The sequence below is a fragment of the Pseudopodoces humilis genome, chromosome 9 (assembly GCF_049639895.1).
Source record: "Pseudopodoces humilis isolate 2021_Gansu_Grassland_sample_001 chromosome 9, ASM4963989v1, whole genome shotgun sequence".
Lineage (NCBI taxonomy): Eukaryota > Metazoa > Chordata > Aves > Passeriformes > Paridae > Pseudopodoces > Pseudopodoces humilis.
In genome coordinates this window covers 17,186,652-17,330,830 of record NC_142208.1, presented here as the reverse complement: position 1 = coordinate 17,330,830, position 144,179 = coordinate 17,186,652, and the positions used below count along the sequence as shown (strand labels likewise).

The 144,179-nt window shown below is 45.4% G+C and overlaps 1 protein-coding gene and 1 long non-coding RNA gene across 8 annotated transcripts; one reads left to right on the top strand and one right to left on the bottom strand.

The window, feature by feature from the left end:
* Nucleotides 1–29,089: 29,089 nt before the first annotated feature.
* LOC148183778 (uncharacterized) lies at nt 29,090–33,069 on the bottom strand. Its single transcript, XR_015773248.1, has 3 exons — nt 32,886–33,069; nt 31,475–32,748; nt 29,090–29,676 (listed from the first exon to the last, which is right to left on the bottom strand). It is a non-coding gene; the product is annotated as an uncharacterized LOC148183778 (long non-coding RNA).
* A 14,875-nt stretch (nt 33,070–47,944) lies between these two features.
* PAX2 (paired box 2) lies at nt 47,945–135,426 on the top strand. 7 transcript variants are annotated; one of them, XM_088059557.1, is made up of 11 exons: nt 47,945–48,429; nt 52,350–52,515; nt 53,827–54,024; nt 82,358–82,443; nt 84,469–84,588; nt 105,955–106,130; nt 107,966–108,092; nt 120,453–120,662; nt 124,330–124,431; nt 130,215–130,301; nt 132,239–135,426. In XM_088059557.1, the coding sequence occupies exons 1-11, from the start codon at nt 48,387–48,389 to the stop codon at nt 132,358–132,360; spliced, it is 1,437 nt and encodes a 478-aa protein (XP_087915683.1). In that variant the 5' UTR covers nt 47,945–48,386; the 3' UTR covers nt 132,361–135,426. The 7 variants fall into 7 exon arrangements, with proteins under 7 accessions (XP_087915683.1, XP_087915686.1, XP_087915682.1 ...); XM_088059560.1 differs by having other exon boundaries at nt 132,220–135,426; XM_088059556.1 differs by having other exon boundaries at nt 52,347–52,515.
* The last annotated feature ends 8,753 nt before the right edge of the window (nt 135,427–144,179 follow it).

Below are 144,179 nucleotides of genomic sequence, written 5' to 3'. Positions count from 1 at the left end.
TTCAGACTGTGCCGGCATGGCAGTTTGAAGTGAAACAGTCAAGTAGCTGGATACCAAGGATAAATAAGATTTCTGCTAATCCTGCTTTCACAGCAGGATACTAGAAAATTTAGCTGACCTTTGTTAAATAAGCTCAATGGGTCCCTTGAGAGATGGTGAATTACTGTGAGTGAGCAAAGAATGTCTGCCCTAGGCTATAGCCTGCAGAGAGAGTTTTTTCTTACACAAGAGGCTGCAATCCACCCCCTTCACTGGACAACGTATTTCTTTTATGCTACAGGGAATAGGCCACCCCCAAGCTACTGCAAGGCAAGCCAGTTGTGCCACATCTGTAGAATACCTCTCAGCAGCGTAGGAGACACCCTCACCACACAGCTTTGGAAACTCTCGCACTGGAAAACTGGAAACTCTCAGCAGGAAAGCTGAGCTGCCAACAGAGCACTTCTTGCCCCAGGATCTCACTGCCATGGCTGCCTGTTTCCCTGCTCACAGGTTTGCCCTCTGGACTGCCAGCTTGTGCACCTGTGTGGGGCCTTCAGGGGAGAATGGAGGACAGGCAGCAGCTTGGAGACAAGCCCATTGTGGACTTCAGTGGCACGGGGTCCCTTTACTAACACACCGTGAATCCATTGGCAGAACATGGACCAAAACAGTACCACAGCCTGATGCAGCCAGGCTAAAATTTCATTGCTGCACACACATTTCCTTTGGGAAATAAAAAATATTTAACACCTGTTCCAGCTTGACTAGCTGGAATTTAGACCACCTCATCTGATGGGCTAAGGAAGCAGATGAGACAGAGCAAGGTAACATGAAGGTTTTCCATCTGTGTTCTGCTGAAGTGGATTTGATGAGACACAGAGGTCATAAAGGGTGACATAAGTTGAGACATGCTACAACAGGAGCTGCACACTATTTCCTTTCCAGGCATAATAACACAGGAAACAGTGTTACAAAGCTGCATCTAAGATCTTCCATTCAGCATCCAACAAGCTGGATAAGAAAACCAATCTGGGCCAACCTCTTTAGAGTGAACTGAGCTAGGAGAAATCCCACCTGGAAAAGATATGTCCAGAACTACATTTCTGGGTATCCACAGTTGCTCCAGGAGCCACTACTTTTTCCTTTCACAACCTCAAGTAATAGGAAGGAGTAGGGATAGGAGAATTGCAATCAAACAATTATTATTTTTCTGTTTTTCATTCTTTAAGCAACCTTTGGGTACCTGGATAGACAAATACCTGGACTGCCCAGTCATGGCAACTTAAAAATAAAAAGTATGCTTCAGATTGTTGACCTCCCTTTATTTCTCTCTCTCTCATCTCCTCCCAACTCTGACCTCTTTAAAGTTCTCAGCTGAAACAGATCACAGATTCCAGTGTCCATAAAAACAGGAACATTTTTATTTTAGATTTGAAGCCTATTTCAGTGACCCTGCCGAGGTGGGGGTGGGTAAGGAAACAGGATCATTCATCGTAGCTGGGCAGTACAATTCCATTTGCCAGGCTCTGAAATGAGAGACACTGCTGATGAAGTCAAAAAAGGAAAATGCTCCTCCGTGTCATTTTTCTCCTTTTCCCCACCCCAAGTCTTTTATATGTCTTCCTCTCTGTCTACCCCCTCAGTCTCCCAGCAGGCTCTCTGGAGATAAAGGGGGAGAAGCAGAAAGATTGGTATCTCAAGGGAAACCCACACTTCTCAATATTCAGAATATTGAATATGAAATGTCAGAGGAGTTATCAATCTTACTTTGAAGACACAAGGAGCTTAATTTGTTAGTGCTGGATGCAAAAGGGGCCTTCCAGAGCCATTCACTGACTCTTCAAAGCACATTTCACCATTGGAGGTTTGTGATTGCTCACTCTACACAGTGTCCAGGTAGGAAAGTGAGACATATTCAAACCTGCCAATCTGTCCTAGGCAGCAGGGGAAGGTGCAGACAAGTAGAAGAGTACACAATGGCAGCATGAGGTGGGGGCCAATTCTTAGCTGGTGGGAAGTCATATGCTACTTCAATTAGCCTCTAAGATACGATGATGCAGCGCAAAACATGTAAGGAAATTAGGCAAACCCTCTCTTGACACTGATGACAATGATGACATGATGACAATGGCCACAGCAGCTGTGAAACCAGTTAAGCCTAATCCTTTCCCTCATCTTTAGGCTCATCCCTTTAGTCATCATCAAGATATCAGCACTCTTCCTTACCTCTTCCCTAAATTTAGTGCCTGCAGACAGAAGCCTCAGTGAGGACCAGAGAGCATCCTGAGATATGGCAATTAGCCCCAACTCAATAATCACATACTACAAAGTAGTATGGAGAACTGGATCCTGGCTGACAGCAAAGCAGAGGGAGAGTGGGGATTAGGCTTCAGTGAGATCAGTGGAAAATAATACTGGTAGGCCATCTCAGAAGAAAGATATCTATATTTATACACACACACCTGGAAACACAAAGTTTCCAGGTGAAAGACAGGCCAGCTCTAGGACAAGCAAAGATGGGGGCAGGACTGCTCACTGGTGAAGAAAGATAACATGGGGCCATGGGCTGCAGGTTATGTGTTCTGGTCTGTCTGGTTACCCACATCCTTGTCAGCCCCACAGCTCAGGAGGCTGACGTTCCTCACCATCACATATTTTTTACATGGTGTGATCCACAGCCTTCAAGTGTGCACATCATCCCTCTTCAGGGCAACCAGTAGGGAGAGGTTTCAGTCTTCCCTTAATTCATCTCCTTGACTTCATTCCTAAACATCTGTGGTTGTATATGAACCAGATATTATGTGACCCAGTTCTCCTCTTGCTACCAAATTGCAGACAAATCAGATATGTGCTGGTTCCAGGAACCTACAAGAAATCATGTGCATTGTTCTCTGACCAACATTTTCAAGCCTTGAAAATACAGTTTTAATTCTTAGTTGTACATTCTCTACTACTAAGAATGTTCTGCTGCTCAAAAGTTAGTGTAAGTAGCACACCCATTCAGGGGACAGGATAGGAAACCTGGGCACCCCACAATATTCAGTGCATCCTGTTTAAAAACCATCTTGGGGAGACAAGTACAAGTCCCTTGATTCCTGGGGAGCTACACTGATTTAAGCTGACTAAATGCTTGGACCCTAAATTCTATACAGGAAAGTTTGAAAATGCTGGACTGCTGCTGCTTCCTGCAGAGCCAGCGTGTAGAAATGAGGTGCTGTTGTTTATGACAGACCACTGTGCAGAAAAAATCTCCTGGTCTCAAACATGACCTTTCCATCAGAGGTCACCAAAAAGTCATCAGTGATTTCATCAGATATCAACCAACTCAATTGCCCTTACGTGCACACACAGCAGTAGCAACGTACAGGTCACACTCATTTCCTTGTGTGAGTCAGTCACTCTGAGCCCAAGGCCACCAGTTAGAAGAAAGAAAGATCGTCTGAGATCCTGAATTAGATTTCTGCTCTTGGCTCAGCTCTCGTTCTCAGAAATATGCCTACTGAGTGATTACAGGAGTAATACAGCCAGTTCAGTGTTACAGGAGGGTGTCCTAGGGACAAGTGGGCTGCACAGTGGCATCTACCAACACCCCAGCTCAGCTGTAGATGTGCTCTGGTATATTTACCCTGTGGATTTGTATGGCTGTTGCCCAATGTTAGCTTGGGAAAGACAATAAAGAGATGAAAGAATAATACAGACATGAGGGTGACTATTTTCCAAAGAGGAAACACTTGCTCTGGCTGTCAATGATTTACAGGGTCATGTTGTTCATTGTTGACATATTTTATTGTCATTATTTATCACGCTCACTGCAGGAGCCCTGAGGAGCCCTGCACAGGAACTCGGGCCATGTAGCACAAGGTGATGTACAAATACAGAAAGCTGTCGAGGGGGTAAAGGCACCGGAGTCCTGCCAGCTGCTGCCACTGCAGAAGATACTGCAGATTCACAGCAGGACATAAAAGAGGCAGTAGGGGGAAGATGGCAGGTGTCCAGAGTGCCAGAGTATCTCTCAGCTCAGCACAGAACAAAAAAGATTCTCTTCACTCCATCAAGTTTATAGAGTTAAGTTCACAAATGCTAAATGCTTGCATCATTTTTAATGCTTTCTTATTGGCCACAAGGCTGTCAAAATGTAGAGTAACTGCCTGCACAGACAGAATCCTGAACAGGAGATTACCCAATAATAATAATTATTATTGGTATTATTACTACAGATTTATATCTCTATCATGATCTCTCTATCAAGAGAGACGTTGTACTCTCCTTGTGAAGTAACATTTGCTTTGCTCTTCACAGAAGAATTAGAGGCTTTACAGGCAAAAATATACTGGCAAGTTACTCCAAAAGCACTCCAAGAAGGCAGAGGTCTACATCAAATATGTACATTTGCACCTGCTTAGTCTATGATCACTTTTGTAGTGGTGTAAATCAGGAGCAATGCTCCAGACACTCCACTAATACACATCAGTGCAGTTCACTGATTTCATATAAAAACCCCACCGACGTTAGACAGGGGGAGAGCGCAATCAGACCCTGTCCGAGATCACCCCGTGTCCATAGGCTGTTATTCATTACAAACTATGATCTCAGTGCCTAGGAGCACTAGGAAGGCCAAAGTCCCCTCCACTACATTCTGCAGTGATCAGTAATGACATACAGCACCTGCTTCAACTATTTGCAATGAAAGGAGACAGAAACCATGTGTATTCTGGATACATTCTCAGATGATGAAAATACCGCCAAGTCTTGCAATTACATGGTGAGCCCATACAAGTCACAATTTTTCTTCAAGTCTCAGCTCCCAGTGAGTTGATGAGATCTTGGAGAAAAAGGCTATTCTTTTACCTAGAGAAGCCTCACAACTCAGACCTTCAGGCTGGCCTTTCTGCCCATTTCTGATTTCCAGCTGCATCTTCAGTGCATGGCTGAGTTGGCTCTCAATTCTATTTAAGCTGAATCTGTCTAGAAGGAATGAAAAGTCCAAAGAACAAAACAATGGGAAAGAAAGAATGGTTAACAAATGCCATTACAACTCTTGAGAGTCAAAACTGACACAAACTTTCCAAGCTGAATTTTCAATGTGCCTGAACTTGAGTCAAAATTTCCAATTCAACCTGCCTATTGATTTTACTTACTTATTATTCAGATCTAAAGAAATCATTTATCTCTGTCAAAAAAAAAAAAAAAAAAAAAAAAAAAGACACACTAGGAAAGAAAAGAAACACACCACTGCTCCAAGACAGTGGTGGGAGCTATGGAGAATTGGCAGCCACAACCCTCATGAGAAACAGTGTGGCCCCCTCCCTGCTCTGGTGAGTTCTGTTCTGTGTTATTTTAGTTAAAGGGAGTAACCCAAGTCTCCCAAAGAGCAGCCGCTGCTCTTACCCATACATAGAGTTACTAACAAAAGAAAACATGACAAAAAGCCCACATAGGATAAGAGAATGTGCTAACCCCCCAGAGAGCACAGCACCTGCAGTCCAGATGGGAGGAAAGCCATGGCTGTGAGCAGGCAACCCAAAGGTCTCTCTGAAGTACAGCATCCTTCCTGGACCATCCTACAGGTCCCAGAGACACTCACAACTCCCCAGCACTGCCAAGCTCCCCACATCAAAAGGCTTTGAGGAAGTTACTGGGAGACTGCTTCAGGAAGATGTCCCACAAAGCCTGTACCAGAAGAAGCCCCCCCTTCAGAAGCCTTGTGCTCTTAGCATGAAATCACTGACTGGATGAGGTCAGAAGGAGTTACGGAGATTTTTGTATTTGACCATCCTGTCCAAACCAAGATCAACAAGAGGAGGTTGCTCAGGGCTGTGTCCAGTCAGTTTTTAAATGTCTCCACAGATGGAAACTGCACAAGCTCTCTGTGAAACATATTCCAGTGTTTGACCACACTATAGCAATTATATGTGATACAACATGTAGAGATATTCAGCCATCTCCTAACCTGATTTGTTTCCCATGCATCAGAAATTAAATAAAATAACTCTACTGTCCCTAGTCAGCACATTACTAGTAGTGTAAGAAGACTACTGCAATAGCACTTGGAGCCCAGCTGGAGTTCAGGAGCCCATATGTTACATCTGTCGCACCATGAACAGACCAGACACAGAAAGAGAAGAAGCAGGATATAGAGAAGTGGCGTGGTTCAGCTCAGCTCATATAATAGGCAGGACTAAACCTAGGGTCTCTGAATCCTCTGTTCACTTCACAGCATCAGGAGAACCATGCTAACATATCCACATTAAAGCATTTATGTTCTGCTTCACCACCAATATTGGTGACATTTTTCATAGTAAGTACAAGCTGTTACAAGTTTAGCCTTTACCTTTTCCTGTTCATAGATCCAAAAAAGGCTTTCTAGAAGACACTTCCTTGTTTGAGTATTCCATACGTAAGCAATGTGTTCAAATCCCATTTGCAGCGATTCCCCTTCAGAAGAATTTTCATTTCACCTGAGGTCACTAAAGATATCTGCCCTTACTACTGCAACATGGATTAACATGGAAAGAGCAAATAGCCACAAAGCAGGACTTTTCTGATGGACCAGGAGCCACATACATATGTCTACAGGCCTCTTAGAAGGCCATAGGTCCTCTTCTCATTAAGACTGCCTGGTGCAAACACAACCCCTGTGCCATGGTCTGTGATCTCATCGTAGGGCTCTGCAACTTCTCTGTCCAGGGCAGGGACACAGCTGCTCTGAGAAGCACCACTTTTCACATTTGTTGCCTTCTGCCAGCACTTTTCTGGTTAAAGACAAAGCTGAGAGAAAGTTAAAGAGCAGAAACAGCTGCTCCGGTGTCTTCCCCAGATGTTCAGCAATGTTCAGCCGTTTAACAGTTTGAGAAATCATTCGTCAGCAATGGTTTTGCTGCCTTGCAGGCTTATCTCTGAAACAACATGGTACTTACAGAAAAACTCACTCTCACCCTGCCACACTTAGCACCTAAAAACCCTTTGTCATCTCTTAACCCACTGCAGTCTCTAGTCTCTCTTTGGGTTGTAGATATTATTTGGTGCCTTGATGGACAGGGATGTGAAGAAGCTCCCACCCAGTAAAGACTATCTGCATGCACTCACAAAGGTTAATCTGAATGTTTCACGAATCTAAAAAGTTGACCCAGTTTTTCTGAATCCTGTGCTTTAGCATGTCTCCCTGCTAGAGTGCTTTCTTCTGCTGATTATCATTCAATTACTGTTATGATTCTCTGTTACAGGGACTGATTGCAGAGGTCAGTGAAAGGAAGATTACAAGGAGTGTTAATGTTGAGATTAGGGTATGGTGGAGATCAGGGCGGAGCAGAGTGGCTCATGTCAAAAGTTACAGCCGGTCAAATTACAAACAGCAAAGGGCAGTTTAAGAAGGCCAGTGTTAGGACCCCTTAACACCAGGTATCAAGGACTTGGAAGTGAACCACAGTGACAAGAGCTAATTGCCGGCGGGATACAGTCAGGACAAATTACAAGCGTTAACTGCCAATTAAAATGACAGGGCCAATATCAGGGCCACTACAAAGATCAATTATGGGATTACAACAATGGTCTACAAGTACATAAGAACAAAGCCCACCTGCAGCCACACAGAGAAACTCAGATGAGGAACTTCCAAAAGTGGGAGAAGACTTTTTTTGCCTTGAGGCAGCTGAAAGACAGAGACTCAGTCTCTCACTGCTGAGGTTCAGGGAACTTCAGGAAATAGTGCTGGTTTATTCCAGCTGGGGTTTCAGCTGCGAGGCCTTTACTGGTGGTAGGAGTAAGATATGACTTTTCTTCTTCATGGTGTTAACAGCCTTATGGTTGTAAAAGACCTAAGAGGAACAGGAGACAGATGTCTTTACAAAGGGCTCACTGGAAAAAGAGCACAGAGCACAGCTCTATCAGCCTGAAGAACCAGCCAGGTGTGAAAACCAGACCTCCTGTACTGCTTCTTTGCTAATGTTGACACCAGTGAATCTGGGATCAGAGGTTTTAAACTCAGCCTTGCTCTTTCTGTGCTTAATTAACTGTCCGTCCATTAGCACATTCTGTAGTGTGTGAAAGGGCTCCTCAGACCTCAGCTGAACACTCCAGTCATTTCAGGGCAACACACAGAGCTTTATGAATAATCTTAGAGATTTTTTTCCTCTGTTTGCAGAATGCTCTCATTGCATATTCTGAGCTCATGCAGACTTTCTCACCTCCTTTGAAGCCATCTAGACATAGCTATTGCACAATCAGGACAGGGGTGTAAAAATGCCATCTCTCCTTTGTCCTCTGAAGCCATCTAGGTAAGGACTGAGGTCAGAGCATAAGATGGACAGGTAGAGAAGCCACAGTGTGCTGGAGGAACACATGTGCAGATTTCCCTAGAGCCTGAACTTCAATTTGTTCAAAGAAAGATGCCCTTTTTCAGGCATATTCCAATTGCAAAACTGTTCCAGGTTTGTTCTCCCCTTGTATCAACCCACTAGTATCTCAATGATCCCAGCTTGGAACAAAATTGCTTACTGCCCACAGAGACTGACCACATCCACCTTTGGGGCAGAACATGTCACTCCAGAATCTTTCACACATGGAGGAGACAGTGATTCTCTGCATGCCCATCCTAGTAAGATCCAATTACACAGTCCTAAATACCGCAGAAACTGCCTGGATTTCTTTGGAGCTGCAGGACCCACACTGAAGTTAACTGCAACCCTACAGCACACCTGCCTCTGCAGCATAACCAAGATGGCACCAAAACCCCATCCCAAAAAGCCTGGTGTTCTTACCCAAGCCTTGCACCTGCCCTTACACTGCCCAGCTCCCAAGCTACACTGGAGCACCATTTTCCCAGGCTACCAAATTATGTCCCTTTTACTGGCTGGACAAGATCCCCTCAGTCCTGTGCTGTGCAGAGGCAGCCAGTCAGAACTGCACTGCCTCCTCAGCTCACCTCCAAGATGCTGCTGTAAATCCAAAGAGAGATTATCTTACCTGCCACAGTGTTACCTCCTTGACTGCTAGCAACGGCAAAGGGACTGGTGAAAAATGCTGTAAATTAATTAACATCAGACCTCTTGTAGCTGTTTGTTACTGTAAACAAACATTTTAATATGCAGTAATTAATTAAATCTGCCATGCTGTCCCCCTCCTCCCATTGATCTTTCTTCAGCTTTTCTTCTGCTCTGCCTCATCTTTCTCGCTTGGTGAAACAGATCACTTGCAAACAGAGACACAGCTTTCCCAGTGGTCCAACAGCAGCGACCCAATTCAAAGAGATCAGTTTCCTCTTCTTAATCAAATGCTGGGCTCTTTTTTGCCCACACATCTGGGGTTTGTTTCTCCTCGTGTGCACATTCTTTTTTCTCTCTGACACTTTCCTTCCCACTAATCAAATACAAATACAAAATTAATTTCTTTTAATAAAAATATAAGCAACATCCCAACACTTACCAGTTGTTCCCCAGACAAAAGAAAATATATATATATATATATATATATATACACATATATATACATACACACACACATAAATCAGATTATGTATCTTGGCACAACCCATTTCCCTTCATCAGAATCTTTCCAGCCCCCTCCTATTACAGCTCAGCTTTTATATTCTATCAGATCTAAACTGAGCCCTAATTTTTCTCTTAAGCTGTAGGTAAGCTGTACCAGGCACTGCTCAGAAAAAACACATCTTCCAGTTAAGTTTTCCTATTCGCTAAAGCTGAGACTGTTACAACCAGTAAAAAACACAAGCCCAGCATTCCAGTCAGAAGTAGAAAAGCATCAAGGAGTAGGAAGAGTAGGACTGCTCCATGACAGAATATAAACCAAGGCCCAGAGGTGACTGAGCAGCAGCAACAGTCACCAGTCAGAGTGCAGTTTCACAATATTTAGACAGGACTGCCAGAACAGCATCCATGAGCATTCCCTCACCCCCCACAAAGTGTGTCTTCACATTTTACAAAGACCTGGGCTGTGAAACAATCTGCTTGCTGTGGGTTGACATGGGGCTATTTCAGGGCCACACAAAGCCCAAGTACCAACATGGCATGGGGATGTGGCAGCTAAGGTAGGGACCTGGAAACACAATAGCAATGTGATGGGAGGGACTCCAAGGACTCTTAGGCCAGAGCCCTTCTGCACTATCACAGCAAATACCATTTGAGCTGCGCCCGTCCCAGTCTCAGTTCCATACGGCATGGTTACATCACTGCCATGACCCAAAAATTATGGTAATATTTGAATAGTTCAGAGTGCATAGGTTTGCTGGATGAGGAGTGGGATTTAGGAGCATCTCTGTATGTGCATACAGATGGAGGTAAGCATATGACAATGAAATTGCAGAAAGGTGTGCTCATATAATAAACGTTATGGCAATGCATGTTCTTTGTGGAATGAACACTTTCATTGATAGGTTGTAGCAGCTTCATATTCAGACATTTCCAAAGACACCCAACAAAATTTTATTCCCATGGGAAAACAACCTGTTGGTGTGTGTGGAGCTAAGCCAGCAGTATTTGAAGCGGGAGGCAGATGGAGCAGAAAGGAACTACAGCTCCTCACCAGCACTGGTTTATACTGCTGCAGGGAGAAGTTGCCCTCCCTGGCAAGCACAACTACCTAAAGAATTGAGCTAGAGCCAGGAGCAGGGTCAGGAGCTGAGACCCCTTTGTGCTATCCTGATGATTTGATGTAATCCCCATTCCTTCCAAGAACAGAATTTCTGCAGACCAGGTATATCTGCCAGGCAGGAGGTTCTGTTCCATTGCAGGGGGAGAGTGCCCTAGCCTCCACAAGGCTGCTGGGTTGTGCAAGTCCTAAGGCTGCCTCATGCTTTTCAAACTGTGGGCTTCACCACAAAAGCTGGCTCTAGTGAAGCCAACCACAGTCATGAGTACCCAGCCCCTCTAAGGAGCAGGCCTTGTATTTGCAGTTTTATTACCCATTTTTCTTTTAATGTCCTGCACACTTGAGAAATCCTGTGTGAGAGTCAGAATGAGAGAGGGAGAAAGAGAGAGAGCTCATCATGCCCATAAAAGGGACAGATTCTGATTAGCTGAAGTTATAAAAATGATTTATACTTGCAAACATTATTTCTACTTGTATTGTTTGCCTGCAAGCGTTAACATCACGTCATGGACACTGTAGCCAGACTCAGTCATCCCTTGAGACGGGACAGATGGCTAACGTCCCCTTCCTATCAAAGAAACCCCAGAATGCAGAATTGGGGTGACCAGAAGAAAGACTTTGCTCTGGCTCTTGGCACTTCCGAGCCTCATGGGAACATTCATCCTCATGCAGCCAAAACAGAGTCCCAGGCATCAAGAAGAGCAATCCTGATGTCAGCTCCTTCTCTGTGCTTGGCATTTCTCGCACAGGAGAAGCATGCTGAGTCCTGCCTATATTGTGCGCTTTCTCCGCCTCCTGCCAGCCCAGATCTGGGTTTATTTCCTCATCCGTGATTATTGTAAAGAGGAGCAGAATGAAATGCAGATGCAAAACATGCTCGTAAGAATTTCCTCTCTCTCTCTCCCCCATCTGCCAGAGAATAGATTTTAATCTTTAATCCATGAGCAATCAGCGAACACTAGCGAATTGCAAATTACAGATGTTTTACTGTCTTTGGCATTTTTAGCTTCCTCGCTTCCCCACTGCCACTCAGTGTCTTTCTCACATCCTCCCCTCTTCTGCATTCATCGAATGCCACGCGCCATCACCAAAACCATATGACACTGTCATCATTTGGTAATTAAACCTTTACTCACTTTAAATACGCAAAGCTGGCTGGGGTAAGCAGCACTTAACCCTTTCCTGACAGGCTTTATGCATATCTGGAATGAAGGGAAGGGGGGGATGGTGGACAGAACAGTAAGAGAGAGGAAGCCCAAAGTTTGAAACCATGTCCTAGTGCTGATGGCTTTCTCTGAAAGCATCCCTGCTCTAAGAGAGGCCAAAAGAGATGGCAAAGGTCTCTGCTTGTTGCCATTTACCTTCTGTCTGGACTGTGTGGTGCCACCGACAGAGGGGAGCAAAACAAAGCCCCATGGGCTGCTTGAAGACATGAGGTTCCTGGTAAAGGACCTGCTCACCACAGCTGTAACCCTGCACCACACTTTCCTACTAAGCAATTACAGACTCAGCCCTGGCTACTTCAAGTTGTTTATTAGCATAAAGTCTCCCAGTTTGAGGTCCTTGGTTTGATTCTTTGCTGCCCCAGTGGAGGTCTCCAAAGAAAATCAAGTGTAAGGACAACAAGCAGATATTGAAGCACAGGCAATCCCTCAAGAGGGGTAAAGAGTAAGTGTGTAATCACCCTTCCTGGAAGTACGTTTCAGCAGTGAAGGACAAGGAAGAACTTTTATATTGCCTCAGTTGCAAGCTTATGGAGAAAAGACAAACTATGACATAAATGCTTTCAGCACAATCTGCTGTGCTGGCCTGAGTCTCCTGTCTTAGGTTGGCTTCCAGCAGGGCTGCAGCAGAGTCTGAAGCACAAGTGAGCATTCAAACCTTCTAGTCTGTGGAGAGATCTGAATTCTCACTGGAGGTTAAATCACAATTCATTATCAAAGGAGTCCAAGGTAAATCAGAGCTGGAGAGAGTAAGACATGGCAAGAAGGGAGGGAGGGAGGAAGGAAGGGAGGAAAATGTTGCTGCAATTATTTTGCCATAGATTGGCAGGGCCTGCTTTCCCTGTAAGAAGACTGCAACATTTGGGGAAACATAAATAACAGTTGACAAGAGACTGCACCGTAGAGACAGGCAGTAATTGTTTCACCTCCCTCTGTGCCCTGTCCACTGTAGGCTCCCAAGGAACTACCTTTGTATCTTAGCTCGAGGCAGCAGCTCAGGGCCCCTCTGGACTAGGAACAGCCAGAGCCTTAATCATTTTCTACAAGTTTGTCAATTTAACAAGTGTTTGCCCAAGGGGCATCTGTCTTCCTGCCTTCCTTTATTTCTCTCTCTGCTTGTTTGTTTGTGAGCTGGTGCATTCTGGCTGCTATCACCAGCTTCACACAAGTCTGGCTCTAAGCAGGATGTGGCCCTCACTGGAAGCAATATGGTTAACCCCAGTTTCAGAGGTTACTAAATGGTATCCTCTCCACTTTCTGCCTTCACTTATTTTTTTCCTCCATCTTTCCTTCCTGTAAGTGTGGGCTGCAGCAGTCACACAGTGATCCTTCTCTCCTGCCTCCCTGCACCAGAGACTGAGTTTACTCCATGGCAGCTGGAATTAAATTCATCAAAGAGCTGAGCACTGGCTGTTCTTGAAAACAATGTCTTTCAGCAAATCCCCACAGGACCTGGGGCAGCACCAGGGAGCTCTGGTTCATCAAGGCATTTTAGCATGGGATCCAGCTGACAGGTGTCTAAGCTGAAGGTATAGCTGTGTCGGGTGAGGAAGAGGAGGAAGGTAGGAGTGAAGACTGCTGATGGGAAGGGGATGCACTCCCCTCCCAGTGCCAGGTCCCCAGTCCCTCTCAAAGTGTGACAAATTGAAACACAGAACTTGGGAATTTTCACTGTACTTCAGACAACTGAAAAGCAGGTACAGAATCGTCTCTCTGCTTTCCCTTTGAATTAAACAATTAGGGGGAAAAAAACCAAAAAAAATCCTTAAGGAAGTTTTCAGTGCCAGAATTTAAATGTATTAATTTCTCATAAATGTTTCAGATTTCTCAGGGTTGGGTCACTTTCAGAGACACTGTTCCTGTTAGCCATAACCCTCAATATCATTGTAGCATGCCATTAGAACAGCTCAGCACTATATCAAGAAAATTTGTTCCCTCTCACTCTTCTTACTCTTAGGTTCTGTTCTCAGAGAGTGCTCAACTTTGGTGCCCACGATTACCAAAAGTTGGTCTTAACCCTAGCCCAAATCCCAAACTTCAGGGTCAAGTCACCCATCTCTACAGTAAAATAGAATGAAGGACACACATGTCCAAAAGCACCAGGTCTCTTCTTTGTTGTAAAGGCCCAGCAGACTCTGATAAAAAAAGTAAAGTGTTCAATCAAACAAGTGATAGCCAGAATTGTCAACTTGTAGTAAGAGAGAACGAAATCTTAATGAGAACCAAACATCTCCCTAAGGATAACAACACTAAAGAACACATTTATTTTGGCTTCCTCAACCTAAAATTTCACTTGAATTATAATGGACAGCCCATCCTTGCAGTCAAGAACAATTTAAGACTCAGCAGCTGTGAGAGCCCTGTAATGTCCATTCAAACTTGGTTCTAGTCATTTGGATTGAGATGATTCCCCAGGCTATACTTCTGGCTGAAATCAGACTTTTATTCTAGTTTTGCTGTGGTACTACAAAGATTGAATCTTCTGGTTCAGTGCCCCATAGGACTGCTATCTGCATCTATACAGTGCTGTGCCACGCTCTCTTCAAGAGAGGGCTGCATGTGTCTGGAAGCTTTACAATATTTTTTTCTGAGTCACTTTTATGGATTTGATTGTTCTAGTATTTCAACACCAAGAAATTTTGGAGATCCCTACACAGTATCTCCAGGACAGTGATTGCTGTCTTAAAGGCAGGGTAAAAACACAGAATAAATTTAGCCACTATCTCCTAAACACTCAGTTAAGCCACAAATACGAATATGCAGGAGATTTGGATCCTATCTTTTATTTAAGTCTAAATATGTGACCAATTTGTTTAAAGGAGTCATTAAAGATGGGAGTGAAAGAAAACTGCTGGCAATTACTCCCCTGTGAGATGGACCAGGGAAGAACAGATTGACTGCAAAACACATGTGTTCCAGACATGGCTTTTATAATGGAACTGGGTGATAAGAGCTCAGGCAACATGACATTACTGCAGGCAGGCAGTACAGCAGTCCCAGGAAACCTCCCTGCCACTCATCTGTCAGTATTTATTTTTTTACAGGGGGGCTGGCCTTGAGCTTTGTACTTAGGTCAGACTAACTGATTACAAGGGAAGACTTGACCATGATCCCTTTGAGAAAGGTGAGCAAAAGAACATCCACTTAAACACTTAGATTCATGGCACATTGCATCTCACATAAACCATATGAGAGGCAAAAAGTCTCAAGTCCAATGAGCAATCCACCAGGATGCTCACTTGTTGGCTTTTCCTTGAGACAGCAAAGAAATGCTTCACAAGAGCCAGAAGTACCACAACAGTTATTGTTGGGATTGTCACCTCCAAGAAGGTATCAACGTGGGTAACCATGAACCACAGATTCCAGTGTTTCACTTCAGCTACAAGAAACCTACAGCTGACAGCAGAATTTGTCTCTGTAAGCTGCTCTGTGTTCTCTGTATGCTTGGAACTGCATCACAGCTTCTCCAAGACTTGCTGGCCGCAGGCCCTTCACATGCCTGCAGTGGTTTATTATCTCAGTCTCCTTACCACTGGCAGGAAAGTCTTTAAGAAAAATGGGTGAAAAACCCAGGAAATGTGTGTCCTTATTAATCACTGTTAGGGCTGACAAGGAGGAAGCAAGTCCTGGACCATATCTGGATACAGGAAGGAGAACTGGAAAGACCACTTCCCAAACAGTAAACAAGGCCCTAGGGGTAGAGCCCAGAATTACTCAGATGCAATCAGAGAAGCATATGTTTACAGGTTCCCTTTAATCTGACATGAAGATGGACAGGACCAAAGCAGAGATGCCAGGGCACTTTCCACCTGTCACTTTGACCAAGGAACGTCTCTTCTGCCTTCCCCACCCACTTCTTGGTGATAAACATCTCCCTAGGTCACTTATAATGAAGATGATGGGTTTAAGAAGAGATGAGAAAACCACAATACATGGAGCATTTGCCAAGTCCTGATAATAGGCTAGAGAGGCAGAAACACTGCCACCCTTCCTATCAGTCTCAATTCCCTCTCCAATGGTTATGGCCACAGCCCATTAGATGCCAGAATGTTTTCCTCTGTGGCACATTTCTCTGCATGGCACTGTTTAATATTAGAGAGCCCAGGCAAGACAGTCCAGAGATGGGATATGCACTTCTCAGCACTGACCACTGTGGAATTAACAGGGAGATCAGTGAGGAGTATCTAGGAAAGAGATCTCATTACCCATGCTCTGTCCTCCTCACCTCCTTTCCATAGCTTTGTCTGACTCACTGACATGTCTTCCGTAAGTCTTCTCCAGCCCTTCCACTCATCTAGCCTAGGCACTTCACTGGCACACAGTTAGCCTGTAAGAACAAGAGCTGCTCCAGAAAATAACTTGAATCCTAGGTCAGATCTTTGGTTCCCTGACTACATCTCTGGCTCTGCTAGCAATAGAGAGAGCCTCAAATATCCAGCATTCCAGGTGAAAAGATCCAACAAGACATTTTGCTGGGGTGGGGCAAAGAGCTGTAGTTGGGCAGGCAGAATAAAAAAGGAGTGGGAGTGAGTGCTGTGGAACATAAAGGCACTGTACTTAGAGGGATAAACGACAATGCAGGAGAGGTGAAACTAAAATACCACCAGACTTCAGAGAGTCAGTAATTGACACATACCAGTCACAGTGCAGGGGCTTCATCTGTACTGCCATCAGTTTCCCCAAGCCAAACTGGAAAGTATGTCACATCCTGTTCGATACCAGGATGGAACTGGAGTCTTTCAGACTTGCAGGTCGCTGTGCATCTATACCCTCCCCTCTAGCACACTAAAAGATCATGTGAAATAATGCAGCCCCCTTTTAGCACACTGCCCAGTAATACTCACAGAGCAGTCTGCTCTATGAACTGCAGGGAGAGATGGAGGCTTTAGGAGATTGCATGGACATGCAGTCCAGATGACTGCCATGGAAACAACTTGGCTAGCGTGGCTCCATCGGGAGGAATACCTGCCCAAGGCCAGCAACCCAGCAGGAATACTGCTCTGCTGAAGAGAATAGGAGCCCATTTCCAGAAAATTTCTTCCATTCCTCCTGCCAACATCAGCTGTTCCCCTATTGTCAGGCTTTGGCCAGGTGCTTTCCATCAAAGTATTCTCACGATCTGCCTTTCATTTTCCCTAGGCCAAAGAAGCTGAAGTTACATAGGAAGATCCCAGAATAGACATTGTTAAAGAGCTTCAGAAAGCAATGGAAGTGTTTGATTCTGGAGTACTTGATTGAAAAGAAGCAAGGTAGGAAAATGTTCAGAAGTATTTAACCTGGCCTTCTAGCAAACTGATGAGGAGCTCTTAATCAGAGTGTGTTAGGGGAAGCAATACAAGCCACTTCCATTCTCAATGCCTGTTTTTATCTCTTCTCAACCTTTCCCCTTCAACCACACTCATCTCAGTGCTTTTAGACACGTGCTCTGTCTCTACAGCACTTTACACACAGCTGCTGGCCTTACAGTGGTAACAGTGACAAACTCCACTGGCACACAGTCTACTGGGGAAGTTGGGGAAGATCTGGGACACAAATGAACTTGTATCAGTAGAGGAAATGAGAGTGGCAGGTCCAGCAGTATTGTTGTAGCCTTGAGAAAAGGGCCTGGCAAAACCCCGGTAGGAAAGCAGCACCAGATGGGCTTGCACAGAGCACCATCACGTGGACTGAAACCTGGCTGTTGGCCCGTAAAACAAAGGTAGGGTAACATAATAATGATCAGTATGGGGAAGGGAATATCTGGGTTTTGTGCTAGGCCAATTCACAGGTTTATTAATGACACAAAGCAAAGGATATCAAACACTTTAGTAGATGATACCAAATTTTCTCCTTTTTCAGTTCAGCAATGAAGACAGGGCCAAGTGTAGACTCTAGTTTTATGCCTATGGTCTAAGTTCTTCTGCCACAGTTATGGTCACATCACTCTGTGATGATCACTTCCCTTGTAAGAATGAAATAAACCCCATCCTGCTCAGCATCCGAAAGGAAAAGAGATCAGTCTGCCTAGCAAAAGTAGAGGCAAGCTGATGTGCTGGGGGTTACCTGAATGCTTGATGGTTGAATGACACTATACTTCATCATGATAAGAACCCAGTATGAAAACAGACAAGACATGAACACCAGCTAGATAAAACAACCACCCATGGGTGCTTTCCAAGACCTAGGAAATAGACTCGTAGTAGCTTAGTCTTTTTTTTGGGTTTTTTTTTTGTGGTTTTTTTTGTTGGTTTTTTTTTTTGTGTGTGTGTGTGTGTGTGTGTGTGTGAAGCATTAAGAAATGAGGAATATTTGCCCTGGATGACTTTGCCCTCATATGGACTGCTGCAGCACAAGGATATGCACAGAACCTACCTGAAATAACCAATGGTCAAGGCATTCCCAAGGTCATTTCACCCTGTGGGAACCAGTTTGGCTGAATCTCAAGCAGCCACAGATGACAATTTCCTGTTACTCTCTGAGGACATTCGAACACCACAGCAGTTGCTCCCAGAAAGTAACTATTAGGCTGGTGGCCAGGATCTGTGCAATCACCACTTTAATTAGTTTGGCTATAGGTCTGTGGTAAGCACATGCCAGTCACAGAGCAGGCAGATACCCTCCCACACCACTCTGGTGGCATTAGAGAAACCAGCTAGAAAGAAAAAAAGGAGAAAGGTGGCTTTTCAGCAAGGTAGATGGGAAAGTCATGTTAGAAAATGCAGTGAGCTGGCCTCAGCTGCAGTATACAGAGCTCATGACCAAAAGAGGGGTTTTGTTCATGAATGAGGGAAGGAAGAAGCAGTATTTCTATAGAGCACCACACACAGTGGAAGTTCTCACTAAATGTAATGGAAATGAAGCAAGCAAAAGTCAGCTTGCAGGATGTGTAAAAGTTCCCCAAGAGATAGGATAAAAGTCTTGGGATTATTTAGGTCACTTGAAACATTCCTGGATAAGGCATCTAATCACACACAGTGAAGAAAAACTTCTGCTTGCCACTTGTGGAGGGACACCCAAACGATCAACCCATATTCCCTATGCAGGAGTGGTTTCCACCAGAACATGACTGGTGAAGGATTCAGCTATCCCAGAGCATTACCCAGAGGTTGGCAATGTAGCCAAATGCAGGCAGAGCAATACTGAGGGCTCCTTGCAGGCTCCCGAAACAGTATTGGGAAGTTTGGCTCATCATCAGCCCCTGATGCGAGTTCCTTCCCTTGCCCAAGCAGACTGCTGATTAACTAGGAATTAAGCTGGCATGAGACAAGAGCTTGTTGATGTCTCTATAAAGCTTCAGCTGATAGACAAAAATAACTTTCATGTTGTCTATTCTGCTTCATCTTCTGCAAATATTCCTGGTTCTGCCAGACTGTCAGCCAAGGTCCTCCCCATACTGCAGTTTTCTGCTTGTCCTCAAAAGGAGGAGATGTGCAGCCAGCTTGTGCTCCCTTACCCACACACCCATGTTCAGCCCTGTGCCGGCTCACACTCACATGTGCCCCACATGTTCCCACTCGTGACTCAGACACCTGCAGGTGTGTCCACATGTAAGAATCCCCAGGCTGCCTGAATGTGAGCATCCACCAAGCGTTCACAGGGGAACCTATATCATCACATAGGTACATACACATTCTCACTCACTCTCAGACATAATTGTACCCATATAAATGTGTGGGCATGTTTGACAATGTCTTCACCCACAGAGATACATTCCATCTCCTATTCATTCACCACCCAAGCATTCACATGCAGCACAGCACAGGTACCCTATGCAAAGCCCATACCCTTTAGACATGCTAAGACAAATAAATACTTACTCACATGCAAGACATGCATGCAACATGCATATGTGAACATGCTTGCAGAGACTGCAAATACACTGCAAACCTACAGAAAGAAATACTTTTAAGTCATGTTCATTTATGTGTGTGCAAAACAACCTCGCTGAGAAATGAACTGCTGACATTTCTATACGGAAAAGAGTTGCTCTTTACTAAAGATCAAGCTCTTTTTCTCTTTGCAGTTCATCACTGGGTTACAAACATGGAGCAGTCCCTAACTGCAGATATGTGTTACCATAATGAGCATTAAAGATTCCTCACAAACCAGTCAAAGAGAAAAAATTCTGCCCTATTCCCTGTGCCCAGCACTGCTGCTTGTACTACAGCAGTAGCAGATCCCAGGTGAGGGATTGGGAGCCCACAGTGAGCTGTACAGAGTGACCTTACAGCCAGTACCTGAATCCCTTCCCATGCAGCACGATAGATGACGACAGTGGTGGGGCCTGGATGAGCAATACCTGCTTGCACTCTCTCTTTCCCTCTGCACAGCTCTGTGCCTCCAGCTTCCTGGCAAACACACACAGCTTTCCTCTCTGGACTCACCAGCGGGCACCCATTTCTCGCCAGCCTCCGCAGAGTGACGGCACCGAGCTGTGCAAGCGCTAAAACAGGTGGCTGAGGCAGGGTGAAGACATAATGGTCTCTGACACACACGTTTACATAGCCAACACAATCACTGATGTGAACTTGAATTCTCACCCCCATAGAAGAATATTTTCTGCTCTCCAAAGGTGCTAGCTCATCAGTGATCTTTCCAAGGGGAATTTTTCATACTTTTTTGAAAGTATATTTTCTTTACTAGTCAGTGATCTGCTAGTAATGGAAAAGCAACATGCATGAACTTACTTGTTTCAGAATTATGTCCTTTCTTCCATTTTCCCTAAATCTGCCCCAAGAAGAATGAGGTGCGAGGTCCAAAACTGCTAGCACTTACACAGAAGACACTTTGGCAGATCTGTCTCCAAATCACTTCAGCAGTCACAAGCTAGCTTCAAACTGTGTATAATTTTTTTTCAGAAGAGAAGCAGTGAGTTTAAGGAAAAAGAAAATTATTATGAGGAAAAACTCCACTGTATTTTTGTTCTTAAAATGAAGACATTCAAGTTAACTTTGTTTCATGTGCCAAAGCAAACACATGGAGGCTACTGTCCCAGACTAAGAGAATACCAAATTTAAGTCAAGGCTTACAAATTTTCATATGGGTTTTTGGCCATAAAGGCTCGTACAACAGCAAACATGGTCATAGCAGAAAAGCATCTAGCAATACAGTCTTGGAGTATTCTCAAAAGCTTCAGGAAAAAATGGTACTGGCACTAAGATATCCTAACACAGGTGTTAAGTAGGAGAAGAGATAGTAAAAAGAAGTTTATAGACTCTATAAGGAATAATCAGAGACTACACAGGTTTTGATCCAAAAAAAGTATCCAAATAGTAAAGGGAAGGAGAAGGGGAAAGGGAATTTTCTAAATCTCTCCATCAAATTTTGTCTGACCAAGAATCTTTTACTGATCCTAAGAACAGGTTTTGAATATTGATTTCACAGGCAACAGAAGAGGGACACATCTTAACTGCCAACATTTCAAAAAGTATTAAACTCTTATCTTGCAAGTATTTATTGAGCTCTCATGGTGAAAAAAACACTGAAGAGTATGGGCTTTTAGATAATCTTTCTAATTCTTGGCTGCAGCCAGGATACAAACAAACAGTATCAAGAACCTCAAGTAATCCCTTGATGGAGCCTTCTGTTAGCAACATCAACTCTGAAAAAGAATGCAAACCTCAAGAAGGAGTGTGGAGGGCTGCAGTAGCTCTGTGAGATAAGCAAGGACATCTGTGAGGGAAGAACAAGGGCCAGCTGTGCACTCAGGGAGAACAAGCCAGGGGCTGAGGGCAGCCCCAGCACAGGCACACAGTGGTGGGGCAGGATTGCACAGTGCCTGAGCACAGCAGGCACAGCCAGGAGCTGCCAGCAGGCTCCATCAGCAGGGTCAGACAGGACTGGAAAAAACGCTGCAACGCGGGCCCAAAGACCATGCAAAAGTCACAGGTGACAGACACAACTGGAGTTAAACCGTAAGAGATGTGTGAGGGGGGCAGCCAGGGAACAAGCTGCCTACAATGCAAGGCCAAAGTCCATCCAAAGGGTCGGGAGAACAGGTCCACCTACTGCATAAACAAAGCAAGGCCCAGCTCTGAGCTTAAACAGATCTCCTGGGCCTCGGCCCATGGGCCAGAGGGTATGGGGCATGTGGAGGCTACAGGTGAGGCTGGTCAGAGCATTACTGGGACCTTTGACACCATTTCTCAGGAGAGGGTACTTTGTCCCAGTAGGATGCAGGCAGCCTAACATGCAAGCCCTGCTCAGAGCAGAGTGCTCTATAGCCTGTGCCACTTCACAGACATCGCAGGAAAGAGCATCCAAGAGCTGCCAGAGTGCTTCTGCCAAGAGGAGCTGCTTCTCTGTGGGGTTCAGGAAACCTGGTGGGACCTGCTGGTCTCTAGACAAGAGAAGATCAAACCTGCTCTTGATTTTGTCCAAGCTTGAGCAGGAAACTTAAACATTTTGTTTGACAGTCCTTTACCACATTAGCAATAACCTGGTCCCCAGATTTGCTGCTCTTTTTCTCTGTGCCTTCCATCTACCTTCGCCTTTGCTTCTCACCAATAACGCAGAAACACTGTACCTGTTTTTCCTATTTATCTGCCCCATGCTAACTTCAAAAAGCATTTCTGAAAAGCATTCCATAAGGCTCTCAGATAGGTGCTTTGAAGAAAAATTCTTTCCTAAATGAAGATTTTAGAGCAAGGACTAGTCTATATCTTTGTCTTCCAGGGTGACACCAGAGTATTAACTAGCTAAATAATGACATTTCTGTTGAAATAATCTGGCCTACCTGCACCATTTTATTTTTTAAGAGAAACTTGCATCTGTTGGACTTGTTCACCTTTAAAAAAAATAAAGGTAAAAAAGGAATAGTATAGCTGAAAAATAATTTTTAAAAAATTAAGGTTTTTTTTTTTTTGTGTGTTTTGGTTTCAGGTCATTCTTTAACACTGGACCATATGAATTTAAGTGATTACCCGGCTGTAGATTTTTAAGAGAAAAATTATACTCAGAAATTACTAGTAATCCTGTTGTGTGTTTTTAAAGAAGAAAAATGTTTTGATGGGTAAAGTACACAAGATTCCCACTGTCATCTCCAAACCCTGTATCAGTCATGAATCAGTTATAGCTTGAGATAAGAACAAATTTACAAACTTTATATCCTTCTCATTTTATTACTAAGGTTTCAGCTAGGCTTTTCCTCGAGCTGTATTAGTTGAAAATACATCAAAGCTGAGAGTTGCATTTTATCACTTGACTGCAGGAGATGGGACTGAGACAAATCGCTGTTAGGGTGATCTTGGGGACAGTATTCCATGAGCTGTCAGGGCAGCTTCTGAAGGTAGCTGGTAGGTAAGGCTGAGAGGCAGCCCTCACACATGCCCTGCAATGAACACAGAAACTCCTCCAGTATTTCACTGACACAAGACTCAGGCTGAGCCAGAGACAAAGTTCTTAAATGCTAGCAACCAAGGGAAATAACAGCATCCAATCCTTGCTCAAAATGCAGCCCCTCAGCTAACAGGCGCTCAGTTCATTGCTACTGCATGATTCCTTCTTCTGCTGGCTGATGATCATTTCTGCTTGCAAGTCTGATTCATTTTTAAGGTTGTCTAGAAGTTGGGGAGCTTGTGGGATGGGGGGAGGTGATTTCCAGCTTTATTTACACCCAAAGGGATTTATTTAATTGGAAGTCCATCTAAGTGCATTTTCTGAACATGTACCACTTCTAGATGCATCTCAGACTACTCAGCAAAACAAACAGCTAGGACTTGGGCACCTCCAGCCCAGCTGAGGTCAACAGAAACCAGAGAGCCAGTCGAGCTCGACTGACTGACACCAGCAGGACTTCCTCTAAAGCTGCTGCTCTGTGGAGCATCTCAATCAACCCACAGACAGAATTATGGAAGAAGAGGGAAAATAAGTACCTAACTTTGCCTTCTTGTGGGCAGCCCTGAGAAGGCCTCCTGCTCACACCTGCAGCACAGCCAGCTTCCAGGCTGTCAGCAGAATACAGCGGCAAAGGAGGGGTTGTGGGGCAGAGGGACCGGGGCTGGGCAGGCTACAGCCCCCATCCCCAACGAAGTGACCAGGGCTGGGCGATCACCACCCCTGGCCCACCTCCGGCTCTGCCAGAGGCACACCCAAGGAGCACAGCAGGAGGCAGGGGCTGGAGACTCCCAAGGCATCACCCCCTCCCCGAAAAGGGAAACTGAAATAAAAGGCAGAAGGAGCCTTGTGTGTGTTTTTATTATTATTATTTCTGATTAAAGAGGAATTCATTTCATCTTTGCCTCCTGCCAGGGGCTGAGGTGCCGCCATTGAGGTTAACGGTGCGGAAGAATACAAAAAAATTTCATTGAGGAGGATTATAAAAGTTACTAGCTGGAACATTAACAGAAGAGTAACTTGTAAAAAATGCAATATTACAATATTCACAAGGACGGTAGAGCGTGGTAAAGCTATAAAATTCAACATTAAAATCTTCTACAGCCTAGATAACCTAGTTAACAAACATTGTATTGGAACTACTTTTTTTTCCGCGGTGTCGAGGTGCTCGGGGCCGGGGGCGGCGGGGCCGGGCCGGGGCAGAGCCGCTCCGCGCTGCCGCTCCCCCGGCGTGAGCAGCGCATCTGCGGAGGGGACGCACGAAGGCGTGGAGCCGGCGCCGCTCCAGCCCCTGATTCAGCACTGATGAACTTTATGTCATTAGCAAAGCGTGGGAAGTGATTTGTCTCATCCAAACCCGCAAACAGGAAGCACGGATTCGTGTCGTTTGTCACCAGCACCTAGTGCCCACACAAATACCAGCCAATATCTTTCCCTGCGCTGATGGAATTCTCCAAGGGAGGTGGGGGGCAAAAAGAAACCAAAATAAAAAACACCAAAAAAAAAAAGAAAAAAAGCCCCAAAAAAACCCCCACCAACCACATACACACAAAACCCCACAAAAAACCCACAAAACCCAAAAGAACAAAAGCCCAGAAAAAAAACAACCCAAACCCCCACCAAACTGGTGAGGATCAGATATTATTATTACTATTACTGTTGCTATTGCTATTATTATTATTACTAATATTCTGCTCCTAATAATGGTCTCATGCAGAGACATCAACCTCAAAGATTAACCGATGCCATTCTCCCAAAATCGGCAGAGAGAGCGTCAATCTTTAGAGACTCCTGCATCAGGCAAAACTTCTTTCTCTTGAAAGAAGTCGGGACGCATTTCCCCTTGTTGTGTGTTATTTTAATGTTGTTTGTCGCCGCATCCTTCTCCCCCCACCCCCTTCGCTCTGCGTCCTCGCTCCCTCTGTTCTGGGGGCTGCGGAGTCGCGGGAAGCAGATAGTGTGAAAGGGCCGGGAGAGAGGGAGAGGGAGCGAGAATTGCTCTGAGCGACTGCGGAGTGGAATTCAGTTCCCTGGGGAGTTAGCAGACAGTTTGTGGAGATGTTACTCCAGAGTTTCAGACTATGATAAATATGATAATTTGTATAAAATTTGAATGGGTTCTTGTTTTCAGGGAGAATGCCTCCGATGATGAATGTTCATGATTTTCAGATAGATGGCTGATAAAAAGTGTATTGAATTGTTGAAAGCGATTTTAATTTTAATTCTCTACCTGCAGATGTCTGATAATAATAATGTCTCCTAATAAAATAGGAAGGTGTCAGTTTAAGCAGCAGTATTTCGCTTCACTTCATCCTTCCCATCCCCAGACTGTGGCAACATTAACCTCTTCTTATAAAAAGGCACATAAAATTATTATAATTACAGAGTTATTAATTTTAAAAAGAGGGTTAGCAGGATTTTTTATTATTATTAATAGAGCTCGCAGAGAACCCCTGCAAGTAAATCCCCGTGTGAAATGATGGATCCGATTGCTAATTCTATTATTAGGTATTGCCTAGGAATTGCCTTTCGGGTTTTTAATTAGAGTAATTGAAACTAGAAGAGGCGGGGCTGATTATTTTTATTTTTTCCCCTTTGTTATTATTTAAAAGTCATTGATAATGCTCCCTGCATTCAGATATCGTCTTCAGAAGGAGACTTACAACAAAGCAACAAAGGGAAAACAGACAGATCCGCGGGTCTGGAGCTTGAAACTCCCAAGCCAGCAGTGTGCGTGTATTAGGTTAATTGGGTTTTGTGGGTCTGGGGGGTCTCTGAGACTATCCCCAACCCAGCTCTTACTGCCTCTGAGCTGGGCTGATATTTCATGTGTTAAAAAAAAAAAAAAAAAAAACAAAACAAAAAAACCCCAAAAACAGAAAACCCACCCACAACAACAACAACAACTCTGGTAACATGAAATCAATGACCTGGCAGTTACACTCTAATTAGCGCCTCCTGCGAAGCAGCCCAAAGCCAGCCCAGGAAAACCGCACACAGGCACCGCACGCCGGGGAGCGGAGGCAGGCGCGTCCTCGGCGGGCTGCGGCTCTCCGTGCCGGGGGCAGCCTGGCTCCCGGCCGAGCCTTCCCCGGTGCTCCTGCCACCCGCCCTCGGCTCCCCCAGCGCGGCGCGGAGCGGAGGGGGCTCGGCCGAGGAGCGGGGACCGGCCCCGCTCGGATCCCTGTGGGGCGGCCGCCCAGAAGCCCCCGGCTTCCCTCTCGCTCGCCCGAGCTATTTTTCTCTCGCCCTGAAAAGAGCAGACAATATTGTCCATTCATCAGAAAGGCAGGAATTTGGTGCTTCTGGTTGACTCCGAGACGGGTAATTCAGGGAGAAATGAAAGCTGGATAAATGACTCGGTAGTGTGAATTAGTACGGAGGGTGCAAGCCGCCTGGCAGAGAAGTGCGATTTTATAAACAACGGCATCATCTGGCAAAAGGGTAAAGAACTGTGCAGAGCTCACAGCTTTTCTAAAGCATCACATTGATATTTTATAAATGGAGAAGAGGGGGGAGAGAGATACATGTGATATATGTTCATAAGCACAAGCTATGCAAGCGCAAGGGATCATTCCCGTTCAGATCCCCACACAGGTGCATCTTGCCACGTACTAAATGCTCCCTAGCTGTCTCCAAAAGAAATAGTTATATGCAATAAAATATATATAAATTAAAGTCTCTTCATTTTGATATAAATATTCGGGTTTATATTATACATTTCTTACATATTGCCACGTATTTCTCTCCACAGAGGAATCTATTTCAGATATATGCGCGTAGTTGTGAACATAACATATATACTTATAGTTACACAGGGAATCTGAGAGTCGGCAATACGTCTAGCAACGAGAGTGCTCGTTATGTATATGGTTGCATAAAGGATCGTGTACAGTTACATTAAGTCCCATTAAGCCAGTGAATGTCAGTCCACACCGTTTCGCACACGAAATTACAATTACAACTTCCTTACTAAAGAGAAGGAGGAAATTGTCAGAAGCTGGGGTGGTCCGGTCCCCCGGCCTGATGCCTCCGACCTCCTTCCCGATGGGGTGCCATTGGACGTAGGAAAGCAGAGATGGGGAAAGGTATTTATTCAGGGCAATTAGAAAGCAGGTACCGCTTCAAAAAATGGATTTATTAAGGGGAAAAGGAGTCGAAATTATTGTTAAAAAAATGTGCATAAACGAGTCTAACAAAGTAGGGAAGCAGAAGCATATTGGCGTGTAAGGTATCACACTGGAACTGCTTCCACTTCAGACCTCGGGATTAATCAAAGAAATCGGTGCGGCTGATGAGGAGTTATTCAGCAGCTGAGCTCTGGAAAACTGCATCCCTGCTTTCTTTATACATTTTATTATTTTCAATTGGTTTGAAAAATTAGAAGTGTTTAGAAAAAAGAAATACACATTTCTTCTTCCAGCGGGCTGGAAAGCTTTGATTTTATCCCCCTCCCCAACCCGTCTCTCTTATCTTTCCTTTCTATTTTTTCTCCCTCTCAAGTTTGTGATGGGGACGACAGGGAAGGATGCTTTTGAGTAAGAAATCGAAGCGCCTTTTTGGAGGGCACTTCTCTCCTTCGCCCCACTCTCAGCATTCCAAACTCCTGTTTCCTCCGACAGTGCCAGCCCTGGAAGCCAGCAGCCCGGGCGTTCTGTAACCTCCAACGCCAGGCAGGGAAGAGACAGATCAGGGCTCTTCCTCACAGTTTCCCTTCATTGTGCTTTTAAACCTCCCCCTGGCAGGGCTCGGCAAACGCTTCTTTGTCCGCTTAGGAGTGGCCGTGGCAGGGGGAGGCGAGCGCTTCCCCTTCACACGGACATCCGTCGATGCCAAAACTTTCTTAGGAAACTTGGAGGAAGACTCGACTTCTGACAATCGGGCAGAGATGACAACTGCCAGCGTTGGCCGCGGCCATTAGCTTTAACTTTCTCTGCTTTCAAAACGAATGGGAAAACTCCCCTTTTCACAACGGCCATCTCCTCAATCGAGTATTCTTAAGCGCAAATCTTTAATGCTGTTGAATCAGAACCTCTGTCTCTTGGCCAGCTGGCAGACAAAGTTGACAAGCTAAGGGGATGGTGGGGAGCGAAAGTTGCCGACACGAGTGGGACGAGGCAGGAGCGGCAGCAGCTCCCCGCACTCACTCGCTGGGGTGTCACTGTCCAGGCACACATGGACCGCTCGGGAAATAATCCCCCGAGAGCGATTCCCATTGATCGCCGGGTGAAGGGCAGCGGATTGCATCTCTCCCCTGACGGTCGGCGACGTGTGACGGTGGAGGGTATAGGGCGGGGAGGGGACTGGGGGAGGGGCAGAGGGAGAGAGGGGAAGAGGGAGTTCTTGGGCCAATTTATCAGTTATTAAAGGACCCTTCCTGGACCTACAGAGCTCAGGGGCATTTCTCATCTCAACTCCAAGTAGAAAAAAAAAAAAAAATGTAGTCAGCTATCTTTAATCATTGACTCGAGGGCACATTTCGCATCATCTCTCAAATCTGCATTTTTTATGAAGTGGCCAAAACGTGTGCTGTGTGCCTAATTTTCTCTCCCTCACAGGCGTTAATAAGAGTAATGAGAAATCGGCTGGAAATTAACTTGCTTCTGCCCCTGCAGCCTTCTCCCCTCATGAGAGACTGGAACTTTTATCCCCCTCACACACACTTTTATATCAACTGGTTCAGAGCCCGGGGTTGTGGGGCAAGGGGGGGAGGTGGAGGGAGCTGCCCGCAGCAGAGTTAGGAGACGGACCTGCAAAGTTCCCTTTTCTCTACAGCTCCCAGACCATAACAGAGATTCTTGTCACAAGGACAATGGTTGTGTTCCCGGGAAAAGGTGAAAGGCACACGAGTTACATCTCCCCCGGCTTTTACTCTTCCACTCAATATTCCCCTCTCAAACCTACTCCAGCCCCCAAAATACTGAAAACTCAGCTCGTTCAAGAGATCCGGGAACCAGGGAAGCAGCGGATGTAGGAGGATATTTATTTTCTATGCTTTAATATACGGAAACACATTATCATTGTTGTCATTATTGTTCCTCTTATAATTACTAGTGCTTGGAGTATTGGAGTTTTCCACCGAGGTATGGAGTTTTCCACCGACGTGGAAGGACAGGCTGTCTGGGAAGGGAGAGCCACTGTTTCCTCACTTCTTGCACCTTGAGGTCTGTTTTTTGTTGCTCCCGTAGCCGTTCCCCAACACTCGCCCCCGCGCACGGCAAGAGCTGCGGAGCAAGGCAGCCCAGCCGTGCCTCCGCTGACTCCCTCCCCATCCAGGAGAAAGCCGTGCCCGGGGGAAAAGCAGGTTCTTCCCTTCCCTCGACGTGCCGGGGAACTGTTGCTTCTGCACCGGCTGCGAGCCGCTCCTGCTGCTGCCCCCGAGACCCCCGGGCTGCCGAGGGTGGCCAGGGCTGCAGAGCCGGGAGTTGCCGTCCCCGCACGGGGCGGAGGGGCCAGCCCCCGCTGTCCGCTGCCCTTCGGCCCGACGGGAGGCGCTTGCTCGAGGGCAGCTGCTCACCCTGCTCCGGGGCACCCGCAATGGAAAGTGGAAGTGAACCTAAAAAAGAAAAGTGCGGAGGAAAATAATTCTTTACAGCTCAAAACAGCGTAAAGCTGAGATTTAGGAGCTCCATAAAATGCCAATGGGGAAATCACCTCTGCGCAGGCTGCCATAAATGTTTCAGCTTTTCTGTTCTAATTTTCATGTCTACCAAGTGTTTGACGGCTCTTAAATACCTCTTTATTCTTTACTTCTTTTTCTTTCTTTTATTTTCCCTTTCCTTTTATCCTTTCCTCTCTTATCCTTTCTCTTCCTCTGCCCCCTCATTCGGTCCCTTCTGTCCACAAATGCTAGAAAGGTGGGGGGTTTTCCTCTTCTCATATTTTCTATTTTTTCACTCATCCTGTCCATCCGTCCATCCATCCATCCATCCATCCATCCATCCATCCATCCATCCATCCCTCCATCCATCCATCCCCCTTTCATCATCAAATTAAACATCCCCTTCTTCATTCAGACATTTTTCTCTAATATTAGTAAAGATCAATGTCTGTCTCTCTGTCTACCCATTCATCCTGATTTCCATCCTCTCACTTAGTTCCATGCTTCTTTTATTTTCACCTTCTTTTACACATTGGCACAGGGCGTGTTCAGCTGCCACAATCTCTCACAGTTTTTACGCGATCTTCCATTTTTCCTTTCCTTTTCTCCAATTCTGGCAACGGCGAGTGGAAGCCCCCCGCCTACGTGTCCATCTCCCTCATTTCTATCCTAATCCAAGCTGGGACTTCCCAGATTCCCCAAGCCCTCCAGGTTTCCCGGGCCCTGCGGACCAAGGCTGTCCCTAAGCACAGGGCACCCGCAGGCCGTCTGGCTGCCGGGTCCCCTTCCTTGAGATAGAAACTTGTGTTGAACTACCTGGAGAAGGAATAGGAGATCCCACCGACGTCTCCCCAGCCCTCGGGAGAGCATTGCCGCCCTCAGCCCCCAGCCCCGCTCAGGGGGTACGGTAGCCCCGACCCCGGGAAACTTCGCCTGGTTTTGTCAGCCACCGCCTCCAACCGGGACCACCAGCCGGGGCCGTGGAAAGGTTCTGGGAAGCGCTTTTCAATCTAAACGTCACCACAGGGCAGCGAGGGATTAACGCTGCCCGGGTCTGGGGCAGCGCTCCCTGCCCGGGCCGGGGCCCCGCTCCCGGCACGGCCGATCTGCACTGCCCCCTCTGGCGGGACGCGCTGCCCGGCCGGGAGCGGGGCGAGGCCGCCCTGCTGCTGGGGCTCCGGGAGCCCCGAGACAGCCAAACTGCGCCCTCCTCCCGGCTGCCCCCGAGCCGGTGCGGGAGCTCCCGGCCTGATCCGCGCGGGGAACCTGGCCTCCCGCAGTCGGGTTGATTTCGTGCCCCGGGCCACCACCGGCACGCCCGCCCAGCCCTCTCATCCCTGCGCCACGTCCCGGTCGCTAACTTCACGCCTGCACCGACGCCGCCTGGCTCAGCTCCCCCTGACTCCGTCCCTCACGCCCACCTCCCAGCCCGGCCGGGGTAACAGCCGGGCACCCCTCCGGAGACACCCCAAGGCAGCGAGAGTTCCTGTGGCTGCGTCCCGCGTGGGGTTCCACCCCACGGCAAGCCTAACCCACCGCCCCTAGGCATTCACCCCACCCACCCCAAACTTCTCGCAACCCCCTTCCCACTCCGCTGCTCTGACATCAGCTCAGCCACGGGAAAGGCAGCCTTTCCCCGTGTTAGCAGCATCCCTGCAACTTTGGTAGCTCAAAGTACTCGTGATCATCTCACAGCCTCTACGGAGAGCCCCGGAACAGGGGAGAGGCTCACTCCTTACCCTGCTCCTCTCACCTCTCCCTTTGTCCTCCCCCGTTCCGCCATCACCATGAAAAAGCACCAGGTGGTCAGCCCAACCCTAAGGCGGGACAGAGCGGCGGCGGCACGGACATCCCGCAATTCTGAAGTCACCCCGAAACTCCCGGGAAAGGGCTGGATCTGCCCGTGCACTGCTGCCGGCCGGCCGAACCGCAGGGAGCAGCCTCCGAGTGCCGAAGTCCCCGGCCGGGGTCCAGCCTCGCCTCTGTCCTTGCATCTCCCTTGCCCGGTCCTCCGCAGGCCCTGTTTTTAATATCCTCTCCACCCTTCAAAGCACACCCTGCCTCAGAGAAAGGGAGAAATTATGTTGGACAAAGGAAAAGGCACCCCTTCCCTTACAATGCTCTCAACCCAAACAGCCGAGCAATGTGCATTTCCCCCAGCCTTTGGAAATCGTCCCCGCTCCCCGTGTCGCTAGTGTCTGCCCTATTACCTGTTGCACCACTTTCTGTCTCGGACTATGGGGAAAGAGCCTGTCTGCCTCCCTTTCGCACAGCACAGCCCCATCAGGAGTTTATTCCTGAAAGCACTCCGTCCTGCTTTCTTTCCTAAAAGGTGCAGGCAGCCAGAGCCCGAGCCCACGGCGGAGGAGAGGGGAGATTTCCCGAGGGCTAGGAGAGGCTGCGGCCAGGGGGAAGAGGCGGCCGGTGCTGGCTGGGAGCAAAGAGCCGCGCTCCCTCTGCCTCCGCATTTCCCTGGGAACTTTCTATTACGGAGTTAACTATTAACTGCAGGAAAGCAGGCAATTTTCTTCGGAATGCGAACTATTTCCTTTATCCAGCAGATAGATGTTTGAGGTGATTGATTAATATGGAAATTGATATTAAAATATGTGTTGTAGAACACTTTTCCCGTAGTCACAGTCGCACGGCTACTGCCGCACGGAGGAACAGGCGTCCAGGGCAGGCAACGCACCGAGCTGCTGCCGAGGGTTTTCCTGCTTGGCCAAGAAATGTTTTAATTGTGAAATGCACTCAGATATAGTTATAATAGCTCGCATTAATACATCTGAACAGTGCTGAGCGAAAGGGCACGCTGAGGGCACACAGCAGCACTCACGCAGGAGAAGAAACGCCGGGCGTCCCACCACAGAAGGGGAAGGTGTTTGGATAATGCTTGGCGTCCCCTCGGGAGCAAAGGCGAGGGTGGGCGTCCAACGTGTCGGCAGGGTAAAGAGCAGAGATTCACGTGTATAGAGATTGTGTAGAGCCAAACAGGTACGCTATAACCATTCGTGGGGCACCAGTTTGCTGCAAGGGGAGAAAAAAGAGATTTTAACAGGGAAGTCTGTAATTCTAGACTCGCGTTAGATTATACTTCAGCACAGCTTTAACATAGGAAGAGACGCGTGTCCGTTAAGGTACCCAAAATCGTTCACTCCTTTTACCTGTAGCACCACCTGCGCTCCTCGGTTAAGGGTCGCAGTCTGGCACCGAAGAGAACTGTTACACACCGGGAAACCGGGGAAAGTCCGGTTCCCGGTTATCCCGGCCCCACCATGTGTTGCTGTTCTCCCTCGGCTAGCCTCGGGCTAATTAACCTGTGCCCCTTTTAATTAAGAGAGGACTCTCTTGGCGGTGCCCCCCCCTCTGCCCGACGGCGCGCAGCCTGCAGGGGCTGAACCCCCGGCCCTGCCGCCCAGCCCGCCCCAAGCCCCCCATAGCCCGCAGGGGTGGCTGCCATGGGCACCTGCCCTTCCCGGCCCGCTCGGCTCAGCCTCCTGGCGATATTTTTCATGCTTAGTCCCCCCCCTTCCCTTCTCTGCCGATTCACACGAACATTTTATACAGGGAAGGGGAATTTTCCAGATTCTTTTGCTGCTTTCCCCCCTCTTTCCTGGATTTACTCCTCTCCCCCTTGCTCCCTTCCCTTCTGTTTCCTTGCCCCTCGCCCCCCCGCCGCCGTTTGTTTGTCCCAATGCCCGGCCGATCATCGCGGTGTATGAAGTTCTAACTGGTTTGTGTCAGGCAGCTCTCTCTAAGCAGTCTGGCGTGACGGATTAAACATCAACTAGTTAAATAAAAATTAATATCAACTGCCTCCTAACTTCTAATGTCATGTTGTTTATAACTAATGAACTGATTAGGGGATAAACACATCAGGAAGACATTTCTGCTTCCCTGCTCTTTCGAGAGAGATTTGCAGAATTCAAAGTAAATCTCCCAGAGTCCCTTCTGGGTTTCTCCCACACCAGTCTGGGGAGGGAGGACGGGGATTCCGTGGGGTTTGTGGGGTAAGGTCGGAGGAATCTGGTGCATGTGTCAGGGTTAGCTGGACTTATTTAAACATCTCACCGAGGAAGCATTTCAGCGCGGCTGCGAGCAGGGCTCGGGCTGCAGGGAGGTGAGGAACCACTCCAGACAGATCCGGCGGCTGCTGCACACCGGGCTGGAGACGGCGTCTGAGGCAAATACTCCTTGCTGCAATTATTGACTTTTGGTGCCCCATTTTACTATTTAAATGAAACTTTTTTTTTTCCCTTTGCTTGAAGAGGCAATCGATGATTTTTAAGCGATATGAAGGAAAGCATTCCCTCCGCCTTCCTTATTTTTACAATTCTCCACTTGTCTTGGGCGTGCTTTTCACCAGTCTGCGTTGTTAACATTTTCCTAAACACTTTAGAAAAAGAAACACATGCACACACATAACCCCCAACAGCCTCATCTTGGAGAGGTCCCAAGCTTTTAAATACTGTTTGCCCAGCACCGCCGGCTCTGACAAGACAATAATAACAGGGGAAGCTTTTTAAAACCAATTTAGCAAATGCAGAAATGTAATTTTAATGAAGAATCGATAGCAGAATGGTTCATTTTTCCTGGGACTCCTTGTTGGAGCTGAGAGAGACTTTCAATCAATGGGTAGATAGAAGGGGGGAGCAGAAAGAGAGAAAGAAAAATATTCGTTCAGTGATGTCTTTAGCACTGGGAATTTTTCTTCTTTTCTTTAGAGCTTTGTTCTATTTATTATTTATTTATTTTCAGTTGCAAAGCCTCTATCAAAACGTGGTCGTAAGAGCAAGAGAAGAGACGAGTGGACAGATAAATGGAGGGATGGATGGATGGAGGGATGGATGGATGGAGGGATGGATGGATGGATGGATGGATGGATAAATAATCTCTCAGAGGCAAAAATCTAGGCTCTCACAGAGGTAGACTTCATAGGATTGCCTTCTGTCGCCTCCAAACTAAACGGCGGAATCCCTGTACCCCACCACCCCACCTGGAGTCTGTCCGGACCCCGAGCTGAGAGCTACCAGCTCCCGGGTGGGCTGCGCCACCATCCAGACCAATCCCCCGCCCGTTCCCGACGAGCTCCCCCCTCAGCCCGAGCCCACCGCCTCCCTTTTCAACTTGGAGGAAGTTCCTCCTCTGTCCCGCGTCCCCCACTCCCTTGCCAGCCCCTCTCCGAGCACATTTTTATGGTAATAAGACAACAAATTAATCTGCTGTTACAACAAGACTTCCCTACAGGTAGCCAGCTTGAGGGAGGGGGGCAAGGGGAAGCAGATTCCAAGTCCGGGCGTTGTCCCCCCTCCCGCAGGATCCCCGCGGGACCCCCCAGCCCCTTTCCTCCCTGGCTGCACAGCCCTGGTAGACTGGAGCAGGTGAGCCCCTCTCCAATTTTATAAGCAGCAGCGCTGCATTTGCTTTGATTGTTATTTATTTTCCCCTCCTTTTAGCCTGTCCCGGCTCAGTAGAGCGGCGTTTCTTTCTCTGTGGCTGGCTATTTTTTTTTTTTTTTTTTTTTTTTTTTGGTAGTGGTGGTGCTCTGGTGTGTGTGTGTTGTTATCTAAACCGTTTAGTTTTGGGTGGTTGCGCCTAGATCTCGAAAGTCAGCGGGGGAAAGCAAGACACCCAAGCGGGGAGGAGAGAAACGAAGAAAAGGCCGCGGCGGATCTACTGGCTTGCAGCCGTCCCGGGGAGACGGGCCATTAGGCAGAGGAGCCATGGCTCAGAGCTCAGGGAGAGCAGGTAAGGCGGGGGGGCGCTGAATATTCAGCAGGGAGGGATGAGACCGTCACCCCCAACTCCCTCCTTTGGCAGGAGGCAGCCTGCTTCTTCTCTCCTCCACGCACACCCTCCTCGCCAGATCCCCCTCTAACACTTGCTATCTCACCTCATTAATACCCCCTTTCCTTACGGGTGTCCGCTCCGGCACCCCTCGAAAGGCTGGGTTCCCACCGTGTTTACCGCGGGAGCTTCCTAAGGACCCTCAGCGGAGCCCCCAGACGCAAGCGAGAGCCGGGCCGGGCCCCGGTCCCTTCCCTTCCCTCCCGGCCCGCTCGGACCGCCGGCGGCCCCGGGCGCTTTGCCTCGCCGCCCTCCAGGCGCCCCGGGCGGCCGAGACAGCCCCCTCCATCGGCCTTTGTCTATTTGCCCCAGTCCCGGAGCTCCCTCCCGTCCGCAGAAAGTTCAGGGCATTTCTTAAACTCTTCCTCCACCGACTCCCTCCCCACCTCGGGAAACTTTGCTGGCCGTGCTGGCTCTGGATCTGCGCTGTCCCGCAGCCCAGCGCCTGGCCCGGGCTCTGCGGGGGCGAAACGCGGGGCTGAGGCGGGCGGGGGCCGGCACTGCCTCTCCCCCGAGAGGGGGCTGCCCCTGAGCCCCCCAAACCTGCTCCGCCGACGGATGCGTCTCCGGATCGCCCCCGTCTCCCAGTCAGCAATTTTATGATTTGCAAACAAAGCTTCAAACAAACCCCGCCGGAGAGGTTTTCCCCGGCGCTGCCGCTCGCGGTAAAAGCACAATTACGCGGTTTGGTTTCCTCAAATTAAGTATATAAACAGAGCTTTTAATTTAGGGATTTTTTTTTTTTGGTGGTGGGGAAAGGATACAGAGGTTTAAAATACAAACCTCACCGACTGCCAGCACAGAGCCGTGCTGCTGCCCCGGCTGTCAGTCGTTTGCTGCAGGGGAGGCTTGGAAAAGAAAGGCTGCGGCGGGCGCTGGGAACCGAGCTAGGAACCGGAGCTAACAGCGCTGGTTTTCCTTTGTCATTTCTGATGGAGTCGCAGGGTGAAATATCCCCCACCTAGAGAGGGATTCAAGTGCACAAACAGAGAGACACGTACGGGAGGCAAATAAAAATATTCGCCCTTCAGAAAACCACATCTCTTCTGTCGATAGTTTCCTCATATATAAATGTGTGTGCACCAGCTCTGTAAATCTCAATATTAAACACGTTGTGTGTGAATATATATATATGCATATACACGTGCAAGCTTATGTTTTCATAATCGAACCAATTAAATCTATTATATATGTTGTATATTATATATAAATATGACAAAGATTCACCAAATCGTAAAAGAAAATTACAAAGGCAACGAAAAAGGCCTCCTAAAAGAAAAGGCCACGGAGGCAGTTTTTTGCTATTCTGCACCGAAAATCTTCTAAGTCAAAACTGAAAAAAAAAAAACCTTTAGAAAGTTTGCAAACCCCTCTGTTCCTTTTCCCTTCTGTGTTTTTAAAGGATCTGCTGAAGTCCCTTTGCATCTGAGGTTTAAATAGGGAGATCAATAGAAAACAGTTGTAATGATCTAATTAATTATGGCAAAATTAAAAGCGAGTAGAAAATCAATCTCTGATGGTGTTGAAGATGGAATTAAATTGATAGTCCATCTGTTCACCTCCTAGACCGTATAAATATGCAACCCAAGGACGGAGCTAATGGGATCGAGCTGCCTGGGAGACTCTCTCATTCTCTCGCTCTTCTTTTTACTTCATTCCTTCCCGAAGTTCAGCCCCGTAGCCCCCGAGTTCCCTCTCGCAGCCCTCTGTTCACCCCGCGTTCCCCCTCTCGCTGGATAAACGCAAAACGCTGCTTGTGTCGAGCAACTCAAACCGGCAGCAGCAGCCCGCAAATCTGAGGGTACAAAGCCGAGTGGTTGGGAGGAAAAAAAGAAAGCTGAGGAGACAGCGTTCAGTGAGAGCGTTCTCCCTATCGTGCTGTTTTTAAATCAAACGGACATGATGATGATGACGATGACAACGGAGTAGTTTGAGGATGTTCTCCTCCTTCTGAGCGCCTTTTTTACATTGGTCGTGGGTTCAGGAAAGTCAGCCCTTTCTGTAGCTGGATTTCTATAAAATACTGTGTGTATTCTGTCAGGGAGAGGCGACACGTTGAATTAGTTTTGTTTGTCCGGTTTTCCTGACTGTGAAGCTCTAAGAGCAGAGACCCAAGGGGAGGCCCTCGGTGCCGCCGTGTCCCGGCGCTGTCCCCCCTTCCCCACTCCTGCCCTGTCCCTGCCGGGCAAACTTTCCCCAAGTGGGCACTGGGCACTCCTGCGCCGGGCTGTCCTCGGGCTTCCACCCGCCTGCCCACCACGGTGACATTCTGCTGAAAGACGAGCGCCACTTGAAAATAAAGGAGAATCGGTGTAATTGCTAAATTAGAGGCATTACTGTATTTTCCCGTTAAAAAAAAAAAAAAAATACCCTCTTTCCCCCATTTCCGCGGTAATTTGTAGGTGCGGAGCATTCGCTAACAGCAGGGAGAGCTAGGGCGAGGTGTCAGTCTGGAGGAGATCACCGCCATCCCGGCCGCTTTTTAATTGTGAAAAATTAAAGCTTGGTGCTGCGGTTCCGTTGGAAAATAACCAATGAAACCGGTGATAATATTGCCCGGGTTAGAGCTGCATGGGGTGGGACGGTGAGGGAGGGTCGCTTAAAAAAGTGAAGCTTAAATAAATACAAATCAACTAAGACGGAGGGTCCCGGGCCCAGACCTAACCGCGTGTGCACACCCCCACTATCGGGGCGAAAAAAATTGACCGTATCTCACCAAGCTGTGTCAATTTAGTTCTGCCAAACCCCGAGAGCCGACGGAGGGAGTCCCGCCGGCTTCGCCTGCCGCCCCCAGCGCCGCGCCGAGGCTGGAGCCGGTCCCGGAGCCCCGCGCAGGGCCCGAGAGGGGGAGAAGGGGAGGGGGGGAGGGCGGGTCGGGTCGGGCTTTGCCTGCGGGGACTTCCCTGCCAAAGTTTGCCTTCCCCTCACACTTCCCCATCCGGCCAAAAAGAGTGCCCCGGGGAGGTGGGGGGGGGGGGAGCAGCCCGCAGCACCAATCGGATTTATTAATTGATGTATTGAAAAGAAAGATTGATTGACATCTTCTAATGGAAATTACAACCTCACTTTCCTGCTGCACGCTGCCCTCCCGGCTATCCCTTCGTAAAGAAACCCTTGAGGCGAAAGGTAGATTTTCATTTAAAGTGCCCCAGTCCTCAATTTCACAGATTAGATACATTTTAAACACAGACGCACATATTGCAAATTAGAAGCTAATTTAATTATAAATCAAAACTGGGCATAAATCTGCACTCACCACAAAGGATCCATTTAGCAGAATGCAACCACCTCCCCTAACCCTGGAAAACTGCCTTGCAGAAATAACACTACATATACATTGCCAAAGTTATGGATTGTGCACAGTTTAAAGACATCCACGGGAGATATTTTTCCCCACGCTGGGGGAGGGGTGAAGCCCCGTGTGTCAGAAATCAGATGTTCACATGGTGACAATTTCTCTTTCTCCTAGAGAAAGGAATTTTCCGACACATAAAAGTTTGCATAGATGTAGAAGGTTGTAATTCTGAACTTACAGGCTGGGAGGGAGTCAGAAGAGGCAGAGTTTTGAAGTCCAGCAGGTCATGATCAGCAACCACGCTCACACACGCACACACACGCACACACGCACCCACAGAGCCGGGGCTCGCATTGATTGGTGACGTTTGGTTTGCAAATCTCAGGGAGGAGAGGAAGGAGGAAAGTACCGGGGTCCGAGTGAGAAGGAAAGGCAAGCACCCGGGAATAACGCTCCGCGCTCGGAAAACCTCCCTCCCTCTGTCCGTCCCTCCATCCCGGATCCGCTCGTCCTCTCGCCTCTCTGCGTGCCACTCTCCGCGCCCGCACAGTTATTTCCTGACTCCGCATCCCGCCCGAGCTGCCCAGATGAGGCAGCCAGGGAAACTGAAGGGATTTGGTGTCAGCTCACAGTTCAGTCCTTCCCCGCCCCCTCCACCTTCCAGCTCCTTTTTATAAGTTAGAATTCTCTATTTCCCCCACCCTTCCTTTAATCTCTCTTTCTCTTCCTCCACTGCGCTGAGAGACCCCCTCTCCACTTTCAGCCCTTCTGTTTCCCCGCACTTCATCCCTCTGCCTCTCCCTCTGCATCTTCCTCCTCAGAGGCAGTAAACTCCGAGGCCATTAACAACTGATGTTAAAGAGGAATGAGTCTTCCTGCCACTTTTTTTAATTAGGCGCCTAACTTGAGCTTTGGCGGCTCCCAGCCAGGGGAAGGGAAGGAGCGAGCCCGTCTTTGCGAACGGCACGGGAGGAGAGAGAGCAAAATTCGCCCATTTACCCGGCTTTCCCACAAAGAGGGGAAGGGGAAAGAAAGTTTTCCCACCAACTTACGACTAGTTTCTTCTGAAGCCCTTGCAGACTCGCCTCTTCCCCCCCACCCCGATTCTAGCACTGCTCCGCAAACAGGACCCCCCGCTCTCGGCCGGGCAAGCCCCAGCCCTCACCTGCGGCTCTCGCACGGGGCCGAGGGGCCGCGCCAGGTCCTTTGTTGGTGCGTTTCCAGCCTTTGTTTAGAGGTGGAAACGAGCCTGCCTTCCCCAACCCAGCTCCTGGCGCATCCCATCCTACCGGAGAGCCATCCGTGGCGGAGGGAAGCGAGGGGCAGAGGCAGGGCTCGCAACAGGGCTTGGGAACCACTGCCAGAAACGCGACCGCGGCAACTTTCTCCGGGGAGGTGCATTTGTGTGTGTATAGAAATTGTTCGGCCTTAGCTTGGGAAGAAGGAAGGAAAGAAGGGAAGAAGGGAGGAAGGGAGGAAGGGAGGAAGGGAGGAAGGGAGGAAGGGAGGAAGGGAGGAAGGGAGGAAGGGAGGAAGGGAGGAAGGGAGGAAGGGAGGAAGGGAGGAAGGGAGGAAGGGAGGAAGGGAGGAAGGGAGGAAGGGAGGAAGGGAGGAAGGGAGGAAGGGAGGAAGGGAGGAAGGGAGGAAGGGAGGAAGGGAGGAAGGGAGGAAGGGAGGAAGGGAGGAAGGGAGGAAGGGAGGAAGGAAGGAAGGAAGGAAGGAAGGAAGGAAGGAAGGAAGGAAGGAAGGAAGGAAGGAAGGAAGGAAGGAAGGAAGGAAGGAAGGGAAGGAAGGAAGGAAGGAAGGAGGGAAGGAAGGAAGGAAGGAAGGAAGGAAGGAAGGAAGGAAGGAAGGAAGGAAGGAAGGAAGGAAGGAAGGAAGGAAGGAAGGAAGGAAGGAAGGAAGGAAGGAAGGAAGGAAGGAAGGAAGGAAGGAAGGAAGGAAGGAAGGAGGGAAGGAGGGAAGGAGGGAAGGAGGGAAGGAGGGAAGGAGGGAAGGAAGGAGGGAAGGAGGGAAGGAGGGAAGGAGGGAAGGAGGGAAGGAGGGAAGGAAGGAAGTCTGTCTTGCGGTATGTCTCACTTTCTAGTGCATGTGTGAAGAAGTCTGCTTCCAACTTCCTCTGCTGGCCCTGCAGAGGGAGTGGAGTGAAGCGGTTGCCCCTCTCCCCGGCGGGGCTTTTTGTGCGATCATTTTTGGAGATGTGAATCCCAGGCAGTCATTACCACACTTTGGCCCTTCTGACTGCTGGAATTACCCTTTCCGGGGACTTTAATGGGCAAGCCATAGGGTTTTTCGCTGATCCGCAGCAGTTTTCGCTGCCTCCCCGTTTTTATGGGTGTATTATAGTTAGGGGTTATATAAATGTTTTTGCGTGTGATAACTGTAAATCCTAACATTTGCAAATCGCCCTGAGGCGAACTAACCTTGGACGGGCAGATAGAGGGAGGTAGGATCTCCCACTACTGCTGATTAAAAGGAGACTTTAATAAGCGTCTAATTCACTCATCGGGAGTTTTATGGAGAAATTAGAGGACAAAAAGGAAAAAAAAAAAAAAAAAAGACGTCTCCAGAGTGGGGGGGGGAGAGAGGAGGCAATAGGGGGGGGTTCCCACGTCTCTACCCCAGCGGCAGCCCAGGGCAAAGGCAAGAGACAGCTGGGCCTTGCCAGTGGCACAGTCTCCTATCACGAAAGAGGCAGGGTTCACATCTGGGCTAGTTCGTTTTTGGGTCAGAGGAGCAGCACGAAACCCCCCTGCCCTCACCCCCTCTCCGCCGCTCCGGGGCAAAGAAATGAGCAGGCAGACGACCGAAGGGGCTCTGGGACTGTGGGACAGACAAAAGGAGACATCGGTGGCAGGAGTTTCGTGGCGAGCGGGCGAAGCCGGCCCGTGGAAGCCGCCTCGACAGGAAACAGGTCTGGGGACCCCCACAGCAGCGGGGGCTCCTCCAGCCCGCACGGGGTGCGATGTTCAGGAGCAGGGATGGACCGTGGCCGCAGGTCGGTACGGGGAGCCATGTGCTCCCTCCCTAGTTGTCTCTTTAGGGTGGGAAGGGGTAGGCTGGGGCGACCTGTGCTGAAGCCGCCCCTGCCCCATATGTCTGTGGCCCGGAAGGCTTGGAGACTCGCCCCAGCTCCGGCCGTCCCGGTGCGCTAAGAGGCGGCTTTGTTGCAGAAGTGTCTCTTCACATTGTTGGCTCTCCCCCCACCTCCACTCTTTTTTTTTTTTTTTTTTTTCCTTCCTTTTTATTCCTTTTTTTTTTTTTTTCTCCTCAATGAGGCTGCAAAAGGTCTTCTGCTTGTCTCGTTTTTGTGGCAAACGCTCTCTTGTAAAGAGGAGAGGTTAAAGTGTCGGTGACTGAATAAAGAGCAGCACACGTGGGCTATTACCATTCAGGGCAAACAAATGCAGAGAAGGGAAAAGCCAGCAGCAGGCAGGGCGAGGGGGGAGCGCAGCCCCCCCGGTACACACACGCACCCGCCCCGCTGGCAGGGCCCGGCCGCCGGCCTCCTCGCGGCCCCGGCGTCCCCCAGACATGCAACCCACCCATGGCTCACAAAAGAGCTAGAGAAAGAGAGAGGGGGAGACATGAGGGGGTCTTAGATGGGAAAAAAAGAAAGTAGCTTTAGGGGGAATGTGCTGTGGAGTGTGAAATTGCAGCCCGTGGTGCTCCATATTGTACCAGAAGCTCTCCAAAAACTCATCCTCCAACGTGACCAGAGGTGCTTAGAGGGGGAGAGAGAGGGAGAGGGGAAGAGGGGCTCAGAGACACAGGGGGAGGGGAAAGATGGGGGTCTTTTATCCTTTTCGCGTCCTCTTTCTTATTAATTGTTCATTTAAAACCTGACTTTATATTTATTTGTTAAACTCGGCCACCAAGAGCAATCTCGAGTTTTCTGGGCAGAGCGGCTGGGGGGACGGGGAGGAGCAGCTGGACTCTGGCTGCCTCCCCCCGCCCTGTTCAGCGCTGCCCGGCCCTACGCACCCCTCGGAAATCTCCCATAGCCTCGCTCCTGTTTCCATATCTCCACACTACTGCTTGGCACCTCTGCCCTGCCCCATCACCCGCTCCCCCCTGGTATGATCAGCCCACAACACCCCTACACTGAAGATGTGGATACTCCTTTCATCTGGGTGCTCGTGGGCCAGAGGCGGCGAGAAATCTCAGGCCAGAAATCATACTGACCTCAGACAACGCACCCCAAAAGTTGTCCAGGAACGTTTTATCAAAGCGTCCCCTAACTTGAAGATCCCTCTGACACTCACACACATGCCGACTCCTTCCCTTCAATGCTCACATCTTTGTGGAGGGGGAATTATCGTTTTTTACCTCTGTCTTTTCACAGACAGGGATTTCACCACCGACTTTCTCAGGGTGAAAGTTAAATTAGTTGACGCAGAAACTCTGTGTTAGAAAAATACACCTAGAAGGTCAGCATAGATTTATTCTGTGAATTCCTAAATATAGTGCTGACAATATTAAGGGTTGAGCTAAACCACCTCCAAAGTACCAACATTAAGGCGGTAAGCGTTTGCACACTTGACAAGGGGAAGAAGACAGGGTGTGGAGCTGAGAACTTCGCAGCATCTCCAAGGCGTACAAATCCAAAACTTTGACCTCTGCAGCACGCTGTCCTGCATCCCATGGCCATAGGTTGTGTTTAGCTGTTTTCCAGCATAATTGGCTGCAGACATCCCCTAGAAAACAGGGAACCAACGTGGGCGCAAGTCCTGGCCCAGGCCTGAGCCCTCCGAGGGGCTCCCCCCACCCCTATTGCCCCTGGGCACAGCGCCCTTCCCGGGCACGCAAAGGAGCAGGGGGAGCAGCTTCCGAGAGCAGGGCTTGTAGAACCTGGTTCCCAGGGACGAGGCGAGGCAGCAACTTAGGGAAACCAAGGCAGCACGGGAGAACTCAAAGGACTTCGAAGGCAAGCTGACAGGGCCTTCGAGGTTATGTGTATTGGAACCAAGGGTGGGAAACAGGATCAGTGGTGAAGATTTTGACTTGATCAGCTGGAGAAAGCCAGCTAATGAAGCAGATCGAAAGATGGCTATCATTGCAACTCCCCCCAAAAGTTTATTTTTCTTGAAATTTCCGCAAAGACGCGGCCGCCTCTTTTGAAGTGTAAATGTTTCTAGCTTGGGGGAAGGGGGGGGGGGTGGGGGGGGTGGTACACCGGGTTAGAGACTATGGGGGAGATCTTCAGATTCCCTTTGAGAAAAAGAAATAAAAGCAAGAGAGAAGAAAGGAAAAGGAAAAGAAAACAAAGAAAAGAAAAGAAAAGAAAAGATTAATCTAAAGTGGGAGAGGGAAATAAGCACACAGGGTTCACGAGGTGGAATAGATGCAAAGCTATGGGAGTAGTAAGAGGGCCGTGGTCTTGGCCTTGCCCGGTCCCTCAGGGCACACGGCAGTGCCCGGGGCCCCACGGACAGGCCGGTATTTTTAATTTGGGTTGGCAGAAATTGTTCAGTGGGTTTAAATGTTGACAAAGCAATACTTCCAGGAAGTCTAGTGTGGGAAGGGGCACCAGGAGATACTGTAGTATGTGTGGTGGGGGAAGGGAGCAGCAAGCAGAAAGCCTTCCCTTCCCTTCCCTTCCCTTCCCTTCCCTTCCCTTCCCTTCCCTTCCCTTCCCTTCCCTTCCCTTCCCTTCCCTTCCCTTCCCTTCCCTTCCCTTCCCTTCCCTTCCCTTCCCTTCCCTTCCTTCCCTTCCCTTCCCTTCCCTTCCCTTCCCTTCCCTTCCCTTCCCCTTCCCTTCCCTTCCCTTCCCTTCCCTTCCCTTCCCTTCCCTTCCCTTCCCTTCCCTTCCCTTCCCTTCCCTTCCCTTCCCTTCCCTTCCCTTCCCTTCCCTTCCCTTCCCTTCCCTTCCCTTCCCTTCCCTTCCCTTCCCTTCCCTTCCCTTCCCTTCCCTTCCCTTCCCTTCCCTTCCCTTCTTGTTCTAGTGGGCTCAGGGCTCCCCGGTTTACTCGGGTTCCCCCGTGCCATGGGATTCAGGCTTCGTGTCACAGTGTGTAATTTTCTGTATTTCTCGAGCCCGCTATTCCTGTTTTTCATTTCATTGCTATGGGAAAACAGTGAGGAAACTGAGGCAAAATACACTATCGGGAGGAGGTTTGGGGTTCGCCGGCTGCCCCAGCCCACCACCAAGCTGTTATTTCCTCACGGTAAAATCGCCAGTTACAAAGACTCAGAGCATCTCTGAGAGAAGGTCCCTGAACTCACCAAGTGTTAGTGTGGAGTTCGTTCCACCCGGCCCTGCCGGGGGCTCGGCTGTGTGTCTGAGCACGGCCCCGAGCGCACGGGGCACCCGGGGCTGCCTGCGGGGGAAGGGAGGAAGGGCGGGGGTGACTGCTGGAAGAGGACAAGCGATCTGCACCGGTGGGTGACGGAGAGTTGCAACAGAGGGTTGTAACAAGGCCGTTTCCAGCCACGGGCAACGCAGGAGGCGCCGAATGGCGGGAGGGGCTCCCGGCACCGGCGATCGGCGGGCTCCCGGTCCCGCCGCGAACAGGAGACTCTGCTGCCGGGGGGACTCCACAGCCACCGCTGTCCCACCGACAGATGAGTGCGGGCCGTGCCGTGCAGTGCAGTGCAGTGCAGTGCAGTGCCGTGCCGTGCCGGGCCGTGCCGGGCCGGGCCGTGCCGTGCCGTGCAGTGCCGTGCCGTGCCGTGCCGAGCCGTGCCGGGCCGTGCCGTGCCGTGCCGGGCCGTGCCGTGCCGGGCCGTGCCGTGCCGTGCCGTGCCGAGCCGTGCCGTGCCGAGCCGTGCCGTGCCGAGCCGTGCCGTGCCGTGCCGTGCCGTGCCGTGCCGGGCCGTGCCGGGCCGGGCCGTGCCGTGCCGTGCCGGGCCGTGCAGTGCCGTGCCGTGCCGGGCCGTGCCGGGCCGTGCAGTGCCGTGCCGTGCCGTGCCGTGCCGTGCCGTGCAGTGCAGTGCCGTGCCGTGCCGTGCCGGGCCGGGCCGGGCCGTGCAGTGCAGTGCAGTGCAGTGCCGTGCCGGGCCGTGCAGTGCCGGGCCGGGCCGGGCCGGACCGGGGATCCTGGCGGGACCGCCGCGGCCCGGGCCCGCCGCCGGCCCCTCTCCGCTCTGCCAAGCGCCCGGAGGGCTCCATCTAGAGGCCGCGTCGGGGAGCGCCGCCGCCCCGCACCTGAGCCCGGCCGCCCCTCGGCCCCTGCGCGGGGCGGTCCCGGCGCGGCCGTGCCGGGGCCCGGGGCGGCCCCGCTGATGAGGGAGCTGCGGGTGGGCGAGCTGCGGCCGGCGGGTCAGAGCCACGGGGAGCAGGGCACCCCGGCCCGGCAGCGGGGCAGCCCGAGGGAAGCAGCGGCCGCCCTGAGCTCGGCGTGCGGCGGGAGCTCCCGGGAGAGACGGAGCGGAGCCTTTGCCTTCGCCAGGCGGGCGGCAGCGCAGATCCTGAGCGGGCAGCACAGAGCCCCCCCAGTCCCGTGGAAAATTCACCCTGTGCAGGAGCTGCTGCCAGGGGCGGGCAGGGCCGCATCAGCCGTGCCCGCCGCGCCTGTCCGCAGCGCAGCCCCGCAGCCACCGAGGACTCACTACTCACTTCCATGTAATCCCGGCGGCGCAACAAAAAATTTTATTTTCCAAATCATCCTTTTTTTTTTTGCACACAAGGGAAAGAGAGAGAGGAGAGAGAAAGATAAAACATCAGCTGAAGTGCCAAAATGATTTATGAGACGGTGGAAAATATTTCATAAAGATCTCTCAGACATTCTTTACTTAAAGCGGTTAGAAAAAAAAAGGGGGGGGCTTATCTGTTTTGTGACAGCTAAGCAGAGGGATGGGGAAGGATGAAGGAAGAAAAGAAAATAAAAGGAAGTACATTTCAGGTGATGGTAAACTCTCAAGTTTGAATATCAAAATTGAGCTCACAGCAATTTCTATCTTACCATTTTGCCCCTGGTTATTACCCTAAGAAGGCGTTTCTTTCTTCCTCTATATTGCTCTGCTAGGTCAAAGCCATGTCTGTTTTAGCAGTAGACTTATTTGTAAAATAATTTTTAAATCCTACTCTAGCAAAAAAAAAAAAAAAAAAAAAAAAAGAAAAAAAGAGAGAGAGAGGAGAGAGGAGAGGGAGAGGAGAGAAGAAGAGAGAAGAGAAGCAGCAGAGATGTGGAAAGTGTGAGGCTGGATTTGCTGTTGTTTCCCCAAACGCATGTGAGGGAAAACTTTGCAATGACTGAAACGGGCCTAATCTCTTGGTTTAAAGAGGTGCAAGAAGCTTGCTTGCTCTTTCGTTTTTTCTCTGTCTCGTTCTTTCTTTCTCTCTCACTGTCTGGCTTCTATTTATTTTTCTTTATTTTCATTCTCTATACATTCCTCTCTTGATCTCTCTCTCCTCTGGCTGTCTCTCTTCTTTTTCTTTTCCTTCTTTCTCCCTCACCTCTTTTCTTTCTTTCTCCCACACTAAGCCGCACACCACGGAAGCCTTGATGTGTATCGAATCCCCCTCCCGTCCCGCTTTACCCCGAGTAAAGTCTCCGGTAAAAAAAAGCGGAGCGTGAGAAGGGAGGTGAAACTAGCAAGGCGTGTGTGCTTGTGTTAAATAAGGGAGTTAAGGATCCTGAGCCGCAAGTGACAACAAAGCGGGGCTCACGTCCGTTCCCGCGGGCCGGGCAGGGGCGCCGCCGCCCCGCACACGCACGGCCCGGGCCGCTCCGGAGCGCGGGGCCGGGGCTCCCCCGCCGCCGGGTCCCGCAGGCAACGGCCCCCCCCGCGCCGAGCGCCGCCGGCCCGGCCCTCCTCTCTCTCCTCTCCTCTCCTCTCCCCTCTCCTCTCCTGGCCGCGCTCGGCTCGGCGCGCTGGCGAATCAGAGAGTGTCGGAATCTATTGCCTTTGTCTGACAAGTCATCCATCTCCGGGGAGGCGGGCGGGGGGCTGAGGGCGCTGCGGCTTTTAGAGAGACACACACCGGGAGCGGAGGCTCCAGTCTCCGGCCCCGGCTTCTCGCAAGCACTTCCCACCTCGGGCGAAAGCCCGCCGGGCGCCGGACCCGCCGCCCGGCCGAGAGGAGGGGTCGCGCCCGCCCGCCGCTCGCCGCTTTCCCGGGGATTGCTACTCCGCTTTGAACTTAAATGAACTAGCCCCGGACCGCGGGAGGAGGAGGAGGGAGAGCCGCGTCCTCCTGCGCCTTCTGCCGCCTGGCCTCCGGCCGCACCTTGCTCCGGCACCCCCTCCCCGCCGCCGGGGATGCTCTGAGCCCTCCCAGCCATGACACCCACCTGCCCCCCGGCGCCGCCAGTCCCTCGCTCCCACGGACTCTGCTGACTTCCCCAAGGCCGGCGCAGCCCTCCCGCCCCTCGGAAAGTACTTCGCTGCCCGCTCCGCCGGGCCGGGGGCCCAGCGCATCCAGCCGCTCCCCTCCTCTCCTCTCCTCGTGTGCTTTTTTGTTTTGTTTTCCTTTTTTTTTTTTTTTTTTTTTAATTTTTTTCTCCCCTAAGTCTTGAAGTTGAGTTTTAGAGGCGACACGGCGGCTTCAGCCGATTTCTTCCCCTTCCTTTGCCTCCCCATGGATATGCACTGCAAAGCAGACCCCTTCTCAGCAATGCACCGTGAGTACTGGAGCCCGGCTCCTTCTGCTGCTGTCCCTTTCTCATCCCTTCATTCTTCATCCCCCATCCATCCTCCCTCACCTGATCCTCCTTCAGGTCCACCTTTTCACCCTGGCCGATCCCGGGCTTAGCGAGGCGTTCAGAAGGCAGGACGGACACTGCCGGCCCGAGCAGCAGAGCGAGGATGCCGGGCAGCCCCGGAGCTGAGGGGAGCAGAGCCGGCAGTGGGGCGGGGGCCAGGACCCCCAGTCCGAGGGCAGGGGACTGAGTGAGGCTGTGCCTGTGCTGCAAACCCTGAGTGAGCGAAAGAAATCCCCCTCCGAACCAGAGCTATGCTCCGCAAATACTCTTTCCCCATCGCCCCTCAGACAACAAGAGTTTATTCTGACTCGCGTCAGCCCCCGGGACCGGCCCTTTCCCTGTCCGTGCCCAGCCGGGCCGGGACTCCCCGCAATCCTCCGCGGCTTTAACCCCTCAGATTTCCCCGCGATCCGATGCTGTTTGCTTTGATTTCGGATTTCCGTGGCAGACAGGGAAGACGCCAGTTTCGAATTAATGGCGGGTTAGTCGGTGGCTGTTCTGTGAGCCGTTTTGGTTTGGCGAAAGGTTGGACTGCGGGAAAAATAGGACAATTGTATGGCTGGGAGATGAAGTGGCTTTGGAGGCTCCCAAGAAGTCACGATCCCTCCTGGTTTATTTACCAGACACCCGGTGTGAATTTTAAGTACATTCCTGGCACAGAGGAAAGGGCTTTCGTGCTACATTTTCAATTTTAAAAGGCTTTCTTAAGGAGGGGACGAAGGAACGCAAAAGCCCCCTTTAGCAGGGACTGTAACAAGGAATTTACAGTGATTTTAATTAAACCGCAGGAGAGAAAATAATTCCGAGATTTAAATTGAAGAAGAAAAAATACAAACAGAAAACCGAGATTGAGAGTGTGTTGAGTCAGGAAATGAATAATTAAGAGCAATTTGTAACTTTTGACACCGAAACTTTTGAGGACACGCCCTGTCCGCTGCATAAAACACAAATCGAAAAGACAGAAAATGGAAATGCTTGAAGTTTTAAAAAATCCCGATTTTGCCTTGAGAAGGAAGGCACAGAAATATAAGCCCACGACTGAATTCCCAAGCGCAGATGTGGGCAACTGCCTTTCTGTTTCCTAATAACTGATTTCCAGAACACATTTCTTAAAATGGGAGGTTTGATTTCCAAAGAGCTTTAACAGCAAACACTCCTTGCCTTAGACATTATTTTTAGTTTTCAGCGGTGCGATCTGTTTCTAGATGCGATGTCAATAATTCCGGCTCCGCTACAATCTGAAACATGTCAGCAGGCGAAAGATGCGTTTCACTGCCGCTGATTTTTTAAAAACTAAAATTGGTTATATTCCTAACCAATTTTTTGCTTCCGATTAGAGAGGAAAAAAAACCCAAAACCCCACCAAATCTAAGTAAAACAAAAAGACCCCAGCAACATTTGATCCGTTTCCTAAAGTGTATTTCTAGAGCTACAGACCTGGATATTATTAAGCAATTAAAACAGATGCGGACACAGGCTCCTGGCACACAGACAGACAGACAGCAACACACGATCAGTACGGCAGCGGCACGACTGAGTCTGTGCAGATACAGATGCCGGCACTTACATGCAGATAAATACAGTAAATATCTGACTGCTCTGATAGAAAGAATCTTAGAAAACCACCGGGCAGAACAAAACAAACTCGTGTGAAAAATATCCGAACTGCAATAATTTGAATTATTAATTTTTAATCTTTTTGCATCTGTTGCCTTTTAATACTTTGTAATGCGAGTCATAATAGGTGCTTTGAATTATTTATCATGGAGTTGCCGAAGAAATTGCTATCTTGTAACTTTAGAGGCAACATGTGCAGAAGGGGTTCTGAACAAATGAAAAAAGAACACAACAACATATACCCGCCGGTTTTAGTGGAGGAAGATAAATATCCCCCGTCCCCTTCGAAACCCTAAATATGTTTTTAAAAAGACTAACAAAGAACGCAAAAAAATAACCCCGGTTCAGCGGGGAACGACGAGAAAGCCAGCCGGCGCCCCGGCCGATGGGGCTGGGAGGGGATGTGTGAAGGTGTTACTGAAGGGGTGGGGGAGATGGGAAAAACTCTATTTGTGCGAAAGGACTTGGATCGATCGCAGGGCAATGAGAGTTTCCACTAAGTTCAGAGCCAATAAGTCAGTGTCAGAAGCAGGAGAGAAAAAAAAAAACCTCAACGAAAATACAAACAGATCATTTTTCAGCAAACTGCAAAACGAACTAAGATCTCTTGGGGAGGAAAACACAGGAGGTTAGGGTTGTGTGAAAGGAAAGCTTTAATACAGAGTGCACTCCACAGCTATATCAGCTGGATATTCCGGAGACAGAGAGGCTCAGGTAGCAGAGCCAGTGAAGCTGTACCGCCTGCGAGCGGGCATCTCCCCATGCCCTGGCAACGGCGAGCTGCTCCCGGCTCTAACGTAGACGTTTGATTCACGACAAACTGCCTTGTTGCGTCCCAAAAGGAGATATTTCCCTTTATCCCCGTCACTCCGTTTCTCGTGCCCATGCTTAGCAGGTGCATACAAATTTTTTTTTCCTCCAAGTTATTTCTAGAAACGGAGAAAGACAGATCGGGGGAAAAAAGCGATCCTAGGAGTCCTATCTGAGAGAGAGTAGGTTTTTGCCTGGAAAGGGGGGAATAGAAGAAAAAAGAGAATTAAAATTCTCCCTATGTTAGATTTGTGTAGTGGAAAAAAAATCCCGGAACAGTACGAGTCTGGGGTTTTTTGGGTTTGTTTTTCTGGATTTTTTTTTTCCTGTAAAGATCGAAAGCTAATGAGAGAAAGGGTCAGCCTAGAAAGGAACACCAGCTGCGGGACTCAAAATATTTTCTTTCTCTGTCTCTCCCTCCATTTCTTTCCCTTTCTCTTTTTCTCTGTGAGTCCTTTCAACTCGCATCCCAAAATAACGGGATAGGACTGCTTGCATGGGGGACATGCCGCGGGGTGAGGGAGGGCGGAGTTCGCGAGGAACTGTAATTGACAACGTGATAGAAAATCCTGGAAAGAAATGAGAGAAAAAACCCAGGAGTAAAGAGAAGGGGGACTGCGGCAGAGTCCGCTCGGAGCTTCTAAGAGGTCGAGCTCTGGAGTTTGGGAGTGCATCGCTGCCCTGCTCTGGGGAGAGGAGCGGGCGCGGGCGCTGTTTCCATGTTCGGCCCACCACAATGGCCGTGAGAATCCAGCGCTCCGGCATCCCGCTCGGGACCGCAGGAGGAGAGCGGCTCGGGGAGGGAGGGACGCGTACGGGAAGGTGGAGAACAATCTTCCTTCGTCTCGGGAAAATTCATTCTGCCTTCTCTTTCCTTTCCACTTTTCCATCTTTCCTCCTTTTCTTTTCTTTCTCTTTCTTTCTTTCTTTCTTTCTTTCTTTCTTTCTTTCTTTCTTTCTTTCTTTCTTTCTTTCTTTCTTTCTTTCTTTCTTTCTTTCTTTCTTTCTTTCTTCTTTCTTTCTTTCTTTCTTTCTTTCTTTCTTTTCTTTCTTTCTTTCTTTCTTTCTTTCTTTCTTCTTTCTTTCTTTCTTTCTTTCTTTCTTTCTTTCTTTCTTTCTTTCTTTCTTTCTTTTCTTTCTTTCTTTCTTTCTTTCTTTCTTTCTTTCGTTATGTCTTTCTCTCATTTGTTCATTCTCCCTGGTTTTACCTCCTTATTTCTGTCTCTCTCTCCCTGTTTATCTTCTCTCTCTTCCCCACGTCCTGTTCCCCACTCTCAACCCCCCGCCATCACCTCCGTCCATCTGTAATGACTGGAGATTTTGCAGTACGAGTGGTAAAGAATCCACGACTAACGGTGTGTTTCTGGTGTGCGTGGGTTGTTGTGTTTTTTTTATTTCTCTTTCCCCAGCAGGGCACGGGGGTGTGAACCAGCTCGGGGGGGTGTTTGTGAACGGCAGGCCCCTACCTGACGTGGTGAGACAAAGGATAGTGGAGCTGGCTCACCAGGGAGTGCGACCCTGTGACATTTCCAGGCAGCTGCGGGTCAGCCACGGTTGTGTCAGCAAGATCTTGGGCAGGTAAGGAAAGAGGCAGCTCCTTCCCCTCCCCTGAGACTGCAACGTTGCATCCCTTCCCCGCTCCAGTATGACCTTCCGCCCTTCCCGCGGCACCGGGCTCTCCCCGCCACGACCCCGAGCGGCTCCGGCACCTTCGCACAGTGGGAGCCCGCGGCTGAGCAGGGCCCCCTCCTCCAGCTGGCAAGGACGTGTTTCTCCCCCGCCTCCCCCCTTTCCTCACCGGCGGTGAGAACTCCTGGGAAGACAAAATAATTTGAGAAGAGTGGGTGGGAGGGCGGGAAAGAAAAGGGACGGGAGAAAGAAAACGAAAGAACGACCAAAAAAAAAAAAAAAAAAACAATCCAGAAAGAACAAAAAAAAAAATCCTAACTCACAACAAGCCGTAAGCAGCCTTACCAAATACACGGGTAAATAAACAAACAACGGGGCAAATAAATAAATAAATACATGCCCGCGGTAACCCATCACTGCCAAATGAGGTGTGCAATATCCCTAGGGGCTACTCGGGGAGACCCAGGGGCCTGGCCCGGCGGCTCGGGTGCGGGGCGGCGTGAGCAGGCGGCGGGGCCCCAGCCGCCGGTGCGGGCGGTACGCGCGCTGTTGTGCCCGGCGAAGGCCGGGACAGAAACGCTGCCGGCAGCAGAGCTAATGGGCAGCGGGGAGTGGGCTGGAGCTGCCCTGCACGAGCACCCGCTTCAGAGGGAGCCCGGGGCGGGGATACACCGCTCTCCTGCACCCGCAGCCCGGCCAGCGCCCCGATTCGGGTGTAGCCGGCTGGGAGATCCAGGCGGGGAGAGCGAGCCCACCACTGCCCGTTCCCCACGCCCCCTCCCCGGCCGCCCGGCCCGATCCCACGTTCGGCGGGCTTCGCCTCCGGACCGCTGCATCGGGGAGAGGCTTTCTGGTTTATTTCCCTACCCCAGGGCCTAAAAGAAGTGTGTGCGCGTAGGCGGGGAAGGGGGAGGCAGCGCCCCTCGCTTCTAGCACACATACACGCACACACATACAAAAAAAAAAAAAAAAAAAAAAAGGGGGGGAAAAATAAAAAAAATAATAATAAAAAAAGGAGAGCGAGCCCTAGAGAGGCGAAGGGATTGCCTTAGCCCCAGGTCAGGCCGGCCGGCGCCTCGCAGAGCGGCGACATGCAGCACCCGAGCGGCCACGGCCGGACGCAGCGTAGCCGCGGGCCGAAGGCGAGGTGGGGCACGGGGCAGGGGTCCGCGGGCGCTCCGAGGGCCACTGGGGTTCTGAGTGCTCGGAGACGCCGGAGCCCTTCCCGGCACGGCAGGCCACTGACCATCTTTTGTGCAGGTATTACGAGACGGGAAGCATCAAGCCCGGCGTGATCGGAGGCTCCAAACCCAAAGTGGCCACCCCCAAAGTAGTGGATAAAATCGCCGAGTACAAGAGACAAAACCCGACAATGTTCGCCTGGGAGATCCGGGACAGGCTATTGGCCGAGGGCATCTGCGACAACGACACGGTCCCCAGCGTCTCCTCCATAAACAGGTAAGAGAAACCCCGCGGCTCGCGGCCCAGTCGCATCTTTACGGCCCCATAAAACCCCTTCCAACAGTGAGAACGGCCTAATCCTTCCGCGGTCAGGGTAGATCCAGCCTTTTCTATTGCCGTGGGCATGGCCCCCCAGTCCCCGGGCCGGTCCAGCGGGCGCTCCCCGGCCCAGTTGCAGGCAGCGGGACCGAAACCAGCTGCCCGTTCCCGCAGCGCCCGCCCCGGGCAGAGGGTGCGGGGCTCTGTCCCGGGGCTCGCTGCCCAGGGCCGCAGCCCGTGCCCGCCGCCCGGCCCGGGGGCTGCGAGAGCCGCTGAGCTCCCGCCGAGCCGCCCGGCACTGCCGCGAGGTCTGTGTGCTGCACGGGCTGGAGGGGTGATGAGCTGCGGAGCCGGGGTGTCCCGTGTCCCCCGAACACCCCTACCGGGTGTAGATGACCTCCAGCCCTGCCAGCAGGTACTAGAGCTCCGAGCAGAAAGGCTGCCGTCATCTTCTGCCAAGCCGGTCTCCCAGCCGCGAGCCGCTGAGCGGGGAGGAAGGGTTCCCTTGCACCCGCTCCCCCGGCTCACTCCCCATCGGGAGTCCGTGGGAACGGCTGGATTTGCCGCTCCTTTCCCCGGCTGGGCAGCGCTGCTCTCCGCGGTCCCTGTGGCACCGAGTCGCTCTGATCCCTGCCCTCGCTGAGTCGATCTCGCACTAGCAAACCATCTCCACACCTCCACCTTCCCCGTTTCCCTGTTTCCTCCCCCGGCTGCCAGGGTGAAGATTTAGTTGATTTTGTTGTTGGAGGGACTCGGATTTGGTCTCGGGTTTGAGGTGACAAAAATAACCGTATGACAGGCAAAAACCCCAGGAACGATGCAGGAGAAAAGGGAATAGATGTAATCAAGTACTGACAGACGTCAAAGCACTCAGATTGTTCACATGCCTGCACGTCCAAACACAGCGTACATCAGATCTTCACACTTTGGCAACACAACACTCTTGTGCACACAGTAAAAGTAATTACACTGTTTATAATATCACTGTACAGATACCCTGACTGTGCCCACAGAAATACAACCTCTAGAAACAGAGTAACGCAAAGATACTTGCAAAAGGTACATACGCAGGCATGAAATACCTCACCAACAGAGCAAAATACACGAAATTTTGGATGCAATTCCAAATGTAAGGCTCTTCCCAGTCAAATAAACATACACAGGGTATGTGTAAATAAGCATGCAGGCTTTTGTAGTGTCTACATAGATAAAGTGCACAAATCGGTATACTGGCCCTTTTGATATATAACAAATTTAGCCAGATTAAAAAAAACAAAACAAAAACCTGGTGTATTTATAGCAAGGGAAGCAAAAAATAAATAGCAAGGAAAACACAGTGGTATTTTTTTGTCTTGCACTTTTCATGGCAGATTTATCAAAATATGTCTAATAACTCAGGCTGTGTATTTCTAAATCTGGCATCCTATATAAATGGGTTTTAATATTTTGCAAATGATATGGAATTATCCCAAATCATCTTGAAAACAGCAGGTAGAATTAGCTAGTGGAATGTACCTTGGCTAAGAAAGATTCCCTCAGACACACTGTCTCTGTAATATACTGCTAGGCTACCCTAGGAAATTATCCCTGTGTGTGCCATCTGTATTAAAATGGTTATTAAGTTATGAACAGGGTAACATAATACTGATCAGCTAATTATACACCCTCCTAAAAAACCTCCAGGTCTCTGTTACTCTCTCAGTCAGGTATTGAAATAATAACAGTTTGACATTCAGACACCTTACAAAGGCAGCTGTGGAAGGACAGACAGCTATCCCTGTAAGGAATTGAGCTGGTGGTATGGAAGTCCAAAGGAATGGCTGTAGGCTTTTTGGAGAAATAGCATGTATGGACCCAACATATATTTATAGTTCAGCTGGCTTAATGGATCTCAGCATCCAAAAGTCACTGAAGTCTCACTCCTGGACCCAGTGCCTCATGTCTGGGTTGTGATGTCCCGGGCAGAAAGCTGAGCACCAGATTTGGCTCCCACCCTTCTACCAGTCCGCGAGAGGGTTTTGGGAGTTTTGTACCTCAGTTTCCCCGTACTGGAAATGAAAACTGATTTTTCTCAGAAGGAGGTGGAAACAGATGTCAGTTAGATTGTGCTTATAAAATACTTTGAGGACAAGTGTTTTGTAGCTGCTAAGTATTATTATACTAGAGAGGCTCAGCTGTGACCCACCATGGCAATGGCATTTGAGTGTGTAGTCCCCAAGGCTCAAGAGCATTTTAGCTTCGTAAGATTCAGTCTTTCCCCATTCCTTTTCAAAATTCAGAACCAACTTCCCACCGTTCACCTTTGTATGAGGCTCCCCAAAACTCACATCTGTAAGGAAGTGAGCCCATAACACAGGTCATAAAATTTGCAAGTCTGTCCTAGACAAAAACGGGACAGCGAACAGGGAAAAGATTGCAGTGAAATAGGAAATATTGAGTTTATTGGGGCCCAATCCTAGTGCTGTGGAGAGCAGCATGAACTTCATCACTCCAGTGACTTTCATGACTCCAGCTCACAGAACTCACAAAACACAAAGAAGCTCACAATTTAAATATATATTTTTCTCTTCCTCATTGTAAAAATTCACATACAGAATCGGGTCAGTCCTTTGTAACAGCAAACCCCTTACCTGCAGTAAATTCTCATCTCTCTGATCACCAATCACAAATTGGAATTAATCTAACATTTAGTCTCTGAGCAGCTTCAGAGAGATGACAATTTTAAAACCTAGCCATCAATAAATATCAGTCTTCTTACTTCTGCAAAATGTGGAGTTTCCAGCGTGAAATCTAGTTTTGCCCAGTGTCTAGAACAGTCAGAGCTACATCCAGGAGCATTTTAACATCTTAAGGTAATTAGCAAGGCATTTACAGAAAAAAAGTTACCTATATCCCTGGATAGACTGTGAATACCGTGCTTCAAAATGGAGATATCTTTGTCACAGAAAAAAAATACTTTTGGTTACTATAAGATTTTTTGAAAATGTACTAATTTTATTTTCTTTCTGAGAATTAGTCTAACATTAGTAAAGGTCTTTGCGTGAGAGACTTGCGAACAACACAGTTTCAATCCAGTTTTAAAAGTCTCCCTTAAACACTTTAAAAATATTTTTCTCTTTTTAATTCTGTGTGCGCACATTGCACCGATCTGTCACTATTGCACTGAGAATAGCAGGACACGTTTGGGACAATGCGTTATTTAGTTCTGAGTTTTATCAGAAACTTTTTCATACCAAGCTCATACAGACAAAGCGTAGATACAAGCTCTAGTCACAAAAAATGTGACTTAACTACTCTGTCAAGACTCAGGAAAGAATACTAACGTTTACTACTATGCAGTAGATTTATTTTAATTACGCAAAAAATCTAGCGAGTGTATGAGTTAATAAACAAAGTGCACCAGAAATGACAGGATTGAGATCAGGTATCTCTGAGCCCACAGCTTTCCTGTTCCCACTTCATACATTAGGTAATATGCAGTATAAAGCAATTGTGTGTGTGTAGGTATACCCACATACAAACATACAAATGTGTATATATATGTGCATATATGTAAACGCACACACATATACACAGTGCATGAAACTGAAAAGCAGGCAAAGGACAGAAGATGTTAATTCTTTGGTAAGCAATTAATGCTTTAAGTCGCTTCAGCACCTTGCTTCTTGAGCACTCTGCCAGCCCAACTTTTCCATCTATCATATGATTATAAACCAGTTATCTTTGGTCATTTCAGGTTAGACTATTTCAACTGAATTCAGACACTGCTAAATTTAGATGCTCCTTGTGGCAGTCGCCTAAAAATGAACTTGGAGGCAGATGTTAGTGAGAACTTTTCCTTTGTTTAGCAGAACATACAGTTCTACCTAAGAACACAGGTTTCATGAGATGCTAATCATCCCAGAGAAATCTTCTGAATTAGACATTTTATGTTAGTAGGAACAGGATGAAGCACATCACGGACATACTTCACGCTAATGCAAGTTATGCAATGGACATTGTCGTTTAAGCCTTATTTACTGCTTCTCTTAAATTAATGAATTATCTTGGATTAATGAATGAGGTCCACAAAGGCAAAGCAAAACAACCTCCCCCTGATTTGTACCTCTCTCCCAGTTCCTGGATGGCCAGGTTCAGTACTGGGAACTCCCAGTTAGTTCTTAGCCAAGGCATGCCAAAGGTAAAGCATTTCCAAGTTCAGTCTGTTTTCTGGATACACTTTGGACCCTGAGTTCCTGAGAGCAGACCTAACTAATGCCCCATGGCAGAGAATAGAGTTTAGTGGATATATTATCTCAGTCAAACTGCTGGATGCTTTTTCGATCTTCTCTCAGGTATTGGGTATCCATAATTTCTAGTGTTAAGCATATGGTTTAGGGAGATGTTTCCATTTTCACAATATAGCAATTGACTAATGATTCCTAGTTAAAGTCTCCAGTAATGGTGTGCTTTTAAAAATACATATGGAAAGACACATACATTGACTTGGGTTATAAAGACCAGTGAAATATACTTGTACATTGAAATATTATTGAGCATATGGCAAATTTCAGTGGCTGCAGGCATTTCTGTAGTTTAGAGCAAAGAATGACATATTCGAAGATCAGATTTCTCTTACCAGTTCTGACATTAATTTTCTGACTGATCTTAGGCAGGTCACACGGACTCCTTAGAAGCCTGTTTTGCCACCTGTAAAATGAAAATAACAGCTTTTAGTTACTTTTGTAAAACTCAGTATGATCTTTCACTAAAAATGTCCATTGAGTTCAACACATAACGAGAAAAAGTTCAAAACTGAAGCTAGGTTGTTTTACATCAGCTGAGACTTTAGCTCATGTAATTGAGGTAAATGTAACATTTCAAGTCAATTGTCTGGCAAGAAGCAGGCGCATTCGAGCAGGGGCTGCGTTATATGCGGAAGAAATCGGTATTGCGCAAACAGAGCGTTCTGAGCCACCCTCGCCAGCTGGCAGCACTTGAAAATTCCCCACAGGACATCCCAGCCAAAGTCACTGTGAATCTCTTCTTGTTTTTCGCCCTGAACAAACCTGGAATTCTTGGAAGACAGGTAATGAGTCTAGGGAAGAGTACAGGGTATCTCTAATGGCAGCTTGTTCATAGTGATCAAAAGCAGTGACAGCTGCATTGCCTGCAGTGAACTCGGGGTGAACCACCCGAGTTTTAACCTGCAAGAATGTGTGTGGGTGTGTGTGTCACACAAACCTATCACCGCTGCTGGTATTCAGTAGGCACAAGTCAGTTTTCCCAACAGAGAGACCAAATATTCGACTTGTCATCATATCAGCTGGATTTGCCTCTGTCTGACATTGTGCTGGTGCAAGGCAGGGGTGAAGAAAACTTGTCCAATGGTACTCAACGGAGATCACCAGGACTTGTAGCCTGGCACTTCCTAGCTCGCACACAGAAGAAACTTGGGATTCTAGCAGGAATCTTCTCTCCCAGCTGATGCTGAGTCTAAGGTTTCTAAGAGGTTTCCTGCATCAGGGCATGCTCTCAAGGTAGGAGACTTCTACTGCCAGTTGCTTTCAGCTGAGCAGAGAATGTAATCGGGTCACACAGGGCTTCATTACAGGGAATATACTCCTTTAAATTCAGACTCTTTTCCATCAGACACAAACCTGGTATTATCTTCTTTTTATCATTGCAAATAAAGGACAGCCTCATAAAGCAGAGGTTACAGACAATGCTACTGCAGCTGAAAGAGTAAATGAATGCTCACAGCATTTCTCTTTGTCTTATTCATCGTATCTGGCCATTGGAAGGTTGTATGGGGGGAAATACAATAAGCTAGCTGCATTTTTTCTAATTTTCATATTGCAGAGATATTAGCTCAACAGAGCCAGTCAGCAAGCAGAATTGGTTGTGCCTGGGAAGTTTGGAACTCCCTGTTCTGTGAACCTTGAAGTTCAGAACCGTATCGGCCCCTTTATCACCCAAAAATCCCAGCCCTTCCTTTTTTTGTAGATGTATAAAAGGCTTGACTTTTGCTGGAAGTTAAATATTTTCAAGATTTTGCAACTGCTGAATTATTGCTGCATTCTGCCGTAGAGGTAGCGGCACTTCTGCACTGGGTGAGTGAGCCTTATGGAGCTAAACCTCACTTACCAGAATCAGTATTATGTGAAAAAAAACCTCATTTGACTTTGGGAGAAAAGAGGAGAAAATATAAGTGGCTTGGCCAAGAAATGACGAAGGGGTGAGAACAATATAGTGATCTGAAGGGCACAGTCCTTCCAAGAGGAAAGGAATTATTCACATTTAAACAAAGCACTGTAGGCAGGAATGAAGGGAGGGAAATAAGAAAGGAAATATTTAAATGGTAGCAGAAGGTATCCCCTGATAGGGAGGCCCATTAAAATGTGGAATTGCATCCCATAGGAATTCCTGATTTCTTGGAATATATATATATAACTAGGTGGCATTAATAACAAGCAAATATACAATAAGAAATAATCTTGTGTTGGATAAAGAGACAGATAATAGTCTAGCAGGCCAGCTGGACCTTTTATGATATGATGACATGATGTTCACAAAACAAAGTCGTGTTTTCAGACATGTATCAAATGTCAAAAAGCTCCCATCTCTAACCCCAAAGCCTATTCAAACAAAAGATTTTCATATTACTTGAATAACTTGTTCAAAACAGTTGAACAAGGCTGAGCTTCACTTAGATTCCATTGTCCTTAATTAAGGCACAGTGAAATTCAAATGGAATTTAGGCTCTCAGCTTTAAATCAGTAAAATATTTAGAGATCACACTGTTGGTGTTGGTCTCTATAAATGGAAAGCTAGAGACTTCTAAAAGCATTTGCCATTGGTCTGATGTCCACATAGCTCACCGGGGGTTTAGGAAATCCCATCTGTGTGTAGATGGCTCTTAACAATGATTGCTACTCATGAAAGCATCAGGAAGGTTTGAGTTCTTCTCCCAAATGATTATTTTTTAAACTAAAATTAACAGGAATGAGGATTTTTTCCCACTGTAATCCAAATTAATATACTGGAGCCTATAGCTGCATTGCCATATTTATCAGTCCCAATAGTTAAAAAATGCCAAGACAGAGCCTAAACTGTGTAGCTGGCATAAGAATCATGAGCTCTTGTAATTCAGTGTAGGTTTGTTTTCACTTGTTTTCTCTTTCCTACTGTAAATTTTAAAGGAGATTTGGATATCTGACTCCTATTAAACAACTTTAAAAACATCTTAACAATGCAGCCCTTTGACTCTTCTGAGAGCTGAGACGTCCCTTTTCAAGCCCCCACAGGCACTGGCAACATATTTATTAAACAAGAACTGAAATTCTCATGCTACCACTTGATTAGAGGAGCTAGAATCCCCTAAAAAACACAGTTAGGCTTGTGATGAAATACTAGATAGACACTATGATATTCAGCACTAGCCTCCAGTTTTCTCTATTGCCAGTAAGTGAGGGCTGATTTTGCAGCACTTACATGGCTATCTATCCAGCTGAAAATCACAAATCTAATCACTTGGTTTCCAAACTCCTCAGGGTGTACTTACAAATATTCATTTCCAATCAATTTACACCTGCTAATATTTCTCAATGCTCATATGTGATCACAGAGTCAGAAGCAATGCCAGTGCTTACTATTTCTATTGCAATAGCATAAAGAGGCTCTGTGCATAGATCACAAACAATTGTCCAAAACAGGCACAGCGTAAATAGGAATTTCTTTCAAGAGGCACTTTTAGAAAATCAGTATATACACATGTCCTGGTTTACACCAGCCCCTTAGCTTCTACTAGGCTCATAATTCAGACAGTCCTCAAGGTTTCAGGGGTCCTGAAACAAACATCTTTGTCTGTCATTGGAAATGAGATATGTGGGAAGGGCTCACTCATCAAGTCCAAGTCTAGGTAAAAAGCAGAGCAAAGCTGGAGAGTCCTTTTCTATGAGCTCACACTTGACAAGACGGAGGCTGAACACCAGCTGGGCTGAAAGAGCCTCCCCCCTCTTCCATGATAAGTAGGCATATAAATAAATAAATAAATGGCATCCTAACTGCACTGAGAACTCAATAAAACAATCACATCAAATATGAGGAGGTATAAATCTCATGTCTGCACAGGTAACCCACTCAATTGCTTTTATTATGGCTCAGCCTGACTCCATTTATTACCATCCGTGGCCTGGGTGAAGGATGTTTGCATGGAGGGTGGTCTCCTGGTGAAATCCTATCCCTGGAGCAGTGACAATCAGCCCATACAGAGGTGGATTTTGGTGGGGAGACCAAAGGCAGATCCATCTGTCTGCATGAAAACTAATCAATAACCCTGTAACTAGACCCCTTGTCACTGGGAAATGGACAACACAATAGTTCAATCCTGGAGCCATAGGAGAGGAATAGCTGTGGTTGGGGTATGAAGAATGACAGGATATATGCATGAAATGTTTGAGGCATATGGAGAGAATATGTCTGTCCGTATAGACATTGAGGAGGAGTGATGGTATAGAAGGAGGGTACATTGGTATATAGTAGGCAAATTCGAAAGGTTGATGTGTTCAGAGGCGAGTATGGGGAACAAAAAAGCCTAACTATACTGCATTTTTTTGTACAGGACATTTATACAGGGGCTCTAAGTGCAAGGCAGATAGGTACCTCTGGCAAAATGTGCCTGCTGGTTGGATACTACATATTGGTGTATGGTAGAGAACACGTGTCTCTGAGCAGGCACGTAGATGGTGACACAAAATGCAGGTACTCAAAAGGAAGAATATGCAGGAATTCAGCACAGTCAGGGAAGGATATTCCTTTGTCCTTTGTCTGGCTTGGGATTTATATGCGTACTAGTTTTGACAGAGAGAAGGAAGAGTGATGTGCCAAAAGCCTGAGCTAACAGACTGTGAGTACACAGATACACTTCCCAGAAAATGCTATATGTTAGATATTTATCCAAACCTCACTGTTAATTCAGGAAGGGAGATTCTGGTGGCTTGTCTCTGCCTCTATGAAAAACAGAAATAGGACATTTCTTGCTTTTGTCATCTCCTATCTTTGCAGTTCCTGTAGCATTTCTAAAACCTGCAGAACATATTGTTCCCCAGGCTTCTAGCAACTCCCTAACACATGCACCCATACACAGGTAGGATGGAGTTTGCTGGTAATAATTGTTCTGTCCTGGGGGCAAATTTACTATTCCTACGTTTAGCTCCATTTTCAACAGATCCTCCTCCTTTCAAGGAAAGAATTCTTCCCTCTCTGTATAGGTCCAAGGCAGAAGGGTTAAATGGCCATCTCTGCTTGGAAGACAAATTGCTTCAAGATTAGAGATCAGCTCTGCTCAAAATGCCCATCACTGCATTTCATTTGAGAAGCGTGGTGCCCACGTTTTGCAAGGCAGACTGATGTCTGTTTGCTAATTTACACAAGGAAAAGCAGAGACTGCAACCAGACAACAAAGTCACAAAAGAAACCCTCACGTATCTGTCAGACAGAATGTCCTGTACCACCTCTAGTTTCAGGGTAGTTTGCATAGTTCTGGCAACAAAAAGAATACTCATTTCACTGGTCAGGAAGGATTAATACCCCAGCCCTTTGATTCCCAAAACCAATGCTCATTTGTTTCAAGCTGGGCAAAAATACAACAGCAACCTCATTACCCCACTGCCCACTTTCAAGCTCTCTCTTTAAAATTGTACTACATTCTTTGAGTACCAAGATTTGGGCTCTTCTTAAAGGGATTACTGTATTTCAATATATTCATGTTTCTTTAAAAATTCCTCTAAGAACAAGTTTTGGTCATCTGTCCCTAAAAAGAAAGACCACAGCATGATGTAGCTAGGCAATAGTGTCTGCTGTTAATATTTGCCTAAATTTAGGCCACTTTTTGATTGTTTAAGTGCAGACTTTTGAACTTGAAAAATTAAATATTTATACATAAATAACACACACACACAAAATACATATTAATTTATAAAATCATTGTGGATGGAGGAGATGTGTAAGAGAGGAGAAAAGGAAGGAATTATACTTCTGAAGAAAAGGATATCATGTTTGCTAATGGAGTGCATGGGGAAGTGTATTTCAGGGATACGCTAGGTACAAATGTGCCAAGGCAGTGCAAGCAGAGGCAGAGTGGAAAATATGCAATGTCCCAGATTCCCAAGCTCTATGGAACAAAAAGAAAATTTTAGAGTTTCAAAGAGACAATTTCTGTAGTGCTGACTCTGGCAGATGAGCCACAAGATGAAGTTTCCAGAATAGGAAGAGAGCACAGTTGGGTGAGGTTGGATAAGGAAAGGGCAAGAGATTAGGATGGAGTGAAAGGCTAAAGCAGATTTGAATTGTATACTATCAAAATCAGACCTTCTGTGGCTTTCCAGGAGACAGTTTTTGGGACACTATGCCAAATAAAATGCTGAGTCATCCAGTATTAACATCCAACTCCCTTATGTGGCTTCAACAATTTCAGGCTACAGTGTGCCTGAGTTTAGGGTCTGTGAGTATGAAGGCAGACAGGATAGGGACAGAGTAAGTGGGTCTGGCTGTGTGCAGTTTCTTGTGACATGTGCAGGCTGGAGAGCTGGGAGGAACTGCACGGATAAGTTTGTGTGCTTGCACATGAGAAGGCACATACAAATTTGTGGAAATATGAGTGCCATGACTCTAAACTCCCATTGCAGTTTACATGAGTTTTTGTGACCTGCAAATATTTAAAGAAAAATACATGCCTACAGCACACCTATGGCTCTTCGTGCCCCACAGACAAAACTGGGAGAGCTGGTGGCACAGGGAGACACGAAATGGAAGGGAGTGTGGCCCATTTCAGGTAGAAGTGAATACAAGGAAATGCCCCTGGCACAGTGAAAGACAAGGGATAAAGTGATCCTGGGGAACACAGCCTTTTGAAGCATGCATGCGTGAGGAGGATGCCAGCACTGTAAGTGAAGCCTTAGCACTGTTCAGAGCACCATCTTCCAAAATGAAAGCACTTTCTGCACCGCTTGAATATGCTCCAGGATTACTCTGTGCACAGTGAAGTAATTTGAGCATGGAAACCTGGGTGCATTTGTGCAGATAAACCTTTGAGTCTCTATTGTTCCACTAGACAATCTTCTCTGTAATGGATATTTGGGCGAGACATGCCCTATACCCCACGACATGTGTACAAGGAGGAGCATGGGCATATCACTAGGGCAACATGTCCAGCTGGGAGTATAGACTTCTAGCAAGTAGGTATTATTGGTCTGTGTAAGAACTAAGAATAGTCTTATCCATGGAAACAACATCACAACTCTGTGGTTACATGCAGGTAGTCACAATGGTGAGCAAAGGCACAGCAAATACGTGGGACTCTGCATGGGATTCTGTGCCACAGCTTCCCGACAGCCAGAGAGCTTTGTAAATGCTGAATGAATGAAGTATGGCTCTAAGCAGATGCAGGGGGGAGTCCTAACAGTGCTCCTATCTTTGCCAGCAGCTCTTTTGGACAGATGTGGGGATAAGGTTCTGGTAGCAGCCGTACCACCAGTGTGCTGAGGAAACACAGCTGGTGAGCATCAGCAGTGTGGTGATGGTGGCAGCATTGATAACAAACACATGTGCAAGTGTGTGTATGACAAAGTGGAATCTGCTGAGATGTGTGAACACAAAAGGTGCACGTCAGGGCAAACACATATACACAAGAAAACCTCATGCACAAATATAGGGACATGAGCCTGTTGTGGGTACCAAGTGTGACCAAGGGAATGAGGGGCATACATGGCATTATACATTTGTCAGAGAGTGGATGTGTGGTAGTTCACCTGATACATGAAGCAAGAAGAGGACACCTGGGGACTGTGGGGGCAGAAGAGACTACACTAAAGGAGATATTTCTAATTATAGCTATAGTTTAATGCACTGGACTCTGCCCTTCTCTCCTCTCCCCTCCCCTTGTACTCTTTTCCTCATTACCCAGGTTATCTTGTTTGGGTTAAGAGGCCAATTTCAACAGACTATAATTGAAGAGTGAAGAGAATCTGATAAGATAAGGAAGGGACATCATTCCTCAAGGGATCAATAGAGGTTTCATGTTCCTCCTTCCCCCGCTGTGTCCCTAACACGCTAACGCTCTGTGTCCATGGGCCTGGTTTATTTACTCTGCTTGTCTGCAAGACTGGAAAGGAAGTGCAGGAGTAGAGGGGGGCTGTAGCCCGTCTGTCACACAGACAGAGCAGGGAAGGGGGCATAAGGAAGGAACCATGGTCCCCTCTGGGGCTCACGAGGAAGCAGGGAGGTGACAAGTCTGATACCCTCTTGGCTCTGGCAGGGGCACAGATTAACAGGGAAGGTGTTCACCTTTGGCCTTTTATCTCATCATTGTGCTCTGCAAGGAAAGGATATTGATAATTTTTCCTGATTCAGACTTGCTTTCCCTACCATCCATGTGCAGACAAGCTCAAGCTTTTTATAAGCACTAGCAGGGCAACCTCCCAGGGCAACCTCAGGGTAACAGAGGCATAATTACCTCTTCCACAAAGAGGCCTGGTGGCTGCTCCTGAGTAGGTTTATGTTAGTATCTGAAGTCCAGGTTTGACAGACCCACTATCTCTCAAGCTGTTCTTAACAGTTTTTTGGAACAAACTGACATGTGAGGATCCTCTTAAGAAACATGAAGCTGTCTCAGCAGTGAATACAGGTCCTCGTGGCAGGGCTGCCAGGGCTCCTGCACTGCACAGGCAGAGTTTGTTGCACTCCTGACTCGTGCTCTTTGGCAGGAGGATGAGTATCTCACGGAAGCAATGTGAGATCCACAGGAACCCGTGCCCGTGTGAGATGCACATGAATGTGCAGGCAGCTGGGGCACTGCAAAGAAGTCCCTCCAGGAGGCCCAGCCTCTCACATCAGGCAAGCTCTGTGGATGTTCCCCTGTCCCTGCAGCTGGCATAGGAATGCTCAGGCACAGGGAGATGAGCGGAGAGGTCAGCATATTACAGGATACAATGCAGATCCCATACAACAGGGCTGGGCAAGCTGCTGGAGAGACTGAGACACGGAGGGGTCTGGGGCTGAGATATCTTCTTCCAGCTGATTTCTCTTTTATTTTTAACACCCAGAGAAACAGACGCTGAGAGCAAGTCAGTCATGCAGTGAGCATGTGGCAGAGTTGGGAATACAACCCAGATCCCCTGACTCCCAACCTCAGGCTTTAACCACTAGACCATGCTTCCCTCTAAGCCACCTTGAACTTTCCTCAGTGAGGATGGGGGCTACTAAGCCTCTGTGGGCTGCAGTTTACCAAGCTGTCAGGAGTGTGCTCACTGGACCGCCTCACCAGAGACAGCCTTCCTCACGCATGCTAAAAAAGTTGAAAAGAAATTCATTTCATGGCCGGTGGTTGCTTAAAAAAGGCGATTCCAGCATATGTATGTGATAAATGTTAACTGTGCATTAATCGCATTAAAGAGGACCCTATAAACTTTTCATTTCTAATTAAATTCTGGCCGGTGATTCTGGCGAAGCCAGCTCACTCCGGGCCTTTGTTTATGTGGAAAATTAAAATGCAAATACAATGGAATTTATTTCCATTACTAGAGTGATATGCTGGGCTCCTCTGTTTAACAGCCTCCAATTATTTTTCAAACAGGTCTCTCTCCTTCTTTCCCTCCCTCTCTCCTTTCTTCACTCCCTCATTTTTTTTCCCTTCTCTCTGTTACCCTGATGCTGCTACCCCAGTGTGAGGGGTGGGATCTGGTAAAGCAGTGGGTGGGCTAAGGATCATGTAATCTGTTCCAGGTCAAATTCAGGCCACAATATAGAAGAGAAAGTGGGGAAAAGAGTGTCAGAGCACAAACAAGGGAGCAAGGGAAGTAACAAGGTGAGCCTTGCTAATGCAAGGATGAGTAAGGAGTTACCTATTAGCAACCTCACTGAAAAATATAATCCAAATTCACTGGCTTACTAAACCCCAGCCATACAGATGGCCTGACTGAGAGAGGTCATAGATCTTTCCCTGATGAGACATTTTGATGAGAGGGTACAAGTGACAACTCTCTCTGGAAGTTTTCTGGATCTTTCAGAGCCTTTTTCATAGACTTTGTCTGGATATGCCTGCTGCTGGGCTAAATCCTGATGGCTGAGGAAGGACAGAACAGGCCCAGTGCCAGACACATTGCCTGTGCAGAGCAAATAAATTCATGCAGCAATGACACATAATCATCAGCTGAAAAATAACTGAACTCTCTTGTTCATTTCCAAGGGACCAAATGCACCCACACTGTCTTAAAGCATTACTGCACAATACCCGTACAAGTCAGAAGCCGTTGCACAAACCCAGAGATTCATTGTACGTTTAAAATTTCTTAACACATATATTTACTGCTAAATGCTGCTGACACAGAATCCCATTCGTCCTTACATATATGAGGGACCCAGGTCAGCTCAGACTTGGGAACATTGCTAGTCAGTCACACACAGATCAGAGGCATCTGTTCACTGACACAGATGCCCTTCTACGCATTAATGTAGAAAGTCATACAAGAAGACCCTTGCAAAGGCAAGCGTACACTTCACTGAAGACATGCAGTAATTTATAGATCCTTTCACAGACTCAGTCAGATCTATCTGAAACTGCACAGAATTGTCTCGCGTGTAATTGTGAAGAACCTGATCCCAAAACATGACTGGAAGGTCTTAGCAAAATCCCTGAGTATGCCAGAAGACACACACACACCTTGAAGCGTGCAGCTGAGAACCAGCTGGACACGCCACCCCACGTGTCACACACACACGAGAGATGTACCTTCTGCATGCCTCGTGGGCAGGGAGAGCTCCTGAGCCAAAGGGATAGTCTTTTAGTGCATGTGAGCATCTTAAGGAATCACCTAGTGTAAATGATCCTGCCCCAGCCGAGACAGGGAAACAGGAGAAGGACACATTCACTTACAGCACTGAAAAGAGGCCATTACCCAGTCAAACAACCCAATCCCTGACATCATTATTCAATACACAGGAGCCCTGAAATGCACACTAACTCAATCACACGATTACAAAATAATACTGATGGAATCAATGAGACAGACATGCGGTCATACAAAGCACACCCAGCCGGGTGTTAATACACAATAACAGCCGCCCAACAAGCGAATACAAAACAGCCATTCACGACCACAGGGCAAAACACCAAAACGTGGGGCCACATTCTCAAAGGAGACTTGAAAACTCTGGTAACAAAACTCACCCTTGCCAGAGGGGTCTGAGGGTATGGGCAAAATCTGGCAGTTGTCAGTCTAGTGAGCAGCAAATAGTAAGAGCTGTGTTGAGGAGCACAACTGAGTACATTCATGTCCTGGTGAGGCTGGTGGACTTCCAGGACACTCAGAACAATTCAGGATTGCATCCACAGCCTTGAAGTAGACTGGTCTAGTGAAGTAACACCTGCTCCATGACCAAAACCATCATGCAGGCACTCTTAACACAAGAAGGGGTGCATGACATTCAAGCCTCACCAAAACACAAGCCATTATAAGAAAAGAAATCCTTCAGAATATCACAAACAAAACAAATTCACACTGTGGTCAGATCAAAATACTGTTCAGTACCCAAAGCCACAGAACCATCTCACAGACTTGCCTCTGCAACACAGCCAAATCCTCTTCTCAAACCACAACAGCACCCCCAAACCTAACACAGCACTAGTGTCTTTCCTCTTTAGAGAGGAAAAAAGCAAAGTGACACATAGAACAGGTTCATAACGCCACAAATTATCAACCTTCCTTGCACCTCACAGATTGTGCCAGACCATGCTAACCCAAGTGCTTAACACACAGCCCAAACAGCCAGCTTTTGTAAATCCTGCATGATCTTCTTGGGAGGGAGATGAGGGAAGCAGACTGTAAGTCCTTTCCCTGGCACAGCAGGCAGCAGCTCGTAGCAGGTTGCATGCACAAGAATATGCTGTTACTGAAACAGCCAGCAAGGCTGGGGGAAGTTGTATACTTCCAAATACTGTTGGTTGTGTATGCCTGCGTGCGTTGTGTGTACAGGAATTCCCCTTCCTCTACCCAGTGCCGCTGCTTGTAGCCATTAAAAAGCCCAGGTCCTCATGCTGGATGTTCAGTGAGTATTGATTTGGTCTGCAAGCAATTTTAATATTTCTTCAGGGACTTTCCAGCAACAGCACAAGTCATTAATTCACCCTCCCAAATTGCTTATTCAATAGAAGGAACATGGCTCCTGAATAAAGTCCCAGAATTTATGTGACTCACATGAGTCAGGAGGTCAAACAACTGTTATGGAGCGAAGTTAAAAATCCAAATAAAATATTGACACTTTTTTGGGAGTGAGAGGAGGGGGAAGGGGGAAGGGAAAGAAAAGGTATTTAAAATAGGGTTTTGTTGCAATGCCCCCAGGATAAAGAACGGAAAGAGATTGAAGACAAGCTGGAGTTTGTAAAATCAATGGGATTTATTGCATATCCACTTGGCATTTAATAACTCCTTCCTTTCCATCTTCCCCTGCTCTGTTTGTACATGGGGGAGATAAAAACTACAAATAGCCACCACGAAGTACACAGATGGACACCCCAAACACGAACACACAAAGGCAGGTACATGCAGGGATGAATGTTACTGGGAGGCAGTGGCATAGCATCAGACTCAGCATCTCAACTGAACTAGATAGAGCCATTCACACAGGGAATTACACTATGCCCATATAGTAGCAGGGACTGTGTGTCCACAGTCTCAGTTTAAAAAAAGGCTGGGAGGGGAAACTGAGGCACAGATTGAATAAAAAGACTCTGCTCACTCACAGAGCTCATCAACAGGGATCCAGGTCTCCTGGTGCCCAGTTTGTGGTTTTCTGCCTTTTATGGGAATGGAAGCACTCACAGTGACCGAGATCAGGCCTCAAGAAGGCATGCATCTGTCAGGAGGGACACACAAACCACACAAAGAAACAGATCTACAGACACCATGCAAGCCCATCCATATGCAGATAGATGCACACACAGATACAAATACATACATGCTTTTACTAAGCTCATTGATATTCAGAAAGCAGCGCAGCCAGATCACACACAGAAGTAGGAGCACACCTGCAGAGAGACAGACCTGCAATGGCCTGTGTGTACAAACCCACAAGCACACACATACACACACTGACACGTCAGTACAGCCCTGTAGAGCACCACAGCCACACTGAAAGTCACTGCTTCTGCAAGCCTAGGTTTTACTTACAGTGGTATCCTCTCAGCTAACTGCACATAAATGGATGCCCACATACACTGAAGTGCATTCTGCACAAGCTTATTAATATATAGATAGGACTGTCTCCTTATTGCATTATACTGTGGCTATTTCAGTGAAACCATGCTAATTTTCTACCATGCAAAGATCTGAGACTGCTGTAGCCATCAAACAACACCATTGATAAGCAATAACTCCATAAAAAACAGCACACAAAATATTGCCTAAACATCTAATCAAACAGTACTGGATGGGACATTTAAATGGCTTTCTTTGGTTTCTTTGGTTTTTGGATTTTTTTTGGTCTGGTTGACTTTTTTTAGCAAAATCTTAGGGCAGCTGCTTTCTGAGATGAGATTTTCTAGAAGGCAATTTTTCAAGGGCTTTTTGCATTGTGATAAAGATATTTGACAGCATTTCCTTCCTAAGGTATCCTTTGACCAAACACACAATGTGTTTTAAAATTAAGGAAGGTAATGAAAATTTTGAAATTTTCATAATGATTCTCTAAAAATATTAATATTCTTGCATTAAAATATGCTTCTGTCTTATTTCTAAGATTATTTTGTTCATGATTGATTTTGCAACTGACTTTTAAAAATTACTAGATAGAATCTTTGGTTCTCCTTATGCTACGTCCTATCTTCTTAGACTACGACACATTCAAGAAAAAATGTAAAGGGACTATAGTTTTTTAAATACCATTGCCTATGTCCCTCTGTATTCCTCTGCCTATGAATCCTGGTTGCATGTGCTCTTGTTGAACTTCAGTTAGATTAAAAAAATTAAATACACACTGATTTACAGCTGGAGGCATTCTGATTCATTAGGTTCACAAGTACTTAATTCAGATTAAGGGGACCATGTTTTGAAATAATGGAACTGAATAAAATCACTAAAATTCTCTAGAATATCATGGTTTGCAGAAATAATGTAACATAATTTGCAATGTTGTATTCCACTGCAAAATCCTAAACGGCAAAATTTGAATAATTCAATATTTATAACTCAGGTCTTGAGCTAGTGTTAAACAATTGCTGCATCTCTTCTGTTTTTACCCCAGCTAGTGCCTGGTTCAGCGAGTCAAGCTCTAGACAAATCAGTCTTAGAGATCACTAAAGCTCACTGGGAGAAAAGTTGCCTGCATGGGGATGTAGGGATAAGGAAACACTTGTGCGTGTGGGAGGATCATTTAAACTGCTCCTCTTGGGAGGCCGGTTGTCAATTCGGAGTTGTTGAAGGAATCTCAGCTGAGATGGTTCCATTGAGAGGGAATAGAAGACAGGCTTGTTTACACAGGGACAAACAGGAAAATTAATCTGAATTAACTTTGCAAGTACATTGGTTAAAAGCATTAAAACATTGTTCAGGTGCTCATTCAAAATTTGAGTGTCCTAAATTGAATTTAGTTCACTTCATTTCCAAAGTGAATTAAGCTAAACTAAATTAAAGCTGCCTTAATTCTAAACAAGAGAGTCAGAGGTGTAATGCAGTTTAACTAGACCACTTTAATTTCACACATTCAGTTAATTCAAGTTATTTTGCAGAGCCTTATGTAGATAAACACTTAATCTGCTAACTCCTATGGGCAGAGACTGTACTTATCCAGGAGCCAGGAAAAGGGGACCCAGAGGCTCAGGGTGCTCTACCAGCCAGTGCAACTATAACAGAAAAGGATGGATATAATAGGTTGGTGAAGGCTCACAGAAACCCACAGTTCTGCAGTTAATCAGATGGAAGCCAGATATGTTTTTTAAGAACAGAGCAGTTCTTTATTCACAAACTTACACAATTATGCAAATATACACACAGATATGTGCCTTATAATACAGCAAAGTTCCACATAAATTATGGATCAGTATTCAGATATGTTAGCTGTTATATCATAGATATTATAGCTTTGTTAAAGACTAGTGCTAGGTGATTGTGACTTATTATTTGTAATAAGTGTGTGCTGTACAAAAACATCCATATAGATAGTTGATGACGGTTACAAGCCACACATCTGAATATTTTCCCATAAAACTCTGTTAAAACCTGAAAAAATATATATTAATTCCTTATGGGGCCTGAATATGCAATATGTGGCCCAAATGTCTATCTCCATGTAGCCACAGTTATAAGTGTAGACCTATAGGTAAAGATAAACAAGTATGCTGGCTGTGTGGTGAATTTAAACACACCAAGAAACAAACGCTACCGCATTTGCCAACATAATATGGAAAACATACAGCTTGTATCTCTAAACACTAGACCTGACAGTGACTTACATGAGCCAGACTGCTTACAGATTTACCTTTTCACTATATAAAACTGGCTTTGTCCTATAAATATGAAAACTAGACAATCCTCTACAGAGACAGGCACCAACTTGATGCTGGGAGTCTGTGCAGCACCCACACCCTGAAGTGCTCACTTGTACTTAACTGCTTTGGGTGACACGATAAAGCAAGGAATAAATTATACCAAGAGCAACAAGTATTAGAACAGGAGGGGAAGGATTCTGGTTCTCTGTGAATATTTTCTATGTGTTTTTGAATCAGAACTTTATTAAAATTCTACATTTCAGTGTAGTTGGAACCTGATTTTTCAGCAATATCGAAACATATAATTTTTACTTTTTAAATTAGTCACCAATTCACCTGAAATAGGTAATTTTAAAGGGAAAACCCAAAATTTTTCCATTCTAATAAGACTTACATTCTTCTTAGAATTTTGTTGATTTCCTTAACGGCCAAGGTAAAAATAACATTAGATTAAATAGACACATCCTCAGCACTGTTGATTTGTCAGCTTTTTTTTTTGGCAAAAAACTTCTAATGGAAAAGAGTGAAAATTTTCCCCAGTTCTGACCAGCGTAAGGGAGGCATACAAAATGACATCCCTGTAAAGAGAAACATTTACTTATCCAACACATGAAAGCATGTACTGCAGTGCAGCACTCTGCAGGATACAGAGATAATACACAGCTAATTCACAACACTGCCAAAACCAAAAGTTAAAAAGTACTGAGTCAATACCATCCAAAATTAAGTGACTGGCATAAAATTCCCAATGCTGTAAATAAGAATATTTTTTTCCTTTGCCTCCAGTTCTGGCCCCTTGGGAGGCAGCCAGGTCCCACTTCCACCTGGTCCTTGCAGTTATGAAAGCCAGAAATACCTTGGTATTAAATGAAAGCTGGACTAATTGTTTATCTTCAAGATCTGAGGCTTTACACAAACTACCAGGTATGGCATAACTTGCAAGAGGGCTGAGAATGTTATCTACATTTATCTGATTCCTCCCAGTTCAAGACTCCCTTCCTAGTACACACATGTCTTCTGTTAATCAAAATGAATGTCCACAAGGAATTCAGCACAGACTCCTGAATTTTAATAACTGGAAATGGGCTCAAAGCAAAGCTTTCAATTAAAAGTTCCCATACTCCAGATTAAGATATTTAACCTTGGCAAGCCCATGTGTTTCTGTAGGTCTTCTTAACTCACCTGCTGGCACAGCCGCTGTTCTGACAGCTCCAGCCCGTGCTGCGTGGCAGTCGCTGTGTGCTGGCAGCTCGTGGGGCTGTGCCCTATGCCAGCTCCATGCTGCTGCAGCAGCACTGCTGGCAGGACACAACCTGGCCAGTGTAGAGGCAACAGAAGATGACACTCTGAACTGCAGAGTTGACACTCTGAACTACACATCACTGCAGTGTAGGTGTAACCAGAAAAAATTCTTAATTCCTAACAGGTCAAAAATATATGGGCCTTTTCATGGCAGAAATGTCTTGCTAGTGAAAGGGACTTTAGCTATTAGTGATGCTTTTCTCCTGTTCTCTTCCTGTGGCTTGTTGGTTTTATAGCTTTTGGTATTCTGTTGCAGAGATTATGAATTCGTTGAGGGGGAAAAGTAGATCTCTAGCTGTTTTGATGGATACTTTGATAGATGCTCTGAGTTGAATGTCTGCTCCATGGTTGCTATGGCATTAAAATTTGGACTCAATGACCCAGGTGGTTCCTCCCAGGCCTATGTTTCTACATCCAAGACCAGTATAACTCATTTTGGCATTTAAGATTTCTTTAACTCACCTTAAAACCAGGATGTCAAAAACCCAGGATCAGGTTTGCTTACAATATTTTTGTTAACTGTATGATATCTTCTAAATATTTGGATTTTAATGAATTTCTGGAAGAAAGCCTTCCAGGCACAAACTGAGTGTAATAAAAGTAGAAACACCTACCTGAGGACATTCCTATGCTACTCATTCTTTGAGTGCAGCTCATGTAGACACACTTTAGCCACCTTAAAGCCAGCCAGCCTAGGTCCTGATGCCTCTGTAGCCACAGCTTTAAATAGCACTAAATAAATATATAGCAAATATTTAAGCACACCTGTTTCACAGGTGGGCAAATGGTTCTTACAGCCTCATGCAGCAATTCATTCTAGGAGGTCAGGCTAGGTAACCTATACACCTGGGGCTGACCGCGGTCAATCATCAGTACCAGGGGCATGAAGTTGCAGGTTACTGCTCAGCAGAATGAGGTGGCAGGGCAGCCTCCTGCCTGGCACATCTACTCTCAGAAAGCAGACATCTTCCCCTTTCTTTCCTTCTCCCCCTCTTCCTTATGTCTGCACTTGTACCATGTAGCACAGCAGAACTGGAATGGGTAGAGATCTGCTAGAAGCTGAACGCTAATGCTCTGCTCAAATTAAATGAAATAAAACCATATGGTGTCATCATGGGTCACTGATTTAAAACAACAAAAAAAAACCTCCTAGCTCCTCTCTAAGCCCTTCAGATAGTAAAACTGATGCTGTGAATTGTGTGTCTTCTTAGAGTGCAGTCAAGAAGTGCAGTGAGAGAAATGGGCAGGATTGGGCTTTCTCTCGTGCTCCTAGTGAGCAGGCTAACCTGGAACAAAGTGATACTTTTTCCCCATCTCTGCGGGCATGATGTCAGTCTAGCCCCAGTGAAATTGATGGACCTACACAGATTAACAGCAGATGCAGAGTCAATTCTCCTCAGACAGGGCTGGGATTGTGTTCTGAGATATGTAAGGCTCTCCATTTTGACCTCTCATCTATTTGGAAGCATTGGGAAAACAGATAATGTCTCTTCATGCACCTTTTAGGACTACCAATCTAATCAATCTAATTAATCTATCATACTTCTGCTTATATATTAACATAATACATGATCACTCCTCTTTTCTCTCCTTTTCCAAAAGGTAGGGAGAATAAAATGCAATTTTCATGACAGAAGCAAGTTTGAATGTGTGAATATTGCTTGTGGCCCCAGAATATGGCAGGGTTTGAAGGCATTCTGCTGTCTTGGCAGGGAGTGCCAGTGCCCCAGGCCAGCTAGCGAGGAAGCTGCTCCTGCCAATGTCAGCTGTTTTTCTGAAGGTTCTAAGTGTTGCAGTAGATTTTGAGAGCAGTAGCTTCTACTGCTCCCACCCTACTTCCTATGAGAAATTATGTTGTGGCTTTTATGTAGCAACTGCAGCTCTGTTCTTCCCAATTACAGCTGCTGTTGCAAATTCAAACACCACCACCAAAGTCTGTGCAGCTGAAATACAATTCCTGTTGCCTTTGCCCATTTCCCTTCACATACAGCCACTGTCAGCAGGGTACATGTCACTTCTGCTTCAAGCAGGAGAACGAAGCCAATACTGTGCTACAGCTCGCTGAAGCACTTACTTGGCCCTTGTTTATTAGAGAGTCTGAGCCCTTCACTCCTCCTTCCAGCTGTCCTCACTGTGCCCCAGGTGGCACGGCAATGCTCCTATCTTCACACTTCAGGCAGGAAACAGAGCACAGAGAGAAATGCCATTTGTCCAAACTCTTGATGAGAGAGGTCCATGACAGAGCAAGAACTGAAGCCCTTCCCTAAATCGGATTAGGCTCTAACTATCAGACTTTCTATTTCCCTTCCTTCACCCCCAAATCCCTTGGCTGTTTTTCCTCACCGTGCTACAAAGCTCGCTTTCCATTTTGAACTTCGGGAAAGCAAGATTTTCCCTCCCCCCTTCTTTTGCTCAACCGTGAATTCAGCTGTGTTTCAACCTATGCACAGAAACACAAGACTGTCTCCTGTTTGAACAGAAGCCACTTTCAGAGCTCTTTATGCCTCTGCAGCACCAATCTGCAGGTGGGATATTGCTGGCTCCACGAGGGCTTTCTCCAAAGACTCCAAAGCTGCCTCTTCTCATCCCATGTTGTCCCTCTTTGCCAGGACCTCTGGGATGGTCACAAGCCCTTTGTAGGAAGCCATTTGATGCAGAGAAGGCTTCACGGTCTCCCTTAGCCCTGCTCCGTGTGTTCTGCAGGCTGCCCTGCACAAATTAACGGGGCAGCACCGCAGGGTGTGCGCCTTGGCCATCGCAGCCTGCCCTGGACACAGCGCAGAGAAAAGGCTGAAGCTTCGCAATGTTAGCCTTCCAAGAACCGCTTTAATTGCCCAGTAATGCACACCCTGGGGTCTTGTAATGTGCTTCTAATATGGAGCATTTAAAATATGAGTACTCCAAAACAATTACAAGGAGTTTGGTGCTCTGCTGAGTGTATTCTTCCGCTCTCAAAAGTAATCCAACAAAGGAATATGATCAAAGTGAGGATACCAGTGCTTTCTGAAATCTGTCAGGGTCTTCTTGAGGCAGCAGGACACACCAGTCTTTCCTTCAGTTGAACTTCACTCTGTTCTTCCAGGATTAAAAGAATTGCTAGATTGTGACTCCAGATTATTCGGTCCTACCGTATCTCCCTCTTATCAGCCCTAGTGTGATTTTTTTTATTTGAGATACTGTCAAAACACTCTGCCAGCCATAGTAAGAGAAAAGAAACCACAGAGTATGTTAGGCTATAAGAGAGCTCGGATGGAAATGTCAGAGAAGCAAGGTGAATTTTCTATGATCTGTCATTCTTTTAGCAAGTAATTTCTAGGCAAGTTTAGAAGTGATTTTCTGCTTGCTTATTTACAAGGAGTGAAAGTTCTTCTCAGAAAGCACTCTGGCTCAGCTAATTATAACTGCTAATATTTCTTGTTATGTCTCTTGATTAGAGCTTGTTACAATTGTAATACGAGATCTGCCCATCTGTATTTGGAATCAGGAAAAGGAATTTCACTAAAGCTGACAAAAACAATGAAATAGAAATCAAACATTGGAAATCTGTGATCTAATATTGAACATTTAAGAAAGTCAAAGGCATTTGGAAATAAGCAATTGGTTACAGCTGGTGCTGTATGTAATATTAAGTCTAGAAGGACTTACTACAAGCCAACTATGGCAACTCATGAATTCCAGGATGGATGTATAATTCACAGTATGATACTATTTACTGTAATGACATTATATGCCATCACTTAACATAATATTGCATATTAAATTCAGATTGTGAAATGAAGTTCAGTTGCTTTACTGCAATCAAAGATCTATAAATGTCCTGTTGCTGAAACTTCAGAAGGTTATGCATTAAATCTGTTTATATTATTCAAAACTCAAAATAGTCAACTTGTGCAAAAATATCCTACTGGAAAATGAAAAATGGGTATTTACAGGAAGTACAAGTTTATATTCCTAATCAAATACAAATGCTATTACTGGAGTCACTGATTGTGATAGAATTAGAGCAGGAATGAATTTAACCCAAAGGGTCAATTTCTCTTGGAAAAAGATGTTTGAAAACACTGGCATTTATCTCAAGAAATCAGCACTGCTAACTGATGTGCCGGGACTTGTGTCCCATCTGCTTTTGGGAAGGGGTGAGGATGTAACCTGCAAGACTTGTCTTTCTCTACTGTCTGAAGACAAGAACAAGTCATCAAAGACAGCAAGAAGTGATCAAGGTTTTGTGACCTCTTATACAGCAGTAATCCAGAAATTCTAGATATGAGGCAGCAGAGCTGGCTTAGTGCACATTTCAATCCCTGATAAGGGTGAGAAGCTTTCAGCAACACTGAAGTTTAAAGACAGCATTATTATGCTGCATTTGTTGCTATGGGGCCAGGTCAGCTCTGTTCATCTTTCATCTGCTGTTTCATTAGGTGGTCTCGTCTAGGACAGACTCACTTGAAGCCTCTCAAAGCAGCAGCAGTGCTGCCTAGCTGTTCTGCTGTTTGTCACTGTCCCTAAGTGAATCGACCCAGGGGGGTGCACTGCCGTGCTCTGCACTGGGCATTAGGATCCTGAAATTTCCCCTTTCCCTAAAACAATGGAGTTCAGTCATAACTTTAGGGCAAAGGAACACTGCTGGGGAAAGAAGACCTGCCTCTTCTTTTGGCAATAGAAAATATGTTCTACCAAATACCTCATTAGGTTCACTGTGCATTCAATGCCAGAAATTATTTGACCGAAGCCACTGGAGGCTGCACAACCAGAACTGTTCCCCTCTGCTCATGGCTTCTGGACACTTTCTTTTGACATAAAACCAGCTTCTTTCCTAGGAAGGGAATGTTTTTGAACAGAGCCTTTCACCTCTGGGTCGCTAGCAGAAATCTGGCCCTGCTTGGTAGTGACCGAAAATCATTACCAGCTGACAGCTACTTGGTGCAATGAGCTGGTGAGTCTCATTCCAGTTCCTAATGGACACATCTCAGTAAACAGAGTCACAACTGGCACTAACTGGTGCTCTCAGCCAAGAGACCTTAAACTGAATGGGGAAGGAAATTGAACCTTCCTCTTTGTCTCCTGCCTGGGTTTTGGAATATTATGGACAGGCTTTTTATACCTGCAGCATTTCACAGGCTGTTTTTACTCTCAATGGGTTTTTGAAACTTTGCAATTTTCATGCAGCATGATTCAGCACAGCCTGATCTGCCATCTCAGTATAATTAGACTCATCTTATGGTTCCCCTCAGTAGAAGCTGAGCTGTCTGGTGCCAACTCCCAGAACAAATGGTAAATCTGATGTCATATCTCAGTATGAATGGAACCGTCTGATGTCACCTCAGTGCTAACAGGACGTTTTATAATATGTCATCTAAGGCTGCAGGGGAAATCTTCTAATCCATTCACTACGCTACACTACAATAGAACATAACACAGTATAATGTGTAGGTTAACTTAGACACCCTCAGGCAGATTTTGGATAGATGGATACATGGATGGATAGAAACATTTATACAAAGTATACATATATTATATCACTCTATTGATTTTAAAAAAGTTCCGGGACTGCCTAGCTATAATGAGATTTTTGAACTTTGTGTTGCGATCAATGAGGGGAATATTATTGGCGTGGAGAATTGATATACCCGCTCTCTGTGGCTTGTTCTGCTCCTGGACTGCCCCTGCCCCCAAGGTGTACGATTCCATCAGACACTTAACCTCTTTTACAGTGTCATCAGGCTAAAAGGAATCTAATAGTGACACGGGACTTGTGCTCAGCACTCTGGCACTATTGCTTTCCTGTCACAAATAATTTATAGCTTTCTATTTCCATCCCTTTGCCTGCACCCCATCCCCTTTTTCTGTTTCTCTGGGCTGGGGGAAATCAATAAACTCACACAACCAGAGTGGCACTTCAGGGGGTTTTAGGGGGAATGTGAGACAAGAGGGGAGAAAAGAAAAAAAAAAACCCAGAAAAAGAAGTAAAAAGTTATATAATTTGCTGTAACACACTTTTCAGATCAGCTCTTCACCTAGTACAAATAGTATGACCTCAGAATCTGGCCTTGTGGCCTTCAGACACTTTTTGTATAGTTTCTCAGCAACTACAGATGCCCTAGCATGTGGTACCACTAATCTTTATGGAGTGAGGATCTGGATCTCCATCCTCAGCTAGAACCTTGACATTCTCTCCAGCTATCTCCCAGGCACTCCAGCTACTGGTGAGGCTTTATCAAGCATGTAGCAGAGTTTTCTAACATGCTGAGGTGAGATGTTCTCTTTCTTTTCCTAAGAAGGCTTCCCTCTTGGAAGTTATGGTTTTTAAAAATTGCCCTCACAAAGTCTCTGCCTATCTCTATCCATGCCATATCACCCACTAGACACACATTTGCTCTTTGAAGCTTTGCCAACTTAACCTTTAGAACAAATTTTTAAGGGAAGCTCTCAAGTGGGCAGGAAGAATCCTCTATTTGCTTTTACTTTCTGGAGAGATTCTTGGGTAGAAAATAAAGCTAATATAATGCAGGGCTAAGAGTTCCAGAAGCTCAGGCTGAAGAGAATCTGCAGCCTGCACCCTAACTGGAGTGGCTGAAGAGAGGAGAGCCTTGTTCTAATCTCAGAAAGGAAGTTGGTTTCCATGGCCTTCACAGGTTGTGGCTTATTAACCGAGTTCCTTGGTGGAACAGCTGTTCCCAGCTCACAGATACCCAATATCTGCCAGTAGTCAGGGACTTTGCCAGTCAGGTACTAGGCACTAGTGATTTTCTTTCACCACTGACCTCAGCTGGATTTAAACCAGTGACCTAGAGGTGAAAGATTTCATGTAACAAGAAACGGAGCACTGACAATTACAGTTCAGTTTATTGTCATTCTGAGCTACATTATAAGCTTGGTGATGTCTTTTTGAGTTCCCATATGCTGTTCATTCACCACCTGACAAACACCAATTTTTGCCCTGTTTGATGGACCTTTTTTCCTGGTGATCTATATCGCATCACCACTCCCTACAGATGCCTTCTGCTTTCACCTCATTTATGAAGGGCAAGGGCTTTGGGCAAGCCTTCCACAGTACAAACCATTTAGTTAGAAGGGTATTTTTCAGGTAGACAACAAAATTAAAGCTGCACAATTTGTAAATTCAGCAATGTCTCTATTAGCTGCAAAGACTGCATTGTGATTACACTCACAGATCAGATCATAAATGACAATGCAGCTGTTAACACACAGGACATCCTAGCTTGCTCACTGAACACCATCCTTATGCAGAGAACACCCAAGTTTGGGGTAAAGACAACAGAGCAGAAATAGGACGATTCTCTGAGAGCTGGACCATTAAAGCAGTAGAAACAGGATCACAAGGCAAATGAAGCCACTCTGCTGCACTGAGAGCTCAGATCAAGCCTTCAGGTTCTGAGAGCTGGGACTGTGGCTCTGCAAAGGCACAGAGAAGATGCATCTGAGTTCTGAATGTGTTTCATACTTTTCCAGGATCATCAGAACCAAAGTTCAGCAACCTTTTCACCCAACACCAGATGGGAGCGGGACAGGTGTGACTGCACCAGGACATACTATTGGTAAGTAGACCGACATGAGGGGTGGTGACAGGTCAAGTGGAAATGGGGATGAAGCTTAGTTGAGGGAACAAAGTCTGACAAGCAGATGCTAAGCAGAGAAAAAGGGAGGAGGGAGTGGGGGGAAAGAAGACTCCATGGAAATCTGAGTTTTCTATTCTTTGTCTTTGTTGCATTACAGAGAAGTGAATCACACAGAAAGTAGCCCAAAATAGGGGCTTGCCCAAGTGATTCTACCTTAGAGTTCATTTCACATTCATGCTCTCTCCTTAATCTCTCTATAGGGAAGTATTTACTGCTGTCCTTGTCTAAGTGTCAGTCTTCACTTTTTCTCTTGTCCTATGACTCTCTTCTTCCCCCCTACCAATTTTTCTTCTCTCCTCCCCCTTTGCTGGAACTGGTCCATTTCTTAGTGCTAGTAACACACAAACATGAGTAAGATGTTCCAGTTGCCTCACAACTAAGTTCTTCATTGTCCTAGCTCTACAGTCAGGTGTCCCATGGGTGTATTTCACAGAGAATTTTTATTTTTTTTTTGCTGGGGAGATCTTTTGCTGGTTTGTTGAGGTGAACAGAAGATGGAGGCTCTAATACAGTGACCAAATGCCTCCTAGTCTGTTTAAAGGTACTGTGTTATAGATGTGTGATGGGATACATTTTAATCTGTGGCCTGTGTGGTGGATATGTCTGGTCTAGCTAGCATAGCTTTATCTAGTGACAAACTAGAGCAGGAAAAACACAATATTCTGTGTTTTACACAGTGGCTTATTTGTGGACTAAGACTTTCTTAGATTCTGTTGGTTACTGAGAATCTGCTGCTACACGAGGATTTACCAGAAAATGCTCATCTACATGGGACAGAGCTGGTAGATATAATTCTGTACACAAACTGTATTCAGGAGTACAATGGGCCAATATGGAAGAGCATTTCTGGATGCCCTTTTAATATGGACTTGCTCACTGGACTGGCAATCACTGATCACCACAGATGGAGCTGGCAGATATTCCTTCTTGAAACAGTAGTGCAATGTCTAGGGAATGCAGTGGCTGAGCTGGGATAGTGACTGTGAGTGCTTCTAGTGGAGCTCTGAGATTGCTCTGGGATGTACTAGGAAGTGTGGGTCTACATTGGAGAGTGTTCAAAGGTTCTGCTCCATCCTGAAAGACTTGTGTTGGACATATTGATTGCTTCAGGCCAGTGCTTTATGAGCTGCATGATGAATAGTGGCCTGTAAGAGAACTGGGATAGTCTCTCCATTACTGGGACATGCTGGGACACAATAGGTATGCCTGCTGGATGCATAGGTAGGTCTACCTGTTCTACTTTCTAAAGGCCTGATTATCATGAAGAGATCATTTCTAATCTGGGTAACTTGTCACTTTTGGTATATTGGAAATCCATCAGCAATCTTGGACAGGCAAGTGGCCAGAGCATTCTGCCTGTTGATATTGGTCAGTACAAAAGGAAGGCACTAGATTTTCATTCATCTGGGTGGTAGCATGTATCACCAACCAGTCATTCCAGTAGAGAACTGAATTTATTAGTCCAGCACTGAAGTGCTTCTAACCTGTGATAAGGAGGTAATTTTTCATTAAGTGTTTTTGGTGGGCATGTAAGAGACTAGTCTGCCTGACAGAACATGTGCACTCCTGTGAGGAAATGATCTGGTAAAATATGGATGGACTATGAAGTCACTAGAGAATGTGGCCTATGCAGCACTTCACTCGATTACCTTGAAAGCCTGCTCTGAACTGGGATGTAACATTTAACTTCTTGATGGAATACACTTATGTGTTATCAATGGCCCTGTACTGGGAGGCTGTAAAGCTACAGTATAGAAGTGGACAAGGAAAGTTGGGATGCAGCTTTGCTGGGATACAGTAAAGTCCTTCTGCAGGAGGGACTGGGAATCTGCTTAGTGCCCAGGTTTTCCTATTAGACTGGTGGCATACATAGCTTTCAGCTGGGGATCCCTGAGTGCTGTGCTGCTCTCCTGATAGCCCTTTTTCCCTCTTCCTTTCGTCCAGTGCCCAGCACAGCATCCCCTCCTGTCTCCAGTGCCTCCAATGATCCAGTGGGCTCTTACTCCATTAACGGGATCCTGGGGATTCCTCGGTCGAATGGCGAGAAGAGGAAACGTGATGAAGGTAGGGGGAGGGGAGAAGCTCATCCTCCCTTTTATATTCTTTGTCCCCATGTACAGGCTCAAATTTCAGGCCAAGGTTTGCAGCTGCTCCAGGGGCTAGATCAGTTTTAGCAACAGAGACCAGTTCCCCGCCACTGCTCTGCTGGCTTGGAATGCTCTTCTTCCGAGGCCCTTTCATGACAGGCTGCGTCTCCAGACATCTGCTCAGCAGGCAGAGAGCCGTCTCCATTGCTGGAGCTGATCCCAAGTTCATTCACTGCTGGAAACGCTGGAACTGAACTCCCCAGGTGCCAGCAGGTGTCCGGACTTTGAACTGTGGGTAAACATGGTTTCCCTGACTCACTCAATTTCAAACTAAATGCTATCTTGGAGAAGCACCAGCAATGTGGGAGCTGTCTTTCATTCCCCTTGTAAACAAGTTCCTGCCCTGTGATGTGCCACGAGCTACATTAGCTGGTGATCACAAGGGCCCAGTTTTCAATGAGTAGCATCTACCACAACAGAACTATCGTGTTTGCAATAGTCTGAAAGCAGAACAGGAGTACTGTGATCCTAAGGTTGTTTCTAAGCCTTTCACTAAGGCTGTAAGGAAACAGGATTAAGCTATCTCCTTTGGCTTCCTACTTACTGGGAAGTATTCAGGGCAAAGATCCTGAAATTAATCAAAAGCTGGAGCCTCAGGTCTAAATAGACTGAGTCAGATGTGGGTAAGGTCTTGGTGCTCTTGTGGTGGCTTTCAAACACTTTTCCTTAAATCTGTCTCTTTTAATTTGATTTGGTCTAAAATTGAGGGCCAGGAGGTGAACTTTTTAAAGAATACTGACTGACCAGTTTGTTGGGTTCAGCTCTGACTTCAGTATGTTGTGTTGCTTGTTGCATGGAAAGACCTCTTAGGACAGGTGGCTCAGTGTGCTGTGGGTGCTGTAATCCCAGAGCTGTGCAGTGCAAGAGAACATGAGAGTTCTCTGTGGTGTCTGGTGAGAAGAGAAAGGTCTCCTGAGACAGAGGCTGCATTTTGAGGTTTTGCTAGTAGTTTTCTCAGCATTGGTTCTGGTGAGGTTCACATCTGTAAGTTTTTGATCCAAATAAACACAGTAATCCTAAGAATAAAAAGCAGTCATTGTGACCCCTTTCTCCCTAGTACAAAGGAAAACTAGATGCAAGGACCCAATCCAGCTTCTGTTAAAGCAAATGAATGGGAAGATTTTTGCTGATGTCATTGGAAATTGGATCGGGCCCCAGAGGAAGATCCATTTCCCAGCTAGATGGCAGTAGGGCCCAGCTAAGAGAAAAGTGTAGCAGTGGAAGGGCTGAGTCAATGCCTCAAAGTCAAAAAATGTCAGGAATAAGAGGCAAGTATTGCAAACCTTTCCAACATTCGCCATCATTACATATACAGGAAATAGTGACATTTCAAACTGAATGGCACCTTTCTCTAATGGTTGTGCAGATCTCCTGGCAGTTATCTGGGGGTTTTGTGAATCCCTGTTCTCATACAGTCCAACATGGTGATCATCAGCTCTCAAAATGGTGCCTCCACATCTCATTAGAAATGAAGCTCTTCAATCTGGCTTTAGCTGGTATTCAGGCTATACCTGAAAAGATCATTCCACTTCAGATGCAGCCACACAGTCACTTCCAGCCTCAGAACTTGAGCTTTCTTTGGAACAGCACAATTAAACACAGAAACAGCAGAGCAGCCGTCTAAGACTGTGACACTTCACAATGATATATTGACAAAACTATTCTTTGTGTCTGTCCTTAATTCACTCCAGATTTGATTTAGGCAAGTGACACCATGCAGCTCCTTGCTGTTGGCCGAGCGCCCACATATCCCACTAGGAATCAAAAAGGTACCAACCAGACAATCCTGCAAATGTTGCTTGTCTTTAGCTCTCAGAGTTTTAGGTGGCAGTTACATGACATGGTTGCAACTGCCTTAGATAACAGCCTTAATCCTGCCATCCCAGATATCTGCTGCAGGGACACATTGTGCTCCTGACCCAGAGAAAGCTCACATGGGACCCCCAGCTAGCTGCTGAACATCTCTAACCATGGGTTGAATTATCTGGCCTTCAGAAATGCTGAAAAATATCATCCCTTTGCAGGACTGGGTCCTAAAGTTAGAAGGGTCCAAGGGGAAGTTTTGCAAAGCCAAGCGACCTGCACCCATTCCTGGGCAGTGTCCACTGTAGCTCTGAATATTCTGTTTGTTTTTAGTTGAGATGGGGAGAAGGAAAAGTTTGTTGGGAGATATAATGTATTTCTTTCAAGTTCATGATGGATGCCTACACCTTCACAGTATTTCCCAGAGCTTCTAAACACTTTGTTGCAGTTTCTTTCTTAACTTCAGGTTTTATTCTCACATTGAAAAGCCCTTGTGAGCTCTGCACATCTACTTTCCAAGCATTTAGGGAGTGGTTCTTCCCTAAAGGAGGCAGAAAAAGCAGCACTACTCTCTCTTTCTTTCCGCTCTGTTGGACCAGCTCTGCTGCAAGGATTCCTCTGTGAGGAATGCAGTTCAGCAGAAAGGGGAAGTACCAAGCTATTCCTGAATCACCAGTTCTGAAAACCTTGTTAGCAACCTCTGTGACGGCTGGGGGGAACAGGGTGGGAGAAAGACAGAGAAGCTTCTATGTGAGCACACCCCCTCCCCCAGGTCCTCCTTGCTGCAGCTGGTGCCTACATTAGGCAGTAGCACAGATGATTAAGAAGAGGAGAGATAATTATGTGTCAAGATGATGTAGCAGAACTCCCGAGTTGGACAGAAGGAGCCAGACAGATGCATGAGGTGGGCTCAGAGATGGACGCTGACAGCCAGGTGTGTCCCTCTCAGGGAGTTAGAGGGAAGAGTGGGAATCCCAATCTACCAAATACACTGGTTGCAAGTGCAAGGGTGGCCTGGGAAATGTATGACATTGAGAGAGAGCTAGCTGGGAAACAGCTCTGAGTGTCTACTAGTCACAACAAGGAACTGTCTGGCCACAAGTCTCAAAACTCAGTATGTCTTCCTCAGATGAATGCCAAGAATGGATGGTCAGGGTTTGCCTTGTTAAGACCACATTATCCTTTTGTTTCAGTTTATAACCAGTCACAAAACTTCTGACTTCTGTGATAGATAGAGTTGGTCTCCTGTGATTTTGAAAATAATTTGACTAAAAAAGTTCACCACCATTTGTATAGCACGGTGTGTGGCATTCTGTGTGGTCTGTGGGCATTGCCAGTGGAGCTGTAACTTCCCTCTGACCTTACACCCACCATCTTCCAAAGGCAGAGGTGACCCTGCAGCATATCATGACTTTCTCTAGACCAGTGAGGGTCTTACACTATCAAATTGCATCAGAAAACATGAATTCCTGTCTCTTTATGGTTTGAGTGTTGTAGTACTCTCTGAGGGCAGGCCAACCATGCTCAGCAGGATCATTGCCAGGCTAAGAAGCAGCAATATAATGTCCAGAAGGACAAAGAAGAAAAATATGCAACTATTTCTGCTGTTTCATAACCCCTTAATTGACAGCTAAAAGAATGAGAACTGAGGTGGCCCAGAGGCACTAACAAAAACATTGCATCACTCATATTGTAGACTTGAGCACTGTACAAGGAGAAAAAAGGAGAAATGCAGAGAAAGCAAAAAATAGATAGATTAGATAGACAGATTAGATAGATAGACAGATAGATAGATAGATAGATAGATAGATAGATAGATAGATAGATAGACAGATATAGATAATTAGATAACAGGGAAAGAGTATATCAAGCTGCTGCCAGTGTATCACAGCATCTTCAGCTGGGTGAAACTTTGGCAATTTTTACGAAACCATTCTTATGAAGCATGGCCCTTTCTTTCCATATTAGGCTGCAAACAGACTTCCTGTCTAAACCCAGATTCTCATTTGGGATTCATCTTCCAGTAAGGTTGGTGCTGTAACATTCTCAGCATTATTAATCTTGTTCCTTGACAGTATCTGTAGTATTTGACAGCATTACTGCCAATAATATCTGCAGTGCCGACAATGGCAGAGATAATATCCCCCAGTATTATCGGCATTAGCAGGGATCATATCTGCAGCCTGTTATTGGTGGGAGCAGACGTAATGTGTCCAGTATTATTAGTATCAGTAGTAATAAAACCCAAAGGCTTGTTAGTGTGATCAGTGCTAATATCAGCACTAGGTTTGTGGGAGAGGAGGGGACAGAGTGATTGCTGCCGTAAATGGCAATAATACTCAGGCTGTTTGCAGCAAAGGAATCCCCAGCAGAGATGGGGGAGCAAACCTGAGAAGGCAGAAGTCTCTCCTTCTCTTTCCTCACTTGTCATTTTGATGATTAGACTGAGTTACCTTGATGCCTAGTAATGCAGGGCTATGTCAGTGCAGGGGGACAGTGAAGAATCACCAAGATTTCTACAGATCTGGTGGTGTTTTCCAAGAAGTGTTAGCTGTATCAATGCAGATGGTTCACCATACTCTTCAAGTGGGATTGAGCTATGCCAAACAGGACGCTGCCCACTATCTGTGGGAGCATCTGCACTGTTAATCCTGTAGCTATAGGATAGGCAGCATCACTGCCTTCTCTTTGGTGCTGCTCATATTATTTTCTGACTGTTATTGCCACAACACCGTCTACTGAAAATCAATATTATTTGTTGTGGTTTTCTGTTTCCTCACTCCAAATGGGAGGACTCTGAGTGCAGAGCAGGGTCCTGACAGTGTTTAGTTCAGGACTTTTCCTACCTTGCCATGATCTCATTTTTGTACTGGGAAATTACAAATGCCTCCTTTCCATGGAGTGTGAGGCAGGGATATGTGTGACAGTCCCAGTATTGAAAGTTGTTTTTTTAAATACTGCCCCATGACATAGACTGTTTTAAAGATTTGAGTTTAAAATTTTCTTCAAGTGGAAAGTAGCACAGAGTGAAAAGGTGTGTAATGTGTCTAAGTTTTTGAACATATATATAGCAGCTGAGTATGCCACTGCAAGTATGATCCTGTTGTGTTGTTCGGAGTGGCAGGGATAGTAAAACTTGAGACGTAGCTATGACATTTCAGGTGATTGTGTCATTGTCAGTGGCACACAGTATGTGTTCACAGGCAGTTTGGTTGTGGTTATCCTGTTGTTGTTACTATCACTATAGGTTGTGGGTTTGTGACACTAATGATGAGATTAACTGTGTCACTGCTTGCTCTGCTGCCCCATTACACTCAAGGCCATTACACTCTTCAGAAGCAGCTGTGAATTGTTTCTTGTGGTACATTTGCACCATGGCATGCAGTAAGGTTGTTTCAACGTGGTAATTGTTGGTTCATTGGTGCAGTTTCTACTGTGCTGTCACTTTAATTCATAGAGTTGTTACTGCAGCTGATGTTACGTGTTGGTTGAAAACAGACTGTCACCTGGCCATGACTGTGAAGTCAATATAGCCATGTCCCTGCAGCACCATGTCCAGAATGGTGTGTTTTCATGAAGTATGATATTAGTGTTCCACAGCATACTGGGGTCATTTCAGAACATACAGAGTGCTTATGCTGTCATCTACAGTATGGTGATGCTTTGCTTGTGCTGGAGTTGTACCAGAGCAGAGGTCTAGCCCAGAACTGTCCTGTGGGGAAATGCATTCATTCATTTTTCTATGCTGCCTGCGTATGTTTGCAAAGAATATGAGTGAGTCATTCCACTTGAATGTATGTTCATCTCTGGGCATATTAGGTATATTTCTGTTCTCCTCAAACCCTAATAATTGTTGAAGACAACAGGGTGTGTTTAGACCCCTGCAGGTGATGGAACAGCAGTACTGTCTGTGGCCAGCCTGCATTGTTTCACAGTGTGATTTTTTGTCACCACAGCTGACTTGTTTGTGTTATTCTATATGACTGCTTTATTGCAGGTCAGCAATAGTCTTAATGACACTGGAGACACACACAGTTATATTGCCTCAGGTGCTAACCCCATGTTCCAACCATCTCACAGAGTTGTGGGGTGTACACACAGCAGTTTATGGCTATGCAGATGGGCTATGCAGATTCTGGAGTCTTTCACACTCTCACAATGTCTTTCTCCCACTTTCCCTGGGACTGTGTTCTTTTATGCAGCACAGCTGAGTTTCCAGTGGCTGGCAGCTTGTAGCAATGGTGTATTCTGCAAACAGGAGCGTTCACAGGGGACCAGGCTCACTGCATTTATACTAATATAGGTAACTCTCCCTGCCACTCTAGATGAAAATATAAATTGAAGAGGGAGTTTATTCTAGGTAATCACCCACTTCTCCCTCCTGAAGGTCTTTGGCTAGTGAGACTTCTGGAAGGACATAAGAAAAGCACCTGCTGCTCATCCTGCACCTCTCTAAATAAACTGCAGGAGGATGTCAGAAAAGGGAGAGTATGTATGGGAAAAGAGAGGAGGGGGAATCTGGATGAAGCAGAAGACAATGAATGAGCAGCACAGCACTGGCAGAAATGTGGGCTGCTGCACCAGGAATCTGGAGGTCTGTCTGTAGGCAGGAGAAACAGGATACATATGTTTGTGTGAGCATGTCTGCACCCACGCTGGGAGTTTGGGGAGTACACATTGCCCAGGAGGAAGTCAGGTAAGGGAGAGTTAACAGCTTACATCACAGATAGCGGTTCGGACAGAATGCCCTGCTTCTAAAGCTTATAGTGCTGCTTAGTTTGGCAGGGGTTGCTGTTCTCTGAAGACAAGCTGGTCTGGCTTCAGTTGTATTTGTATGCATCTCTGATTGTGTATTTGTGACTCTAGGAATGCACGCCTGCTTTTTTTTTGTATTTCTGTGCTAGGATTGCTGGTTTCTACTTATCTGTGCTTATGTACTGGGATTAGTGGCAGGTCAGACCCATATTTTTGTGCATGCCTATGGAGACCTGGAAAATGTGTATGTTAAGCTGTGTATAATATTGCCTACTAGGAGGATGCTGTGGATCATATGGATGTCTGGGCATGTATGGCTCAGTATTAGTGCTATGTATTTCTGCGAATGAGAGGTACTTGTATTCACATTTTGAGCATATATGTGAATGTTGTATATTTGTATGTATATCCTGAATGTACGTGTTGTTAGATACTTGGAGGATCCCTGTATCTTTGTGGTTGATGGATATGAATATATAGCCTGCTAGTGCTGTGCACTTCTGTATATAGTTTGTACAGATGTGTATTTGCATTGAGGTTATATATTTGTGTATATGTTATATATATTTATATATGCACATATTGGTTTTTCTTGCCTGCATAAAGGCTGTTTATTTATGGAAATATTTTGTATTTGTTTACATGATTTAATTCTGTACATGTTAACTTAAGGAAATTACTTTGAGTTACAGGTTTTCATTTAGTTAGTGCACATATACTTTTGTAAGTTATTTGTTTATTCAGAAATTACATGTAATTGACATGCACCTGCATTAGTACCTCTGTGTGTCCCAGTTTGCATTCTCGTGTCTTTAATATTAATTTGCAGTGTTTTGTGGGTGCTACTTATGTGTAGAGCTTTTCTTTACATTTATTTGTGTGAGTACCATGACTGTGTGCTTTTCTGAGCATTTATTGTAAGTATTTAGTTCATGGTTAGTTTTTTTTTCCACTTTTTGGCTCATTCTTGGGAGAGGTTGTTGCAGCTAATGTGTCAACAGGAGTCAGGCAACTACAACTCCTCCCAGTATTTCTGCCTCCTCCATGATTCTACCTGTGCAAAGGCTGCTCGCCAGTTTTGCTAGATGCTTGCTTCTCTGGATCTTCTTGTTCACTTTAAATGAGTTTTACATTGGGTCTGCCTGCAATCATGGAGATGACTGTTGCATGTTTTCATGGATATAAAGAGTATGGGAATCAGAGGGAGCATGGTGTCTGAATCCATGAGGACCCCAGGTTAAAGCACAGTGGCTGACAGAATCAACTGCAAAAGGAATCAGAAGTAGCTGGCATTGGGCAGGAAATGGTATTTTAGAGGGTTGTTGGTATAACAGTGAATGAGGAGGCCATGACTGTGAGAGATGACACTGGTTTAGGGTCAAGTGACATGGCAATGTCACTTATTGTCAATAAGGGCAATACTACTGTGGAATCAAGGTGACATGGCACTGAGACAAAACATGGGTCACAGTCACATGCCAGTGACCCAGGCTGAACTGTTAGAACAGGGAGAGCTGAAATCTGTCCATCAGCTAAATAAGGCAAGGAAAAACAGGAGGAAGAGGGTGAAGAAGATCAGAGGCAAATCAACAGACCTGTACTACTGGGCTGTAGGACCCAGATCACCAGCAGTGTGGGACATGCAGCATCTCCACAGGATCACTTGTGTCCTGGTGTGAAAGGCTAGGGCAGTCTGTTAGCAGTGGCTGTTTGCTCACAGTGATGGAGAGCAGAGATAATACAGTGATGACATCAGGCGGTGGCCATATCCTGTGAAGGTAGCCATGGACCATGGGGACTGTGTGGGCAGGTGCATTATTCCCAGTTGCTGGAAAAACAAAGAACCTAACAGGCAGTAAAACAAAAACAAAGGAGACTTGGAAGCACCTGACAGCCCTAATTCATCACAGCCCAAGATTTTTTTCCCCCCTCATGTTCCCATTATATTTGTTTGTAAAAGTGGAAATCAATTTTGAAGGTAATTTTCTGGAAAGAATGGAAGGGAGGTGGGAGGGCCGGATAAGGCAGGGATGGCAAGAGGAAAAAAAAATTTAGGCCAGGCACAGCCCAGGGGCAGCTCTTGGCAAGGTGAAAGAAAATTGCATATTCAATCTCCATCCATGAATCTCCCTTGCTGCTGCCCGCCTCCTGCTCGAAAACAATGAAGGCTTTCTCCCCTACGCTGCACAACGCCTGAGTATCAGCGCTCACTTTAACTTCAGGGTCATTAATTCACCTGATTATTGCAGGAGAGGAGAGGGTTGCAGAGGCATCCATTCTAAAGAGCCCTCCCTTAGCTCATCCTTTGATTAGTTCAGGGTGGGGGGAGTTGAGATAATGTGTTGTCTTGGACACAGTTTAAAATGGGAGGGGTTGAAGAGGGGGTGGAAGGAGGTAGAGGTAGAAAAGGGAAGATGTGGCCCAGCTTGTTGTGGAAGGGAGGGTTGGAAAGCAGTCATTCTTGCATCCCTCTGCTGTGGTGTTACTGCAAATTAAAAGTAGCATGTTCCACTTCGTAGCTATCTTTCAGGGAGGGGAGGGGCATGGGTATATGTCGGCATGGGGATGGGGGGGATCTTATCATTGCTTCCTCAGCAGCCCAGCGTAGTGTCACCCTGTGAGGTGACATTTGAATTTACAATTCCGCAGAGAAAAGCCATTAATTCACAAATTAACATTTCTCTCTCTCTCTCTCTCTCTAGCTCTTTCTCTCTTCCTCTCTCTCTCTCTATCTCACATGGATGTGCAAGCAATTGAAAAGACAAAGGAAATAGCCTTAAGGAAGAGACTTTACTGCTACTCTGTCTGTGCAGAGATTGCCACTACTGCTTCTAGATAGATAAACCAATTACCTGAGCTGCTCTGTTCATGGCAGCCTGCTATTACCTCCTTTTGTAGAGCTGATTCCATTGCTGGATTACACTGTGTGTATCTCATTAATGTAAACCAGCATGATACTGGGCACTGTTTCTGACCCTTCTTGCCATAGCCCCTTGCTCTGCAGTGGAAGAGGGAACCCGGGAGAGGAGTTGAAGAGAGGTGACAGTAGGCACAATGTACTTCCTAGTGCAGGCTCACACAGAGCTTGTTAGAATACTTGTGCTAAGCTTAGGGGAGATGGGGGCCTCCCTTCTATGGAGCAGGTTGCATGATATTAACCCAAATCTCTTCCATGTCTTGGTGAGCACTGGGGGTTCTGTGCAAGAGGCCTCGTGTATGGGCACCAGGTATGGGCAGTCCTTTGCGCTCTCAGCTCTACACAGTTTTCAACAGGTGTAGAAATGTGTGTGGAAGCAGACACAGAGGTGTGAGTACAAAAGCTGTGTATCCATAGCTATAGCACAGGAGTGACTGCACCAGGAGCTGACTCACAGAGGTACACAACAGAGCTCAGAATAAGAAGCAAGAGTAAGCATTTCAGCTTACAGACTGAGAGGGACAGATTTCTCTGTAGTGCAACTCCACTGAAAGCAAGTAAAGGATGCCTGCAGAGATGTTCTTGTCGAAGACAAACACTAGGCACATTTCCACACAGCCCTGTTGTCTTCTAAATCCCTCTTGTTGATCTTTCCTGCCACAGTCTTTCTCACACTGCTATCACTTTCTGCTATCACTGCTGCTGTGGCTGCTTGGACAGCACATGTACAGTATAGACACATACGCACACGTAAGCACTCAGCCACACGCTGGTGCCACCCCAGGCACACATCTGTGACACCGGCAGCCTGGCTATGCAAATTCATACCTCTGCAGACACAGCTTCTCCCCCCCGCTCTGGTGAGGTCTCTTCAGTGGCTCCAAGCCCACCTGTTGCGGGGCACACTGGCAGTCTCAGCTTTCTGAGCACCTTCTGGCGCTCACTGCAGACAGCCTTGTAGGAACATCCTGGCTACCGTGCCTTTTAGCCTGGTCACACAGCTACGTGTGTTTGAGGAGAAAATGTCCAGGCAGTGTTGTTTACATAAAGACCTGCACATATGAATGTGCAGTTATCCAGGTAAAAGAAAAATGGATCAGAAGGGCCGTTTCTAGAAACCTGGTCTCCACATGCTCAGTGGTTGGAGCACGCGCCATTCTTCAGCATTGCCTTGGGTCCTTAAATCTTCCTAAAAACCTATCCTTTTAACAAGAGCATCTGCCTCTCTGACATTCCCTGTGCCCCACACCGTGCACAGCACATGGCTGGGGAGCATCATCCCGCAGCTGGTGCTGGAAGACGGATCACGATCAGCGGAGGAATCGGCAGGCAGTGCCAGTAATTCAAACCATCCTGACCGTTCAGTGAACCTGAACCTGCTGACCTTGACAGCACCAGACAGCAGCGGCCTCAGGAATCCCAACCTTTAGAGAGGCGTTGGCTGGAGGATGGCTCCTGCTCTCTCTTTTTCGCTTTCTCTTTGTGATCACATCCAGCAGCCAAGGGGGCCCATGAGCCAATCCCCAGTGCACCAATTAGCTCCTAATTTGGCTATCTCTGCACTCCTAAGTCTACATCAATGTAATGTTAAGCATCGCTTGCTGTTCATAGATGTAAATCATTCCTATAGAGGAGTGTCTTCTTATGCTAAAGGAAAACACTAAGCACCTTGTTCTCAGTCAGGACCACGGAAACACCTCCTCCCAAAATGGGAGCTGCTGCTGTTTGGAAGGAAAGCAGAAGCTCTTTACTTCCCTAAGTGATAGTATCACATCCTCTAGCCTTGTTTCGCTGGATCCCGGGGGAACAACAAGATCTCACCAAGCGATTAGCCCGATTAGCCTGTGAGAATCTTGGCTGGATAGATGAGGGGAAAGGAGGCAGTCTGATTGGAGGGGAGAAAGAAAGAAAAACCAGTGTGTTTAATTTTGTCACCAGACCTTGAGTTTAAAAAAAAATGCACTTTGTGAACATTTTATGATGCTTTCAGGACTTTCCGGACTCCAGCTACTTCTGTAGCTGCCAAGCAAGACCTGAAAAATCAGCATTTTGGGTTGGCCTGCAGAGGCTACACTAAGCTCTAGGATATTGCATTTGAAGGACAACTCTGTTAGTAGTAGATGGCTGGAAAGAAGCAGTTACAGATCTTTGTTTGTATCTATATATTGGCCAGACATGTTCTGTCTTCTGTCTGTCTCCATCCATAGCTCTTTGAAGGTGATTTTTCCAAACACCAATCAGATTAAAAAAAATGCTTTAAATAGGTGTCAAGTGCAATTCATGCCCATTTTAATGCACTTTAAAATGTCAGAGTTTTGTTAAGTGGCCTAAAAATAATATCTAGATCCACATTTCCCTTTCACTTTTCCTTCCTTCATCCAAGCATCCTACTGCTTACGTCCCAACAGGTTCAAGGTACAAAGGCCTCTTCCCACAGAGGTCAACAGCTACATGAAAACACACAGGAGTACAGTGCCAAAGCAGGACCTAGGTCATGGGTATCATGGTTTCCATTTGGATGTGCATCAGGTCAGGATTTCTTTCTCTCATTGTCCCTGCCTTTTTTTGGTCAGAGGAGCTATTCTGTTATTAAGCTAGGGGATCTGCATTGGAACAGATTTGTAGACATCTGATTAAACCTTAATAAGGTGGTTATTGTGTATAAAATGTCCATCAAACCTCGAGTGCCTTCTACTCCTCTTTTAAATGCTCTAGAAAAGGCAGTTATAAAGGACAGGTATACTTCCATGCCTGGTTTCCCAAAGGACCTGGTGCTCTTTTGCTTTGGGTTTTGGCATCTAGTCTAAGAGGCAAGCCTTGAACAGAAGGGTTGCCTTTCTAAGAAGGGCAGAACTGTTCTAGAATTTGGGACAACTTTATCAAATCCCAGCAAACAAAAAGCAATACTCTACTGTCTAATCCTCAAAGATACTTATGGCTCTTCTCTGCAGAGACCTCACTTGTTTGTGAAACTGATTGCTGCCCATGGCTGGGCCCTCTCTTGTTTGGAGACTACCTCTTACAATTTGGAACATATCTGCAATATACATTTTATAGAGGTCACATCAGTTTAGGTTCCTTCATGAACCTGTAATGGCCTTCACATGACCTCATGCAGAAAGATGACAAATAATTCTACTAATGGTTTACAGTTATTACAGGAATGAAGATTAAATAAAATTTTTAAAAAATGGCACGGTGACATTTCAAGCACATTGCTGCCTATTGCAACCCTGTAGCTCTTTTATTGCACGGCATCTCACATTTATCCATCCTGTATCATATGTTGTTTATTAACCTTCCCATTTTTAAGATCTCATTTTCTACTGAAATGTGGTTGACTCTCAGGTGGACCATAGCAGATGTTGAACAATACAGAGCATCAACTGTGAAATTTTGCTGTGCCATGTCCAAATGAAACCACAGGAGAATTAAGATATGCTGTGGGTAATCACTCAGGCTGGATTTTGTTCAGGACAGCCAGGTTAATGTCTGCACTCTTGCAAAAAATGCCATGGGAATTTTAATGACTCTGAGTGATTGGAGCCTTTGTTTTATGGCACGTCAAAAATGGCAGCTCTAAAAACACTCTGCTTGAATACTGGTTTAGTGCTGACTCAGAAGAGCTTCCAATAACATGATTCACAAGTATCTGGCTCAGAGGCAGGTACAGACTCCTTTGACTGGTGAGGTTAAGGTGAAAGTGTTCATGAGGGGAAAATAGGTGGAATGAAAGGAAGAGAAAGTCTAGAGCAAGGGAAACAGAAGGAAAGGAGGTATTAAGAGGCATATTAGTGGGGGACCAAGCCAATGGAACGAAGAAGTCTAAAGAGGAATTAATATTTTCTGGACTGTGCATTAGAGGTGTCCATGGTCTGACCTAGATCTTCTGAGTCTTTATGCTGGTGCTCTCCACTGGAATCTCAGGGATTCCCAGAAACTCTGAGGTGGAACTGGGTGGTGGCAGTCCAGCTCTGGGCTCCCTGACTTGTGTCTAGCAGCTCTGATAGCAGTGTTGATTTGCATGTCAGGCAAAGCACTGCTTGAGGAAAAAAAAAAACCCTCCAAGTGTGGCGGTGTCAGCGCTCGCTGTTGTTCGACAGTGTAAAATTAAATTAATAAAGCCCCCAACACAGGAAAACATAACAGGAAATTAATGGCCTTTACTGTCGCTCTGATGCAGTCATTTGCAACCCTGCTTTCCGCACCAAAGACTTCATAAATGCAAGCAGTTTCTCTAAACAAGCATAGTTAGGGCTGCATGCGATGTAATTTTTTGTGTTGCTTCTCTCCTTTGGAGCTAACAAAAGCCACCCCTTTTTATATGCTCACCAAGGGGGATCCTGCCAAGAAGTAGCTCCCCAACAAACATGCTTAGGGAGATGAGAGAAGAGAGTTAAGTAGTGCCAATGATTCTAAGAGCATCATCTTCTCTGGAAGAGGGAAAGCACAGCTTCTGGAGCCCTGCTTCCCTGCAGCAGCAGCTGTCCCCTAGGGCACTGCACTAAAGGCAATGCTGTGGATACCACACCAGCATAAATCAGGATAACCCTTCTGATAACTTTTAGGATGTATAAATCAGTATAATCACTGAAAGCAAGAGACTTACAGATTTACACTGACCAGAGAATCTGGCTCACTGTGTGAGAGTGCCGATTGCTACTCTGTCAACATAAACAAAGCCAGTGTACTGGATCCTAGAGGCAGCTGCATTTCTATTTGTCTAACAGTCAAGCCTAATAGCACTAGTAAGACATACTGGACCTAGGAAACTACTACCTAGGCTAAAACCCTTCACCTGCATACCCACACATGCTGTAGTACATGTTGCATACACATCTGAGACGGCTGCCTGCATCCTAGCACCTGGAAAGACTTTTGCTGGCATTTTCAGTAAGGCTGGATGTGCTGATTATTACTATCCAACACAGCTTCCCTGATGCTCTCGTCCAAATTTGTAATCATACACTTAGATACAGTAGTAAATACATATGATTTTCATATGCATAAACACACTCACTTCCTTAAACGCATTTTGCATGCTCCCATGATAATCCAAGACAGATCTGAGCACACACTTCATTACACATTTGCACACACAATTCATTACATTTACATTCTCATTGAGCACTGCCATTTTTGCTCATGTAAGCCCTGTATTAAAGCTGCACTGTCCATCCCTGCTCCATCTAGGGTACTCAGTCATACACAACCCCTGTATATAAAGCACTGCTGTCAGGCACCAGCACACATCTCACTCTTCCTCAGTCAGGCAACACTCACTTCCCTGCATGAGCAGCCTTCCTTACTCACCAAATGTGAGCTATACCCTCACTTCAAAATGTAAAATTCTTTGTTTCTGAGCCTTTCTGCTTTAAGCCTGAGCATGAAAGAAAAAAATACACACAGTCTATGTGTTGCTGACACACTTAAATTACAGAGACACATGGACCAGCACAGTGCTATCAATTAGCATACTGAAATCCAGGTTTGTGGATTCCCTTGAGGCAAATGGACATGGGAATCTGAACAACTGTGGAGTTCATGAAGGCTGATGGTCTTCCTTGAGGTGATAATCCTCCAGTATTTATGTCCCACTATCCCTGTTTCTGCAGGGATACATAACCTGAACTTGTACTGTATCTTCTTTCACCACTGCAGTGTAGATCCCTGATAACATTCCTTCTCTGTGCACTCCTTAACCTTGCCAGTCCCTTCCATGCCCCATCATCTCTATTCTGCACTCAGGATCCTTCCCATCTGAATTTGAAGTTCATCTTTCTCCCCACCAGTTATCACAATCAAAGCACTCAAAATTCTTGCAACACTACTACATGCTGAAACACAGCACGGACCCATCTAGAGATGACATTTTTCACACTGTCTAAAAGATCACAGCAATTCTCCTGGAAGGAAATGTAACCCAAAATTTACAGCCTTCCTTTTCCAAACCTCTAACTAGCAGGGCAAGAAAGTTACATAGGTGAGAAGACCACCAGATTAGGACTGCCAGTCCTTGTGCTTGTCCTTACTGGGGGAGTACAGTATTAGTTTAATAATTATTGAGGATGCAGACAGTGTCTCTAGGAACATTGTGACAGCTAGACGGGATCAGCTTGTGCAGATCAGGACATCAGTACCAGGCAATCCTGGCCATCTGAAAATGTGTGACCCAATACCTCGGGACAAGGTCTTTGTCGTTGACCTCTCTCTTGGTTGGGGGTCAGTTCGGACACAGATGCGGGAGATCCGCTGTTCCCAGCGGGAGCTGGAGACCAGGGTTTGAAGGCCGGCTCTGACAGTGCCGGGTCCTTCGCGGCCCGCACGGATTGCAGCACGAGGGCCTGCACAGGGCTGGCTGCCGTGAATGACAAGCACTGGCTATCGATCGCGTTCTGAACTCGGCCCAGCCGATAGAAGGTAATTAATGACTCCATTTGCCTCAGTACCGAGGAGAACAATTGAGTTTGAAACTGCAACAACTGGCAGTGTGGGGAAAGGCCCCCCGGGATGGACAGGAAAGCTGCCTGACAGGCCCAGGCTGCATGGGGACACGGGAACATATCAGAGGGGAAAAAAAGAGAAATCGAAAAAAGGGGAAGAGCAGTCTTAACACAAAAGTGTGATTTGGGAAGGGGCAGCACATGTAGCCACCAATGCTCAAGGAGTGGGAGAGGGCTGCTCTGAATTAAGCACCCTGGCAGGGACAGTGCAGGCAGGCTGCAGGAGAGCACAGGGTTGCCTTGCTGGTGCAGAGGGACAGCATTGCAGCAGCCAGCTCAGCACCACTGCATCAGACAGTTGTGCTTCCCTCGGAGCCTCTGACAATTAGATGAGTTCTGCTGTGTCACCTGGCTGGCACTTCTCATGCCAGTCACATTCCCTTTTATTGTGATTATGACTGTGATTTTTATTGGTAGAGCTGCAAAGGCCCAGCTGAGATCAGGGCCCCACGGCACTGCAGGCAGACATGTCATAGGGATAGTAACAGCCCCTTCCCTAAAAGAGAGCAGTATCTCCATGTTTGTGTGGTAGTTGTGCAGCTTCTCATGACCTTCCTAGATGTTTCTGTGCCATAGATCTCCCTATGTCAGCAATACTTCTGAGTTACTTGTTGAGATGGTTGTGTCCCACCCTGAGCAAGAGTTCTGTCTGTCACTTGTAGCCAGGGAAGTAATGAATTATACTACTTTGTGCTATTTGTACATTATGGCGCCTTTGTGGCTTCCAGACCTGAGAATGTCTCTTTGTTTTGGAATTATTTAATGGGCGTATTCCCTGTGTCAGGTGTAGTTAAGGTTGTCCTGTTGATCTTTGGTTCAGCATTTCCTTGTTATCTGCCGGAATACTTGTGTGACACCCATGGAGCATTTCTGTGTCGGGTGTTGAGGGTTTACTCTGAACATTCACTGTGTGTACTCCCTTGGCTGTCCCTCGGAGGAGAGATATTTCCTGTCACACGTGCAAGGCCTGATCACACGGACAGCAATGTGTGCCTTTATGAGGGACACTGCGACTGAGGCCATGGTTTGCCTCTCAAGCTGATTCTTAAGATTCTTATGACTGAAAAGAGAGGTTTCCCTTGCCACTAAAGGGAACTGGGAAAGGTGATGGTGCTGCTTCCTATTGGGTACAGTTATTACAGTTACCCAGGTGGCCTCCTCAGCTTCACCCTGCAGCTGAAGCCTTCCTTTACCCCTTTGAACACGACTCCTTCCAATATCCCTGTCCCTTGAGCTTTTACTCATAGCGCTGTTCTTCATCAGCTGAAGTGACTGCTGCCCACCAGATTGCCATTCCTTGTGGGATCTGCTAGTCTTTCCCAATTCAAATTTTCCCTGTAAGTCCTTTCTTCACTAGCACACATAGCCCTTTGATGGATTCTGTCTCCAAAGTCCTGTCTGGTCTTTTCTGCCGCCTTTGCTCGTACCCACATGGCTGTCAGCTTTCATACTTTGTGTATTACACTACTTGAAGCTTCTCCTGATAGTCCAGCTTACAGAGACATACGCTTAGATGAGGATTGAAACTTTGATTTAAAACCAGATGTAAGTGTCTGGCCCTTGCAGTTTCAGGGAAGAAATGAAAACACATCCTCTGTAAGTTTTGACACAAGAAGACAAACACAGGGGACTTACAATCATTTGGTTTTGTAAAAAATAAAATGATCTGTGACTGTGAATGTCTCAACACAAGATCTGTCTTTCAGGATCACCTCTGAAACCTTCTCTACTCCATAAGTAAAATATATATGCACAGTTCATTTAATTGCTCTGTGAAGCTGGGGATTCATGTGTCCTACCATTATTAAGCCAAATATTTGCACAAGCTGTTTAGACAAGATCCTCAAGGTACCCTGCAGGCCTCTGTCAAAAGTTTCTTTGCTTTTGCAGATTTTAAAGCACAGGCTAGGGCAGAGTGGCCCATCCCCCTCCTTCCTCCCTCTCCCCTCCAGGAATTTCCACCTAAACTAAAGCATTGTCTTTCTCCTTACAACTTTTGCACCCCTCTGTATCCATTTGTTTGCTTTGATCATTCTTATTTCTTATTTTAACCCCATTCTTTATCCTTCTCTTTCCTTCATCCTTGTCTTTCATTTCCCATAGACTGTACAGATCCTCTCTCATCTCATCAGCTGGTCCTGGGTTTCCCAAATACACATACACACTTATGTGTGCACACGCACACACTCTGACACAAATAAATAAATAAATAGAAAGGTCAGTGAGCAGAGCAGCAATAACCCCTAAAACAGTACTATCAGAGGGACATGATTGATCAATTGAATTCCATAGCGGCTCAAAAATGTGGGATTAAGTAGTGTATTATACGCACAATGAGTTGAGGCATGATGTTCATTTCAAGTTCATTTCGCCAGCCCTCTGCCACCAGATCAGGCAATCAATAGGGGCAGCAGATATCATATATCACCTCTCTCCGTGCTAGGCAGAGAGCACCATAATCTCTCGCAAATTTAGAGTGACAGATTTGTCAAGATCTGAAGGGCCCCTGAATAAATGAAGGAAAAGAGACTCTTACAGCGACTCAGGAAAGCTGTGATTTCAGCTTCTTCACACAAAGGCATGGCCTGTGCACACGTGGAAGACACATGTGCACAGGGCTCTGAGTGCAGACAGAATTGCAAATACCTGTGCATGTGTGCACAAATCTGTGTAAGCACTCAGGGCAACTCACTAAGGGTAAAATCTAGTTTAATGATAATCAGTGAAAGTTTTAGTGTACATCTGTTCACTCACACTAAACATGATGCATACTATAGGGCTGCCATCCTTGAAAAGCAGGTACAGCCAAAACCAGCAGCCACAAGACAAATGCCTGGTCAGGCATGTACTGTGATGTGGAAACTAAAGAACAACAGAATAATTATCTAGTGCAAAAATACCCACGTGTATTAGCATCATGGTGTACAATCATGCACACTGACTGACACACGTGGAAAATCCTCAAAGGCAAACAGCTCCACAGGCTGCAGACAGGTTGAGGCTGATACAGAAATATTTTTGTTCTGAGTCTGGACCCAAGAGTTCTGTGCCAGCTTTCTGCAGGGAAGACCAGAGTTCTAGTCCTCCTGAAAGTCACCCCCTGCAGAAACAGGGGATTCATCTAAAACATGAAAACTGTACTGACCCACACAGTGTGCAGTCCCCCAAGCTTGATCCTTGCTTTGTTTTCTTAGTCAAATCTGTCATGAACTCCAGATTTCAGGAAATTGATAACTTTCTCTTGGGCACATAAGCATGGGGAGAGGAGAAAACTCCAGGGATCAGTGCCAGTAAACAGCCTTGCTCTGGCTTGGGGTGGAAAAGAAAGAGAGAAGAGGCTGCTCGAGGGAAGGCTGCTGGCAGGGACAAATCAATATGTAATATTTTCTATGGTCTTGTGAGTGGTACTGTACTACGCTACTGTATATAATGTACTATTGATTATATCATATCGTATAATCACCTATAAACGGATATATCTCATAGCCAGAAGGCAGCAGGCTCAGTCATAACTCTGGGCCACCAGTTGGGCATTAACTGTGCCAGGAAAAGACCATCTTGGCACTATCTGTGAGCTAAAAGAGGAAGCAGCAGAGTGTTCTGGATGCTGCTCAGTGAATGTCACTCCAGGCTCCTGGGAGCATCATGTGTCCATGAGCACCTCACAATTGCAGGGAGGAAGGAAGAAGTCTATACAGAGCCCCTCACCAATTTCTTGACAGACAGCGGGTTTCTGAGATTCACAGACTGGAGGCCACCAAGAAAGGCTTAAGTATGAGGCATATTAGTGAAAAACCAGGAAGATAATTACAGCACAAAAGGGAGAACCTGATAGGTTGGTCAGGGTGATAAGGCAGTCAGACTTGTGTCTGAGGAAGCACAGTAGGTAAGGATTCAGCATGGATAAAGCAGGGGATTATAACCAGGCACACCAAAGTTAGGCTGCGATGTGACAGCAGAAAGATACTCAGCACAGTTGGGGGAGATTATAATGAGAAGACTTGCCTCAGATGAGATGAGGGATTATGACAGAGGAAGATTCACTTCAGCTGGGACAGGAGGTTATAACAGACAGACTCACCTTGGATATGAAAGATGCTAATAGCAGGACACTCACTCGAGACAAAAAGGGGTTATAACAGAGAAAAATGCACCTCATTTGAGTTGGGGGATAACGGGGAAAAAACCAAACCAAACCCAGATAGCTGACCAGATTGTTTTTCACAGGAAAAAATTCACTTTGGATGGGGCAGGGCATTTATAATGGACTCACAGCAGAAGAGATGAGTGGGCTGTAAGAGATGTGGGATGGCACAACAGAAATAGAGACACCCTGGAGCACAGCAGGAGACACTGCTGTGAGATTGGACTGTGTCAGAGGGCTGATGTAGGGACAGAGATGCACTTCTAAGGAAGCTTCTACCAGAAAGCAGCTATATTCCTAGTAAGAACAAAGTAATATCAGGAAGGCTGATTCCCACTTGGCAGGGCTAGGTTTTATAATACAATAATTCATTTTGGATAAGAAGGGAGACTGGCAGAGACAAAGATTCATCTCATTTTGGAGGAAGTTTTATAACAGAGATATGGGTCATGATAAATCACAAACTACACATAGGTGAATAGGACAGAAACCAACATATGTTGGATGGGACAGTTGCCCCATAGAGAGAGATTTGTCTCTGGTGAAACATGGAGTCAGAAACTAGATTTCCTTGTTATCTAAGTGGGGAGGGGGGGTGAAAGACTCATCTAGGATATGATCAGATGAAAAGGAAATTATAACAGTGATAGCCGCTCATAGGACTGGGGAGCTACAACAGAGGCTGGCTCCCCTCAAAACTAAGAGAGCCTTTTTCCCATTGCAGGCTCCCTCAGTCCCCTTCAGTACAGCCCATCCTCAGCACTCTTGTTTCTCTGTGAACTGCCTCTCCAGTGGTCTTCTAGCGATGCTAATCGCTGTGCTTTGCTCCTATTTTATGCTCAGCAGTGGAGATTTGGCAATTTTTAACACTGAAAATCAGCGGAACCGAAACTCATCTCTGAGCTAAGCACCATTCTCCACAGCCTCACTCATCTTGGGCAGGAGAATCCCACAGAACCCACTGGAGCAGCCTGGCCACTCCATCGGAGAGGAGGGGGCTCCTCTTGGACCCCTGCAGCCTCCTCTTCCCTCAGGAATGGCACAGCTACCTGGGTGGAGGCACAGAGCCTCACTCTTTCCACTCTGTCCTTGTCCTGCATCCATTACCAATCCAAGCCAGGGTGGTGCTAACTCCCTGTTTTCTCTGTCTGTGCCCTGCAGATGTATCCGAGGGCTCAGTTCCCAATGGAGATTCCCAGAGCAGCGTGGACAGTTTGCGGAAGCACCTTCGTGGCGACACTTTCACCCAGCAGCAGCTGGAAGCTTTAGATCGAGTTTTTGAGCGTCCTTCTTACCCTGACGTCTTTCAAACATCAGAGCACATCAAATCTGAGCAGGTGAGGGCCTGGCCTGGTAATGGGAACTCACAGACACTGAGATAGCTGGGAGATTCCCTCACCAAAATCCCTCTCCCCCTCTCCGTCCCTTGTTCTGACACTGTCCTGTTATTGCACCTACCTACAACTAGACAGCTCTGTCTAGTTGTAACTGTATCACTGTGCTGATGCTCCTCTATACACAAGCTTTACCTCCTCTCCTGAACTTGCCATGTACACACACACTGTGCTCTCCCTATGTCCCCATGATCACTTCTCCCTCTGCACACACACCTGTCTGTATGCCAGCCTGTTCTTGCCACGAACATGCCTACACTCCCATCCATGTTCACTGTCAGGCTGCACTGCACAGAAACTCCTGTACCTTGAGGTCACACTGGTCACCAGCGAGCCACAGGGTTGGGCTTTATTGGATCATTTTCCTTCATGACCCAAAGCTGAGACTTGACTCCCATCTCCAACATAGTTTTCCACACTTCTGCAGCTCTGCCCACCTTTTCTTTACTCCCCCTCTCTCCCGGCCTTTTATCCCAAAAGCTGTTTGTCTTAATAAAATGAAAATCAAAAGTCTTTTTAAACCGCCCCAAGCCATAAACCAACAAAGGAAGAGAAGGAGAGGCTGGCTGTGGACTCCCTTCATCCCAGAGTCCCTGGGTTTATTACAATGAATAACCTTTATTTACTTTCATTAGACTATTAAGCACCAGCACAGTCATTTTTCCCCCTGAAACTCTGAGCAGGGCCCATAAAGCAAATCCAAAGCCTAATTGAGTTCATTTTAATTTCTCTCCGATCACAGCGAATTACTCTGGTGATAAATCAGGGGGCAGGCTCACCCCCAGTAGAAGGCCTAATTTGCAGCTAATTACAAAACTGATTTCTACAGGAAGATCAATACAAGAAGGAATTGGAAATGACTAGGCAGTCCTAGCCAAGCAGGGACAGGGGCGGGGAGGGGGCAGCATGCGTGGAACCTGCTGGAGGAGGGGAAGATGTGGGGAGGGGGTTGGGGAAGTGCATGGAAAAAAACGGAGGAGAAAGAGCAGAAAATCAGTTTTAATTTAACGTAATATTAATCAGAGCAACTTTTCCTGCTGTTTTGTAGCCTTCCTGGTTTCTCCAGCTCCCGCGTCTGGTCTGGAGGCTGCCACAATAAAAAGGCAATTACCAGAGCCTTTCGGACAGGACACCCTTTCAGATTCAATGGCTCTCCCCCTCCCACCCTTCTGTTAGCCATGTGGCTCCCCCCTCCCCAATTTCATACCCCAATGCACAGAGTGACAGAGGCAGGGGATGAGGCTTCTTTGTTTTTAAAAGCTAGAGGTAACAGTGGAGGGGAGGCAGGCGACCCAGGCAGAGACCCTGGCGACAGTGGGCCAACACTGGCTGCTTCCTACTGCCTGCCTGTCCTAGTCATGTCATTGTAGTCCTATGCCCCAGCTGTCCTTGTCACCAGGGCAAACACCTCCCACCTCCACTCAGCCAAGAGGAGGGGATGTGGATTTCCCCTTTCTTTTCCCCTGGGCTGGCACAGACAGCCATCCCCATCCCCACAGCACCGAACGAAGGCTCGGCCATACCACAGATAACAGGCCAGATCCCTCACCTCTCTTCCCCTTCACAACATCAAGCAGGAGGGTGGGATAGTTCATCCTAGGATGCCCCCCCTCATCCCCCTCAACCCTCTTGTCACTTTGTCTTCTCCATTTCCTCCTCCTCCTCCTCTTCCATCTGTGCAGGGGTTTGCATCTCTCCTCTTCCTCCCCCCCATCTGTACACCCTTCCCTTTCTCCCATCACATCAATAGCGAGCTGTCTTTCTCCTCTCTTCCCCAGGGTAATGAGTACTCCCTCCCAGCTCTGACCCCTGGTCTCGATGAAGTCAAATCAAGTCTATCCACCTCTGCTAACCCAGACCTGGGGACAAATGTGTCAGGACCCCAGACGTACCCTGTGGTGACCGGTAAGCTGCCTGACCAAACAGCAGAACCAAGCTTTTTATTTATTTCCTTCATCACCATTAGCTTCTGCTTTTTCTGCTAATGCAAGATACCCCTCTGTGGCAAACAAGGAGAGAGACAGACCGTGGAGAACATAAGGGTTCAACAGAAGTTTGAAATTCAGAGTGTTGGCAGTTTTGAGTACACTTAGATGTGTCCAGGTGTAACTCAGAGAGGCAAACCCAGATGTGAATCATGAACTTGTGTGCCGAGATGCGGCTTAAGGTTGGGATGTTGGCGGAGGACACATATGCATTATGATTTTTTTCCTTTGTATCTGAGAACAACAGAGTCATGGCTTACTCATGATCTCCACTTGGTTTTCTTTTGGAGAAACAATAAGTTTTATTCTTAGACTTGAAAGACACTGGCACTTGGAAGGGGCATTTGCAAATTAAATACAATCTGCTGAACTGCGACTGCTCAACTCCCTCCTCCTTAAGCCCATGAGCCTCTTAGGAGGGCTGGCAAAAAAAAAATTGTTCATAGCCTTTCCTTATGTGTGGGCACATTAAACTCAGGTGTGGCTGGGAGGGTAGAAACTGTGAGCAAGCACATGAAAACAGACAAATCAGGATGCAGAGAAATAGGAGGCAATTTCTGTAGCAGATGCTTCACTGAAACTTCCTTTTTTGCTGGTGGCATGTGCAGAACCTGAGTGGCGCAGTTTGGGCTGGGGCCACGGATCACTCCCACACTGTCCTGGAACTGGTGTTAGACTGCCTGCCATGCGTGTGTCTAGAGCTGTAAATAAGTATTCTGGTGCCAAAGCACTTCTTCTTGAGGCTTTTGTTGCCATCGGTGTCTGCTCACACAGCTACCAGACTTGCACATCTCCTCCTAGGTAGCTAAAGTGGCTGCCAGGCTCAAGTGACTTGCCCCTGTTTATTCCCATCTCTCGTCAACTTTTGTAGCCCCTGCAGAAACCTCATGGCAGAAGCTGAGAAACAGCTCAAGAGGAAGACAAAGAGGTATAACTCTGGTTAGCAAGGAAAGAAGTTTCTGGTCCCTTGACCAAAAAGTTTTCCTCTGATGGCACAGAATTAAGAGCAGTGGAGTTTTTATCCCAATTTTCTCTTGCAGAAGCCCCAGCTAGTAGCCCCCAAAGTCAAAGCAACTCTTGGCAGAGGCAGGCAGTCATTGCTTGTTCAGTGAACCCTGGGCAAAGGCATATTGTTGCATACAACTTTTGGCTACCAAGCATTTTGGGACCAGGCAGGATTAATAAAAGTTAAACACAGAGGATATCCAGTGTGAGGTCTGCAAAATCTCATGGAGAACATGGGAGATGAACTATATCATCAAGCAAGTGTCTAGAAAACATGACATCCCAGACCTTTTTCATGGCTTTTACAGCTATCAGGCTTGATTCAGAATCCTTGTAACCACGCAGTTTCTTAGCCAACCAGAAAAAAATTGCTTAGCTGTGGCAAAAGTATTCTACCTTTCTTTGTATTTGCAAAACTCAGCTGGTATTTATCTACTGTTTAGCAGATCCACAGCTCTTATCGGAAATATCTTCTTGTCTTGGAGAAGCAAAGCTAGTAGGAGAGCAAGGCAAATCCCCACAGCTAAATGTAAAGGTGATGTGCCTACAATCAGAGTTTAAGATTCAAAGAGACCATGAAAATAGTTCTCTTTAGTCCTTCTGCCTAAGTGAAGATAGTGCATTCCAGCCTGTTTATGTGAGAGGCTTCCTGAAGGCTGGGACACTACACAAGCTTTGGACATGACTCTCACAAGGGCACAGAAGGAGACAGATTTGGTCTCACAGAAGAGACTATATGCTGAGGAAAAAAATTTTCTTCATGTTCCTCCCACCCTGTGCTACCCCTACTCTGTTCCCTGCCACACTCCCAGCTCAGCTTGAGAACATCCCCATCTGATCCATCTGGATTCAAGAGTGAGAAAAGTTCATTTCAGACCCAGCTTGACATTCCCAGGTGGCAACTTAGCACTAACATCTCAATCTGTATGCGACATTTCAATCAGTGCAGAGTAACAAAAGCAGAACTATTAGCACTGGGAGCTGTTCACTGGTGGTAATGACGGAGAAACTCAGAAACTGGAAATGAAAAGGGGAAGAAAAAGCCCCTCAACACCCTGAAAGGCATCAGGGGAAGAGGGGTGGAGAATTTTTCCTGTGCACTTAGGCCAGGATCCAATGTTTGGATTAATGGTGCCATTACCCAAGAAAGGACTTCAGATAATGCTCATTCTTAAAATGTTTTTGCTGGCAATTAAATGGTTGCAGGTATTGATCTTCATTGATCTGATGTTCTCAATTTGCATAATCTATTAAAGATGAATGATTCATTATATGTTTGCTATGGGGCTGGGCAATGCTTTCAGGAAGGACCAGAGAGGTGAGGAACTCAGTGTTGCCTCCTGTTCTAGCCCAGCTAGGAAATTAAAGAAGGGGCATGCAGATTTCTTTGGTATCACCCATGTCCTGCTTCCAGGAAGGGATATTGGTGTAATAGTGAGTACTGAATTGCTGGCTGCCTCTTTTGCTGCTATGGTATCATCCTTGAAGTGCCTCATACTTCTGTCCCAGGGTGGTCTATGAATTCAGGTGATACCTGAAACAAATGTGAAACAAATCTGCCCATTCGGGGTACAAATTCTGTGTGGAGTCACTTCACAGTGTGACATTTAGAGGTTCAGTCTACAAGCAAGTCTCCCTAGCTTAGTCTTCCCAGACAGAAAAAAGTATCACTAGGTCCTTCCAAACCATAGCTGCATGATACCAGATCCTTGTCCTTTCTGAAGCTTAAGAGGAAGTCCTTCTCTCTTGCTCATGATCAGCTGTCCTCAGCAAACTCTTTCAGCTCACACCATTCTGAGACTGTACCCCTCCAAAAGCCATCAAAACCTCAACAATATGTAGCTACCTAGGATCTTGAAATGTAGAGAGATAGTTAAGGAACAGTGTTGCTGAAGTCCCTTTGTCTGTCTGGGGGCTTCTCAGAACTGAAGGGCTGGAAATGCTGCAACATAGGCAGCCACCTCTTCAGCATGCCAGAAGGCCTTCCCCAAAGTCCTGGGCATCTGTTTTATGTACAGCCCAGCCTTGCCTCTACCGACAATATCAAACACTCCCTTTCAGACAATTATTCTACTAACACATCTTAGATGGCTCATTTATTACTCAAATCCCCAAAAGCAAGTAAACAAAACCATTTTTTTTCCTATGGAGCAGACAGGTCATCCTTATTTCTCCCTATTAAGTATGTGCAAGGAATTTCCATGAATAAGTTCCATGAACTTAGGGACTAGATGGACACTAGGCTAGAAAACATACCCTGCTGTCCTTCATATGGAACAGACAATGCAGAAATTTTCAATTTACTTGTGAAGATTCAGAGAGAGAAAGCTCTTAAGAGTAGCTTGAGAACACCACCTCACCACTTCCTGCACACACAGGCCGGCAGGTGAGCTACACATCTTCCCTTGATGTTGCATGGCTGTCATAGCTGGATTGGTGTAGATCCCTCTCAGTTTCTTGGACAATATCTTTGGACACCAATCAGAATTCCTAGGAGCAAAGATCCAAGCTCAAACATACCATGATAAGGCAAGTAAATGCAGTCGAACACTGTTACAAGAATTCGGTTGTTCAGAGTTGTTCTACTTCAGTCATCTCTGTTGAAGGCAAAGAGTCAAAGCAGATGAGTATAAATTTGTACAGAGCTAGGTAAACACAGAAAATCTCATCAACTTTCCTTTATTCATTCATTTGCATTGATCTCTGAGTTTGGAAGGTACTCAATAGCTAGGTCATAGGTAGGTACTCAACAGCCAAGAGGTGAGTGGAGAAGAACCTCAAGATTTTGGCACTAGCAATAGGAGTACTTTAAAGGCACAGGGATGTTCACTTGAGTCAAGAAGAGAACAAAGGTTAAGATCCATCTTTTAGCACCACTAGAAGTCACAGCTGTTCGAACAGTCATGCAAAAAAAGTGAGGTGTCTTCAAAGCAAGTTCTGAGTTCTAGGGACTTAGATTAATAGTTTGGGAACAGAGCCCTTTTCAACTCAATTATCTAGCCCAGGAATTACCCAACAGAGAGGCAATACTAGAGCACAATGGACTTTTCATGTATGGCTTGAAACTTGCTTGTTAGCAGACTACTAAAGGGGAGGATTCACCTACTGGATCATAAATTGACAGCAAAGGTGAAAAAAAAATTTCCCTTAGTTGAATCCCAGCAGTTTTAAACAGACTTTATTTGCGAGCCCACTAAATCCATGAGATGTACAAAGAAAAAGTAAAGGTGAAAGACAAGATGAAAAAAAATCACTTCAGGAACTTCTACTGTGACTGAAATGGGAATATATGTCCCCTTCTCTTCCTGTGAGGAAGTTTATTAGTGCTTCTCTGCTACAGTTAACACCTATTAACAGGAATAGAGAATTTTTAAAGTCATCACTACCTACCAAAAGAGCTATCATGTCCTGTATGGAAAATGTTTCCTTCTCTCTGGGAAATAATTTTTTCCTTAAAGCAACAAATATAATGCAGGTTGAGAAATCCTGATGACAACTCATGATGTACAGAACAAAGGCACCATAAAACCAAAAAGTTAATTGATTTTACTTTCCTCCAGATCTCCCTTCTCTGGCATAGGATCATATTTTTCAGTTTATTTTTTTAAATTCATACATGAATGCAAAAAAAGTCGGAACTACTGACAAAAAAGGATACTTGCTATACCTGAAAGATATAAAAAAAGTAGTATTCAAACAGCATCTGATTTCTATGAAAGTTTTTAGGAAAGCTGTGATGCTAATCATGGAGAAGTTACTGGCTAGACACTGGGAAAAATTTTCTGAAATGCTAAACAATCCTTTGAGAACTTTAGCCTCCTGCAAGATGAAAAGATACTATTTCCTTCATTTCAGATTAGCAAGTGAACCAAAGAGAATTTTGTTCCATTTAATAACATGGTCATGTAAAATGAAGAAACAAACTAGGATTTGAAAAAGCAGAAATATTTGTTTTCCTCAAACTAAGTGAACTAGAGTTGGTATGAAAGGATGAAATCTATTAGTTTTAAAATAGGATTCTTAAACCAGTCCAAATTCCTCCTTATAGTTATCCTGTCCTCCAGTAAATAAATAATTTTTTTAATGCATAACCTGCTGAGAAAAGCTTGCTTCTTCTGTTCTAATATATGTAGGAAGTCAGGGAACTTATGGTCAGTTTATTTAATTAGCATGAATAATTACAAATTTTGTTTTTAATTTAATTCTAATTTCCATCCAAATATAACTTGACACAGATAACAAGTAAAAAGTTAATAATCTAATAAAATAATAATATGGACTCATCGTTCACTATTTTGCCATGTAATAATATGTGAAGACAAATTATATTAAACAACATAATTGCTTAAATAGATGTGCACATGATGCAGTTCGTCTACTTAGCAAAAACTGAAATAACTGTGTTTAGGGTGAATTTTATATTTGTTAAAATATTTGTTACCATCCATAAAATTCAAGCTTGTAGAAAACAGCCTCACAGCGGAAAAGTAAAACAAGTTGATCCAGCTTGCTGTTTTAAATCGTGACTAAAACTGACCTTAACATTCAGTTGTACTTATAAAGCTACAGTGAGAGGGGAAGGAAATACTTCCCCTTTCCTTGTTTGTACTGGTGAAAAATTCCTGTCTTACTCCAGTCTACTTTAGTCTCTGATTTCAGCAGATTCTGGGGCTTGACTAATCTGACTTAAAAAAACCCTTTTAGCAAACTGCTGGGGGGCCCAAGTTGGCTTTGGTGATGGCAGATCCCACAGACGCTGACCCCGCTCAGGTCATGGCTGCAGTCACACAGCCTCTTGGACACATCTCTGGATGCTCCAATGCCGTGAAAATGGAATATGATAATCATTCATGCATCTGCTAGAAGGTTGTTACTATCCCCCCTCACCAAAATGAAGGTAGTATTTTCTGTAAGCCTCTCATATTTAAGATGAGGACCTGGAAAAAGCTGAAGTCCACAGGACCTCCAAATTTAATCAACTGTTTCCCCTCCTTAAGAAGAGATAATATCTTATCTAGTCAAGGAATTTGTAAAAGCAAAAGGTGTCACTATTCTTCTCTGGGACCAAATGGCTGGGAGTGATAGATGGTCAGATGAATGATCCCTGAAACAGACAGGAATGGGGGTGGAGGGAGGGAATCACATAAACTATTTATATGCATTCAGTGGAATTTTCACTGACAGTAACTTCATGATGCTGAAGAAAGCAGCTGGTGGGCTTTTAAGGCATATTCAACTGAAGAACACAGAAATGTTCTGGCCTAAAAGAAATAATACCTTTACTTTCCTTAAATTAACATTTAAGTGAACAAGAGCAGTGAATGAAAATAATGTCATATAATGACAATAGCAGTGAATTGGCATTCCCAGTCAAATTTTCTTCAGCAAGAGGACAGCATTGCAGGCTGCCACACTATGCTGCTGGACAAAAGGGGACTTTTTTAGAGAAAATAATTGCATTATATTGTCTTTCCAGCAATTCAAGTTTTTCCTTTTCTTCTGAGGTTAAATGAAGGACCCAATGAGTACGATTTTGATAAAAATTCTTACAATGTAGACATTTGCCCAGTGTAGCAAAGACTGTGTTTTATAACAGAGTTAAGCAGACATTAAAAACTTTGTGTGTCCATCAGCTGTACTGGATTTAATCAGGCCCACTTCTTGTGTAAGCAAAATTGCCCACTTCAGTCTCTCAGAAAAATTGAGAGTTTAGAGCAACCTTTGTCCCATCTCCTTAAGTTTACAACTGCTGTGGGCTACCAAGGAAGATCTATCCTATCTTGTGGTCAGTAAAATACCATTATGATGAAACCTTGGATTTACCTATAATGAGGACTGTGTGAAAAAGTAACAGGTTCTAATTGCACTTCCCAGTATACATTTCAAAAGCGTCTTGTTTAAGAGGTAACACTCAAGTATCAAAACAACGAGGAATAAGCACATACTACATTTCAAGACAGGCAAAACTTGCCAAATCCAGTGTGCTGGGACTCAAGAAAGGGGACAATATAAGCTCCACTCAACTTCCCTGTTTGTCAAGCGCACAAGTTGCATGCACATCTTTCTCCCTTCCACCCAGGACTTCAAAGCGTATCTTCCTTCTTCAGCGCCATCTTTAAACAAATGTACTGAGAGCCACATGAAATAGACTTCAGTGGAGTTCTCAAGTGATTAATCAGTACTCAGGTAGCTTCAAAGAGTAAGACCAGATCACAGGTCTGCTGGAAGCTCCATGTTTTACTCTATATGAAGAGTATAACATTTTCTCTTCAAAGTAACATACAGAGTTAGCAGGTCAGTTTACTTGGAAAGCAGCAGTTGATCAGATCAGACAAAATCTAGATTTATAACATTCAGTTTAATGAAAAAAAAATACAGCAAATAGATGACAAAATTTTACATGGGATGTGATATCACAGCAGCTTTGACTCTTAGGGGAAAGTAGTCCAAGGTTGCTTCTTTAAACATCTACTCAACAATGTAATGGAGTAAGAACAAGGATGAATGTGTGTAGAAACAGAAAATAAACCGAACACACAAGGCTCACTCTCCAGTAGTAGGAAGACAAGAAAGGTATAATGAGAAGCAGGTTAATCTGGCACACCTATAAGTTCTTCTAGCAAAGGTCTGTTACGATCAGAGAAGAAAAAAACAGGACAGTATTTATTTTCAGTGCAACTTGCAAAATGCTCTCGCAACAGAAAACCTAGGAATCTAAAGGTAGAAAACATGGTTCTTCTGATATTTGACAGTAAGCATTATGATGTTACAGTAAGTATTATGACAGTAAGCAAAAACAAGCAATATGCTGTGTGAGTCCTGTCTGGTCTTTTGTATGGCTTTTGGAATTGGAGGCAAGACTCCCTCATGGGAGAAAGTGATGTAACTCCACTCCCTATAGTGTAAACTCACCAGTCCATGAGTTCTGAGGACCCAATCCCATTCTGTTTACCACAATCAAACTTTTCTAAGGAATAGGGAACATAAATACAGAAAAAGGGTGTTTCAGAAGTGGGTACAAGGATAGAATTCAAAACACCTGAGAGAAGATTCAGCTTTGGCACAGGGTTCCTACACGAACTTGAGTATACTTCTCTGGGCTCAGCTCCTCATAGATAAGAGTGATCCCTAAGCTATGCTATAAGGACATGTGTTGTAAAGGGTGGGACATTGGGGTCATACAGATATCTGTTAGAGGCTTCAGGAAAAGACTGAGAACAGAAAACATTGGCAAGATGGTAAGCAGTGTGGAGCCGGTGTGTAAAAGCCATCCTTCACGCATGGACGTGCCATCTTGGTATTCTTTGTGTACTAAAAAGAAAAGGAGCACTGGATGCAGATAGCTTATCCTCCAGGAAGCCAGCAATGACAAACAAGCAGCTTATCTAGTCCTGCAACCAATACCCACCCCCACCCAACCTGCTTCCCTTCCCTTCAGCAGGAAAGAGCATGATAAAAGCTTAGATGAGTCTCTGTAGGAACCCAAAGTTGTGAATCTTCCTCTCACTGTCTGGCCAAAATCCCTTCATTCGCAGTAGGAATTTAGGCTAGAGATCACCAGTTCTTGCTCTCTGCCAAAATAACAGAGGAGAGAGTTAGAATGGAAGAAAAACAACCGTAACTCAGAAAGTACAGTCAGAAAGAGAGGAGTAGGTGATTCACAAAATGTCCTCTGCTATGTTTCCAGCTATTTCCCCACCTTGCTGACTTTCAAGTTTTCCCCACCATAACAGCAGCCAATATATTTTTTGCCACCTATAAACAAGGATACTGTTTGCCTTTTAGAAGAAAAAAGGTGACTGGGGCAGAAATAGATTTCTGCTGCTTTGGAAAGGGGTTGCAAACTCATTCCACTCCCCTCCCATTTGATTACAGGTTGGTATTCCAGCCTTGGGAGCAAGATATACCTTGAGATTCACTGAAGGAGCCTTACTGAGGAACACTCCCAAAAAAATATAGACAAGCCAAGTTGGCACCACTCCACAGCTTGCTGGCAGTAGCAGGACTTGGGATAGGCAGGGGCAAGTTCTCCATCACAAATGTGAAAGAATTAGAGAATGGAGAAAATCAAAATTGAAAGCATAAAAGATGCAGCTGAAATTTGGTGGTTAAAATGAAAAATGGGGCTGTGCCATTCACAGGTGGATAGATAGATCAATTGGTTGATTTTGTATACAGTGACATGTTTTGGAGCTATAATTCACTGCTGGAGCAATTATTCCAGCATAGCAGTGGCAGGAGTTATACCAGAGACAGAATTCAGGTGCTTTTAGTCAGTGGAGAGTTGGACAACAAAGGAGTAAAAAATGGTAAATGCCATCCATCAGTAAAGATACATGGGATATAAATTATGCCTGTGCAGTTGCAGAGTGTAGAGGGAAAGATAGACAGACAGATAAATAGACACATAAAAGTCTGAGTTTTGGTTGTGCAATCATTCGCTGTCTGACCTTATCCTCGCCTCCTTTCCACTGTTCTTAGAGAGAAGTGTTTAGCATTATTGTGTTCAAGTCTCTTTGCCGTGTTACTGTTGACTTCTTTATCCCCCCAAACACTGAGTAAGTGGTGATGTCTCTGGAAGGTGCGAGGAATTTTTCTTCATAAGCCTTGATGTGTTCAAGAGAGGGCTGGGCTCATCTCACTGTGAGTCTGACAGGGGTTTTAACAGCCTTGCAACATCGGGACAAATAGCTCCTGGTCCCTTAACCCTTCCCAGCTTTGCAAGGCAAGGCCTAGCACTGTTGTTCCCATTGCAAGGGCTTTACACAGTCTTTCAGGCTGAAATCCTCTCTGTGGTGGCTGGGCAGAGCGGAAATCCAGGGGCTGGATCAGATTGGCCTAATGCTACAGCAGCTTAAGCGGTCTGTTTTACCAGAGATTATGGTTTCACTTACACAGAGCGCCTGAAAAATGCTGCGGTTTAGGAAGGATTATAGCTGAAAATTCCATGCTTTAAAAGAGAAATAAAGCAGGGGAGGGACTAGGAAACTCAACGTGCCTGGGGGCTGTGCAAACAGGATTAACCCCTGCCCATAGCACCTCTTGCTTCTGCCCACCCACGCTTCCATGTCCACCTTATTCTCTGCCCTTTCCTCCCCAGCAGCTCCCCACACCTGCTGTCTCTTGTGTAATAGAGAGTTGAAAAAGGAGTATGAAAAATGCCCAGGACCGAAGTGTCCCTAGTTTATTTACGTATCACTGTCAAATGGCTTCCTTGAAAAAATATAATTTCACTCGCAGCCTGTGAAAGCCCAGGGAACTTTTGGCCCTCTGCCTGCAGATAGGTCTATTCATCCAAATTATCTTGTATCAACATTATTTGGATAAAGGCTTCAAGCACTCCCAGAATGCTGGTGGTGACTCTGCCTGTTTGGTCTGAAAGTAAATCTGTGCATCCCTTGCCATCTGATGACAGAGGATGCAGAAGAAAAATAGCTTGGGGAGTTCTTGATCTACAGATACTGGCTCTGGCACATGAAGGCTCACTAGTGGGATGATAGGAAAGTGTATGGTTGTAAAAAGCAGAAGCTGAGTGCTGATGTGCTGCCTACTCTGAGGACTTTAATTAACTGTAAAACAAAATCCAGATACTCCAACTTCCATTCCCCACATCCTCCACAAAAAGTCCTTGCCAAACAGAGCTTCCTAGCAAAGAGGGAAAAGAAATTACAATCCTCTCTTAGCATACCAGTGACTTCACATAGTAGACTAAATGAAGAGGAAGTGTATCCCTTTTGGCCAGGATGGATCCTTCCCAATTTACTGAAACATGAGCATATCATATCTTTGCTGCAGAGTCTTGGTGATGAGAGACCTTTGCTGGCCACCCATGTTAGAAGTACTTGGACGAGAACACAGATGGCAAACTATCATTTTTGCCAGGTAGCAAATCTTTAGGAAACAAATACCTCAGGATTAACAGCATTCACAGATAGATATTGCCCAGCCCTTTATTGTCTAGGTGAGCACTACAGCCTCGCAACAAGGTGCCTGAAGTTAATTAAGCCAGTTCTACATTAATGAAGTCAGATTTATGACCTAATTATGTGTCACATTTCTATTTCTCTGTATAAATCAAAACCACCAGAACTAACTTATTTCATAGGCCATTGGCAATAGTTGCCATCACAGCAGAGAGATGGCTTTCATTTATTGGCTTGAATTTGTTTACCTGAGGATGGATGGTTTGCTGGATAATTTGGATTGGATCTGATCACATCATCCATGCTTTGCTTTCAGGTGTCCAAATACAGGACTCTATTACTGCTGACCCAACAGCAGTGGGTATTCTGGAATACCCATGCTTTAGGTCACAGAGTTCTCCAATTCCCAAACTCCTACTTGACAGCCAAGTTAGGAGCAGTTGCAAAGCTGAATCTGTTGAGCCTATGAAAACCTGCACATCAGAAATGGAGTCTCAATGCAAACAACAATGAAAATTAGACCTTTTATAAGTCCCCCCACATTTCCTCTTTTCCATTATATCTCTCTGTCAAGGTGTCTGTCTCGCAAAACTACACTCTGGGAACAATCAGAGTCAGCCCTGACTGCTTTTATGGTTAAATCACCAAAATGTGCCACTGTGAACAAGATCAATTGATTGATCCATCTGTCTATCCACCTATTAATTACCCAGTCCCATTTGTATTTTAACCTCAAACTCCAGCTATACCATTTTTGTCAAGCTTTTATGAAATTTGGCTTGAGAAGCTTTGGCCACTACACCCAACAATCTGTTTAATAGAAGCTTATAGTAAGGCTACTCTTCTGAGGAAGGTTACCTTGGGTTCGAAGAGAAGAAGTGGTGCAATTCCTTGGGCCAAACTGAGTGTAGCGTCTCCATATGCCCTTGGCCAGCAAGAGAAAGCAGCAGGAAAGGGAGCACAAAAGCTTCAGAGCATTCTTCTTCCTAATCCTATGCTTGTTCCTGTCCTCCCTCTCCTGCATGTTCCCTCCATCACCTCTCCTTGCCTCCCATTCCTCCCCTCTGCCACTCCCTCTGCCATTCCCCTCATCTCCTGCTGTCTCGCTGAGGCATTCCTGCAGTCCGAGCCTAGCCCCCAGGCACATTTACTGCTGTTGTCTCAGCACTGGCTCCTCTGATCTACTCCTAGCCTTTTTATTTTTATTTTTGTTTTAAAATTAATTTCCCTGTAGATTTTAACCACTCCATTTTCATTTACCCATTTTGTTCTTCCTCTCCTCCCTTCCCCACCCTCCTCTTCCTTCCCTTGTTCCCTTTGTCTGTCTGTGTCCATCCCTTACCCTACCACAGAAAACCTCTCCTCTCCCCTCAGTATAAAGCAAGAGCCTCATGGAGCCTCTCTCACCCCTTTCACCCCCACCACGCCGGTCGGCTCTGGGCAGGCTGATCTTCAGCCCTTCCACATGGCCCTTTCAGACGATGCGTCCACGCCTTGCTACAGTGCCTTCCTTCATCATGGTGCCCACTTTGGGCAGTCCAGCAGCCAGCCTCTGATAGCAGGTAACCGGCCTTGGCCACAAACTGAGTGGGGATGCTGTAGGCAAGGGGTTCAGTTTCGTCTGACGGGGAGGCCAGTAAATGCTGCAAGCTCTTTGAGTGCAAGTGGGAACCAGAGCAACCACATTCCAGGTCTGCATCTGCAGCACATGTCCTCAGCTCCATGAAGAATCAAAAAGTTTTCACACCTGTCCTTCATTTTTAGAATAAAATGGGAAAAGAAACTGTAACTACCTAGAAGTGACTGGGTGTCCCAGTTGGATTGGGTTTGGGACTTAGTATAGAAACATGCATACTGCAAAATCCTGTGTTGCCTCAATAGCCGTAACGTCCCTGAGTACTGCAGGCACAGAATACCGTGTGCTAGCTAGGGTAGATGACAGCAGTGTGAAGATCCCAGCCAGCTCTAGGCCTGCCTGGGTTGTTCAGCATGGGTTGCAGCTCCTAAGTCAGACAGACACAGGCAGGTGGTGAGCCCTGCCATAGCTATGCTGTGAGCACTATTTGAATCACCTGGTTTGGGAGTGTCAATGTGAGCTGGTGCCTTCACACAGCAGATCAAGCAGTTAAGAAACCCAGCATCATGTCTGAGTGTCAAGAGCAGGAAGGATGTGTGAGAGACTGTTTTACAGCCAAAGGAATACAGAGCTGAGGTAGGTGGCCTTTAAGGGAAGAAAGTAGTGAAGAAATAGGTTGCAGAAGATGGCAGCATTTATGAGCAGCAGGCAGGAAGGAAAGATGAGAAGGAAGGTCAAGTTTCAGGTAGGTACTAAGGGAAACTCCTGAACAAGGTGACAGAAGCAACATTGCTGCAGAATCTCAGGGGTGACTTGGGTGAAATAGTGGGTATCATCTTGGGTGACCAATGACTATTTTTCAAAGGATGTAATCTGGGCTTTTTCAGAACAGACAAGTCTTAGTGCAGACCACAGTTCCTAATACTCGAGAAACATATCTTACCTCTGCCTCCTTCATGTTCCTATGTTATTTTTCTCTTTTGACTTAATAGCTTTCTTTTGTCTTGTCACGTGAGATTCCCATTTCTAAACCTCCAAGTAGGAAAACAGCAAGTAAAAGCAGAGAAGACTTGTGTTCCTAAGACTGTCTTGGTCCTACCTTACTGCAGCCAGTAAGAGCCTCTGAGTTCTGGGCACTTCCTAAGCCAAGAAGTCTCCTGACTCTCTCCAACAGTACAGACATCTGGGGATCTACTGTTATATATGATCATCTAGAAGGCACTGTGTCTCTTGAGAGGCACGTGCCTCAGGATTTTCAGGGAATTAGACATGGGACAAAGCATTCAAAAGCACAAACAATGTCACAGTGATTCAGGTGCTGTTCCTCACTCAGAAGGTTCTTGCAGGACGAAGAATGGCTACAGTTGGAAGCATATTATGAGCTAGCTTTGCCATAGCCCTGCACTACAAGAATTTAATAATCCTGTCTACCTCTTTGTAATGAGAGGAGGTTATGGAAGGGGCCTGTTTGTACGTGACAGCATTTTAAGAGTTTCTCTGTGAGACCTTACTGATGTTACTGACACAGCACTAGTTTGTTATCATCTTTTTCAAGACTGGGATCTTGACAGATGATCACTTCCCAACAAATTTTCATGCTCAGTTTCAAACACCAACCTCTGTGCCCTCATGTCTGAAAAAAACCAGGGGCATATGTGCACACATCAAGTAGCAGAGTGAGTGTATATGTGATCCCACCTGAATGAAAGTGCCAAAATGAATTAATTTTGTCTGCAGCTACATAATGTTATTTCTAACTTTTCAGTGACTGTTTTCTTACTCATCACTTGTTGTTATTTCTCAGGCTAGTCAATAAATGCAACTAAAAGAACAAGAATTGTAAGCATGAAAATTTCTTGCATTAAACCAAAGTGAGAAAAAAAAAAAACAACTCTATCTACTGGGTGTATTAATTCATGGTATTAATTCATACCATTTAACATACAGCTACAAGTCACTAAAGGAATGACGGTGATAAAAGAGTAAGAGTGTAGAATATTAATCCCTGGTTCATTATGTATTTATTTTTATCAGTATTGGGGAGTGGCTGGAAAATGGCTCAAATGTTGTCTAAGAGGACATAAGCTAGGAACATCAGCCACTGATCGGGAACCTCTTCAGGGAGAAAGAATGAACTTGCGTTTCTGTTTTCTTGAGTAAATCACCTCAGTAATCTTTACTCAAGACCTGTGAAAGAAATGACACTGGTTTAGCCTACCTCATCCCAGAGAAACTTCCTCCCTTCAGGTTAATGTTCCATGCTTATTAGTTTTTGCTTTGCCTTGTAACTGTTAATTATTTCTGATTCCCCAGCCAAGGTTCATGCTTGTTCCAGGGCCTGCTTTTATCAGTTATCATTCTGCTGGTAGTGGAGCTAAACCAACACTTCTTCTTTCATTGGCATATCCCAGCATGGTGCAGGTGACTCCAGTGGTGTTAATGGGCTATACTTAACCTGTCACTCCTAAAGGCGAATCAGACTCTTGCCCTCCAGTTAGAACAGATAGGAGAGACAAAATTTAACAAAAGAACAACAAATAGCACAAACTTCTTGGTGAGCTACAGTTCACCTAGGGAATGTGAAAGGCTTTCGATGCCTGGAACAGGCTGACACCTCAGTAGGCAGTGTTGGAGGTTGAGCTGTAAATCTCTCAGCAGCTGTGGGGGAAAGATTATCTTAATTTATTTAGCTTTTTGTTTTGTTATGTTTTTCTTTGTTTGTTTTGTTTTGCTTTGGCTTGAAACTCCCAGCAGCTTCTGAGATTATTTTAGTTCATTTAAATGCAATAAGCACTAACAGCAAATGCCCTTCTGGCTGGCCCGTTTTCAGGCTAACCAGTCCAAATGAGGAAATGCCTCTGGCATCAACCAAGAAGCCCCCAGCTGCACTTCCTAAGAGAGGAAAAATAAACTACAATCATACACCCAGTCCACACCCCTCTCTACTTCTTTGGTAGTGAAAAGAAATCACAACTTAAAGTATTATAAATAAAAAACTTGTACCTATGATAAAGTATGAGTCAGACTAATTTGCATGATCCTATTATTATATATAGTACACCCACACCTGGAAGGAGTCCAATCAGTATTAGTCTCATGCTAAGCACTGTGCAAATGTACTAAAAGTGTGCCCTTGCACCAAAGAGTTTGCAGCATAAAGAGAAGCGCAGAGAGGTAATGTGACTTGCCTAAAACCATCAGCAGGTGAATGACAAAGGTGGGAAGAGAGACAGGCACAGGAAACTCTTGGATCACTTCCCAGTGCCTTGCACATTGATCACGCCCTAAAGCAACATCACCACAATTTTGGAACTGCATCCACTGCGTATAGACAGGACCTCAGCTACTCTGGCAATGAATATGCTGCCATTCTCTGTGCAGATCAGGGCCATTTTGATTTAGTTAAAATAGATCCGAAATCTACAATGAAACAAACCAAATTCTTTTGAGGCCCATCAAAGCTAAGTGTTAACATCCATCTTTACAGTGTGAGATCAAAAGTGCCCCAATCTTCACCCAGAATTTTCAGTGGGTGCACACAACTCATGTAAGAGAAGGCTGTGCAGTAGTTGCCTATCAAGACGTGTGACAGTGGGACAAGAGGTGATACCAAATCAATATTGATCACCTGTCCTGATTCTCTCCCTTTCCAGGTCGTGATATGGCAAGCACCACCTTGCCTGGCTACCCACCCCATGTTCCCCCAACTGGACAAGGCAGCTACCCAACATCAACTCTTGCAGGAATGGTTCCTGGTAAGTCAGCTGCCAGCCCTCAGTAATGGTGCACACATGTTTGAACAGTTACCAGCAATGTGAGAGCTTTCACAGCTAGCTTGGCTATTGCTTTGCTAACATGAAGTGCTATTCTTTTCATAAAGAAACCATCAGCTGCCTATAACCAATGTAGCTAACCACTCCTTTTGTAATGCATCTCTTTCCCCTAGCAACTGATTCACTGCTGCTATGGGCAGCTAGCTAGCTATAACCTGTGGCAATTAATTGGTAATTAATTAACCCTAGTATTCATTAACTAATGTAATTATTTTCCAATGACCCATGCAGATTATTATGTACTGCTCATGGCTCAAGATACTCACCTATCCAATAACTAAGGGTGACAACTCACCCTCTGTCTAAAGCCATGGCATCAAACTGAAAATTATCAATGGTAATTTAATACCTGCACTATTTGAAGACCTACTGTCTATATAGCTTAAACTTACTAAGAACTCAGAAGTTATTAACAGTATTTCATGCGAAACTAACAATTCACTCTTAACAACCAACAACAACCACCTCCTGTTTGTAAAATAGTGCCTCCAATGCAAGAAACTATCAACCTAATTCTACATCCAAAGACAAACTTTTTCTTTGATACCTAGTGCTTTGGAGAAAATCTCAGCATTTGGATTCTCCCACTCTTTCAGAAGGAGAGGACCATTTACTCTAGGACAATGGAAGAGTTTATTACCTCAGGCTCTATTACCCACTCTCCTCTGATGACAGTTGTCCCCAGCAGATAAATGAAGAGGCAGGATTTTCTTTTCTCAGACATGGTAGCTCAGAACTCATCTGACACCGATTTCTGCTTTATATGGCCCATGGTTGTGAGTCGTGATGATTAAGGGGCAGATACACAGCCTATTCTTCTGCTTCTGAAGAGATGAGTCCAGAACCAAAGCAGCAAAAACTTGAGAACAGAAAGCTCTTAAATTACTATCATATGATTTACCAGGGCTTATGAGTGGAAAGCCTGACTTAACTGTCATGCAGATCTCAGAACAGCCAGCTAAATGAACATTAACTTCAGTGAGGACAGTGGAAATATAACTGTTAGGAAATGTTTTCAGGTCAAAGTCTCAACATTTTTAAGTGACAAATCATAGAATGGCCTGAAGTGAAAGGGACCTGAGAGGTCACCTAGTTCAAACCACCCTGTTATGGGTGGACATCTTTACAGGTTGTGCAAAGCCCCATCCAGCCTGACCTTGAACACTTTCAGGGATTGGGTATCCACAACTACTCTGGGAAACCTCTTCCAGTGGCAAATTTTAGGTCATGTCCTGCACTAAATTATTCAGGGAGATGTTTTGGCTCCAGAATCAGACAAGCACTAAGATACTATAGAATGAATGAACACCCCCCAAAGAGCTCCCCCCAGTAACAGTAGGTGAATTCAGTTGACAACATTTAGATCATTTATGGTCAATTAATATCAAAATAGCTATCTCTTTGAGTAGAAACTGTTCAGTGATTGCTATGTAAGTTTAATGTCCTCATGACAAGGATGATACTGACTTCTAAACTGGGACAAAAATCTTAAGACCACTAATATCAGGTCACTTATCCAAGAATAGGGTATTTCAGCTCCTTGAAGTGGAGGCTGCATATAATACAGTAGTGTCCCAAAAAAATCCCCCATAAATTTTCCCCAAAAGAAAAGGAACATAATTATACAGAAAAAAAGTTAAGTTATATGTCAAAGTTAAAAAAAAAAATATTCTGGTCAAATGGATATCTTCACGTTAAATCTGATGTCAACATTCTAGCAGAGGGAGTTTTTCCAGTGGCCTACCAGGGCATTCTGCAGTAGTTACTGCATTTTTCAACAGAGCATCAGGTTCTGGCTGTTTCAGTCATACCTCACTGGTCAGACCCAGCCAGGAAGCCCTTTTCTTTCTGTTTTCTAGTGTGACTGAAGCCAACAAGATGGAGATAAAGAGGCTTCCTGGGAAGAAACAGAAAACTTCGCTTTAGTGGGTCACTCTGCAGATCCCTGCAGCCACTACTTTGTGTTAGGGGCCAACAGGAGAAATATGAGGAACGGTGTTAAGAGTAGAGCAAACGTATATTGGTACTTTCTCAAAAGGTCTCCCAGCCTCCACATTGCAACTAAGAGCAACTTTCTAAGCCAGACTTAGTATCTTTCTATTTAATATTAAACCCTTGATAGGTTTTCCCTCTACAAATGCAAAAAAAGTCTCCTGAATCTATATAAGCCTTTGACATGCATAGAAACCTTTTGCAAGAAGTTCTGTAGCTAAACTACATATTTTGTGAAAACTAAATCCCTTATTTGTTCTGAACTGCCACCTGCTAGGCTCACTTCATGCCTCATCGTTTCTGTATTAGAGGACTAAACCAATAAGATTTAAATACAGATGCCAAGAAATAGTGTTAGTAAAGATTTCCTGAGCACAGATTGCACAGAATATAGGCCTCCTGAGATCAATCCTCTGTGCTGACTTGCAACCTCTGTTAGGAGTCCAGTTTGAACAATCAAATACAATGGTGCCAATGGTTTGTTATGTGCCCTTAGGCCCAGAAAGTTCAGGGCCCAGTGCTTTAACTGCACTGGAAACAAGAAGTCAGCAAGATGAATGCTCAGGAAGTATCTTTAAGAAACGTACTAACATGCAAACAAAACTACTGTTCGGATGTGAGAAAACATGAGAAAGAGACCCTGTCTTCTCTAAACAAAAGTGCAGAGCTAAACACACAACTGTTCAGAAACCAGATTTCTAACCCATTCAAAATTCTAATTCTTTGATATTTGTTTTCATCTTGCATTGGTATGAGGAGTCAGAACCTTGCAGTTCAATTTGCAAACATCAGGATGAAACATTTCAATAGCATCAACATGTTCTAGATGTCAAGACGTATTAAAATAATGAAAGAATTGAAAGAAAATTAAATTAAATGAGAAAGGCAAAATGAAACAAAACCAGAAAGTTGAAACATAGAAATTTGTTTCAATTTACAATAGCTTCAAAACTTTTTTTCCAAAACTCTATTGAAGCTGACAAGCTGGAGAAAAACATTTCCATTTCAATGAGACAGCATTTTCCAGTGGAAAACTGAGATTATTTAACCAGTGCTAATCAAAGCTGCTATGTTCTACCCATGACAACCTTCCACTAGACTTCTACTCACAGTCTCCTATAGCACTGCATTCATGCAACACGGCCAGCAAATGCAAAGGTCTCTGAGGTTTATGCAGATGACAAGACCAGATACCTACTCCTGCATTTGCCCTTCCTGTAACTTCAGGTCCCAGGCTGTAAACATGGACGAAAGCCAGTGGTCCTGAGCACATACTTGGAAAAGCAGGGGTTAGTCACTCACAGAAAGATGGATCAGATGCTGGGCCACACTTAACCTACATATCTGAGAGAAGTTTCCTAAAAACGTAACAGAATACCTTTGATCCCTGTCTCAATTCTTCCTCTTTCGCAGAAAGGACGTCAAGTTTCTGCAAACTGTTTTAGTGAAGTGAGCATCCGCTGAAGAGCTGGGGTTTACACAGAGCAGTGCGGAGCCTGCAGAGGGCTGGGGACGGCAGCAGCAGGGAGTCGTTAAACAGAATCCAATGTTGATGAGGAAATTACACTTGTTTCATTAGTGATCGGGGAAGGCGATAGCTCAGTTCCTCTTGGTCACAGTTGAGCTCAAAAGCTCATTATCCTGCTGCATGCATGCTTTCACTCCTCGTCAATAAACACTGTTTCCAGTGGCTGCCCTCCCTCCTCCCCACGCTCCGTAGCTGTGGCTTTTTCTCCTGTGCTTAACCCATGCTTTAGCAGCACTATAAACAGTTTAGGGTGTCAACCCAGCAGGGAGTGAGAGAAAAGACTTGAAATATCAGAGCAATTTCTCTCCATACAGTGAGAGAAATAACTGTGAAGTTACGTCATATGAAGCACTTCAAAAGCAGAAATTCTCATTAGGAAAGTGGTTTTTTTTCTCCTTCTTTGGGAAGCAAACTCATTCCAGTATATTCCACAGATAAAACATTTCAGTAGAGAAAAATCTGGACTGTGCATTGCATGGTCCTCTTTGCAGGTTTCACCTGTTCCTTCCCAGCTAGTTGTCAGTTTCCATGCAGGATGTTTCTAGCTATGGAATTATGCCGAGTAATTATCATTAAAACAGTAGTTAGCAAGATCTCTCACACAAAATGAGGTTTTATGCTGAAACTAAAAGCCACTATGACTAAAATACCTTTGTATGATGATTTGGTTTGATTCATACTAATTCTTGCACTGAGTACTTTGGTTATCACCCTGAGTACCTCTAAAAACCTTGCTGGAAAGATCCTCCTCAAGTTTAAAGCAGTACAAATCCCCTAACTTGAATAGACTTCATTTCCACCATCTGAGAATCTGTGGTTTTGGCTTTAACACTCCAGTGAGAGGAGATTTGCAGAGATTATGCCATAATTAATTGACATTCTTTGGTAATTGTATCACAGGCATCCATCCCATCTTGCATTACCTTCTTTTCCTGTTCCATGGTGTCTAGCAGGAACTTCCAGGTGCTTTTCAAACACTTCTGTTGTTCCACCTCTGCCTTTGGGCAGATCAGAAGCTAACACCCACACTATTCTTCCTCTGCCTTTTAAGCACATAAGGCCTTTCAGATGGCATTAATTGTCCACAGTCTGTTGTTACTACATTAAATTCAGCTTATGAGCAGATCATGCCATGATTTTCCATAATAGAATGATACATGTTTAAGTTTGGGGAGATTTGTTTATTTTGAATGCAGCACAATCCCCCTTCAGTTACCAAATACCCTGCGCAGCCTTCTAAGAAACAGGGAGACAGGTCCTTCCAAAAATAAAACAAAATGTTTTAGAAGACTCTGCACCATTCGGATCTTGGTTCAGAGCCTTACTAGATGACAAAGCTTGGAAGTATTTTGGTTTGGGCTCATTTTCCTAATGTGAAAAGGGGAGCTGTAGCCCTACTTGTCTTTCAGATTCAGCACATTAACTAAAGTGCTAATCATTAGAAAATTATTTTCTAGAGCTAGAATGCAGCAAGTTTTCTCTATAGCTCACTAACTGAGCATAAAAGAGAGGTTAATAATATATGAATCACTTTTCTAATATTATCGTCCAGAATAAGAAAGAAAGTGATTCATAAGTTTTCTATTTTCTTTTGTATTTAAGCACAGCCAAGCCAGAATATTTCAAAAAATGGATTATACTCTTCTCCACAAATATGCCATCACCCTCAGTACCCTAATAAAAAAAACTTAGCAATACATATTGCCACCAACAGCCCTGCTAGTTCCAAAGAGTTTCTTGTGAGCTTGTCCCATCAAGCTTCCATGCCTGCTTTCTTCACGCTACTGGAGAACCTTTGATGTTATTCATAAGAAAGCTGATAATTAAGTGCATAAAAGCTTGCATATGCAGTCCTACTGCAGCTTGAGAATTGGGAGACAGAAGGCAATGAAAAAAAAAGAAACAAAACCCCCCAACTTTAATAATTTATTCATATTATTGAATTTGAACTGATTCCTTGATTGTGAAGAAGTCAATCTTGTGATGCTTAATGATGTGAGTAAGCACCTTTTCACTGAACAGGCACTGCAGTGATTTGAAGGGAAGAGGCCCAGCTAGACAAGGAAGCTACATACACCAGTTTTCCTGCTGGCAAACAGATTCAGCATGAACACTGCTCTGATGGAACAGCAGACATGAATCTTTATTCCTCACTGTATTTCACACCTTCCTTGGTTTCTTCCAGGGAGCGAGTTCTCAGGGAACCCCTACAGCCACCCTCAGTACACGACCTACAACGAGGCCTGGCGGTTCAGCAACCCTGCATTACTAAGTGAGTACCTCTTTCCCACAGCACACCCCCAGCCTCGTGCTCCTTCTGTTTGTCTGTTTTCTTTTCTTTGTTCTGTTTGTTTGTTTGTTTCTGAAGAGGATTTTCAAGTATTTGGGCAGGTGAGAAGCCTTTTTCCTCACTCTCCAGTCCAGTTTGAAATGGGTATATATATATAGATATATAATGGATACCTCATGTATGCTTTGTATGAGTTCTGAAGCCGATTCCTCTTTCATGAGACAGTTCAGAACTCCAATTCAGCTCTGGCTTCTCCATGGGCTGCATCCACAGTTTATTCCAGATTACATCAAAAGTTAAATTTAGGTTCTGTTACTCTTAGGCCACAACTAACATACTTTCAAGGCCTGGTTAAAAATTCAGATAAGGTTTCACTCCTCTCCCAGGCTAAATCCAGAGTCAATTCCTAGGAAATCTTTAAATCCCATAGAATTTCTTCCAACTGGACCAGTTGGACTAATGTCTAGAGTGGGAGACAGGCTGCATCACAAGATTTATAATAGCCAGTAGAATTCTCTTGCAGGGATATATATCTATCTCCAGTCACTGATATGATCAGAAATAGTCAGGGTTTTTTCAGAGGGGAAAAAAACTCCTACGAGACCTTAGCTTCTAATACGACATTTCTTTGCAGGGGAATAGGAAGAGACTTATTTTATGTAAAATAAATCAGTTGCGATTATTACTTATGTATTTACTGAGGTTTAACAACTGGATAATAGATGCACATTTTATTCCAGTGCTGTTAAACTTCAGTAAATGTGATCTTAATAATCAATCACTATTTAACACACATTTGATAACCATCTAAAGAGCTTTCATGCCAAATGTGACCCAAATCCCAAGTAGTAAAACACTGTAATTTTGTTTCATTTCTCCCCTCCTGGTTTTAAAGTGACCCATTACACTTTGTTAGGTACACTCAGAATACCTGGCCCTGACACTTTTCTTTGTGGCTACGGATCAGGTGTGGCATATTTGTGCTGCAATGTTTGTTGTGGTTTAGCCCCAGGCATTAGCCAAGCCCATGCAGCCACTTGTTCAGTCCCCCACCAGAAGGATCAGGGAGAGAATTGGAAGGATAAAAACTAGAAAACTGGGCTGAGATACAGACAGTTTAATAGGGAAAGCAAAAGCCACACACACAAGCAAAGCAAAACAAGGAATTAATTCACTGCTTCCCATGGGCAGGCAGGTGTTCAGCCATCTCCAGGAGAGCAGGGCCCCATCGTGCACAATGATTATTTGGGAAGACAAACAACATCACTCCAAACATCTCCACTTCCTCCTTCCTTCACAGTGACCATGGTGCTATCTGGTCTGGAATATCCCTTTGGCCAGTTCAGGCCATCTGTCCTGGCTTGTGTCTCCTCCCTGTCCCTCATGCACCCCCAGACTCCTCAGTGGTGTGGAGAAGCAAAAAAGCCTTGGCTCTGTGTAAGCCCTGCTCAGCAGTAACAAAAACAACTCTGTATTAACCCTGTGCTCAGCACAAATCCAAAACACAGCCCTAACCAGACACTGGGAAAAAAACTAACTCTGCCCCAGCCAAAACCAGCACAAATGCCCATGGGCTTACTTATTGACTGTCAGAGGATGCAAAAGGATCTCCTTTCCCATAGAGGGGCATCCTATCCAGAGGTCAGAGTAGCGTCTATCGACTGAAGTGTGGCCCTCAGTTGGCTTCCACTGATTGCCTTTCCCTAATCCCATTAGGAGCTCAGTCTCCCAAATTCTTCTTTTGATTCTTTTGCTTTTCTTTCTTTCTACCTTTCTTTTTGTTTTCCGTTGTCCTTTATTTCTTTTCTTAGTTTGATTGTTTCTGTTTTTTGGTTTGGTTTTTTTTTGTTTACTGTTTGTCCTTTCAACCAGTCCATTCTTCTCCTGTGTTAACTTTCAGGTTCCCCTTATTATTATAGTGCCACATCCCGGGGCTCCGCACCTCCCACTGCTGCCGCTGCCTATGACCGCCACTAGTTACCATGGAAACCACATGAAACTGCAGGGCGACAGCTTAGGCCTCCACATTGTACCTGTCTGATCACCTCCCTCCATCCCTGGGAAGGGTGAAGAGACCTTCTCCGTTCCTCCCCACAGTCCAGTTCCTTCCTCTTCGCCACGAAGGCGCCGGACCAAGCGCTCACCACATGAGACTGAGACCCCCTCGTTCCCCCTGCCCTCCGCCCCGACCGCTCCCCCCGCGCCAGGAACAGCCTGCGGCCAAGTGGCTTTCCCTGCAGGAGCCCTCCAACACCCCTGGGTAAAGCTCAGCCGTGCAAAGTCCCCTCGGCTTCCAGGACTCCAGGGGGACTGGGAAGCAATGCAGCTGGCAGCCATTGCCTTACAGGACCCCTTTCTGGGAGCGGTAAGGGCCAGGGAAACAGGGGAGAATGCCGCCCGTGAAACACTGTTCCCCAAAGATATACTCTTCTGTGGTGGACTCTTGTGTGTGTGTAACCTGAGATGCTCACCCTGTTTCCCAGGACAGAGGGAACAGTCTGGCTAGAGCAGAGATGGCAGCACAGAGACCTGGCCCATCTGGCAATGAAGAAAGGACCAAGTAAAGATCTGCACCCCACGAGGGGTTCTCTGTGCACCTCATCCCCACTTTCCAGAATGGATTCCCCCACAGTTGGCTGCACCTCACGGGTGGTGACTTTGCAGGCCAGAGTTGGGAGGAACCTCACACATACACCCACAATTTCTGTGACACACAATCAGCTCAGACAGGAGGATGGAGCAACATTTACAAACAAACCGACGAAATGAAGAAATATATAAATAGATATATAAATATAACTGTGTTTTTATGCTTTGTCATGAAGGTCTGTAAAAAGGAACAAAAAAATCCCCAATTTTCTAAAAAACCCAAGCAAACAAAACCAACAAAAAAACCAAAATAATAATTAAAAAACCCTACAAAAATAAAACTCCAAGTCCCATCTCCCCCCACCACCTGAATGGCAGCCGAGTTCCTCTGACGTTTGATGCTCCTCTTTCACTCTAGGGTTTTGTTTCCTTTCTGTTTTGCACTACAATGGGATGATGGTATTGGAGAGGATTGGATGCCAGCTCCACCCAGTCGCCTCCTCCTCCCCCTCCTTTCCCAAATCCTGTCTCTGGGGAGCAGTGTGGACAAGTCACATCTGACAAAGTTACCAAATACATCCGTCGACAAAAAAAAGCACTCTGAGGCAACAAACGTTTTCCATGTCACTGGTTGGCAAACAAAGAAAACAAGCCCAGCTGCGCTCTCTCTGCGCTGTGTGGTGGAAAGTGTGGGGCTTCATGTGGGCCCATCTGATTGCCCTCTGGACAGCTGAGACTGAGATGGACAAATTCAGGATTGGCTGGGATAATTGCTTGGTTCCCTAGTCCTTAGCCTTCAGCCCTTTTACCTTAAACTCTATACCTGTGACAACTTCAGTTCACCCACATCCCAACTTTTGCAATTTTAAATATGCCCAACACGCATTTTCCAGATCTCCACTGCTGGTGACAACCACCTCATTATCTGTGCCCAACACCTAATTTCCTAACCATTATAGCCCTGCTATATGGGCCCCCGCTTTGATTCCCTGCCCATCTGCTCATACACCTACTAATTTATAGGCCCCCGTTCAAATCCATATGCTTGCATCCTACCAGCCAGACCCAATATATAGCCCCATCTTTTCATCTTCAGTCCTGTATTGTGCACCCTAATATTTACCCTTTATCCTAAATGCTCACCTGATGATTCTCTAGGGATTCTCTGCTCATTTTGGTTCCCAAGTGACGGACAAACACTGTTCTGCAAAAGGCTAACTGTCAATAGAAATGCTTATTACTCCTGTATTGTCAGCAAACTCATAAACTGTTCCTTGCACTGACACTTCCTCAAAATTACTCAAAGAAAACATGAAGGCAGCTATAGCCTGTCCCCAGGGCACCAAGTCTGCCAAAGTAGATCCTTGTTGTTTTAGAGAGGTTTCAGATAAAACTCGTGGGCTATTGTCCATGGACAAAGACAGGATTGAGAATAAAACCCCCAAAGGGCATAAAAGTGAACAGTGGAGCAATCTGTACAGCCAACATCATGTATAAAATCCAAAATTCCAAGCCTCTGAGGAGATGTGGTAGTGGACTTGGTATTCTTTCTCCAAGTTTAACTTGTATGTATAAAATCCACCATCAGTAAACAGCTGTGTTGATCCCAAAGGCCCCTTTCACCTAACTTTTTCAGCCTTTGCATGGCTTTAGCTGATTATAGGTCTGTGTCTTCTTTAATGGGGTGCCCAAATGATAAGGGTATTTGGGGGGACATTTACGTATAAGATAAAGAGCTAAAATCTGTTCCTGTACAGAATAAAATCAAAGAGGTTACTCCTGATCTATTAAAAGTGTCATTCTGCACATCTTACCTCTGAGTAACCTCTGCTGCAAGTAGCAGAGCTGTTACACTGTCACCAAGACCAGAATTGGCCTGTTGTCTGATCTTACTCTATGATAGAAGAAGGTTCTGTTCAATTTCTAAAAATATGCTTTCACCACTCCTTCTGTTTTCCTTCACAGACACCAAATAGATGCTGAACCTACTTAGATTGGTCTCTCTTTTAGTCTCTCAGTACAACCTCTGCTCTACTTGTGCACCACCCAGATTCACTCAGCAGGTAGTCAGTGCAGAGGCAAGAAATCCCAGGACCAGCAAAGAGAAGTTCCTGAGGAAGCTAGAGAAAAAGAGACTGTCACACCTCACACTTGGCCACCTGCAGCCCGGGGCCCAGGTTGAGAGAAGCCAGCAGCTCAGAAATGCTTATTTTTATAGTGGTGTTTCACTAAACTTGAGGACACGAGCTAGAATCTGAAAGCAGGATTTAGTTGTCTCGCTCATGGCTGGCTTGATTTGACCCTTGGAGGGCCAAATCTATTGTTGGCTTAACTCCACTGGTAAAAGAGGATTTCCACCAGGCATTGGATTGGTCTGGAAAAGTTCAAAAGTACAGCACATAGTTTGACCAGGAAAATTCAAAGGAAAGCAGAATTATGCAAAGGACTGGGCAGTCTAATCCTCTTCCACCACCATCTGTAGACCCTCATGCGAATGTACTGAATTACATTTGCCAAAGAGTTTCTTGTGTTGGTTGTTTTGATTTACAGTCGGTGGATGCATTGTAAAGCAGTATTATAGCCCAAGTCTAGTAGCTGACATGGGGATTTATGTGGTGATATTATGCAGAAGAAAACCATCAATATTCATCTAGATTCCATTAGACTGGACTATGCAGGAAACGCAAAAATTCTACCAATTATTTAATATTATGTTATTTGCAAAAAAACAATTGCTGCTTTGTAGGAAGATAATGTGTGTAATGTGAAGGCAATTCCTCTTGTATATAAGTTCATCTCCATCTTCATCATGGTAGTTATTAAAACAGCCTCGTCTCATCCTGTAGATAAGGAACACGCTGTGTGTACTGTGCAAGTCTCGTTGTGCTCACTGAAAACAAAACAATGTGTTCAATAAAGCACAGCACAAATCCAAAACCTGAGGGAACAGCCAAACCTTGTAAGGACCCTTTCCCCAACAGGCCAACAGCTGCTTTGTTATAGGTGGGGGGTTTTAATAATTTTCCTTCTAAAAATGTTACAGAAAAAAAAGAAAAAGGATTGGAGGAATTGTGCAAAATCCAGTGAAGTCTACAACACAAACCTCTCCTCCATTCTGCTGTCTCTTACCTTTCTCACATTTCTTTCTCAATCCCTCTTTCCATTCAATTTATATAATTTTATTTTATTATTTCCCATTTCCAATGCACTTTTCTATCCCGGGAGGGAATAGCATCACTGATATGAGAGCAGGTATCTGGGACCTCAAACATCCTAGTTCTCCTTGTGGCTCTAGAAAACCTTTGTCAAGTCCAATTTCCCCACACACCTCAATTCCAACACTCTGTAAAATGGGAATAACAACAGTATCTAGTTCACAGGGGGATTGCATAGCTGAATTAATTAGCACCGGCTCAGTGCTTTGAGATTCTGGATAGAAAATTCTATCAAAATGTTAAGCATTATTGTGAATAATAATTAATGTTTCCATGACATTTCTCTCTTTTCCTTTTTCTCACAAATCATTCCGTGTTTCTTTTTTCTTCTTCCTTATCTCTCCCTTCACTTCTTTCTTCTCAGGTCATTCTTAGTTCTGTTGCTACATTTGCTTTATCTAATGGACCAAGGAGAAACGTTGTGAGACTGGGTCTCCTCTCTCTATTCGATCATGGGAGAAGAATCTCACGAAATCTCAAGTGCTGTGCTTGGCTGGAAACAACAGGGACCATGGCATTCCAAACTGGGCAGCACCTTTGAGTCCTGCTCTCTGAAGCTCTCACATCCTTTTGGCCCAGTGGGATGTGGGGAGGATTGCATGAGGTGGATGCAGTAAAGCTGACACTTGTGGCCTGTAAATCTGTTGGGGAGAGTCGGTGGCAATGAGCCCTGCTGTGGAAACAGGGAGAAGTTTGCATGCTTTCTGACCCATCAGTAGTGATGAATCAAACCCAGAGTAAGACTTTGGAATTAATCACAACATAAATGTGAGGATTTTAAACAAGAAAAGGAAAACAAAAAGCCCTGCACCTCTTTCTTCTCTTGAGTATAAAATTATATATGCTTATTAACAATTTCCTAAAGGAATTTTTATTTTGCTGAACTGTTGGAAAAACTCCACCCTTTTGTCCCTAAGGAAAAGCACCCCTCTGGAAAAAGAAATAAGAATCATAGCTGAGCTGCCCCCTTTGGCACTGACAAAGTGAGGGCTTCTGAGGGACCCACAAATACCACAGTGTGCTCCTTGGCTGAGCCCATGATGGTGGCAGACTTGCAAAGCAGGAAGGAGGGACCAAACTGGCAATTACAGAACTGATAACAAATGTAGAGCAGCTCTGCTGATGATCTCCAGGCTAAGCTTGACATGAGACTGGGGAGGGAGGGGGCCAGTGCCAGGTGCAGGGTCACATCCATTCTAGGCTTCTGCAGCCCCTCTTGGCTTTTCCTCATCACTTCAGTTCTGTTTGACTCTTTTCTTTTCTCTTTTTGTGCACATGATAAATAAAAGCAAATTTTTTTTTTCTATGTCATTTTTGTGGCTTCTGGCTTGTTTCTCTTTCCCTCTCCTCTCTCTCTTCCCCCACTCCCCCAACACTTCGCTCTCCAATAGATTCCCCTTGAGGTCTCTGGGATGTTACATTTGTTGCACCTGGCACCCTTTGGGCACTGTGTAAACAACATTACGATTGTTAACAACCACCACCTTGCATGATGGACGGCACTGCACATGTTTGCAACACCCTACAGGTACAATGCAGCCTCTGAGCCCCCATCAGCCACCACACGCTTCTCTGCATCGCCAGCAGGACTCCCTCTTCTATTGATCTCACTCAGTTGATTCCCAATGATCCATAACACATCAGGTACCCCCAGGTAGTTCAGAAAATCAAAATGCTGTTGGGTAGCTACAGCATCAGAAAGATGTGGGGTAAAGCCCAGAGTCTCCTTTCCCTTTAAGCTTGTTTCCTCATAGCCCCAGCTGGGATACTCTGTCTAGGTCAACTGGGGAGCAAAACCCAGTGTAAAGTCATAAATAACCCATTCTCCAAGCTGTTCATCATCCACCTAATAAACATCTGGGCATTATATTCAGGTACGCTATAAACATACCAAATACTGAGGTATTCAGTCAATTTCTCCTCAGTTAAGCATTAGTTCTCCAGGAAGTCCTATGCAGTTTACAGTCACAGAGGTGGACTAAAAATGTAGCAAGAAGTCAGGCTAGACCAAACCAATTTTACTCCTACAATTTTTAATCATTATAAAATATTTTCACAACACTTCATGAAAGCCAGTGGGCCCCATTTTCTGCCAGTGCACGTGTATGTTAAGGAAAACCTGAGCATAAGTGCTGTCATGAAATCAAATGCTTTTGCTCATCAGAGAGTTAAAGCATCTCCTTTTGTTTATTTTCTATTTTTCCCTTACAGCATTAATAGCATAGGCTGAAAATCCCCCAACAGGATATTTTCCATAAGTGAAAGTCAATTTGTTGAAATCCAAACAGACTGTAAAAGCAATTCAGTTTTCTGCCTGAAACTGGCAAAACTGCCTGGCAACTCTCCTGAAGCTGGAAGCCTCAAGTTTCCAGGGTTTGCTGCCTGCAAGACAGACAGGCCTGGGATGTGATGTAGGAATAGGCTTGCACTCAAAGTTGGAATAAAACTTGATTCCCCAATTCTGGCACTTTTTATGCACCAGAATTCTCTTTCTCTACAAAAGTTCAGATGATAAGAATCAAACAGCAAATTGATAGATGAATCCTAGATATTAAATTGACTGGAATCGAAGGAAATTATTAGTGTACATTCACTGTCAGAGGTGAAAGGCTAAGAATCACCAGATAGATGTGTCAGACAAATGGATTTTAAAAATTCATCCTGGTAACATAATCTTACAACAACAATTTAGAAGCTAGCATGATTATCTCATTTGTATCACAAAATACAACCCAGAGATCTTCACCCTGGCATTCCTTGTGTAAGTCTCCGTAACTGGCAGTAGAACTACAGCAAAACTTTTCAACTTTCAAGAACTTATATATCTTGCAAAAATAAATACTTGCATGAAAGAGCTATTTCCATCATTCAAACTAGTATTATGTTCCTTTCATAATCCTGCATCATCAATGGGAGTTCTCAGTATGAAAACGTTATGTGATAAAACTAAAAAGAGCACCACAGCCTGTCTCCTAATGAGGAAAATGACATTGTGAGGGTTTATACAACACTAAGTAAAGAAATCCTCTTTATGATTACTCTGAAAAGAAAAATAAAGAAAAGTTTGAACATTCTGATATGACCACCTTCCTTAAATGTACTCGTCAATGAGTGTAGCCAATAAAAGATAATGCACTTCTCAAGGTATTCATTAGGTAGCAGATTAACTTACTGGACACACAATAATTACTGAAGAACTGTAAGGAACTGTGGAGTGGCAAAAATGGAATAACAGCAAATATAATAACAATGTTTTAAAGGAAAATTCATCCTGAAAACTATAATCTAGCAAGTCTATACAATGACGTCTGTGTCCAAAAAAAAAAAAGCTTTAAAATATTAACAGAAGGATCCACTCTCTAAAAAAGTAGCAGTGAATGAAGATGTGCCTAGTAAACAGTCCGCATATCAATTTTTCTCTTCTTTAGAAAAAAGCTGGGAATATCCTCAGGACAGTTAACTTACATGCTTCAGGCACTGTCTGCAGTAAAGTAAAGAATGTTTGTATTGTCAGTACCTCATACTTAAAAATCATGATCCAAGTACAGGCAAAAATCACAAGATACATTAGAAATAATGTAGTTTGTATGTGACACCATTTTGTATATATGTATATTTATATACATGTATATAAAATAAATACAAAAGAACTTTTATATGACTTCTAGTTTCAGTGTTCTCAAGACATCTACAGCTATGTTACTAATGGTGCCTCTTCCTCTGTAAGTCAGAAATTTACTTCTAGTGAAAATGAAGCATCTCACTGCATCACAGGGACCTTGTGGTGTAGTGCTTTTGGGAGCAGCTCAAATGTCACAAGACCTGGAAATGGCCCAGTAACTCCTGGCAAAGATGACAGGGCTGGTCTAAAACCAAAGCTTATCAAGGCTTGGGTTTTTTCCTGTTTTCCCCTGTGTGACATTTTGGTGGAAGATGCCTTCCAAAACCTATTTGATAATTTCAGGTTCAAATTTCTAGCTGGAAATTCACTCTGTAGTAGCAGCTTGGAAAGGACTGTTTTCCACTGGTTCTTATCCATGTATCAGGAGAAGCCCCCTTGTCAACCTTGGCTGCTTTGTGCAAGCCCTGTCTCCTGCCATGCTCTTCCTTCAAGACCCTTTTCTGTGCCTTGCCAGAAAAGCTGTAAGGGACTGCTTTGAAGGGCTTTGTTTGGTGTTGGGGTTCTTTTCCAAACTGAAATAAGATAGATTTATTTTAGATTTTAGGAAGTAATTCTTGACTGTGAGGGTGGTGATACATTAGAACAGGTTTCCCAGAGAAGCTGTGGATGCCCCATCCCTGGAAGTGTTCAAGGCCAGGTTGGATGGGGCTCTCAGCAACCTGGTCTAGAGGTGGCATCCTTGCCCATTGCAGGGGAGTTAGACAGAGACAATATTTAAGGCTCCTTCTAACCCAAAACATTCTATGATTCTATAATGACTTTTAACCTGAGACTAATTTCAAACACATCCTGTTGAACACCTACAAAAGGAAGACAAATGAAACCTACAGAGAAAACTGAAATGGACTGAACAGGGTGAAACTTCACACAGGTAGAGAACCTCAAGAGAACCTGAAGAGAAGAAAGAAGCATTTTTTTTCCATGTCAGCATCCATGAAAATCCTGTTTTAACCACAGAGCTGCACTTAGAACATTTAGAACCTCCTTAATACACTGGCAATGGTTAGATAATCAGGCAGCTTCCACATATGTAATTCACAGACTCATGTATGAAAGTCAAATCATCATTACCAAGCAAATCAAAGCCCCCTATTTTCATGCTACTTTCTCTAACATCACGACCAGTAGTATTTAGTGTATGCTTTTAAAATCAGTCACTAGTTTATTTTTAAGGAAAATGCTTTTAATGTAACTGGGAAAGGTGAGCTTATGGACATAGATGCACTGTACAGGCATCTATTCTTCTACTGCTTGTTTTTTGTTCTTACTGTTTGCTAATTGAAAAAATTGAAAATAATTTCTCTAGATATGCTTCAAATCTCTATTATGCTTCAAATTTATGACATAAAATCCAGGAACCCAAATTTTAACCAGCAACACCTAGCTAACAATTACCTGTCTAAACCATCAGGAAAGTTTATATATCCTATCCCCCTGTCAAAACTGAGTAGAAATAGGATAATAATTTGCTAATGCTACCAGCTGAGCCAACCTTTTATCTCAAGCAGATACAGTCTACACTCGGGAAGTTCCAGGAAGACTCTGAAAAAAAAAAAATCCTCCTTAAAATGTCATGAATTGCCTGTTTGAACTTGAAAAGTTCCAGAGAAAAACAAAGAGCAGTAAAAGAATTGAGCCAAAGCTACAAAGCTGAGTACCCAAAACTTAGCAAGTGCCAGAATACAGGAAGACTGTACAGAACTCTGCAGGGAATGTGCCAAAGGGAACAGGAGAGAAATTAAATCAACTTGTCATACTTTTTGCTCTCTAACTTGGTAGAGTCTATTAGTAACAGGGTAAGATAAGCACAAGAGGTTTGCACCATCATGAAGAGAAACTCCTTGTACACTCCCTGCCATCCACCTTTGTCCAGCAACCCATTAACATCAAGAAAGTATAATATGTTAGTAGGTTAAATTTGCTAATAAACCAGGATGTGAGCGTGTTATACTACTTAGTATTCAGTTTGTTCTTTTAGAAATGATTTGGTAGAGAATCAGGCCCTCCTCTCCCTCTCTAGCTGACTCTCATCTGATTCTAATTCAATTTCTCTGCCTATTGTTTATTTCACCGCTCCCCTGTGAAGTGTCAAATGCTGATGTTCCGTCAGCCCAGAACTGTCGTTTATATTTGTCATTCAGTCCTTGTTAAAAAATAAAACAGGACTGCGCCTGCCTTGGAGCGCTCTGCCTGGGAATTCCCTGTGGTAAAATTAGTCCATTTAGATGGAAAGTTTTGTGTCACTCCCCTGTCTAAATTGGCAGATCTGGCTCTTTTGCAAAAACCAATAAACTGTGAACCTTGATGCATCTGTCAATCAAACTCATCTTTCGTGAGCAAAGCCAGATGACAACAAAAGCTGGGCAGGCTCCTCCGATTGGTTCTTCTCATTTAGGCATATCAGCAGGCACCTGTCACTCCTCTGGCTCAGCATCATGCTCAGAGGGACTCCATTCCCGGAGAGATGAAGCCTTATTGGGGGCTGGGTTGGGGCTGGGATGGGAAAGGAGAGAGGGGGAGTTTACCCTTCTCACTTTCAGTACAATCTGCAGCTTGGCTCCTTCCTCATAGCACTGGTGGGAGGCAAGGAAGTGGCATCACCTTTTGTTCTGGAAATGCTTTTTTCACATCTTAAGCATGCTCTTAAACTGCAGGTTTTCTAGTGGCTAGGAGGATGTAGAAGGAGCAGTAAATGTGACATGCTATATCCCTGGGGCTCTGGGAACTAAGCCACAATACCACAGAGGAGAGACAGGACATATTCCAAACCCCTTTCCAAAGCTGCTGTGCCACCATGCCTCCCTGGGCACCCACTGAGGAGAAGCAGAGAAAGTATTTCTACCTGTCTGCTAGGAAAGAAGGGGATTGCAAATTGTTTGCATGTCAAAGGAAGTTTATATTTCATATAAAGGCATAAAGAGGGAACAAAATGGCAGCAAAGATCAATAGCTCACACCATGGGACTTGAGAGGAGCTGGCACTTAGGAGCTGATGATACTCTGGGAACAATCTCCAGAGAGAGCAGAACTTCATAGGACAGCTCATCCAGTGTTCACTGGAATAATCCTGAACTCTTCCCAAAAAGGGGGCTACATTTTTATTAACTTTTTCTTTTGCTTTCCAAAAACTGATTTTACATTCTTTTTTGAAGTGTTCTCATTTGCATACTTGCTTTACGTTGCCATTGAACCAATCAAGAAACTTTTTCATCCACAGAGATGTTGCTTGATGGTGGATTTATTTTGCCTCTAAGTCACCTCATCACACACCTCATCTTAGGTACCTATATTTTCTCTTTCTACTTTGTTTTTCTCAGAACAGCTCTGCCTTTGTATGTCACTTACACTTATGTTTGCAGGAATCATGAAGTAATTATCTTGGCAGTTGCAGTAGCCAAAGAGTTCTCTCAAAATCAGAATACAGTACATGACTATTTCTCACAGTTACAAGTCTCATCAAAGTTTTGTGCTTTTGCTCCAAGAAGAATATGTGATAAAAGATTGAATTCTCAGCCTCCCTAAAACAGTTGTGAGTTCTTTTGTTCAATTGTGAGTTCTTACACTACCATCCAGTGTAAATTACAGGCTCAAAAACAAAAGGCAAAAAGCTTAAAATCAAACTTCAAAAAAGCTCTTTACAACATTAAAGCTTATGTAATTACTCTCACTGAGTGTTTGAGACTTGCCAAACTGGACATACAAAGTACAGATTTTCATGTGAGATGAATCTGGTAAAATATTGACCGGGTGATACTAGTTAGCTTTCATACACACATCTACTGGGCTACACATATAAGGTCAAAATACAATCTGTACCTCAGTGTCTGGGGTCTTGAGCAGACTGCTAAAAGACTGCTTTAGACTTAGCAGGCAGGCTACTGAGTGAGTACACAAAGTAGCACAGCCAAAGGCTGCAGTCGTGGAAAGAACATTACAAACTGTGACTATGAGCCATTAACATCACCTACAGAAACAGAGACAATGACTCTGTGCTTCATGTACTGTACACAGTAAGATATCATTCCTGTCCTGACCAGCCTACTTATCATTAGACAAAACTCAAAGGGAAAGTGACTCATTCAGCGCTGCTCATCTGATCATTGACAGCAAAGGAACAACACATAAATCTCGCCGGCTTTGCCAGAACACTGGATCCTCCTGCTCTTTGTGCAGGTATGGATAAAAGGATAAAAAGTATCCTTTTTTATGGATAAAAAGGGAACCATCATCAATTAGTGTAGCTATTTTTTTTTTAAAAGAAATTATTGAGAAAGTAAATGAAAGAAAAGATAATGAAGCTTTAACACAGGCTTTCTACCTGCTGCATCATTTTCTGGCAGGGGAATACATACATGTAATACATAGAATGTCTAAG

Excerpts from the sequence above, each read along its gene's own strand:
- PAX2 (XM_088059556.1), top strand. The coding sequence starts at position 48,387 with ATGGATATGCACTGCAAAGCAGACCCCTTCTCAGCAATGCACC. Across the intron at positions 52,516-53,826 it reads GTCAGCAAGATCTTGGGCAG|GTATTACGAGACGGGAAGCA; the intron begins GTAAGGAAAGAG and ends TCTTTTGTGCAG. Across the intron at positions 106,131-107,965 it reads AGCACATCAAATCTGAGCAG|GGTAATGAGTACTCCCTCCC; the intron begins GTGAGGGCCTGG and ends TCTCTTCCCCAG.